The 142818-nt window shown below is 44.0% G+C and overlaps 4 protein-coding genes, 2 long non-coding RNA genes and 1 pseudogene across 12 annotated transcripts in view; 5 read left to right on the top strand and 2 right to left on the bottom strand.

Annotated features, from left to right (window-relative positions):
• Window positions 1-1001, top strand: part of LOC108961307 (uncharacterized) — a 5258-nt gene extending 4257 nt beyond the window's left edge. The window contains exon 2 of the long non-coding RNA XR_001989537.3: window positions 1-1001. This exon is cut by the window's left edge and continues 987 nt beyond it. This is a non-coding gene — a long non-coding RNA (uncharacterized LOC108961307).
• Window positions 464-3473, bottom strand: LOC127059686 (uncharacterized). The gene is made up of 4 exons (XR_007777704.1): window positions 3150-3473; window positions 1911-1958; window positions 1404-1500; window positions 464-598 (listed from the first exon to the last, which is right to left on the bottom strand). It is a non-coding gene; the product is annotated as an uncharacterized LOC127059686 (long non-coding RNA).
• Window positions 3474-60159: 56686 nt separating this feature from the next.
• On the top strand, window positions 60160-71413 carry GPR132 (G protein-coupled receptor 132). The gene is made up of 4 exons (XM_009102320.4): window positions 60160-61645; window positions 67774-67901; window positions 68389-68499; window positions 69130-71413. The coding sequence occupies exons 2-4, from the start codon at window positions 67845-67847 to the stop codon at window positions 70135-70137; spliced, it is 1176 nt and encodes a 391-aa protein (XP_009100568.2). The 5' UTR covers window positions 60160-61645; window positions 67774-67844; the 3' UTR covers window positions 70138-71413.
• A 13701-nt stretch (window positions 71414-85114) lies between these two features.
• LOC103826861 (SHC SH2 domain-binding protein 1-like) lies at window positions 85115-87511 on the top strand (annotated as a pseudogene).
• A 682-nt stretch (window positions 87512-88193) lies between these two features.
• CDCA4 (cell division cycle associated 4) lies at window positions 88194-98737 on the top strand. Its single transcript, XM_030239758.2, has 3 exons — window positions 88194-88306; window positions 91457-91537; window positions 94009-98737. The coding sequence occupies exons 2-3, from the start codon at window positions 91499-91501 to the stop codon at window positions 94762-94764; spliced, it is 795 nt and encodes a 264-aa protein (XP_030095618.2). The 5' UTR covers window positions 88194-88306; window positions 91457-91498; the 3' UTR covers window positions 94765-98737.
• Window positions 98738-103207: 4470 nt separating this feature from the next.
• Window positions 103208-117267, top strand: LOC103826382 (SERTA domain-containing protein 2-like). Of its 4 annotated transcripts, none has more exons than XM_030240271.2 (4): window positions 103237-103334; window positions 105170-105268; window positions 106257-106375; window positions 113688-117267. In XM_030240271.2, the coding sequence occupies exon 4, from the start codon at window positions 113692-113694 to the stop codon at window positions 114541-114543; it is 852 nt and encodes a 283-aa protein (XP_030096131.1). In that variant the 5' UTR covers window positions 103237-103334; window positions 105170-105268; window positions 106257-106375; window positions 113688-113691; the 3' UTR covers window positions 114544-117267. The 4 variants fall into 4 exon arrangements, with proteins under 4 accessions (XP_030096130.1, XP_030096131.1, XP_018762687.2 ...); XM_018907142.3 differs by lacking the exon at window positions 103237-103334 and adding an exon at window positions 103552-104968; XM_030240270.2 differs by lacking the exon at window positions 105170-105268 and having other exon boundaries at window positions 103208-103334.
• Window positions 117268-122818: 5551 nt separating this feature from the next.
• On the bottom strand, window positions 122819-134885 carry CLBA1 (clathrin binding box of aftiphilin containing 1). 4 transcript variants are annotated; one of them, XM_030240240.2, is made up of 6 exons: window positions 133917-134885; window positions 131483-132162; window positions 127893-128041; window positions 126372-126501; window positions 124496-124609; window positions 122819-123516 (listed from the first exon to the last, which is right to left on the bottom strand). In XM_030240240.2, exons 2-6 carry the CDS (start codon window positions 131933-131935, stop codon window positions 123349-123351), a joined length of 1014 nt encoding a protein of 337 aa, XP_030096100.2. In that variant the 5' UTR covers window positions 131936-132162; window positions 133917-134885; the 3' UTR covers window positions 122819-123348. The 4 variants fall into 4 exon arrangements, with proteins under 4 accessions (XP_030096100.2, XP_050831649.1, XP_050831650.1 ...); XM_050975692.1 differs by lacking the exon at window positions 133917-134885 and adding an exon at window positions 133597-133702; XM_050975693.1 differs by lacking the exon at window positions 133917-134885 and adding an exon at window positions 132977-133509.
• Window positions 134886-142818: the final 7933 nt, after the last annotated feature.

Below are 142818 nucleotides of genomic sequence, written 5' to 3'. Positions count from 1 at the left end.
AGCACTTGCCCCTTGTGTGTCTGGCCCATTTTGACCCATTCTTGTCCTTTTCTCTGGTTCAGCTAATGGGACTCAGCTGCACTGCTCACAGACAGTGGTTTGAAATCTGCTCCATATGGCCACATTCATGTCCCTCACTGCTGAGCCATAAGGATTCACTTCAGTGGGTTCCTCTGTGCATCAGCCTTTGAAGGATGTGTGTGCTTAAAATCAAATATACTTCCCAACTTCTTTCGAGTACCTTCCTAGTAAATAAAGCCTCCTTCATGACTCAAGGGATTTCATAAATTGTCTGCCAGGACAGGCCAGGACAAGCAGGAATCTGTGGAATACCCTGTGTTTACATCCTAAGATGACATACCTCCATCATATCTGAGAAAACTTCATTAGAAATGTTGGATTTGGGAACCATTTGCTGGAAAATGGTGGTGAAAAACATCAGGTTAAAGGAAGGCAGGACTTACACTGATCTATTCCAAAAAATCCCACCTGGTACTGATATCACAGTGGCTCAAACTGTCCTTGCCCAAGTTTCAGTGAGACTGCACATGTGAAGGCAGTTTAGATTAATGATTGCAAAGGTGCATTCACCTTGTGTCTAGAAGATGGAAAGAGAAAATATTATTTAGTTGTGAAGCAAAGAAATTTAGGACAGAAGTTTGTAGTAACAGAGAATAAAAGCAAAGTGCTTTATTCAAACACAGAGCAATGGAGACAAAAGGCTGATTCAAAAGGACTTCATGGGATGTGCCTGATGACTTCATAACCTTGATTTTTCTTACTTCAAAAACAGACACATCACAGGGAATAAATGAGTCCTGGGTGGCTATAAACAAATTGCAGCACTTTGTGGAAGAGAGAGGGTCATACCCTCATGTACCAAGGATGTACCAAGATTTACCATTCTCTCATGTACCAAGAAAGACACGTTCAAATCCAAATTTCTCAGAAGGGATGAGAAGGATCAGATTGGAAAGAAAATAAAGGCAGCTTGAAACTGGCTTTTGTCTTAACTATATTTTGCTCTTCTTCCACAATACAGTGCAATGCCCCTTTTCTCACCTTCCTTTTGTTTTGCAGTATCACCCATTGCTCTTTACATGTCAGTACTGCCCACTATCAGCACCATGCACAACAAACAACACCATTCCCCTCTCATGGGCTTAGGATGACTTATTTCAGAGATATCATTGAAGGGCCCTAAATATATTGGCCTTAGAGCTATTTTTACTTGCAAGTGCTCGAGCCAGACCTTTGATGTTTCATTTGGGTTCAGGGTAAAATAGAGAACACATTAAAATAAGCAAGAGCTGGTGGTTTTGTTCTGAGTGTTACCAGAAGCCAGGGTGAGAAACAGAAGAGGAAGGGAAGGGGATTGCCAAAGATTTCCGTTGGATACTTACTCTCTCACTCTCTCCAGGGCTTGTAAATCTGTTCTGTAACCCTCTTAATCCCTCCCCCTGCAGGGGAGTATGGTATCACTGAAATCTTCATGACCTCCTGCAAACAAAGGTTTTAATGCTGCCTTTTGTTTATTGTCTCTGCATAGAAAAAGGGGGTCATTTTTTCTCTGTAGCCTGAAGGCTCAGGGAAGTTATTGAGTGTCCTATCCTGTTCTGCTTCCCATCCAGCACTTTGACAGGCATGGACAAGTCCATATCCAGGCACCACCTCGCTGGATGTGCCAAAGGAATGGAGCACTGGGGTCTGTGTCAGGAAAATCCTTCAAAGTCAGGGTGCAGGGAAGGCAACAACAACTACCCCCACCTGATGCCTAAATGCAAGAGAGAAGGAGACTGTCCTCTTCCAGCCTCGGTGGATTTTGCAGGGAATGATTCACACTCAAATCAAAACCATCCTGTGACCATGCCCTGCTTGTTGTGCTGCTTCATCCAATGAATTTTACTTACCTTTTACTCCATCTTTCAGCATGTGGGTAGACCCATCGTTGTCTGTACCTGTTTCAGGGACACTATGTATTAGAGGTAGACATGTATAAATTCCTGTCATGTCTAATATGTCTATGTAGAAAGAGGAAAAAAACCTCTGTTTGTTTTTTAAAAAGGAAAAGGAAATCCTATAGAAGCCATTTAAAATGGAAAATGTTCTGAGAAGAATATTGGATAATAGAAAGAAAAGTTTGGGGGGAAATGAAAGCAAGTCACATGCGAGTAAGCAGGGAAACTGACAGTACAGCAAGATGGTGTTGATGCTAAAATGGGAGGAGATTTCAATGCAGTTGAACAGAGAATTTATCCTGTGGCACCTACAGAGACTAGCAACATGGCTAGGAAATAACATCATGAAAGTGGAATGATACGGGCTACCATCACTCAGGGAAAAATATCCCCAAAGGACCCTTGGAAGCAGCTATGTTAAGGAAAGCTGGGAAGTGACATAGGAGGAGAATCTATGTGTAACTTCTGGCAGCCAGCTGGCATTGTGAAATTCCCTGCCATCCTCAGTGGGCATCACCCTAATCTGCCTGTCTTAGATACAGCTGGAAGATTGCTGTTAATTCCTTGGAATCTCAGTGCCATACACTGCAAAGTCAGAGGCCTCAAAGGAGAGTAGAGACATAATCAGATTGTTTGGAGTGGGTTTGATTCATGAAGATGAAGCTGGGTTTAGATATTAGCTGGCAAAGAGATATGAAAATAGCAGACTTGAGTTTACAGGTATCTGAAGGATGCAAGCAGGGTCACAAAATACACTTGAAGAGGGAGAAAATAATAGAAAGAAGGAAAAATTCCCTACCAGTATTGAGAAGACAAAACTAGGATATAGGGTCTTAAAGAAAATTCTCTTGGATGCCTTTCTCTTTCAAATGGCAGGAAATGTCCTGTAGATGCAGTCTTGCTTGGATAGAATAAAAGCTAATAATTCAGCTCAAATTTTGAGACACAATGCTCCTTGATGAAAGGTTAATTTAAAAAGCGAGTTAATTTCTGCCATGGATACAGTGAGCTAAAAAAAGGTCACCTATTTTAGTTTTCTAAAATTCCTTTAAAAACATTGTGTGCAATGAGCAATCAAAGGAAAGCCACGAAAATGAGAGCCAGGAGTTAGCAAAATCATTAAAGAAACAGCAAAGAAATATAAAGAGCACAATGCATTCAAATCGGCACAGAGGGCCAGATGGTACATACCCAAGGGTATTAAAGGAATTAGCTGAAAAACTCTTAGGCCCATTATCCATTATACTCAAGTGCTCCTGGAGAACTGAGGAAGCCCTGGTGACTGGCAGAGGGAAAACATCACGCTTCTCTTCCAAAAGGGGAATTACAGATCAATTAACTTGGCATCCTTTCCAGGTGAAACTCGGTCTCTAATAATCAGAAAGCACCATTAGCTGTTCTGCAGGAGGAACAAAGCAGAAATGTGTCACACACACACACAGGTCACGTTAAGAGGGGCAGTTGCACCCAAGTGATAGACTCTACAGACAGATTATACTCACAGCGTTGGTGGGAGGAGGAAAACCACAAGGAGTGGGAAGTGTTGGGTGGGGAGAGTGAAGGATAAGCAGCTGCTAATCCATCATGTGGGATGAGTATACAGCGTAGTGGGACACGCTGGTGGGAGGAAGAAGGGATCTGGTCCCTTGAGTCACTCGGTAAATTTACCCTTAGGGGTTTCACTGGCTGACAAGACAACTGGTTTTACAGAGAGCTCTTCTGCAGAAAGGTTCTTGATTTCAGTAAGTAATTTTACTCAGTTTCTTCAGGCATAATATTCCTTTAGAACCTGATCCATCCCTAAAGGATTCCATGCAGACACAGTTGACTTTAACAGTGGCTGGACCGGGCCCAAAGCATTACATGAAACATGTAGGGTGGATACAGAGAATAACAATGAGAGATTAAAATCAGCCCCTACAATAGAAAGTGGAGTATGCTTATAAATATTGCCATGTTGGGCTCCTCAGGGACTCCTGCTGAGTTGGACATTATATTCATCTGCAGTAGCACTGAGGAAGGAGAAGAAAAATACATCAATCAAATTCAAAGATAACACTCAGCTGGAGTGTGAATTGCAAATCATTTATTAGAAGCACCATCCTAAAGGGATTTCAATAAATGAAAAGTGGGCCATAGTGGGAATAGCAAGAAATTGAACAAATCTAACTGCAGAAACATCCACAGGGTAACATTGCTCACTAAGGAGAGGTCAAAGGAGTAACCCCAGAGGCTGTGGAGAGGAGTAATCCAGAAGAGCTCCTTGGATGCTAATTTGATAGAAAGCTACAGCTGATAATTCATTAAAAGCACCCAGATCAATCCTCTTTTGAAGTGCTAATAGGAATACCACTTGGGGCAGGGCCTTCTGAAAAGAGTGCAGGCAAACAGGTAATGGTATAGATTAACTGGTATAGGCAGGAGGGTGGAAGGAATGACCTATTTACTAGGAACATCAAAGGAAATAAACACATACATAGCCTGGAAAAAATAAACAAGGGAAGGCAGCAGGGTACAGTCAGATACAGAGACAAACCTTACCATGATAGAACATTGCTGGGTGGGAGACAGAACCAAGGCTCATCAGAAAGCAAGGGTGGGGGCTACACACATGGCCACCTTCAGACTGGGGAGGGGATAATGACCTGATGAATTGGATCTCCAGCAGCATTGGCTTGGAAATGTCTCCACTGTAGGGAAGAAACCACCATACCCTCAGGTCCTGTGTTTGGTTCTCCATGGAGTCACCATCTTGCTGCCTCTGGGATCACAGCATGTTTGCAGTCACATTTTTGGCAATGTTCCTCGAGCCAATAGACATGGAAATGAAAGCAAAATTATCAGGGCTTGAAAACTGGGGGGGGAAGTATAGTGCAAGGAATTTCTCTGCAGACAAGGTGGAAAATCCCAGTGGCACAGGGTTAAATACTCCAGATGTGTACAGTCAGACACTGGCAAGGCAGACATCAGGCAGGTAAAGAAAAGGACATGAATTATCACATAGAGAAGCCCAGACCCAGCACAATCATTGCAGATGTCCTTTGCAGAGGTGCTTTTTGTTCCTTTTTCTAGGTGACTAATTAATGTGGGCCAGGGGAGAGATTAATCTCACCTTCTTTTTGATATCCATGGGGTAGTATCATGGATCTCCAGAGTGGGAGCTGTGAGAAAGGTATGCTACACTGCCATACCTCAAGTACTTAACTCCTGTTAGCTCACAACCTCAATTAGACTTTTACCAGAGACAGGAGATCAATGCTACACTTGAAAATACCAAGAAATCTGAAAAATATGAGAAGACTTAATGGGAATTTCACTGATTTCCTTACAAAAGTGCTGGACCACTTGTTCCACCAATGTTTCTATTTCTCTGTGTTGTCTGCCCACTGACTTCCAGCTGGGATTCACAGTGCCAATTATGATCAAGAAATCTCAAAATGTGCATGGCCAACTAGCAAATTCTTTGTTTTCCCACACATCACCTCTAAGCCCTTATTAACAGGGGGCTTTGGGGACCCCACATCAGGATGTGTCTGCAGCAGACCCTCTTCTTGAATTTGCACCCAGCAGAGACACTCCTGGCTCTTATCTGATCTGCACCACAGGCGGCAGCTCTTCACCTGGTGGCTCTGGCAGTGCTGCTCACAGCAGGCCAAGGAATTCTGGCAATTCTCACCGGAGAGGGTTTCACCACACTTCAGTGATGTGAAACCCACCCACACATTTGGGAGGGTGACAGCACATTAGAACCACACAGCATCACTGGAGTGCCCGTGGCAGCAACCGGAGCATCACCAAGGGAAGCTCTGCAGGAAGGGGATGAGAAACTCCCTCCCACCACTTGACTGGTGTGGGTTGCTGCCTGGATACAGGTTGAGGCAGCCACTGAAGTCATGGCAGTCAGTGGGCTGCCAAGTTTCTAACTTGATGTTTTATGGGGCTCTGTCTATCAAAATATTTGGGATGTGCTCATCTGTGGTTACTGTGCCGGTTTCAGAAGCGTGTGTTGGCTGCACAGAAGCCACAGTCAGGCACCATCTTGCTCAAATGCTGGCTGAATTACCTGCTTTTTGAGCCTGGTTGTCATGGAAAAGCCATACATGTGCAACAAGCTGTTTTAATAGTTTTTAAGGGGTGTCCCAGTCTCCAGAGCTCCTACTCTGACTGGGCAATGTAATGCTTGCCTAAGTATTGTTTCAGAGAAACAATCACAATGGGAATATGCAGATATGTGAACAACTGTTGGATTTGGGACTTGTAATCATGGAGCCAAAGTTAAATTTAAAGGAAATTTAAATTTTCAAAGGAATTTTTCAAAGGACATTTCCTTTGGTTTCATTGTGTAATCTTCAAATGGTTCTCCATTTTGGTGTTACTAAAGGAGAGGAAGGGCAGGCTCCTGGTTGAGATGATGGGACAAGTAGTCCAGGGTAATTTCCTGGTCCTAGCCCAGCTTTCCAGAACCCAAATTACTCAATCCTCCTATATATTACATTTCACTATCAGGAGATAGGGATAATATTACTTTTCTCCACACTTTATCTATTTAATCTATTAAATAATGGGGAGAGACAGAGAGAAGATTTAATATAAAGATGCACAACCTCTTGCACAGTGGAGTCCTTAATCTTGATTAAGGACTTCCACATTATTGATATTTATATTAATTTCAGTTGTCCCAACATATTCTTTTATACAAAGGAAGACTGCTACAGAAAACTGCAGTTATGGAGCACAGATATTACATGTATCTGTCTCTCTGGTTTAAAGAGCCGTATTTATCTATCTAGGTGTGGGCAATGTGCTAGAAGCTGAGTGGTTTAGTAAGCAACCAAGTCTTGTGACAGAGAATTTATTGTGGCTGAAAGGCTAAAGACTAACTCTTCATTTTTACATGATGGTTCCCAAAACTAGCTATTATTCACTGTACATCTACACCATGAAAGGCTAACACATATAATTAAAAGTAATACAGGTATTTTAACTGTTTTGGCACAGATAACCATAAGTCTATTTTAATTCATAAGTGAATTATGAATATTCTGCACATATATTCTGTGCTCTGTAAGCAAGAGTAAAAGTGTAAGCTATACTGTTTCCAAACTGTGATGAGTCAATGGTAGACTATTTAAAGCTTCCTATTCAGGTGAGTGGTGATCCTCATTTCTCCTTTCAAATTTATGATCTTCCTTCCTGCCTTTAATTGTCCTAGTTTTCCTGAGGAAATCAAAACATAATGGTATAAACCAGTCATTTTGTTGTACATAATGCATATGATTTGCCTTTAAACTTCACTGGATTTTAGCCATTTAAGGCTAAAAGTGTAGAATTTGTGTGCTGTGGGCCTGAGTCAGCACTGTGGTGATGGTGAGCAGGTTCTGCTGCCTGGAGGATGCTCAGGGCCACATTCAGGCCTGAAGAAATCTCAATTACAATTTCAGATGCTTGAAACTCAGGAGCTTAATCTATGTTCACCACCACAGTCACTGGAGAAACAACTCTGCAGAGCAATTCTTCACCTGCTCTTCTATGGTTGGTGTCAGGACCTGAAGAATCACCAGCGGTGCCAACCAGGCAATGAACCCTTCCTGCTGGAGAACTACCACAGTGTGACAATCTGCTCATGAAAAAAGGCTCTGTCAGAGTGCAAAGAGCTTCACACACAGCTGTCCCTGCACCCTCCAGGTTCAGTGTGATCAGCTGCCCTGGAATGTGTGCAGTCACCAGGGAGCAGTCTGAGGGTGATCCACACAAACCATTCCCACCAGCTCATTCCCAGATTTCAGGTTCCTACAGAACTAAAGCCTAAAGTCCTTGCTTAGGTATCTACTGTGCCTTTGCATGCAGCCTTCAGCAGGGGCTGAGTCGCAGACATCCCTGAGGCAAATTCTCTCTCCCCTCTTGCCAGCTAACAGGAGAGTTTAATATTTCAGTCCTAGTGGTTCTTATCCATGCCTGCATGAGTTTGTTTCAATCAGTGGGTGGAAAGGGAGGTGTCAGTGCTTGCAAACCAGGAGTTCTTGGCAGTATTGATGCCCCTTTTGATTTATGTTTGATACATGTCCCTTTCTGTTTCTGTTCTCAAGCTGTTAAGTGAGCTGACACAGAGCACCCTGAAATCTCTGGCTTTCAGAGCAGGTCTGTGATGGGTTTAATGCATAGGCCAAAGTATATTGATAAAGCATGAGATCTTCAGTCAAGATGAAAATTTATCCCAAATGTTGATCTACATCAACATTACTTCCATTGACAAAATACCCTTTAATATTATGCCCCATCTGAATTTTTCACAGGAACTATTTCATTCTCCTTTGTGAGCCCTGTAGAAATAGCAGGCTTATATTTTATGAGAACAAGCAGTTGTACTTTTCATTTACAGATGACACCAATATTTACAATAAAGCTTTCATCACTGCATCCTCTTTAAAGAATTAAAAAGACATAGGAGAAACAGCATTGGAAATACTGGTTTTTTTTTCTTTAGGTAGTCAAATGCTGAATCACTACAAAATATGCACCATGCTATTCAACCTGCTGCCAAGGAGAGTGAGAAAGCAGGCTCCTTTCCCATGTTTGTCTGTGTCATCCTCTCAGGGTGCCTGATCTACAAACAGCACCATTTGTGTGTTTGAGCATTGACAGGCTTGCAGGTGGAACTCCTGTGTAAAGCACAGGTGAGACAGATCCTGCTCAGCAGAGCAGTCCAGTTTGTATTGATATCCTCTCAAGACTACTTTGCTGAATATGGGTGTGATGAAAACATTCAGGTAAATAGGAATATTCACAGTGACCATTCTGTTTGCCAAGCACAGCCTCTGTGCCCACTGAATACTGATTTCTTCAAATTTGGTGGCTAAGTCTCTACTTTTTCATAGAATCATAGAACAGCCAGGGTTGGGAGGGGCCCTAAAGATCAATCTACAGTTTCAATCCTTTTGCCATGGGCAGGGACACCTTCCACCATCCCAGATTGCTCAGAGCCCCATCCAGCCTGACTTTGAACACCCCCAGGGATGGGGCAGCCACAGCTTCTCTAGGCAACCTGTGCCAGGGCCTCAGCACCTTCACAGGGGAGAATTTCTTCCTAATATCTAATTTAAACCTATTCTCTTTCAGTTTGAGTCCATTCCCCCTTGTTCTGTAACTACATGCCCTTGTAAATAGTCTCTCTCCAATATATATATTTAGTACAATTCTTTACAATATTTTGTGCACAGTCCTTGGAAGATGTAGAATTTGACTTGCAAAAGCAAGCCCTACTTTTTGGGTCAGCAATTCTGTTAGTTCATTTTTTATTTTTTTTTCTAAACCCACATGTGACAATGCCTCATTCACTTTTTATCCATTTACCCCAGAAGACCATGAAAAATACTGTTAAGTAAGATGTGGAGCAATATTAATAAGATTTAAATTATAATTACTGCCCACAGGACATAGATACAAGTTAATACACCTCCTTCCACACTACTCTAGGACATATTCTGTTTTCAAAATATCCTAAATGAAGTATCTTCCTAAAGTCTCTGCTGCTCCCATATGTTGCTTTTAAATATCAGATGAGTTTTCCAGTTGGTTTTAACATCTTATGCTGTGGCCAGCTGATGTAATTTGGCATAGATCCATTACACCAGCAGAAATATGTCAGTCTATACCAGCTGAGATTACAGCACAGTTCTAATTTTAAATATACTTAACATCTTTTTAATGCTTTCTCAAACAGTGCTAGTAAAACCTGTTTTATCTCAATTTCTGTCCTCAGTAAGTGTATGTGCAAAAGTTAACATTTTGGAAAAGATGAAAGAGAGCAGGACCTGTCCCTGCTCAAACTTTAGGGCAAATATCCTTTAAGAAATCATGACAGGAGGGACCAAGTTTCCAGTGGGATAACAGAACATAACTTACCATTTTAAGTGGCGCTGAAAACAAAGCTAAATTCAAAGCACTGAAGAAAATCTTCTTCCATGTTTTGACTCTGGAGCTGCTGAAATTATTCACTGTAAATATATGACCATACTGATTTAACACTTTTGCTGTTCTTTGAGGTTTTGTTGACTGAGATGACCTTGATTTGCTGACTGCTCAAAGCACAGTTTTGCCCATTAAATAATTTTCAAATGCTCACCTTGGACTGCATAAAGCTCTTACTGACATGCTCACATCATTCTTCCCCTTGAAGCCCCAGTCTAGTTATACCAAAAAGAAGTCCACACACATTGTTCTCACAATGAGAACAAGTAAAGCCCTGGTATGCAAAGCTTTGTACTGGCCTGGAGGTGCCACATGCTGGTGGTTCCTTGTGTGGTGCCTCATCTCCAGCCCCTCTCAGGAACTGATGATGCTGTGGGATGGAGCAGTTCATTCCTCTGTTCTCCCCCATCCTGGGTTCATTTTCCCCGGGTGTCTTTGGGATGGTTGGTGGTACCATGAGTGAAACCAAGCATCATGAGGGGGGCTTTCAATGGAGACTGCAGGCTGGCCTAAGGAGGGGCTGGAATGAAGCTTTCCCAAAGGTGTGTCAGCTCCAGGATCAGCATTCCAGCACAGCAAAATCCACTTTCCCTGCTAAGCTCAGCCCAGCACTGGGCAGTGCAGTGTAAACCCACAGTGGGATATATCCTGACATGCTATCAAGCTTGGCACTGCAGAGATTTCCCATTTCTCTGAGGGGGTGAAGGTAAAGCATGGATAAAGATGGGTGTTGTCAAAGTGGAAGGAGACTTTCTTGACTCAATGTACCTTCTGGAAGTTCAGTCCTTGTAGGAAGACCAGCATTTAAGTTGACAGCAATTCTTATTCCCAGATGGTGTGTCCCTTAGGTATAGGTGCAGGTGGTGTAGACCCCTTTCAGGTGTGCCCCAGAATGGGGTTATCACAGCTGTGTCCTCCCAGGGTCAGTGCTGGACCCTTTCCTGACGGAAAAGTGCCCCTTTTGGATGCTTTCAGAGTGCTTCAGGAAACTGTGTCTGCCACAGAAACCTCCACAGAAATCACACCAGCCCTTCCTGCTCCCTTCTTTCTTCTCTCATCTTATGAAGCACCTGACACTTTGGGGCTTTCTCAGAAGGGAAAATAAGGATTCTCCTTTTTCAAAGCATTTTTAAAAATCAGAAACCTTTAAGTGTTTGTCTCATTCCTACTATGTCTAACAGCCCATTCAGGAACATTCAGCTCAAGTCTGGTTTTGTGAGAGTTTAGTGTGTGAGTGGTACTCTCAGGCACATGGTGTGATTCCTGGGGATGGTGCTGTGCAGGGATCAGAGTTGGACTCAGTGATCCTTGTGGGTCCTTTCCAACTCAGCATATTCTGTGACTCTGTGATATCTGAAATCTGCTCAAGTGTGAGTGGGAAAGCAAGACGGATGCCATTTGGGAAATGGGGATTTCAACACGAGGACATTACTGTGCTACTTTTATACAGCAACAAAATAAAGTTTAAAGGTCTCTTCTGTGCATGCCATTTTCAGTATGTTGGGGAGAATATATTTTTACATATATAAAGCAAAGCAAGCTCTGAGAGGCTGCCAGCTCCTTCCAGATGACATAAAAATGCCAGCACCTAGGAAGAATAAGTTAAAAACCCAGAGCTGTGAGAAATAGTAAAACGCAGAGCAAATACCAGAGTAGTAAAACTGTTCTCCAAAGCAGTTTGGGGGTATCTGTGTGCAAGGTCATGCTGCCTATAGCTGTCCTATTTAATGTCTGTCTTGTCAGAGATTACAACACAAAAAGCTTTTGGTGCGTTTTGGGCTGACGATCATGTCCAAAGGGTGTTTAAAAATGCCCCCTTTGACCTGAAGGAGGAACTGCTTGCCAAGGGAAGTTAAATGTCAATACAAAAACAAATGTGAGTGATAGCACTGGTATCCTTAACCCTCACCAACAATGAAATTTCCAGCATTCCCTGCATAAAATGCACCTCTTCAAGGTCTGATTCAAGTTCATGAGACATTTGAACTTTATCCTGTTGTAGTTTAAGACAGTTTGGTTCTGTTGCAGCCCTTGGTAATGCTTCCAGTCTGCACCAGTTGGACACATCTCCCTGGCCATCAGTCTTCACAGTGTGTTTCACCCAGCAACTGGCAAATATTCAGTGGTTTTTCTATTGCTTGTATTTCTCCTAATGGAACTCCTAAGTAACCTAATTGGCAATTCCCATTTTAATGAGCTCCTTATTATGGGGTTAATAACCTGCATTATTTTGTGTGGTTCTAGCCATTAGCAGCTCGATGTTAAATGCCTTTAATTTGTTTTGATGCGCATCTGTTGACTTAGCGTCTCAAAAAGTAAATAGTTCAGTGCAGATCTGATCAGAAACGAATTTGGCATAAGCCCCTGAGGTCCTAAATGCAGGCAGCAACCCTCCCACTGTCTGCCCTCTTTCAATTCTCCTCATTAAGACTTTCTCAAGACCCAGCAGGGTGCATTGTTCCAATATGATGCTCTACAAAGTTGTCCTGCCACTGCGGTAATTGGTGGCGTGCTATCATAACCCAGCAGGCTGCTTTCAAAGCATCTCCCCAGGTGTTCAGCACAAGGAGTGAATTGGCACTAGCACCTTGGGGAAAAAAAGGGGAAAGAAATCTGAAAAGGGACCTGAATGGGTGGGGGAAGAGGAGGAGGAGGAGGAGGAGGAGCAGTTCCCAGGGATTTCACACACAACTTCTGTTGCTATGGCAATCCCTCTGTCTGTCTGCACTTGCTCAGAGCAACAGCTTCATCCGGAGCCACAAAGTCAGGAAATTTCAGTAGGGCCCTTTTGGAGTGTAGGCAACAAGCAGTGGGGATGTTTACCCCAAAAATAGGTGCTGTGTGGTGGGGGTGTGATAGAGAGAGAAGAAGAGTTTGCAAATATGCATTAATGCCTGGTGCCTGTTCTCACCAGGGTGGTGCCAGGGGCATGTTTGTGTACAGCACCCAGCACAGCCACCACCTGAGTTTCAGCTGGAGCTCCCAGGCAGAGCCACAGGTCTGATCAAGCAAAGGGTCAGGGAAGTGAGAAGCCTCCAGCAGGTGGAGGAACTATGAAATGTGTCTGCAACCCAAGCATCTCTTTTACGTGCTCTGAAAACAAGTAGGATAGGAGAAAGTGTTGAATCACAGACATTGTCCTTGGTGAAACACCGTCTCACCCACAAATTGCTTCTAACACTAATAGCAACATGGCACAGACAAGAATCTGTGGGAAGAGTGAGTCACTGGAAATGACATATTTATATAGCACCCCTCAGCATTGTATTGTGGCATCTCTGCTTTCATGGCATCCGGTCCTAGAGGTCCTGCTGCACTCCAGACCTTGAGGATGTCCTCAGTCTTCAAGCTCTGCTTAATCTTGACCTTTCCAAATATAGTAGCTGGTCAAAGTGTTCCTTAGAACAGAATCACAGGTGGTTCACTTCCACTGACCTCCAAACAGGCCGGATTTCAGCTGTGGTTTGTGATGCTATATGACCACAGAACAAGAGAGCTGCAGCATAAGTCTAACCTGCCTGCAAGTAATCTTGCTTCTGCAGAAGGTGTTTTCACCAGGGCAGGATGGAAAAAAGACTCCATACCTTCCCACACCCTGTTCACTGTGATTTCAGGAAACTGCTCCCTCGTGATAAAAAGTTCCTGCAATAATGCACCCCGAGGTGTTGGGTTTTAAGCTTTTCCAGAGAACAAGATGTGTCCTGCTTTGAGAAGTACTCACCAGGGTGCAGCTTGCCAAGTGCTGGGATTCAGACTCAGAGAGTTGATTTTTTTTTTCCCCTCTAAACTGAGCTGGATCAAATCTCCATAAGAAAAGAGTATCTTGGCACAGGCTGGAGAGAAAACAGAGATAATGCCAGTTGTGTGTTAACTTTTCAACTGGCATGTATTTTGTTGTTTAGAGCTGGTGTTGGAGGGATGTGATCTCTCTGGTGCCAGAGAGGTTAATGGAACTGTCACTGCAATCATTTGAGTTAGGCAACACATATCTCAGTTTAAATCATGCTTCACATGTGGACTTAGCGTATTGAAAGCAGTTGGGATTTCAATCCACACTTCCTCTTTCAAGTCAAGGCTTCTTTCAGCTTCACCAAATACTTTTGAATGACTTTTTAAAGAAACTGAACCAAGTGGATACAATTTCCAGCATGCAGAGCAGTGCAAACTCTGCTGCGCCCTGATCCTCACGCCCCGTGAGTCTTGCTCTGCTCTCATGGCAGTGCCTGCATCCTTCTCTGAGCCCTCATGGCCACCAGAAATGATCTGGAAGAGCATCTGCTATGTCTCCCTGCATCTTCCTGAAGTGTTTCCTGGCTCCATGTGCCCTGGAGCCTACTTTTGTCAGGAAAGAATGTGAGGTGCCCCTCCCATGTCCCGGTTGCTGGAGAACGCAGCACCATGAGGAAGGGAGCCTCTGCCTGGGGAAAACTCCTGACAAAAAGCCCTGCTCCAAATAAATACCAGGCAATGCCCCCATTTTGTCAGGCCACACAGCTTTCCTGGCTTCTGCTGGCTGGAGCCATCTGAATCTCCCTCACTTTCAGTAGCAGGATGGGGTTTTTCACAGCTGTTGAAATATTCCACTTAAATACATGGACTCATAATGGGGTTGCCTCTCCATTACAAAAGTGAGAAGTAGTAGAGCCTATCTGAAGTCAACTGCCTGCAATCATGTTTCTCTTTGAGAAAAATCTCACTTTTTCCAGAGGGCTCCCCTAGCCTGGAAGCCTGGAGATAAGGAGGGGAAGATAAAGGCAGTGCCGCAGGGCTGTTTGCATTGGAAGAGACAATAAAGTTGATGATAGTAAATGCTGAGTGTATGAGACTGAAAGGATGGATGGAAAATTACTGAGATATTATATGCTGCTTTATCTTGGGAACTGAAGTGAATGTGATTTCTAGCCCAGTGTGATGTGATACTGGCTGAGCTGCATCCTAAGATACACAGGAGAAGGCCTGGCCTCTCCTGCCTGCCAGCCCCCTGCTCTTCTCAGGGTTCTTTTCCAAGAGCTTCAGGACATGCACAGAGGGTAGCCTGAGGACTGGCAAATCTACCAGGAACCACCTGGCTGTCAGGAATCCTGTCCTACCTGTGCCACCCCTGGGAAAATCAGGCAGCCCTGTTCCTCACTTTGATTTTTATCTGAGTCCTTTTGGGGTTCAGAGCCTTCATCTGCCTGTCAGTCACTCCATGTTAATTTATTTTTTTTCAGGGCTAACAGCACTTCCCTTCCCACAGCCATGTTGTGTAGATAAATAGGGGATGCCTGAGGGTGTGCACTCCAAGCCTTTCTGGCAGAGCAAACCTCAGGCCAGCACTTGGAGTTGGCCTCTGGGGCAGCAGAACTAGAGGCTGGACTGCTCTTAAAGCAGCATCCAAGCCAACAAATGAGTGAGACATTTCCCTACCATCTGAAGCCTTCCTAACCCTTTCCCAGTGCTCACAGCTGCCAGAAAAAGTCTTCATGGAGCCCTGAGCCAACTGAATGGAGGCACAGTGACACTTTCTGTCCTCCAGCCTGCAGGTTGCTTTTGCACAAGAAACCTCCATGACAGTAGGATGAATTCTTAAATGCAGGATCCACAAAAATGGAAGGCTGTTGATGTACCTGGCCTGGAATTAGGGTGGAGCCTCCATCATTCTTTTATATATTTCCCTTCCTTCTCTTCTTCTCCCCCTCTATTTCAGTGAGGGGTTGAAGGGCAGGACTGGGACCAGGCTGCATGTGGGGAAGGGCACACAAAGCCCAAAGAATGCACCTGGGTCACCTGCACCCAAAGGCCAGGTGTGCTCCCCATCAGCCCCCATGCAGGGCTCATGCATCCAAATCCAAAATGAAGGAATGGTCTGTGATGAGCTCAACAGCAACCTGCACCCTTCTTTCCAAAATTGCTGCAGAAACACGATGGGCACTGCAGGGATTACAGCTCTGTTTGCTTTACATGTGGTGTTTCAAAGGAAAGCCCTTGAAGTATTAGGAGAATGGAAAGGGTGGAAATAAATGTATGGGCTACACTCCTCTTACACATAAAGCAACTGGGACCACCAGGAAATAACTTGACCCACTGTCTTCTAATCTGATCTGAATCAAACTTTTTTTTCTTTTTTTTTTCTTTTTTTTCCCCAAAAAGGCACATCCTTTTTAGAGGTAGGTGTGGTATTTTTCAGATGTGAACTTCAGAGCTCTGGATGAAGTTCCCAGTTTACCCTCTGTAGTCTGAGCAAACAGCCCCTGTTTGCAAGATGGACTGGAAAATGGAGAAAACTCAGCCTGTCCCAGCAGGAATACTGATCCTCAGCAGGAATACTGATCCTCTCTGTGCTTTGCTCGATGGTGCAGAGCCTCCTTGCCCGATATGCTGTTTCCTCACACGCTTGGAATCTGCCTTTAAAAAGGACAAAAATTATACAGATGTGCATTCCAGACATCATTCCCACAAGAAAGGATGATGGCCAAATTAGTCTGGATTTACACCAGCAATGTAGGTCAGCCCAGATGAGAATTGAGCTCAGCAGCCATCCAGGAGCCCTGGAAGGGTCCTGGAGACATCATGTGTCCACAGTCTCTCCTGCAGCAGCTGCTGCCTCAGTTTCCCCATCCCCAGGTGGTCTGGAAGGAGGCTTTAGCAGGGCTTGGTTAGTCCTCAGTCCCTGGGGAGGAGGTTACCCAGTATTTTCAGATTTCACACATAACTGAAAGGCTGGGAAAAGGTTCTAAAGCTTCAGTTAGCATTCAAGGGGCAGCACTTGTACTCCAAGATCTCACACTCCAGTTTCATGACCCACGTGAGGGTGTTTCTCATTACAGTCTGCCCTGCATATTGACCCTGCAAAGATTATATATATATGTACGTGTGTACGTGTGTCTGTGTATGTGTGTGTGTGTATATATATATATATATATATATATATATATATATACACATCTTACAGAGATTTCTGGGTCAGAGCCTTCCCTGGCATAAACACGTGCAGGTCCAATAGGGCCAGATGGTGTATGCCAGAAAACAAGGCTCTGTGTGACTGTGGAAAATACTCACTGGGATGGAATTGTCTGTGACATTTTATTGCATGTCACATTGTTAGTGAAACTGAGCAAATAACTCACCCTAAATCATCCAGCCACTGCTTAGAGAGCCAGCACGGGACTCATAAATATTCTTCTCCTGTGCCCGAAATGTGTGCCAGGACATGCTGGCCATACATGATTCCCCATCCTGCCTCCCCAGTTCCCTCCAAAAGGCTGGAGAGGAGACGAGCTCTGCCTTGGAGTTCAAGTCCCCCCCAGTCTGGGCATGACCAAATTACCCAGGAGCAGTGTCCAGCACTCACAAATTAATTTCCCATGACTCACAATATAATCATTCCTGCTGTAATTCCTGGTATGACTCCCAGCATTGTGCTTCCAGGATTCACCACCTGAAATGTGAGGAGAACTGCGAGGGCTTGATCGGATGTGTGGATTGCAGGGCGTCTCCCAGGGATCTCTTGTCCATAGAGCAGAAAGCACCCACTTCTCAGCTACAAATGTTCCAGCCCAGAAGGGTGGTGGATTTCCTGTTTGCAGAGACCCCAGATGTTTGCTTTAAAATTCACTCCAGCCCAAATGTTCAGGCTGGTGAACTTGTTCGCTGGACCGTTTCCAGAAAATGAATGCAGAAATGGGGCTGGGACAGGAGTGACAGGCGATGGTTTATTAGTTCACCCTGTGTGAGTCAAATGCACACAGACAGTGTCTGGGATTTGACCAGCCATGGTTGGAAAACTTGTAGGAATCAAGTAATGGAGATGGTAGAGGAAATCCTGTCATTCATTGTTTTAGTCTTACTGATGTCACTTTTATGTCCCTTTTATCCCTTGTCTCATCCAATGCTTCCAGAGAGAAAGTTGTGACTGACAGTTTTGGTCAGACAACCAGACATGACGTGCAAGAGGTCAATTCATCCTCTGTTTGTCAGAGAGGAAGAGATTTATTTGCTGTAGGTACATCCGGCTCTGACTTCTTTGCGATGCTCTTTGTTTATGCAAACCAGTCGGCCGGGGGCACGGAGGTCAAGATCTACATCCCAAGTAGGAAATCAGTGCTCAGAAATAGCAGCCCTGGGAGTTCATGAGATGAAGGTCCCTCCAGGCTCCCTTTCCAATGTGCCCCATGGAAGGAAAAACAAAAGCCCTGTCTTTCTGCAGGAGGGCATAGAAATGTCTTTCTACGTTTATGGCTTTAAATTGCAAAGCCAAGCCATGGAAAAAGTGAGATTTTTCTCAAAGAGAAACAGGACTGCAGGCAGATGACTTCAGATAGGCTCTACTACTTCTCGCTTTTGTAGTGGAGAGGCAACCCCATTAGGAGTCCATGTATTTAAGTGGAATATTTCAACATATCAAAATGCAACAAAATTATTTCAGGGCAGATACGCAGAGGAGGTGATTGAGAACTATTAGCCACCCACATTTTTCAAATGGAAATTCCAAGCACTTTAGAACATGCTGTGTTTTGATAAATTTTGTCATACCAGCCCCTTTTGCAAAGATGTTTGGGGGACTGAGACAATGAACCCCTATTTGCTATTTAAACACAGAATAAAGGTCAGGTTTGTGCCCAAAAGAACACAGACTCTTAATAAGCCTCATCAGGTGGCTTTCTTCCCTTGAGCTGCAGTTCTGTGGTAACCATCAGAGGCTTTTAGGGACTGAAGGCTATCTCCACATGACATAAGACCTCTCTTTACTTACAAGTTACTTTTACTACTTGTTTGCAGCTGTGGCTTCTTTCTTGTTTTCTTAACCCACTGCTGTTAAAAATTGAAAGTGGTTCAAGTCTCAGGTGAAATAACTCCCTCCACTGACCCTGTTAATGACAGACCTCTGTACATGCCTTGCACACTTCATGAAGCTGGTTGGTTTCCTCGTGCTGCCATCTACAGAGCAAGCAACAGGTAGTGCCTGGGGATTATTAACAGCCAGTTAATTGCAAATCCTCCTCTTTAAATCTTCATGATCAGCGCCTTCTCCAGCTCTGGTAAGGACTGGTGGCAGCTGGTACTGCTGGTTTTCTCTTCCAAGACTGTCCTTGAAGGGATCACCATAGGACCATCTTATGGAGATTCAAGTCTCCAGCCCTCAGAGCAGAGACCAAGAGCCAGAACTCAGCTCTAAGAGTTTCTGGGCCATCCAGCAAGTGATCTCTTCCTGCCTCATTCTTACCTCATGCTTTGATTTTTCATTCTTGTCTGCACAAGACTTCTGTCTCTCCTTCAATCATGTGAGGCTCTGAAACACTCCTGTAGCATCAATCCTTCTGTCTGAGGAGGTTTTTCAGTGTGGTACAAAGGAAGTGGAGCCTCTGCCACTCAGCTGCTGCAAGATCTTAGTCACCTTGCTTCACCTTGGTCACTCAGGATAGAACTGTGACATCCTCCTGTAAATGAAGAAAATCTTGCCTGGGGTCATCCTAAGTCTTTTAATTGATTTCAATCAGTTCAGGACTGGGTGTCCAGAGCTCAGTATTGTTCATGCCAGGGCCCAAGTAGCAGACAAAAAACTCCTTGAGACAATGAGGCTGACAGGAACCCATTTACTTCTGGTGGTTCAGACACTGCAAAAACAATCTTTTAACAAATCCTGATGATACTTAAACTGTGTCTGGAACCTCAAGGGGCTGTGGGGACAGTCTTTTTCCACAGAAGTGAAGAAAGTAGATGGGGAATGTACTGATTTATGAGGTGCTAATAGCCTTACCAAATCTGACCCAGCCTGAACACTCTGAAGGTCCTGTATGAAACCCTAACCTGCGTGACTCCCTTTAGGTTCCTGCATGTGGTGCATAGAGTGACTGCAGCTGAAAAGTCTGGATGCAAAGTGTATGGACCTGCCTGAGGCAGGGATTGCAGAGCAAGGAGCTCTGTCCCTAGGATGGAGCTGATGCCAGGTGCTCCCTTGCAGCAGTGAGAAGGAAGCACTCCCGTGTGATGGACTTCTCCTCCCTGTTGTGTTTGCTGCCTGGTGCAAGGTTATGGGTGCAGTGTGCAGACCAGTCTTGGGGCACACAGTGAGACATCTGCAGAGACAGAAAAGCCAGACTCCTGGGAGGCTGCCGCAAGCACAGCCCGTGATTCTTCCAGCCCTGCAGGAATCATCCTTGGAAGTGTGCAAAAATTGTCTAGATATGGTGCTCGGGGTCATGGTTTAGTGGCAAGCTTGGCTGAGCGGGGTTGATGTTCGGACTCAATGATCTCAGAGGTCTTTTCCAGCCTTCACGACTCTGTGATTCTATGAAATGGTGGGGTTAACAAGTGCCAGCCCTTCCTGGGGTCTGCCTGGCTCTGGAGAGCACCCAGGCACGGCAGAGGCAAGGCAAACATTGCGCTCCTGCAGATTTCTCCGTGCCCCTTCGTGCCTCTGTCCCGTGCAAGGCAGCAGGCGCTCCCTGCGGAGCCAAGGAGGGCAGGGGTGAGCTGCGGCTCCGGAGCAGCTCTGGGAACCCAGCCCGCCCCGGGAAACGCGCCGGCACACGCGGGGCAGCGCAGCCGGGCCAGCTGCGGCTCCGGGCTGCGGCGAGGGAGGCACAGCTTTCACTCGGCTCATGGCTCAGCCCAGCTTGCCAAAGCAGGTAAAGATATAACCTGCAGCTCCCCGAGCGTGTTGGTGCAGCTCTCGGGCTGCGTCTCGGCGAGGCAGGAGGGCACCAGGCAATAGCTCGCATACCTGCGCTGGATTGTGTAAAATGTGGCTCTGAGCACCCTCCTGCCATGTTGCTGCTTGTGCTCTGCGTTTATTGCTCTCTGCCCCAGCAGAGTGTGCGCTGGTATTTTCAGGGTGGGGTCCATCACAGGTTTCCATGATTTATTTCCCTTCTCTTTGCTGGGGTTTCTGGAGCTTCTGGAGAGGCTTTTGAGAGGGTTAGAGAGAATCATATTTTTGTGTCTCTCTCTGTTTTCTGTGTTCTGTGTGTCTTTGGCTTCAGGATCATTCTGTCATACCCATAAGGAAGAAAACTGACAGTAGGAAGGTTTTTTTCTGCAGCTGAGGCACTGTCTGGGTGCTCAATAATAGATCAGAAACCACCGTTCAATGGGAAAGAAATTGTTTTTATTCCCAAAGACCAACATGCAGGACTCTGCATCAGCCTGTACTGACCAAGCACTCACGAGCACCACGCAGGGATTGCAGAAACCCTTACTTGCCCCATTCAGAGAGATTGCTGGCCCCTCCTGTGGAACACAAATCCATTGCAAAGAAGACCTTAATGAGCAGCAGCAGCCGGCCTGGTTCTTCAGGCTCAGTTCCCAGGGTGTTTGCTCCACCTACAAGTCCCACACAGAGCCTCAATTCCCCTGTGCCACCTCCACCTGCCGGGGAGGCTCCGAGGCAGTCATAGACAGCCGCAGGCACTCGCTGCTGCCCGTGGGTGCCTTGCAGGAGGCTGGGGGTACAGGCAAGCCCTCCTCCTTCCCTGCAGAGGACTCCCGGCTTTATTTAAAAAGGCATGATTGATGTTAATAGCATACGCAGCTACCTGGAGGCTGCACAAGCCCGCAGGAGAAGATGCCGAGGCGAAGGGAAGCCGTCTGCAGCGGGGCGAGCATCGCGCTGAGCTACTGCCCTCTGCTGCTCTGCGGCACGGACAGGGGGGTGCCCGGAGGGATGCATCCATCCATTTCCAGCAAAACTTCCCACTGCAGGCTCCCAGAGGCTGCAGAGCCAAAGCTGACTGAGCTTTCCATCCTGCCTTGCCTTAGGAGTGGGAAGCTTCTCCCAGGTTTTTATTCAGGATCAAAGCAAACAGATTTGTTCGGCTCGTCCTGAACGCTCGCCGTCAGCCTAGGCAGCCTACGAGGAAGTAGCTGTCATTTATCGAGATAAAAGGGTGCAGTTTAATCACTAATTATCTCTTATCGTGCTCTGCTGGCCGGACACGAGCCAAAATGAACACAGGGCTGCCAGGAGGTGCTGCACTGGTGCCCGGGAGGAGGGAGCCTCTGGGCACAGAGTCCTCAGAGCTTCTTGTCATGTGCCCGGTGCCCCTGCACGGCACACACCATCCCCATCGGTCACGGATTAATGAAACACCACTTTCTAAACAGATCTTTGATCTGTACTGCTGTTCTCATCGGTGTCTGAAGGCTGCCTGAAGGCCAGGAGCAGGGGGGAGCTGGCAGAGGTACCAGCAGGAGGAATGAAGTGCTCAGAGAACACCCCAGCCAGGCAGAGGAGCTCCTGCTGGGATGGCTCCAGGCCAAACCATGGAGCGTGCCCTGGGACAGAGGATACAGGGAAACCATTTAGGACATAACAGCAGGATTAAAAGCAAAAGTCTGTGAGGCACATGAAGCACAACCTGGCTCCTAATTTGGCTCCTGATGATGCCAGGAAGTAGCAGTTGCTGGATCTGGATGCAGGTTATCCCCAGTTCCAGCTGAGCTGAGTGGCACACAAAAAGCAATGTCATGAAGTAGGTGGCAAATAGATGACACTTCCGTGGGGTCACAGCTTGTCCTGTTGCTGCCTGTACCAAGAGGTGTGATGACACTTTATGCTTTTCCTTCCCTCCCTGAGTGAGTAAACAACATGAGAGCAGCTCAAGAAAATAAAAAGTTAGCAAAGTCTCTCTAATTACCAATGTGTGTTAAGAGAAATGATCTCTGCTCTGCTCTGGGCTAAACCCCTCATCCACCTCTACAGATTTTAGATAAAGTTTATAATCTAGGCTCAGCTTTTCTTCTCTTTCTTGAAAGAAATAAGGATTTTTAAAGCCATCTGGAAAAATGTCATCTTCTATGACAATAACCCATTGAAACATCAAATTGCTTTTGTGGAATAGAAGAGTTTAGTTGAAGGGGCCTACAGAGCTCATCTAATCCAAATGCATGTAAGTTACTAAAATTAGACAAAAATATAATGGGGGATGGTTCTTTAGCAATAGTGGGTGAAATGTCTGTCACCTCATGTTGAGCAGAGTGTACAACTACAATCAGCACCCAAAACAAAGATCACAGACTATATCCCCAATGCTGCTGTTCTTTTCACTCCAGAAACATTATGCCCTAGATATACCATAATATTTTTTCAGCAAATTAGCAAAAAAAGTCTGTTCTAGTTAGCATATGAAATGCATTCTGCACACTGCTACTGTCAAAATTGTAACTGCATAATGAAATATAATTTGGGATGTAAAAATGGCATTTTAATATGCTCTACTCAGGGAGCTGAATTTGATATGTCATGCTGGCTTACTGGTAATTTACATTTCCCATTGGGCAAACTAAGCGACAAGTAGTCATGCTTTCCAGAAAGGTGTCAAGTCATACTCTGTCAAAAATATGCTTTTCTAAGCCGTACAGAAAAAAATGTTAAATTTTGCAATGCATGTCTTAATTCAGAGGAGATAACTGGAGTCACATGCTTTAGAACAAAATTACCATAGTCAGGTGACTGCTAGAGGAGGCAGCCACTGGCACACCAAACTGGCAAAAAGGAGGAATGGTGTGCAAACCTTGCTCTGCTGCTCAGTGCCCCAGTTTGGGATCAGGCTTGGCCAGGGGCTGGCGTTGGAGCAACAATTACTGTAGTTGCTTAAGATGCAAAGCCTTTGGAACCACCATTCTTAGTGGATAGCTTTAACCAGCCTTCCCTTTCTGCTAAAAGCTGGGGAAATGATTTCTCAGGTGTGTGACTCAAAACCAGAGTTTCTGTTGACTGTCACACAGAGGAACAGGTCAGTTACATCTGAGTAGCTGCCACAATAGACCAGGACAGCTGAGCTTATGACTAAACACTTGTTTCCATTAAATACAGCCTGGTTTCTGAATCAGAATCCTACTGCTTTAGGAGAGAGATGCTGTTCACAGCAGCAGATGTGTAAAGGAGTCCAGCCACTGCCCCCTCCATCCATGAGAAAAGGTTGCAGGCACAGGGGTCTGTCCCTGAGTGCTAGGAATCTCTGAAACTAGGGCTGTTCTGCACTCCAAAGTGCCCTTTCAACTCCTGCAGTGACCCCAAGCCATGCCTGAGCCTCCCTTCAGCTGCAAAACAGACGCTCAGGAAGGGGAAGGTGAAGTCAGCACTTGTCTACCCCAGCAGCAAATGCTACACCCTGGGAATGGGGAGATGCCCCTCCCTGCAGAGACAGCCACCTTCACTGATGGCATTTCCAGCACCAAAATCCACTCACTGCACTTCATCCTGATTGCTCCATGGCCAATTAGTGACCCTTCTAGCAGGATGTCATGTCACTTTATCTTTATTTGCTCGCTGCTCCAGACTCCAGAGTGCTGGCCGGGCAGCCCTGCAATGCCAGATGCTGACCTGAATGAACCTTTATTATCTGCTCCTGCAGTTTCTGAATGCTTCACAGGGAATCCTCTGACCTCCCTCCTTGGACTTGGAGCCTGGACTGACAAGTAACCCCTCCACACCTCCAATTTTTTTGTTCTGACTCATTTCTTTTTTATTTTTGGCAAGGGATACAAAAAGCATGGTCCCTTTTACAGATCTGTTTCAGGCCAGGCTCAGCCTGAGGGTCCACATGGAAGCATTTCTCAGGCTCTGGGAGCATCCTTCTGGGAGCCACAGTGGTAGAGAAGATTTCTGACAAGGGAAAGAAATTTTCAAATTCCACCAGAGCATCTCGCCTGGGAAAAGGGAATCTCTGAATCACCACAGCTTCTGCCTTCCCTTTCTGCAATATCCCACCAAGAGTGCTGGATCTCACTGCTTGCACTGGGCTGGGTTGGAGCAGGGGGTGGTGAAGGTGTAGGAGGCACAAGCACTGCAGTGATGGCTCCCACCACCCACCAGTATAAAGCTCCTGGCTGGCAAGTGGGGCTTCTCCATGGAGAGCCCAGTGTGACCCAGTGCTGCATGGCCAGCAGACCTGCCCCAGGAGGAGCCCACCTGGCCCCTGACTCAGCCCAGCCACAAACAGACACTTCCAAAGGCTCAGGCAATAGTACACAACCCCCCTTTGGGAATAAAGGGGTGCCTCATTACCCTGATTGGTTTAGCATTGCACTTTGGCTGATGCACAAAAGCCTCACAGTGACACAATGGTGCCAAGTGTCACCCTAGCTGCAGCTGAAATATTATATAAGGTTGAAGCAGGTAGAGGAGAGCATGGATCCCCTGGAGGCTGGGACTGTCACACCAGGGGTCTGCCACTGCTGCAGCTTCAGTTCAGCATTGGGAAGGATTTAGGATCACTTCTTTGGCCCAAGAGCCTCACAAGCTGGAGTGTCTGCTGCAGGGTGGCCCACAGGTCTGGGGTGGGTGACAAGCATGGGGAAATGGCACAAACTCCTCAAACTGCAGTGGACATTAGACTCAGAACTGAGGCCAGAATGGAGGGGAGACTCTTGGAGCAGGTTACTCCTGGCCACCTATTTCTGTGCTGCTGTAGGGCACAGAGACTGGAACAGCCATCACCAGCTCCATCAGCATCTGGATTAGCTGGGATACCCTGGGGTACCATGTCCAGTAGAGCCCTTCCTTATCTTCCCTGTTCCCCCTGGCTGTCCCTTTTCCAGTCTAATTTAACTGACCATTTGTTAAACATTATCTTCTCCAACTGGACCATAAAGATTGTGTGTAGGTGCAGGAAACACAGCGGTGCAGTTCAAATTATGTTTTTCAGTTCTGTTATAGAAATGGACTTGGCTGGGGACAATCTGGGGCAAAACCATGCAGGTGAGGCTTTCTAATCCTGCCTCAAAGAGTATAATTCCAGAGAAGTTAACCCTGGATCTGAGTTGGCCAGAGGTGGGAGAAGCAGAGAGGCAGCTTCCATGCAGCCTGTGTTCCTCCTCCAGGTTCCCTGCACTGTTCCTGTGCAGTTTTCCTGGATACCAGGTTGGAGCCTACACATCCTTGCTCAGTGGAAGAATTTCTTCTTGAGCTTCTATCTGTGTCTGTTCTGCAGTTCCTGGGATCTGACAGCAAATTATGAAACAACTGCATATAAAACCTCTGGGAAGAGGAGAGGAAATGAATTGTCACCAAATATATGTGAGAAAAGGAAGTAATTTTTCTCAGAAAATGGGGTATGTTGTCCCTTTGCAAGCCCAACTGCACCTTTTCCAGTTAAGGCACTTTAATAGCAAAGGGGAATTGTCCTATCCCATCTGCAAAGCAGCACCTTTGGACTTCTCCTTTGTTAATGGAACTGAGACTTCCCAGCCCCCAGTGATGACTGGAGTATGTGGCCTGAGGAAAAATTCTTTATTCATGTGAAGACAGCCCATCAGGTTCATTAAACTGAAGATTACATTGGCTGATGACAGAAAGAAATTAAATAAGGTTTTGTCTCTTTACTTCCTTATTTTTAATTGAATAATAGACAATTAATTTGATTGAAGCTAGTCACATTAAACAGTTTCCTGGATATCATATTGAGAAATGTCTCATCCTGCATGTTGCTCTGTCACTTCTTTGGCAGTGGTTTTGTGGCAGTAATTTTGAGATGCCCACCTAAGTGTTGCTCCAAGATTGGCATGCCTTTACTTTTCTGGAGGGAGTGGTGGAAGGCAGGGTTATTATTTTTATTCCATATTTAAATCAGGCCTGTTCATGGTGGAAAAGAAAGTTAGTGTGAAAATGGAACAGCTCTGAGTAGGAGGGAAGAGGGCACAAGACCCAGATGGAAAAGCATTGTCTGTCCAGCCAATGCTCATCCAGGATGAGCATTGGCTGGACAGACACCACGCTCCTGTTTTTGTGCTCATGCCTGTGTTTGCCTGGGAAGTTTGCCTGGACACATGAAAGACTTCTTGGAGGAAAACAGGCTGAGCACTTTCCAGTCCACATCTGCAGAGCCCACAGGGGAGGGAAGATCCTCAGGGAAGGCTGTGTGATGAGTTATGGACGGGCAAGCCACTTCCTGGCCTCAGTGCCTCTGGCAGCACCCGTGCTGATGCCCAGGCTGATCCAGCCTGGTGTGAGGATGGAGCAGGAGCTCCGTGCAGAGGAGCCTGTGAGGCAGCTGCCCCTCCACCAGCTCCCTCCTGGCCACAGAATGTGGAATACTGTTTTGCTCCAAGCACACATAGTTTGTGTGGGTGTAGATTTACATTTCGTTAAGAAAAATGATATAAGGGGGCTGGTTTCAACTAGCCTGCAGTTTTATTATCTGCAAGGGCCCTTGCCTTCTTGTGGTGCTTTACGTAACAGCCTTACACATCTGCAAAGTATGTGAAGCATTTCCACTGTTGGGAAAAAGAAAAAAGGGAACAATATTTCTGAAAGGTACTGGATCTCCTGGGAGGACCCAACAAGGAAATTTTAGCTCCCAGCAGGCAAGAAAACAGCAAGGACCATGGGTCTACTCTCTAGGGCAAACTTTCCCTAGGTGTATGGGATAGCAGCTCACATGCTCAAGAACATAACTGATAACAGATTGGGTTCAGAAAAAAAAATGTTAAATGAGATTGGCTGAGTGGGAATAAGGGCAGTAGGGAAGGGGGACATGCATCCTGATCTCAGGGAGACACAATGGTGCTAGAAAGAACATGAAATTAAGAAATGGATAGAGCTCAGGGAGCAGGAGAGATGCTGCCATGAGCAGTCTCTGAGTGGCTGCAGAATTACAGAGAGCTGAGCTGAAGGCTACATTTTTGTCTGACATCACTTAGAAGACATGAACAAGCACACTCCTTTAATGCTTATTATTACCCTGTCTGATAGTTCAATGTATGTATATCTAAGGCTGTGGGAAAAAAAAATAAAAGCAAAAATATTATTAATGCCTTTAAGGAGGATTGGAATGAATGAAAAATGTCTGAAGCTGTTCAAGTGCAAAGTCTAGTGAGTCAGCCCATCCACTTTTCCTTGACTTCTGAGTCGAGGTAGACCCAAACCACAAAGAAAAGAGGAAACAAAGGTGGAGTAGACATCGAGAAAGATCTTTCTGAAACTTGGCATTAAAATGTAAGAGCTCCCAATCACTGCTCAGCCTACGCATTGTGAAGCAATTGGAGAGGACTGGAAAATCACTGCATGGTGCCCTGAGATGCAGGGGGTGTTTTGCTTGTTTCCTTTCCCCAGGAGCTGCTCAAGAGTTGTATGACTTCTGAGAAATTGTCACCAAGTTCCTCTTTCACTGCAGCCTCCCTTAAAGCAACCTGAAAAAACTACAGGAAACGTGAATGCTCAGTTCAATTCTGTAGCTCTGCTTCTGCTTTGTATTCAGTTGTCCTCATCTAGAGGTATGGCACCAGTTCTTCCCCATCTTTATAGTCAGAAATAAGTCAGGAATAGTTCAGGAATAGAAACTTTAAACTTTGGTAGACAGAGTTTCTGAGCTTCCATCTTTTGGTCATAATCTCTCAGGTAGTTCCCATAATCAGGTTCTTTGACCTTTCTCCTGTTTGATCCTCTCCTCTTCCCTTCTGAAATCTTTACCACTCGGTAGGAATATTTGTATTATCAATCTGTCTTTTTACTGCTGCCCATCTCCATTGCATCTGTTCCTTATCACTCCTCATTACTTATTCATATTTTCATATTCTATAGGAGTCAGAGATCACTACCATAAACATGCCCAGACAGAGTCCATCATCTGAGCTCCTTGTGATTGAAATGGTCAAGAAGGACTGACCACTGTGCTTACCCCCCTCAGTTTGACCACAGATTCCTCCTTGTCCCCAGCTGAGGTTTCTCCTCAGTGTGACATGAGCAATGTCTCTTGCTCCTGGCCAGGAGCTCTGTCAGGTTTTTCTGCAAGGGAGCTCCATCCCAGAATGAGAGTGGTGGAACTTATTTACCTTTCAAAGATGATTTGCAGGGCACAGTTTTTACCATTTGACCCCCGTGTCACACAGCCTTGCCCCATTGTGCACATATTCTATTGCCAAGAAAATGGCAATTTTTCTTCACTGAAGGGATAAAAGCAAAAATTTGCTCCCAGAAACAAAGGTGAACTTTTTTTGTCCTTCTTTTCCCCCTCCCCTTTTTGCAATGCTGGCACCAAGCCAATTCACTGTGTTTTACTTTCTTTCCTCTGTATGTGTGAATTTTTATATAATTTTTTTTTTTTTTTTGCACAGCTCCAGAGGAAAAGGATTTCTCAGCCTTAACATCCTGTCTGCCCCTGCATGCTTTTGAATGTTCTTTATTAAAAGCCAGCTATTTATACACAGGAACAAAGTACATTCCAGTAACCCCTTGTGGCATAACTCCACATGCTAACTGCTAAGCCCTGGAAAGGTGTACTGAATGTATGACAGAGAGCTTTTTATAGGTATTGAATACCCACTGTACATCAGCTCAGGAATACCCTTTCAAAATTCTCTGTGCTATCATGTCTTTGGAAATATGAAAGGCAGACCTTTCAACAACCTCATTCCCTCTGAGTCTAATCTTGATCGTGTTGAGAGGGATAGGTGCCAGATAACTGTATCTGTGGAAATGAAGATAAGAGGGCTGTGCATATCATAAGCAGCTGTACTGCTTGAATTATGGCCTTGGACATAATGTGCAGATGCAGTGACAATAACAGGACAGCCCTAATAGGAGAGTGGTTCATTTACCTGCCTGGTATCTTTCAAAGACATCAAATTGGGCTTCATTACTGGAAAATTCCTCAGGACATAAAATGAGTCAAGAACAAGTGTGTTATCTCAAAATCACCCCTCTGACAATGCAACACAGTGGGCATCTCACAAGGGGAGGTTAACCTAAGTGATGCCTCTGTGCAGCTCACAAAAGGGTCTGGGGCTGAAAACAAGATGTCAAAGCAACCTTTCAGCTGAAGAATAGAAGGATCCTTCAGAGAGGATTTGGGTGTTTTGGGTCTGTCTGCTGCTGGAATGCCTTTAAGACAAAAGGTTGGTGCCCAAAGTGCAATTCAACATATTTGCTTTGATTGTCACCTTTTTTATATTCCCATCAAAGGATACATGATGCCCCCTCCAGTTCACAGCTGGTACATTGGTTTCAAAACCCTCTGAACTGCACTTTTAATCTTGGTGGAAGCTTCTTCCACCTGCCTGCCCCAAAAGTGTTTTACTGTATGCACAGCTGTGACTGCAGATCCATCTGGCATTCACCCACTTGCGTGTTTTCTCTGAGACTTCAGGGAAAAAAAAGCTGCCCACACAATTGTGTCTTCACAGAGCATCAAGGCCCTGATCTCCAGGAGGGGATTCAGGTGAGACCACATCATGATTTGGTCATGAGGAACAGAGCAGGTACAGCAATGTCATTTGAAGTCCCAGTCTCTAAGGACAGAGGCTGTGATGCCATCCCACCTCGTTTGTAGAGATTCTGACCAATGCATTTTCCAGCTTTTGTAGATCCTCCTCATACTGTGCTGGCACAGGCTGATTCAGAAAGCCTTGGCAAAAGAGAGCAGGAAAAGTAGCCCTTCTTAACCTAGTTTACTTGACAGTTTCCATAACAACTTGACACAGCTATTTATAACACAGGAGAATATCATTTGCCTCCCATCATTTTTAGAACCTTTGTTGCCATATCAACCTCAGCACCACGTAGCAGAGCACAGCCCCATTCAATTCTCTTGTTCGCTCAGAGAGAAACTTTCAATGAACTGAGATTCAGTTGGTCTCAGAAAGACCCTTGAGAGGCTTACATGCCATTTAAAGCATGATTCAAGCCCTAATTTAAATGAATTTTTTCCTGTGTGACCTATCTGCACCAGGTGGGTGGGATCAACTGCAGTGGCAAGCAACAATGAGGACAGGGTGCAGAAGCAAACCAGCATCCCCGTTGTCTGGGGGAGCAAAACAAAGGAAGGATATGGCAGCTTCTTACTCTCTCTGTGATAGGTGAGGAAGGAAAAACTGATTTGGAAATGTCAGAGTTTCAAAGGCTCAGAGTTAGCATTCCCCATTTTTGGGAGGGTGATTGAGTGTCAAGGAGTTCCAGCGCAGGGCAAGGTCGGGATGCAGTGAAAGTCAAGATAGGTAGAAAAGTGGAGGAAGACAAGAGCCAGGGCAGACACCATGCTCCCAGAGGAGGAGAGGAACATTCTTTGGGTGGTCTCAGGTGCTGTTCAGTCCTGGATTAATTCAATTCCCCACAATGCCAACACCAGAAAGCAACCTTGAAGGATCAAGACAACCCCAAAGCATAACTGAGGTGGGGATTAGGTGTCTCTCACTGCCTCTCTTTGGAGGATGCTGTGGTGCTCAGGCACTTAGTTAAGTCCTTACAGCCAAGTAAAGTGAAGCTGGGCGTCACTTTCTCTCCAAGGCTGTTTTCCTGGCTCCTGCTAGCAGGTCCAGTTCATCGCTTGCACAGCCACAGTTGGTCTGGGGAAGTTCAGCTTTGGCAACCCATGACACCCAAGCTGCCCTTCCAAGTCAGAATAGAATTAATTTTAAAATGCTCATGCAGTGTTCAATCAGAAGTATCTATAATCCACCTGACACCTTGGGCTGACTATGCAGCACTCAAACAACCTTTTGGCTGCCCTGCTTTGTGTCACTCACACTTCCTCCTCCTGCTCCTAGCTGGCAGGTCTGCTGCCTGTGCCCTGACACCTCACTGTCTCAGCCTGCTGTGTTTGCCACTCTCCCAAGATGCTTCTCTTTAAAATAGGTGTCCCCCCCCTCCCCTTCTTGTGAGATCTGAAGGTGTCTATGTGTTCCCTGGAATAAGCATTCACTTGGCAGAGCCAATTTCATACAAATAAGGGAACCACTTGAGGCAGTTCCAGTGACTTGGCCTGCCTTCCACCAGCAGAAGAACACACAACAGCATTTTTAAGAACCAGTGTAGGTTCCTGGTTTGCATTAGTCATATTGCTCTGTCTTGTTTTAATCACCCCAGTATTTCTAGAGGGTCTCCAGTGAGGCTGAGGAGCGTGTTAGCAGCTCCAGCACAGCTGGATTTAGCTGCCTGTGTCAGCAGAAGAGAACCTCAGGGATGTGTTTTGTCCTGTAGCAGTGCTGAACACAGACTCTCCAGCTTTATTAATAGCAGCCCTATTATTTAACATGATGTTCCACCAGCCCCTTGGACTGGGGACAATAGGAAATGGCTCTTACATGTTTAAATCTGTGGCATGCTGGACTGTTTGAATGTGTGTGATTCACTGTCAGACACTGCTATGTCAGGCACTGCAGGCAAAATAAAACAGACTGGTTATGCATCATCTATATGTGTTCTACACCCAAGCTGTTTGAAATGCATCCTGCCCAGCTTCTGCTTGCAGAAGCCATAAACAAGCTCCATAAATGCATCTTTTAAAGCATTTTTGGTGGGACCCTGGGCAGTTCCAGCCTGGTGCTTTTAACCGTAACCCCAGAGGCTGTGAGGAGCTCTCTCCTGTCATGCCTGTGGGCACTTGGAGGTTGTCTGGTTGGCTACTGGAAGGAAACAGCTCTAGGTATGTACTGAAAGAGGTCATTTGATTCGTAAACCCAGCAGTTAACACCCACACTTCATCAAAATTGAAAGTTTTGGAGTTTTGGGATGGATTGTTGGGTTTTTTTCCCACACTGACAAGTGTTAGTTTAGCCCTGAGAAATCTGGGAAGCCCTTAAAGTTTGAAATTTGCACTGCTCACATTCCTCCAGCATCTGTCTTGGCTGATTGGTATTCCTGGATTTCATTTTTCTCCCCTCTCCTCTAATCCCTGCTCAATTTGCAGTAGAATTGATATTATCTAAAGTCACTGAATTCAAGGGGAATACTCCCATTTGAAAAGCTGTACCCTGATCATGTGAGTTAGTTAGCATTGAAATTGTCATTCTGAAAGCTGTGACATTTGCTGAAAACTTGTGGCTTGCCCTAGAAATGGACCTATGTAAGACTTTTCTAACTTAATTTGCTTTATTCAGACTGTATCTCCAGTCCTAGAAGGAACTCTAGTAAAGGTCCTAAGAAACATGTGTGCAGTTATTCCTTTAGCATCCTCAGCCCAAACACACGTGCCTCTTTCTTGAGGAAAACCTGTCCTGGGAGAAGACTGGGGCAGAGGCAAATTACTCTGCTGCTAACATCACTTTGAAAGATGGAAATTCTCTGATCCAGATTAGGATTTCTTCAAAAGTGAACAATGCCTGCAAAAGAGAAGTGATAAAGCCTTTTAGAGTGTTCCCTGGTAATTCCCAGCCCAGCAACATGCCCCATCTCTATTGCTGTTCAAATAGTGTCTTGTTCTCTGCTGCTTGCTCTCAGTGTGGAATTAGACCTCACACACAGTTCCCCTTTTTTCACTTGTCTGCAGAAAATGATTCTCAATTTGCATACATATAACAGTGATAATCCATTTTGAAGACAAGTCCATTGGTCTGAAAGCTGTGGCAAAATCTCAGCCTTTCCCTCAGCCCTCCCTGGCACACACAGGCTTCTGCTCAGAGCACTCACACAGACACCATTTAATCCAGTTTTCCTTTCCTAGCCTGGCCTTCCTGGCCCTGCTGGGAGCTAAAAGCCATCCAAGGGAGCCTTTTTTTTGGGAAGCTTCAGGGAAATGTGGTGGGACTGTAGCCCCTGTATCCCCTCACAACATGGGATGTGCCCTCCCTGCTATGATGTGCCAACACGTAGGACCTTCAGAGACACCAAGCCCGCTCCACCTGTTGCTGACCAAAAATCTTATCCATGAACCTCCCAGATCTTGTTGGTAATTCCCTCACTGACCACCTCGGGCCCTTTGGTTCCTGGCCTCCTGCTGCACATCACACCCAGCCCAGCAAGGCATCATTTCTCAGCCAAAGCTGCACAGTTTCCACCTGCCAACCTTTGCCCTTGCTGTGTCAGCTGGACTCTGTATCTTTGGCTTCTCTACACCTAAAACAAAGAAAATGCTCCAAATGCCAGGCCAGAGCCTGGTACACTTTAACATGCTCCATCTCATTTATTTTACTGCACTTTAATGCCTCTCTCAGTTGTCTCACTACAGAGACTTCAGGCAGAGTGGAGCCTTGTTCCTTAGCAACTCACAGTACACAGGACAAAATTAACCCAAACACTTTTGTTTATTAACTCTTAATAAGGAGCAAACAAAACAGCAACCTGAGAGTTTCACAACAAGAATGCTTTCCATTTTGGGTGCTTTACTAAGATTACAGACGACAATGTTATCTTGGGTGTTCTGTGGGGATTTTTTTAGCCCTTTTGTGAAGGCCTATTTGAAGCACAAAAGTCATCCCCTTCCTCCCCAATGCTGGGTGTTTCTATAATGGAAAGACTCCATGCAATAATAGAAAAATTAAAAGACTACTGGAGCTAATAAGCTCTAGCTGATGCCTGCTTGGCACTGCACAATCCAAGTTTGGAGGATGAAGATGTGAATGTTATCCCCAGACACTGGATAAATTGCAGGGGAAGGGTTTTCAGTCTGCTGGGATTTACTCCAGGCTCTTCAGAATATGTGACCTTATGTTACTCTGCCTTGTACCCCAATCCTTGAAATACAGTCCTGCTTCAGAGACATTTTATGAAAATAAATGTATTAATACATGCAAAGCAGCACAGGCTTAATTGGAAGAGATATTTAAGCAGCTAACTAAATATTTCAGCAGCAGCTGGCTGTCTGCAGATCTGGTGTTCAGGTGCTCTGGAGCCAAACCTGTTCCTAAGGAGACCATTGAGGAAATCACCTGTGGAATATGTTCGTTTAGGTCCATCATAAAAAGTGACTGGATGTATTCTTTTTATGGTTTCTGTCATGGGGAGTTAAAAAAAAAAAATGCTTTTCAAAAATATGTAAAACTTGCCAGGCTTTACCAAAGGATGAAAGTCCCCTGGTGTCTCAGGAGATTTGGATGAAAGGCTACTGCCAAGAATTCAGGCCTAGGAGAAACTTCTACGAGATTATTTCCAGATATGAAACCCTTTTCCTGCTGTGCTGCTGAGCCCTCCCTGTCCAAGACTTCGTGGCAAGTGCTGATAATGAAAGTGCTGAGGCTCCCTCCCAAGAACTGGCCACACCAGCTGAGCCAGGCAGCCCTTTCCGGCTTTTATGGAGAAGAATAAGTGACTTGGGCACTCTTGTGAGAAACTACTGGGACACCAGCAACAGCATCTACAGGTTCTTATGGAAGCAGAATGCAGATTCTTATCACACTCCATTTATTTAGCAAGTAATGACAAATGAATTCCTCGGAAACTTACTCCTGGTAATCCCAGAGCACGGAGCACAGGGTGGTCAGAGGCACGTACTCCCAAGGCCAGCTCTTCCTGAGGACAGCTGGTGGGAGGGGTACCAGGGAGGTGAGAGAGGGAGAGGGACTGGAAGGGGAGCAGGGGATGAGGGAGAAGGTGCACTCAGCCCTGCAGCTGGGCTCTGTCTCTTCAAGGGGTTTCTGCCCAGATGCAAGTGAGGAGGTTGCTGGAGGATGCTGCCAATGTACCCTCACTTGATGCAATGTGGTGTATAAACAAACAGACTCAGAGAGCCTGACAAGATTGTTTATCTTATCTTATCTTATCCAGGCCATCCTCTGTCCTACATAAGAATTTTTTTCCTTTTTGTACATTTTCAAGTATGCTAAACCTCAGTGGATGCAAGCATTTCCCTTAGGAAGTCTTTCACAAGTGCCTTGCTTTCCCTGCCAGGAGGTTTTGCACAGATTGCAGTGACAGCCCCATGGCTGGGTGTTCTCAGCAGAAAAAGAAGAGGGCTGGGTTCAACTACACAGTTGGACAGTTTAGATCCCTGCTAAAACTGATCTGCAGCCTTGCTCACCTCCTCACCCAAAATTTCTGCTAACATCTTCCAAGGCTCCCTGAGCAAAGAGTATTTCCTCTTTCATCAGCGCTCAGTGCAAAGTGGGAACAATCACTCTGGGAAGGCACAGAGGCAGCAATTCAGGCTATTCCTGCATATTGAGTGTAAGGCTCATCCCTCTCCTTAGTGCTGCTCAGGTTTTTTGGCTGCACATCCATGGACTCATCACACTCTGCCCAGCCCTTTCTCTGCACCTCCTTATAAACTTGTTACTGGTAGCTGTCACATCCTAGAGTGTATCACAAAAATTTGTCCTATCCAGCTGCATGGAATAGGCAAGGGCCTTGATGTTTTCCCCTGGAGCTTGCCATCTTTGTACTACTATAGCCTTGGCACAGTCCTGCTGTGATTTTTCCTCCATAGAAAGCCAGGCCAGCTTTGCTCCCATGTCTCAGGTAAGAACACGTCCCTCCTTCCCCTTGTCTTCTCTCTGAGATCCACATCCCTTGTGGTTCTTGACATTTGAATGAAGACATCTCTGGGGCACATGAGGCTCAGGTCTGCTGCCTGTCAGTAACAAAATCTTGGCAAACTGAACCTAAAATCAAACCTGAGGAAACTTTCAGCTTTTTCTCTCCAGGACTGACATGTCTGTGTTGGCACAACACAGCTCTGGCCACAGCTGACAGCTACAGGCTGACCTAGCACATCTACAACTGCAGCATCAAAAGCTTGAGGCTTTGGCTCTTTTCTTAGGACAGAAAGAAATAATGACCATCTCTCCCTGGCAAGGGCTGGGCTGCAGCTTTCTGACCTCAGCTGGATGCTCAAGTCAACTGGCAGCTGCTTGTTGCTGAGTGTTAATGCTCTATGGCATAGCACAAGAATCAAACTCTGCAGCTCATGAACCAAACTTGGTATTGACTTTCAACCTCTCCTGGCCTCTACAACATGAAATGAGACAATTTAGATGTGGAGCCATCCATCCATCCATCCATCCATCCATCCATCCATCCATCCATCCATCCATCCATCCATCCATCCATCCATCCATCCATCCATCCATCCATCCATCCATCCATCCATCCATCCATCCATCCATCCATCCATCCATCCATCCATCCATCCATCCATCCATCCATCCATCCATCCATCCATCCATCCATCCATCCATCCATCCATCCATCCATCCATCCATCCACCCATCCATCCATCCATCCTGCAGTTAAGTGTGCCTGTGGCAGGCAGGGCTCAGGACCTCAGCTTTGAGCTCTTCTCCTGCTGGTGTCAGGGTGCACAGGCTGTGAAAGGAGAGAGCTGAGAGGGTCATTTAGAAGCAGTTCAGTGTGTTTTCTTGCTCATCCCCCTCACCATCACCAGCAGAGAAGAGGAGGAGCAAAAAATCCAGCCACTGTTCTGTCGCCAAATCAGCATTTGAGAAGAGAAAGGAGAGCTTTCTTTAAAGCATTGCTGAAGAAAAGGACAGGATAACCTGGGCAAAAAAGGGGTCTTCCCCCAGAATCAAAACCACCTTACCTACATCCACTCATCAAGTCGGTTTTTTTTCTTTCTATTTTAGAATTTTTCCCCTTTTTTTCTGTTCACTTTCTCCAAGAGGAAAGCTGGAAGCTGACACTGCCTCAACCCAATTTAAACTGTTTTTTCTCCACAGCTCCCTCAGCCCCACCCCATCTAACTCTGTGTCTTGCAGCAAAAAGACTTGGACACACATGAAGGCAGATTTGAACTATTGCCTTTGATAGTTACAGGGTCTGCTTGTGCCAACTAGGCTTAACACAAAGGTTCCTAATAAAAATTTGTATCATCCAGGTCCCTCCTGGCATAGACAGCAGCTACAGATGTCCCTCTTGGCCCAGCTCAGAGGGACATTTGCAAGTTTGGTTCACACTCTCCTGCCAAACCCTTCTCTTGTAGCATTTGAGGAATGCTGGGATGTTCAAGCCAGCCCCAAACACATTTATGGTCTGTTCATCACCAAACCTGTTCTGGTGAAATGCCCTAAACCAGTGAAAAGTGTCCCCTGGGACTGGGTAGATGATTCCCCTCTACCCTTTTACCTTTTTTCCTTTCTTTGTCCTGGGGCCCTGGTCAGCTCTGGCTCAGCACCATCAGACACAGCCGGGCCAGGAGGGGAAATGAATCATTTGCAGTGGGAGATCTGGACTGCAGGATTCTTATCTTGAAAAAGAAACATGCACATCTCCAGGAGCCTGGTGGAAGGAAAAAATCTCAGCCAACTCAAGTACTTCCAGACAAGATTTCTTTGGGGTCAGGGGCAAGACTAGTTTCCTACTCATCATCTTCCTCACCAAAAAATAATTTAAAAAAAATTTAAAATCAACCTGTATACCAACCTTTTCAATTGTAACTTAGGCACACTGGGAATAGGGAGATGAGACAGTCCCTACAAAACCAGTAGCTTCAGGCAGGATATCCTCTGTGTTGTGAATTTGAGGCATGTTTCAGGTTCCCAAAAGCTGGCAGGCTGCAGACATTGTATCAAATTGGATTAAATGGGTAAAGATTCCTGATCTGAATGTCATTGTGGCTGCTGTGTACAAGCAAACACTATTTAGACAATGCTCTAAAAACCCAACAGGTCCTCTGAGAACTTAGAGCTTCTCAAGGCAAAATTAATTAAGAAGTAATGAACTGAGCTTTTGACACCACAGTGAAAGTGTTGCTGCAGGCACAAACACTAAGAAAAGGGTGCTTTTGACTGATTTTTAATTAGAATTTAATAGTGCCCTGAAGTTACATCTCTCATAAAAAAAAAAAAAGCTTATCTAGTTCTATGTGATGAACAATTCAAATTAGATTTTAACATATGCAAATAACTGGTCTGAAAGATCTTCATGGGAGTCATAAAGATAGTACAAGTTTAATCCTTGACCCTTTACAGCAGATTTTTCTTTAACTGATCCATCATCCAGTTTGTTTGCAATTAAACATTGGCATTAATAGAGTTTAAAGGAAGTACTGAAAAGCCATGTGAAATGCAGACTTCAGCTGAGGTAAATTAGCACAGCCCATTGATTTTAACCACATTAACTATCTCACTGGAGTGTGCAGATCTTAACTATATGCAACATTTCCAAGTCATGGCCAGTCCCAAGTCCCCACTCAGACTGAATGGCCTCTCACTCTCCAAGATGTCCCATTAAATATTGCTCAGCACATACAAGCCTGCCCACAAAGTCATCCAGACTGCCCAAAAAATGTCAAGCTGGAAAACAGAGTGTGTCAGGATAACTCCATGGACTCCTGGGGTGGCTTGGCCAAGGTTTGTACCCCTGAGACATTTGCAGGTATGCTGCTGCTACTGATAGCATCAACAAACCCATCTGAGCAAGAGCCCACAGGGTATGGCCCGAGATGAGTTGCTGTGAGAGAAGGCCAACAAAATACTTTCATTCATCCTGAGCAAACAGCTCTTTTCACTGCTCTGCATGCAGGAAAACATCTGTATCATGGAAATCTAACTTACTCTTCTCTCTGGAATGCTGCACTCCTCTCAATAAATGCCCCCCCTGCCCCAAGATGAAAAACGTCACGCAATACTAAGCAGGAAAATTAAATCAAATGTGATTGCCCTCAAATGCAGAGATTACAATTTAGCTTCTTTCCAAATGCATCTCAAACTCATTCAGAGGCAAAACACAGCTGTTTAGATGGTTAAAAACAAAGGCTAAACTCCATCCTAATCTTGCAGCATCTGGTTGTGGCAGAGCTTTTCACATGGGTAAACAGGAAGCAGTGGAGCTCTCAGGACACACAAAATCTCACCTTCTGCCCAGGGCAAGGGGCATTTGGGTACCTAAACTAAGTGCCACGGTTGTTTCTCTCCACTCATTGTACCTGAGGCTCTCTGTCCTGGATCACAAGTGACCTGAATCACTTAGAGATCCTCTGCAGCCACACTGGCTGTGGTGCCAGCAGCAGGCTAGGTACAGCACACAAGCTCTGGTCTGCCATGCTCAGGTGTCTTGTCTGCACATTTCTCTAATCTTTAGGACTTCATTAATCATAGGGGGAGCAATCAAAAGTGGTGCTTGTTGTGGTTTGGGGTTTTTTCTTCGCTACTCCTTAATTACACAAGAATTTAAAGGTAGCATAGAAAGGCCATGCCAAGAAACTGTATCAGCAGTTCCACATTGGCTAAGCACTGATTCTGCAGCTACTGAAAAGCAAGTTTGCACCTTCTCTTTGATGGGACCTTGGTCCATCAGGAAGGTTTCTGTTTACACATGGAGGAAACATCCTGTTGCCATCCTGCCTTTAGGACACAGCACAGGGACAGGTGTTGATGTAGCTTAAATGTCTAGGCTGTAATCTCTTCATGTGACCCCTGGCAGGTTGCATTCCCAAAGACAAAGGCTATCCAGGGATGAGGGAATGGGCAGGATGAGAGTTTCAGGTCATGGGAAGGTAATCCATGGGCAGATAATCCAGGCAGCTCTGGGCAGGAAGCTGAAGGGATGCTCTGTTTGAGGGGATGCTGTGCATTTGGTTTCTTTCAGAAGCAGTGGTGTGCCAGGAGATCATGCTTCACCTGGTTGTGTGGTATATGGAGCCTTTCCCCACTTCCAATCCTGTTGCATCAGCACCCATCCCCATCTGTGGTGAACTCCCTACAAATACTTTTCTAGAGACAACTTTTGCTTTTACATCCATGGGACTTTTCCACTCTTCATTCAGGTTTGATGCTGAAATAGAGGCACTGATTTTCATTCAGACAAACTCTGCTATCTCAGTGCTTAAAGAGACCCAAACCAGTCCCAAACTTTGTTTGGCTGTTTCTTTTAATCTTCAGGATCCCAGATCACTCCTCTGACCCTTCTCCCAGCAGTCCTTGGCCGTTTTGCTCCTTAGAATCACAGACTAGAGTTGGAAGACACCCACTTTAACACCAACATCATCCAGTCCAACTGTTCATGCCAGCCACACAAACCCTGCTATTTATGAAGGAAACACAGGGCATCCCAGCAAACAGCACTGAGAGCAGCAGCATCTAAAACCCTGGGTAGCTGAGCTATCAAGGTGAGTCCTTTGGGAACAGAGAAGGACATGGGTATAAATCTGACCTTGGGATGCTTTTGGGTGGCAAGAACAGTCGGGAAAGCTCATGGGTAAATCAGTCTCTCTTGGTGTTTACTGCAACCTCTCATCACTGGTTTATAATTTCTGCTTAGCTCAGACAAGGAAGAATGTATGGGGGCTTGACAGGCAGATGATGATAAGAGCTCTTCGGCGTTTTCTCTGTGTCACCCCCAGCTCGGTGTTTGGAGAGTGCCTGAAGTGGGTGTTGTTTCAAAGGGGCAAAGCAGCTCCTCAAGCAGTTTTATGGCTTTGTAATTTATTTACCAAGGCAAGCTCAGGTCAGTCACACTATCTATTTCTTTTTTAATGAGGTGCTGTTTATTTTTCACTCTCGTGTTCTGGATGGATTGAGACACAAGGAGGTCAAACAACTTCTCCACAAAGTCTCCAGGGCTTCCAAAGCAAAGTCATTCCTCCTTTTAATGTGTTAAGCATGTTTAAAGGTGCTTAAAAACCTTCCTAACAAGGAGCCTACATGAGAGCCTTGGTTTTCTGTGTACTTCTGAGTTTTAACACCTGTGCTGCTCTGCTCATTTCTGCCAAGTGTCACAGCCAGCTGAGGTGATGTAAGGATATCCTTTGGGGAAGACCTGCAAAGAAACACTTTTCATTAGGTCCACTACTGATCTGGATACATTCAGATACTCCTGCAGTTTTCCAAGTCTGAAATAGAAGCTTCTAAACTTAGCCTGGAGTTTTCTTCTTCATGCCTGGGCACTTGCCTTTCTGTTCAAATATACCAAATGGAAAATACTCTCTTTCCACACATTGCCTCTTCTTTAAAATTGTTGCAACAGACCGGGGAATTGAGAGAACCATTGCTGGAGGCTTATTTCAAGAAGAAACACTTTTTCTTCCCCCCCTTTTTTTTTGCAAAATGAGCAAACCCAGTCTGAGACTAAAATAAAATCACCTCAGATGGTCTTGCACACTCAGGTCATTAAAGAAAAGTACCAGGTGAAAACAACAGAGACTGATGTCACTTAGAGTGGCAAACCACAGAAGCAGACTTAGGTCTGCACTGTGGTGGTGCCTGTGGGCCTCAGAGGTGCACAATGTTCAGTGCTGCACAGCAGCAAACCTGCAGACAAGTGTCTGTGCTCACCCCTGAGGCACATGGATGTTGGAACTCTGATGGCTGAAAGCTTGGAGCTTTCTGAATTCAAGTAAACACCTCAAGTAAACACCTTGTTTCACCTGAGACCTTGGAAAGGCTTCAAAAATTAAGTGATAGCACAGAAACAGTGTGTGTGTGGTTTGGATAGTATTGTGTGATCTCACAGGGTGAAAAAACTTAGATTTGGGGTTTTAGTGTATGGTAATAGATGGGAACCAAGATGGAGAATTAGGGGTGTGGATTAGATGTCTTTTTGCACCTTCTTCTTCCTTCTTCTTCATGGATCGGGGTGATTTTCTCAATTGGATGAAAGATGTCTACGTTGCGGATTTTAGGTGATCATAATTGGGTTAGAAACATAAATAATATAGATGTCAACTGTTTATTGGATAATTGGGACTTAAATAGCTCGAACAGACACCATTTTAGGTCACTTTCTCAACTTGTTAGAGAGAGCTCACATCTCATGAGTTTGTAATTGATAAGGATAATAAACTTCAGAGTGAGACTTCAAAAACAACATCTCCTGAGTTTTATTCACTCTGACCTTGGAGCAAGAAAGAGCCTGAAATTCCAGCACACAGTCCAGGGATCTCCAAGTTCAGATTTGGCTGTCCAGCCCTCTGCCACAGATACAAAAAAAGAAAAAAAAAGGGGGGCTGAAGTTTGTAGGAAATGAGCTAACTGTGTAAGGCACAAGAATAAACCACGGAGAACATCTGTGAGGTAACCAGGTGTTTTATCCACTTGGGTCCAGTGTATATTTTGGGGAGGTATTAAAGATTTACCCTGTGGGTTTGTTCTTCCACCAGAACCTGCCTTCAGCTGAGGCTGTAGACAGACACAGAGCTGGATGGACACTTCTGATCCCACTCATCCTCCAGGCTTCATGTGAGGTTGCTCAGGTCCTCCCCAGAGAGACATCTCACTTCTTAATCTGTAGTTAAGGGACTTGAAGATTTTGCTCTTGGTTTTCTTTCTCTTGTTTCATGGAAATGCCCAAATGAGCAGGCCCTGGATGGTCCTGGGAAGGGGGGGTCTCAGCTCTCCTGGTGGAGCTGGTCCAACTTGTGCTGCTGGTTAGCTGTTCACTGGAGCAGGAACCTGTAACATGACTTTCCCACATCACACATATGAGTGTCCTGACCATGGGGAAGGAGAGTCCATCTTCCACTTCTCTCTGGTCCAGTGAATCTTTAATTATTTATGCCACATGGAACAGCTTCAGCAGGAGACTTTGAGACCAGACCCCAGAGGATCTAACAGTTGGATGCTCACAGCAGGTTTTCAGGACATGAGAGGCTCCACATGGGAAATAGAAGTTCATTCTGGGTTTCCAACAGCCTGAGAGAGGGCTTAGACCAGTGCCATCTGTTTCCAGGGAACAACACTGGTGTGCTGAGAAAGCTTATGGGATATAGCCACTTACAGAGCTTCTTGCACCCTGTAAGTTTAGAGGATGAACTCTTGGTCAAATCAGGAGGAGGATGGACTTCCCGTTTGTTCCCGTGGGCTGGGAAGTCATCAAGCAGGATTTAGGCATGATCATTTCAGCCAAGCCAAGCTTTAGGCTGATTTGCATTTATCAGCATGTCAGGAATGCAAATGCTCCAGCTAGGTGGGGCAGACACCCCACATTAGATAATTAGACACCTACCTACCTTTCTGGAGTTAATCTGCAATAACTCCACCACATAAAGATGCAGAAATGTTATTAAAGTGATTGGGAATATACATTTAAAACTGAGAGGAGGGAAGGATCTAAAGGCACACACAATGTAATGTTCCTGCAGTATGGCCTGTTCTTGGGTTGTATATCACAGGGAGAGGTTTTATTAGAGCTCATTCAATTTTAAAGCCTTAATGGCACCTTCCGTGCCGTGTGATTGGTACAAGAAGGAGAGCTTGGGAAGACGTTAATGCAGCAGGACAGAAGGCAGCTCCACTGCAGTGCTTGTGGCTGGGAGATGAACTCCGGGCTGCCGAGCATCCGCGGGATTAGCGTGACATCACCTGGCCAGAGCCGGTACCTCCAGCCGAGGCTGGCACAGCCCCATCGGAGGAGCAGGGAATTGCGAGGTGAATTGACTGCTCCTGGTGCCTTGCAGGAGAGCGTGGCAGTGTGACAGTCAGGAGCAGCAAATAAAGCCACACAGTGCAGCAAAGTCGGTGTAACCAAGCTGTAAGCAGCTCAAAAATTCAGATTCTCACTTTGCTTCTGCTGTGGCTAAACCTGCCTGCTGGGTCTAGTGTTCTGCTTTTTCTTTCTTTCTTTTCTCTAATTTTCCCCACGCCTGGCTTTTTTTAAACTTCAATGTTTTAGCAACCAGTTGACACATTTTCTGTTTCCACTTCTTTTCTACCTCCAGCCACACTTTGCAGACCAGGTGAGACACGCAACCTTGAGGCTGTAGCAGTCATGGCCAGGAGCAGGAGTCAGTGCCAGCAGGCCAATAAAGTTACTCTGGGGAAGATGTTCTATGCCTGACTTGAATCTTTGCATTTAGAAACCAACGATCCATCTGTAAGGTGTTTTTTTATTATCATTATTGCCTTTTTTTTTTTTTTTTTTTTTTTTTTTTTTTTTTTTTTTTTAGGATCACCAGGGCTGAAATTTTCAAAACATGTTTAATGGTGTTGCACATCTGAAACTTGGACTCTTTGGATGTCAAAGGCCTAAATGCACTAGGACTCCTCTTCTCTGAGCCACACACACAGAACTGTAATCTGAAACTGTGTTTGCCTGTATCCAGGTCAGAGAGACAGCATAGGAGTTCATTTGCCTGACTCACTAACTTCCTTGCCAAGAGAGCATGAAATTTTCATGACACTGCAAAGTAGCTGATCCACAGCCTCTTAAAGGTTGCTGCTCCAGAGATTTTATACTCAGGAAGCACCCTGAATAATTGATCTGCTTTTGGGATACAGGATTGTTTATTTATTTATTTATTTATGGTAGTGTTAGTGGTGGTTTAAGAAAAATATGTTTACTGAGTTGGGGAAAATAAAGTCTGTATAAAATCTTGGGTGGGATGAGACCACGTGCCAGCTCTAAAAATCTAGGACAAAGCATGGGAAGGTAATGCCTGGTTGTGATTTCAAGCTCATCTCTGGGCCAGGGGAATTGCCTCCATCCTTGGAAATGGAGTCCTCACCACTCCACATTTTTAATATGACAGGTGTCAATCACTCAAATGAAGTTTCTGCTCCCCAAGATTGCTCTGTCCAAAAACTTTGAAATGACATCTGAAAGTGACCTCTTAGAATCATTCACAGCTTTGTAGGCTTTGGGGTATTCTTTTAAATTTGTGGCTGTAATGTTTTTTTTCTTGAAAACACTAATGAAAGAAGGTGAATGACCCAGGCATTGAATCTGAGTTTTATCCACCCTTTTCAAAGCACCTGGGGAGAACAACAAAGGCCTCAAAGTCTGAATGCTGGCACTGCTCTCCCCACATTTTTCTCATTGTTGGCTCAAGCCACAGCCACAGAGGCACTTGAACCCGTTCTCTGTATCCCACTTTTGCAGCCTAAAGCTCACAGGGGCCTCCCAGACTTTGCTGACTGTACCCACACTCTCAGACCTTTTCTCTGGTCAAGATGGAACATTTCCCAAGAGCAAGGTCATCCAGACAGGCATAGCCAAGAGGAGCTGTGGCTGTGAGGAGGGGATCAAGGGGACAGCCTGATGGCTCAGGAGTGCCCATTCCAAGCTGGATGGGGCTTTCAGCAAGCTGCTGTAGGGGAAGGTGTCCCTGCCCATGGCAGGGGCTTAAAACAAGATGATCTTTAAGGTCTCTTCCAACCTAAACTATTCCATGATTCTGTGCCTGGAAGATGACATCCCTTCTGTAGGAACAGTATTTGTAGAGTCGGTCTGGGCCATTCCTGAATTCCTATGGTTTGAGTGATTCAGACAAAACATCACCAATCAATCAGAGGCTTCAAAGCCACGTTACAAGCTGAGTCTTGCTTTCACACCCAGTGGGGCCCAGACTGGGCTGCTTTATTATTCAAACACACTACATCTTAGTCATGTTATTTTTTCAACATGGAAACAGCTACATTCCATCTACAAGCAGAAAGGTTGGATGTGCAGCCTGAACAGCCAAGGCATGTCTGAATTTGCCTCTTTTAAACTCCTTGATAACTTTCTCTATCCCTGAGTACCTTGAATAGTTTTACAATGAGTGACTCAAGAAAAAACAAGAAGCTATCCCTGACTACACAAGCTGTGAAGGGTTCTCTTTGGATTAATACATTGTTTTGACTTTTCTGTGCCACCTCTGAGTCCTCTTCATGGAAGTGTGTGAGATCCCTTCAGTCATATAGGGACAAGAGAATCTCAGCATGGACAACAAGCATTTGAGGGTATTTATTGAGGCAGTCAGGCTGGCACAACACAGGGGAAATGTAAACGAGCACCAGCTTAGAGCTCACACACCAACAGCGTGCATGGGCTCCTCACCACCACTGAGGGGTCCCTGTAATAAACAGCCAAGGAAAAAATTAAAAACAGCTTGATGGCAGCAGCAGGTAGCTCTGCTGAGCTGCTCCTGGCCCAGTGTGAGGTTTCCTCCCCAGTGGCTTCCTGGGCAGAGCTGTGCTTCTCCATCTGTAGGAATCTTTTGGACATGTGGAAACAAACACATGGCCACAAGGAGAGAAGAGCTGTGATTATCCATAAGCAATAAAGAAGCAAAGTAGCAAAGCACTGAAGAGGTAAAATTTCTACTTTTAGGAGGTATATAAATTGGAGTTTTTACTTTCAAATATTGAAAGTTCTCTTTCCCACCAACATTCACACTGTACATTATCATGCAGCTTTTCAGACCTGGAGTTGTGACCCTGGCAAGATGGCAGGGTGGGGACAGCCCTGGCTGTAGATGCTAGGATCCAACAATCCAGGAGTTCCTGAATGGGGGCACACAAGCTGGCAGGCAGACAGACAGACAGACAGACAGACAGACAACCCAGTTCTTATCTGACATGTGCTTTCCCAGTGACTACTCCATTTCCCAGACAGAGAGGAGCTAGAAAATTTCTTTTGCAGTTTAGATGCTCAAGAGAAACCAACCACAAACCAGTTTTGATGCATGCAGAGAGAGCTCTCAGCAGGGCCTTGGGAAATTCTCTGAGTCTGGGAAGACACCATGGGGCCACCAGTCACAGGGATGGAGGGAAACCCCACAAAACTCCAGGACACCACTAGATGTTCTCCTAGCTCCCTCCTGAGGGGAGCTCCTAGGTTCATTTCCTCAAAGCCCTGGAGTAGCTCTCTCAGCCCTTTCCCCATTTGGGGAAGGTGTTCTCAGCTTTCTTGTAGCCACATCTCATTTCCAAAAACCAGTGGCTTCATGCTTCACCTCCCAGGACAACTGATAGTGCCTGCCCACCTGCCCAGTATCTATTTCCAAGCTCCTCCTTATCATTTTCATCTCTGAGGAGAAGCTAACAAATCCAGTGGTGACTCAATCCAGATCATCCCTTGTGAACCTTCAGCCCAGTCTGCTCCAGGAGCTGGGCTTGGTGTCTGCCCCTCACATCAGCTCTGCAGGCCTTGCCAGTGAAGGTGCCATCACCATTTGCCAGTCCCTCCTCTGGCAGACTGATCCCAATTTCCCATCACAGTAACCACTTTACTGAGAAGGGTATTTTCATCTGCACTGTTATTCTGACCTCTCTGTAAGTGTGAGCTCTTGCATGGCCCTTGCATGTTCTTGCAGGAAGAGCAGCTCAAAGACTGCTCTTCCTACACAAACCTTTCTTTTAGACACATTCCCATTCCTCTTAATGCCCTCTTTCACTTTCATGACAAATTCACTCTCCTTTTCCTCTCCTGTCTCCTTAACTTCTCCTTGCAGTCAGATTCAATAACTCCTACCTTTGCCTATAGCATCACCATTCTGGGACTTTACTCACCTTGCCCACACTAATACATCCTGCTCACACCTCCTTCACCATCCCCACCTTCAGCAGCACAAAATTCTTCTCCCCCATCTTCCTATCCCAAATGCCATGGCTGTAGAAACCCCCTTCACCTCCCTGCACCTGCCTTTTCTTTTTGTGCCTGCACTGGCTTTAATACCTACAGTTCTGTCCTGACTTTCTAGACGTGGCACAATGATGACTCTTCTCCATCCTCACATTTCTTACCATTCTCTCTGACCCTCTCCACACCACCTAGTGCAGCATCCATGGGATCTGGTCTCTCTCTGCCTCAGCAGCCCCCTGCCTGACTGCAGAAGATGCTTTCACCTGGCTCAAGATTTCCATTACATTCCCCCAGCCCATTCCAGGCTCTGCAGCCAGAAGCAAGGACATCTCCACCTGGGTGAGTCCTGAGTGGACTTGGCTGCCCTGCAATGGGATGGGAGCTGGGAGACAGCAGCTGGGATGGTGTTGCTGGACACTGCCCTGCCATGTTCTGCAGCAGCTCCACAGTGGGAAGCTCTCTGGCCCAGACTGTTCTCACTTTCCCCCATACACACTCGCTGTTACTGTCTTGTACTCTCCTCATTTCCTCCTTCTGGAAAGACATTCCCACCACCAGAGCTTGTTTCACAACCACTTTCCCTCAACCCAGATACTACAGATGATGTTTCATTTTTCATTACTGTAACAGTAATGTGACTCACAAGCAGTTTCACTTGTCAATATTCATGTGTATCAACAGATCAGCAAAACTGTTCTTGAAACATCCTAAAACTGAAGATTTTTCTCATGAGCATTCAGGTCTTTCTTGTTTTCATCCTTCTAGAGTTGACACAAAATAATAGCCTGAAAACACACACAAAAAAAATACAAAAAAATACAAAAAAAAATACAAAAAAAACCCAAAAAAATTTGTATTTGAGTGAATTCTGGTGTACCAAAGCAAAGCAGGACAACTCATGAATAAGCTGTGAATGGCCAGCACAATGGGTATGAGGCAAACAGATTTGGTTTTGCTTGTCTCCTATCTTTGAGGAAGAGAGGTAACATCAGAAACAGGAAAAAAAAATATTTTCACATGTGGATTGCCCACATTTTCAGAGAGGGCCATAGAGGGCTGGTTAGAGCAGCAACAATAAATAAACACTGCCAAGAAAGTGTGTGTCATGCAACTCCACACACAGACAGCTGCTTGCTGACTGAATGATGAAAGCACTGAATGACGAAAAAAGAGAACTTGTGGTCAATTACATAGGTGCTAGAAGGCCCAGTAAGAAATGAGAGGAACAGAAAGTTACTTGTGATGGAATTTGATGCAGCTGATGTCACAGGATCCTGGTGAGATGACTGTTCTGATACTGAAATAAAATAGTTGATTAGGAAGGGCAGACTGGGGGTGGCTCTGTTCAGCACCACTGTGGACTTGTGAGCTGCTAGGTCAGATTTAGAAGATGCTCAGCAGAACAGGGAGAGTATCTGCAGAACGATTTGCTACAGACCACCAGACAAAGTCACCGAGTCAAAAAGCAGCATGATTGCTCTTTAAACCCATTATTCATTCAACCCTCATCCAATTTGTGGACAGAAGAGTTCTGTATGCACAGAAAGCTTCATGTGGGAAACACATGCTAGAGATGTAAGTAGCCAACAGAAGAACAGCATTTGGGTGGTACAGGTGAATTCTGTAACCCATGAGGGTCACACCCATGGTGAGAGTGTTCATTGCAACATAACGTGGTGAACCAAATTCTGAGTAGAAAGTTTGTTGACCTCTGAATGCCAGGCATCATTGTGACCTGATTGTGACCTGATTATTTACCTGCCCTAAACACTCAGCATTAAAAAGGTACATTCTCTAGCTCAAAGGAAAATTACTATCCAGGTTCATTGCTAGACAAAATGTGGGTAGAGGAACCCAGATGAAAGTTCAGGCCTTTGATGAAAGGTTTATCAGATGGTCAAAAAGTCAGGATTTCCAAGCCTAGAGTGCAAACAGATCAACTAAAAATCTCATCCTGGTTCAGCAGCAAAGTGAAGGAATCAATGTGAAACTGAAAAGCAAAATCACAGCTGTTAAAGGGGGAAACAGCTGCCAGTTAACATAAAATAGAAGTAAATAAGTGAGAGAAATTAGTAAGTAAAATTAGGCTTGTATAGAAACACCTAAGAACAGAGCAAAGAAAGTCTTTTTTCTTCTAATAAGAACAAAAGGAGCTTAAAAACAATGCAGGAATATCACTAGAGAGGGGTTGTAAAATGAATGGTAATGTAAAAAAGAAAAGTACTAAATAGATATTTGTCTGTATTCAGAAAGAAGTGGCACCATGTACATGTATAACATGGGGTTGTTGATGGAACATTTTTTCTCAGTTACAGCAAGAGTCTCATAAGCAAGATGTACTAGGGAAAAATATTTAAAATAAGCACTATGGCTAATTAGCATTTCCAAAAGCGATGACATGATCTCTCTCACACTTCATTTTGAAGAAGTGCTCATAGTGTATGAATACTCCAAATGGGTAAAGAGGATGAATGGGGTAAGTACAGTCAAACAGAAATGAATAGGAAATGGTAACCAGCACCTTTCAAAGAACAAGACTTACCTGCCAAACTGAGTTTCAGTTTTGATGAGTTTGGCCCAGACATGACAGATTCTGGTTTTTCCAAGGCTGTACCAGGGTACAATGTTGTGTCCTGTAAAACACTAAAAGTTGTCCCATAATTGATGTGAGGGGTGGAGAAGTGAGAGATTGCAAATACTAATGAATGGTCACAGGATCCCAGTACAGCACTATGAGAAAAGGGAATAAAAAAGGCATGAGTACACTGTGTTAGATGCAGGCAGAGATTTAGGGAAATTGTTTCCACACTCATGCACATCAGTAGAAAGATCACTGCTGAAACAGTCCCTGATGTGCAGACTCCTGGAGTGAGGGAGCAGCTCTGGGGAGGAGACACTGGGAGCTGCCCCCCTTACACTGCTTTTCCCCAGAAGCTGCTTTGAGCCACCACTGGAGGCTGAATTTTGAACTAGACAAACCTTTGGTTGTCCAGGAAAGCCACTCTTGCTGCCTTCTGTTGTCTGCACGCTTTCCATATGTGCAGTTTTCAAAGAAATCTAAAAAGAGGAAACCATGAACTACCTGCAATAACAAGCTGCAAAGACCAGAGCAAACACCACCCTTTGTGAGGTTCAGAACTCACTCTGCTCTTTGGTCTTTTATTTGCTTCATCCATTACATTCAATCTCTTCTCAGTCTACTGTGAATGCATGTAGGCTAACTGCACAAATACTTTCACAAAACACCACTTGCATCTTGAGTTCCTAGCTATCACCACAGGCTCCTAACTGTGCCAGCACAGTTCTGGCCTTGAGCATGACCTTTGGCAGGGTGCATGGGCAGCAGGCGTGTTTCAGACCCAGCTGTCAGGGCTGGTTTTCCATTTGATCCATTACAGCCGTCTGTTAAAAGACAAAAATAAACTCAGCACCAGAGACTGGGACTTCCTTCTGAGTGCTGAGTTCCCCAGCCACAGTCAGTTCCCCAACTGCTTCCCTTCTGAAACATTGATGTATTTTCCACATACTTGGCCTGCTTTCAATGGGAGAGGTACAGCCCTCACCCTCTTCCAGCCCTCTTCTCTTCATCATGCCCTTCCTACAGAGCAACCCAGATCCCTGTAGGAACCCACAGGAACCTGACATTGGCTGGGGAGTCATGGAATCATAGATATGTATTTATCCAGCTGTTTGCTGGACATTTTGTCCAGAAGGATCCTGTGAGAGACAGTGTCAAAAGCTTTACTGGCTTCATCAACTGGCTTCCCTTGCTCAAGGATTATTATTATGACTGGCTATCTTGTCATAAAAAGAAATTAAGTTTGTCAAGCAGGACTTTCCTTCATGAACCTGTGTTGGCTGTGAATGGTGTCTGCCTTGTCTCCAAGTGTTTTTCAATCACTCACAGATTAGTCTCCATAATTCTACCAGGCACTAAGGTGAGACTGCTGAGGTGCTTTACTGCTCAGCACTGGCTTGTACGAAAATTCATCTGTAGGTATCTCAGGACCACAGAGACAAAATGTGTGATTGCTAAAGAGGAAGCAGACTGTGGTGTAAATGTGGTCTAGAAAAGGGGGGGTTCATGATGAGTGTCTGACATTCTGATAAGAATGGCTTCCAGGAGGAATGGCTGCCTTTTTTTGTACCTTGAATTTGCACGGAAGAAAACACCAGGAACTAAAGACTGCTTTGCTTTAGATGGGAAGGCTGAAATAGGTGTGCTCCTTATGTATTAAGCAGGTGTATTCCTTTTATATCAACAACACACTGTCTTGCTGGGTCCAGACTGGAAGAAAGGAGAGATTTCACCAGTCCTCTTTGATAACTGGGACAAAACACCAAACACATCAGGGGACTGGTGGGGTCTCCATCCTTTGCATCTCCAGAGCAAGGCTGCCCATCTCTGCAGGAGATGCTTTAACCCAGCAGGACCTCTGCAGACTCAGCACAGAGCCCAGACTCAGCAGCCACATGCTGGCAGGGATCTCCAAGTCACAGACCTGGCCCACTCTGCTGCACATGCTGAAAACCCAGGGGAGGTTTAGTGAGAAGGGGATTGTTTGGGCTGGTTTTTCTTTTGAACCCTATAATAACACTACTGCTCATTTCTGGTTGTGCACACTCTTGAAAGAGCTGGGATTCCCCCTTCTGATAGCAGCTACACAGCAGCCACGCTTTTCTTTAATCTCCACCAAACTATTATTTCAACATACCACCCACACAGCCAGATGAAAAAGCACTGGTAAAAGGGTGGTGCTGTTTTGTTCTTTCCTTCTTAGAAAAAAAACAAGGCTTAGAAGAAAAGCTCAGAGTCTGTCTCTCTGTGTACTAACTCCTCCTTTCCGTCTGGAATTTCCCATCAGTTGTACCATAAACAAACTCCCTTCAAATATGCTAAAATAAAGTGAACTGAAATTCAGTAGCAGACACAGAATTAGGGACTACTTGTAATCTGGTGGTTACCAAAGAAAGATCAAGAGCTGATAGAATCTGATTTTTCATGTTAGACTGTTTAAATTTCTTATTCAATAAAGTAATAATTCACTTTATAAATTAGGTTGCATTTGAATACAGCTTTTCATTTGATTTTGTGATTGAGCTTGATAAGGTTTTTAACTAAGAGAGGTTGCTCCTTCATTCCCAAATAATGGATAATACTTTGAAGAGCAAATTCCAGCACGTTATTGCCATTTTTCAAAAGGATTTAGACATCATAACAGGTTATTTATTGTTTTGTTGTCCTGTCACTGATGTTTCTACTACAACCCCCTCTAGCATGAGACACTTGATGGTGTCCTAACAGAAAACGTTGGGAGAAAGGGCACAAATCTTAGATTACCATGACAGGTTTCTCCAGGGCACCCAAAACCAGGCGCAGGATACCAGTGGCTGTTCCTGCAGCTACCTGCAGATATTCACATCCATCTCTCTGCAGAAGACATGAACTTGTTTATCACTGCCCAGAGCCCTCACTGACAGCTAGGCCTGTACCACAAACATCCTGAAACCAAGCAGAGGAAAGACACCACATTCTTTCTGGACCATCTTCTTTCTTCTCCTGTCCTCAAAGCCCTTCTGTTCCTGAAAGTGCCAGGATATCACCCGAGCTGATCAGGCACCTCAGACAGGAAGGTGCCTCTGCAGAGGAATGGGAGACAATTTTTATGGGTAAGACTGCATTTTTGTGTTCTTTAGTGCTTGGTAGCATAACAGGACACCCTTTTTTTTCCACCCATGTATTTGCTGTGTGTATTCCATAAGCTGCAGCTCCAGGATGAGTCCTGCCAGTGATCCTGTTTGCCTGGGACCTGAGCAGTGATGCTGGCACAGCACACCATGACACTTACATTCAGTCAGGTCAGTGGGAGCATTGGCATTTGGTTCTGGAAAATTCTAAGATTTCCATGTCTCACTATATGTAGATATCTATAGTTAGTTGGTTTGCTGGGGATTTTTAATTTGTGATAATAACTGGGTCTCTTACAGTATCTTTTTGCCACTTCATCTCAAAATATCTGCAAAGGAAGTCTTTAAAAGAATTCACAGATGTCTTCTAAACAGAGAAAACTAAAACTCAGACAGAGATGAGATTAATGAAAAGAGACCACAGGATGAGACCAGAACTGAGCTGTATCTGTTTTCTTCCCATTATTTGACAGCACACACTACCAAAGCTGGCAGAGAATTATAAAATATTTGCATTTCTTAAAATGTTGAAACCTGAAGGTTTGGCTGAGCAGAGGTTTCATGCAAAAACATCCCACATCTGGGCAGCCTGGAGTGCACAGAGTTGTGGTGTCAAGGTCCACCTGCTTCTACTCTGCAAAGTCACTCCAGAAAAGCAACCACAGAATCATTCTCACACACCACAGACAGAGACAGACAGACAAGACTTCCCATCCCCAATGTCACGTGTTAAAAGTGCCTGTGCCACCCCAGCACCAGGTGAAGCTTCACCAGCTGTCTTTCCAGGAGGAATTTTATTTAGAAAATGATTGAAGCTGCTAGTGTCAGGAGAAAATATGATGGAAGGGATGATTTTTAATGTCAGAGAATCTTTCTTATTTACATGGCTGCTTCACAAATGAATCTTCAAAAAGTACATTCCCAGCTCTAAGGAGGGCATGGAAATTGTGCTTGGAAAATGAGGCTGTAAATTCATTATGTGAAAGCAAACTGCTGAACACAGAACAAAATCCCAGGTGTCTACAGGAAAACCAATTTATAGCAAGATATATTTTTATTGAAAAAATGTGCCAGAGCTCAAAAGTCAGTGTTTTCAAGGGTGATTTCCAGTAGATTTTTCTGTTGTCTGTTCTGTTATTTTGATGGAGTAAGAGGATCTGAAAAACTGGTGGGAAAGGAGGGGGAAAAGCTTGGATTTTCTTTCTCTTGGGGGTGTATACATACCTAGAAATCTCAAGGAAGACCATACTTCCTTTTTCAGACTGTATCAGGGAATTTATCTGAGAAAAAGTGAAGCAAATATCTCCAAATATATGCCCACTAAATCTTTCACTTCAGTTGGAGGCTTAATATCATACCTTCATCAGGTAATCTCCTTTCTTCAAAACATTAAATTGCTTATAACAACACATTTTTTGAACTCTACACTGAAAGTGTTCAAAAAATGTGTGATTGTGGAACCTAGGGACACGGTTTGGTGGTAAACTATGCAGTGCTGGGTTAACAGTTGGACTGGATGATCTTAGAGGTCTTTTCCAACCTAAAAGATTCTATTCTATGATTCCAGCAGAGTCTTTCACACCCACCAGCACCCCCCAAGACTCAGGAGATGTCTCAAAAAAGACATCAGAGGGAACCATCCAACTGCAGGAAATGGTTACATGGCCTGGCCACTGCAGAGTGGAATCATGACCCAGTTCACCACCCACATATGAGCCTCAGTTTCCCCACTGGAGGTCAGTGACACAAAGGAAGTGACCAAATTAAGAAACAAATAATTGTAAAGTAGAGCCTGCCTGTCACAGTCATATTTTCTGAAAAATCCTTTCACCCAGGATTTTCTCCTGGGAAACTGAGAAGCCTCAGAGAAAAAGGGAAACAAATTCTTATCTCATTTGCTTCTCCTGTGTTGTGCTGACATGTGGAATGTGTTTAGAGATTGTTTATCCAACTGGTGATTGTTTCATTGGTTTCAAGTGAATTGTTTTGACTCATTGGCCAATCAGGGCCAAGCTGTGTCAAGACCCTGAAAGGAGTCATGACTTTTCTTTAGTATGTTTTTAGCCTTCTGTAAGTATCCTTTCTGTATTCTTTAGTAGAGCTTAGTTTAGTATAATATAATATAATATCATAAAATAATAAATTATCCTTCTAAGAACATGGAGTCAGATTCATCATTCCTTCCTGCCACGGGGCACCCTGCAAATACAATACCTGCCCAGGTCTGTGAGCTCCCACACTGAGGTGCAGTCAGATGGACCACAGAAAGTCTGGCAAAGGCTCACACAAATCACTTGTGCCCAAAGGTTCTGCAGAAAGACCTGCTGCTGGCAGGAGTATGCGTCCCACTGCTGGCTGAGGCTAATGCCAAGGGAGGGTTCATCCCAAAGGAAGTCACAGAGACCTCTGAAGTCTTCTTTTTTTGAGAAAATCTGAGCAAGAGAGCACAGGACTCACAACTCTATCCTCTGTGACTCCTCCATCACACAGCTGAAGTTCAGATCAGTGGGTCAGGAACTGATAAGGTCTGGCGTGCCCAGGGTGATTCCAGCTGTACACATCAGAGAATTCTCAGGGCAGAAGGACCCCAAGATGATGTACATTGCCCATTTTTATAAAGACTGACATCCTTTTGAACCAAAGGGCTCACAATCCTGAGTGTCCATGAGTGACTGCAGGCCTCCACAACACACCATGCTCAGGAGAAAACCCAGCACATGAAGTCCTGTTCCCAATGAAACCTCCCAGCCCGTTTTGTTGTCCTCTTGCCTTTTTCCTCCCCCCCTCCTCCGTTCCATTTCCTTTTCCTGTGTGCTTACACGGCAGCCCCTGCACATGTAAATCAGTAAATCAAACCATTTACAGAGCATTATTTCTATGTTATCTCTGTTCTGCAAAACATTTCCTGCTTTCCTGTCTGCGGCTTTTCTCTAAGGTGCCCCTCAGTGCTGAGCCCAGCACAGACATGCTGGGGTCACCCACAGGCACCTGCCAGCTCTGTGACATCCTCCCCCAGCAGGGTACCAGCTTCCTAAAGCCACCTACCCCTGGGGCTTTGGTGCAGCTCTACCAAGTGGACAGCTGGGATCTTTGCCTTGAAGAGCTGGCAGTGAGGGTCCCTGGCCACAGCAGGAGGAGCTGATGCAATGCAAACACCAAATCCCTTTGAATCCCTGCTGCATCAGCCAGGTCCAGCCTTCTGCAGAGCAAACTGAAGGAGGCTAAGGCAAGAACAATGGTTCAAAATATTTGGAGTCACAGAGTGTTTGAGTGAGATTTGGTTTATCTGAAGCCCAGATCTGTCCAAGGCACTGCCATTGACATTGTGTATGTCAATTCCTTGTTTTCCAGGCACTCCACTTTCTCAGGATTTGGAACGGGAGGATGAATTTTATGACTTTGTTTCCACAGTTGACACAGTTTTTGTACTAACCTGAGATTTAATATCCAAAAACATAAGAGACCTGCAGCAGCACAGAGCTAGGAGTAGCCATATTAGCTGTCTGCACAAGATGCAAAACCAGCTTGAACTCCTCTCTGATCTATGAGAGTTAAAGACCAATTTCAGGTCTTGGCCCAGCACTGCCACTGCTCTGAGCTTGTAAAAAAATTCTAATTGAGTATTCTTTGAACCGCACCCTTTTCCTCCCCATGCACTAACAACTGTAACCTTTGTACCCCTGTGGGTGTTAGAGTTTCTCAGTATAAGAGAAGAGTTTCTCATAAGAAAAGAAAGCCAGACAGATCTGTCACAGGGCTGCACATGCAGCGTGAGCGGCGGAGCTGAGCCTGGAGCAGTGTGGCAGGTAGTGATGGGTGCCTGCTAACTCATTATACTTTCAGTGACCTTTTATTCTGACAGCTGGAGCTGAACAAAAGGACAAAGTGGATGGGCTGGGATGCTTGGGAACACACATGTTCAGAGATTGAATTCAAAGTTTGGAGCCAAATTCCCTGAGCTGCAGCAGCACACTCGTGTCTCAGCTTTGGCCGGACCACTGGCAGCAGGGTGTCCCAAAAGAAGCTGTTAGATATAGTCCCACCTCATCCCAAGGACCCCAAGTACAGACTGGCACCTCTCCACTCTTACCAGTAAGGATAAAGTTGTTGTTGCTCCAGAGAAGTCAGTGGTGCCAAAGGTCTCTCAGAAGCTCTGTGTACCAACCAGCTGTGCTCTGCCAGTGAGCTCCTGACAGGGAGGATATCAATCCCAGCATGTGACAGGGTAGGACTGTCAAACACAGATAGAGCTTTTCTCTTCAGAGTGAGAGACCTTTCCTTGACAAAGGCATGATCAGTCACATTCAACTTAGTGGATTTCCACCCCTGAGGCACACAGTTCACCACTACACCAGTGAAAAAGGAGAACTGCCAAATTTCTACACACCACTCACAAAACCAGGCAAACTTAAAGCAGGAGGGCTTTCCAATACAGACAAGAAATGCAAGCATTTATGCAGCTTAACTAAGCAGCAGCAATCTGACTGTGTCATCCCACCCATCACATGTAGGAAAGCCACTGAATCAAAAATCTTAGCAACTGACAGCCCCATGTTGTTAATTTTCAGCAGCAGGACTTGTCTGCATTCCCTGCAGACTGCATGCTATGGATTGGGTGTGCATGGTCAGACAGAAATCCTTGTAAGCTCTGTGCTGGGCTCAGCTCAGTGGTTCTGCCACTCAGCTGGCCTGGCTGCCAGGGTAGCACGTGGTGCACCTCACCTGTAAGAGAAACACTCTGCAGGTAGGAAGTGTACCTACCTGAAGCTCGGCTGTGAGGCAGCTGAGCTTCTGTTTTAGCAGAGTTTACCACATTCTGTGGTTGATCTTAATATAGACTGAAAAAAGCTCCATGGCCAACTTTTGTCCCTGTGCCAGATCAACAGTATCACAGAGACTGTCACAGACTGTTCAACTTACTGAGATTCTTTGCTAGGCACAGTGGATCACAACAGTGCAGGGGCACTCATACAGTGGCTTTGGGCACAGGAGCATAGAGCAGAATTCAGTGCTCAGTGCTTCTTTGCCCCTGGACACTGCTATCCTAGAGACTCTTGACCACTTTCCTGCCTTGCTTGTGATTAAGAAAGTCCTTTTTGCCATCCTCTATATGCTGCACTCCCCAGACAGGTCTGCAGCTCTGTTCCCCTTCAGTGCACTGCCTAGTAACAGGCAAAGAGACAGACATTTGGCTGTTTCCTAAGACCTGTACTTCAAGATACTGTTTTCATTTCCTCACTTCCCATGCTGCAAATTTAAAGCCATATTCTATAATTTTCCAAAAAAAAAAATAGAACCTTGGTTGCCTACACAAAAGATGCACAACTGTACAAAATTGTCTTCCTGGGTAATCTTTTGCAATATACGACTACAACCCTGTATTCAGTTGCAGGTTGAGAAATGAGAGGCAGATGATCTGACATTTCCTCCATTTACAGATTCTTGTTGGTCACAACCAGGGGAAGGTGACATTAACACAGGCCATTTTCATATGCAGTGGAACAGAGAAATATCTGTTTTTCTCTTGATAGTTTCTAAATTAAAGAAAAGGGGAGTGAAAAACTCAAGTCTAAAAGTCTTTCAAACACATTGGATCCCATCAGCTTTCCAGTTATTTCTGTTCACTGATCAGTGGTGCATAAGCAATTTCTCTATCAAAGTGCTGTGAAAATTTAAAAAAAAAAACCAAATCTTTGCTATGCAGAACTGAGTTAAAACAGGGCTGGACCCTTTTCTCTCTCATTGTTTGGACAGTCACTGTACCTCAGCAGGAAAATGATGAAGAGTGCATAGAAGACATCACTTATGCAGCTGACCTTGCTTGAACACACGACCTAAAGGCAACTAGCTAAACAGCACCCAGAAATTAAATTGCAGAAAGAAATATTCTCAAAATACTCAATCTGAACTCATTGAGGTTAAAATAAACATTTCCATTTACTTCAGTTGGATTTGGCCAGAGAGTTTCTGCACTCTGCTTTAAATGGTTCTTCATCTGATCTCTTTTTACTGACTGAGATATCAGTACAATGCAGCTCAGACCAAAATTTATATTGCTGCACTGCTTGTATTATCTCTTCCAAAAACAGAGTAAACTTACTTGACGTCTTTGTTTTGGTCTTGCCACCCACAGAAGGTCTACCTCAGTGCTCATCTCCAGTCACAGAAGATATTATCAAAAGTTTTTGAAAGCATCTTTCAACATGAAATCTTGCATCAGTCTTCATCTTGCAAGAGAATGTCAGCTGGGGCTGTACTACTGAGAGAAGCATGAAGAAGATAAATAGCAATATTTTTCAAGTCTGACTGAGAGATTCAAGGGCACAGAGATGTCTCATCTTTCATTTTCCTACGGAAGACCATGCAATTTTCAAAGTTTCATCATTAAATCCAATTGGAAAATGCAAATGGGTCTCTGACTATCCCAAACCAAACATCAGGGAGAAAACAATCAGGCAGGTATTTGACCCCACAGCTGATTGCAGCCAAATGAGAACCAGGAGCTGGTACATCACAAATACCACAGAGGAGCCCCTGGTCTCTGTGAAAACTCCAGTTCTTCAGGTCTGAGAGCACTCTGCTCTTTTCTATCCCACACATCTGAATGAAAGACAGACACAGAGACAAATCAGCTGTATCATCTCAGAAACATTATTCCTTCATTGTGTTTTCCTTTAGGTTTTATTTCCACACAGAGATGGAACAACAGGAAATCACAGGTTTGAGGCAGTGCACAGACAGGTTCCAGCAATATGTCCAGTCAAGCTGAACTGGTACAGACAGAAATTTCACCTATTCTCCTCCACAGATGGAAACCAGCTTCAGCTTCTTTTTTCCCCAGTTCCTTCTGGTTCCTGAGAATAAATTGTTCTTTCCAAAAAGACCATGTCCAGAAACCTTCTCCAGAACACAGAATCACAGAATTTCTAGGTTGGAAGAGACCTTTAAGATAATCGAGTCCAACCCACGCTCCAACACCTCAACTAGAACACGGCACCAAGAGCCACAGAACCAAAGTAACTTTTTTAGACCAAAAGGAAAGTACCTATCAAGCATTTCTTTAATTTTCAGAAGAAATGTTTCACTTTCAACACAGATACCAAAATGAAATTCAGTTCTCTGCTTACCTTAGCTTGCCACCCTACAGTTCCTTCCGGTCCCACCTTAGCCCTCAGCAGTCTGCAAGCACTGACAGACCCTTGTGGGGTCCTGTAGCACCTCACTGCAAGTGGCACTGGTAGGAGTTGATGGAGAAGTTGCCTGAAAACTTGATAAACCTGGTCATAACTGACCTTGAATCACACACAGCATCTGCAAAATCACATGCAACAGTTCTCACAAACTGGCACTGTAATATTGGGGTCTTCTTCCTCCCTCTCATAAAGCCTTAACTAGGGCACTTGGTAAAGATCATACGCTTCTTCTTATCAATGTTCTTTGCTATCAAGGAACTCCTGCAACTCAATTCTACTTCTAGAAGGTGTTTAAACCACCATCAAATCTTCTTTAGCATTCTCAGCCTTCTCTATCCCAGCTGGCACCAGAATATCCCTCCTATCACCACACTATTTATTGGGCTCTAAGACTGTTTCCCATTATTCTATACCCAGCCAATTCACACATATTCAGGTGAGTTCATTCCCAGAGTGGGAATTTCCTCCACTGTAGGAATCAGCACCTCCCAAAGGTGCTCTGCCCCGAGGAGCCACAGGGGGGCAGTTCATCAGTCCCTTGTCTCTCTGGGGTATGTTTGCAGTGAGGTAGGTGCATGTCCAGAACAGGAGTCCAAAACAGAGCCTGGCAGTCACCAAAGCAACTTCCCACCAGCTGTACAACCTCCCACACTTGCAGTTCTGTACAAGTGACAAAATTTAACAGCAAACTCTTAACTTTTAAGGCTGCTTCTCCTCCCAGGTGCTCTGCTGGCACTAGGCAGCCTCTGCTTTCTGTGCACCCCCAGCTAAAAGTGACCCATTTTTGGGGATTCTGATGAAGTTGTGGCCACAGAATCTCTTTTAGCTCACAGCACTTAGGACTGCACGTGGTGTCGTCAGCTACTTCCTGCAGCTCTGTCAGAGCAGCCTCTGAGCACGGCACGAGCTGGAGCACTCCATCGTCTGTCTCCTCTGTGAAAACCAGGGGAAAAAAAGGAAAAAAAAAAAAAAAGGTAAGTGTTCCATCTCTGAGTCAAGGCAGTGTTTTCCTTTGTTCTGTTTTGGTCACTGTTTCTCCATGCTGTGTGTCTCTGCTCAAGAAATGCAGATTGTGTTGATGCCTCACCATAGTCTAAATCTCCTTGTGACTGATTGATTAATTAATTGCAGGGGTCTGTATTAATTAATTGCAGTTGATATACCTCCTCCTACCTGTCTTCCTTATGAATTCCCTTTCCTATAAAAAATATATTTCTCTTAGAAATCAACTTTAGTAGCAGTCAGGGATAGATGATTACTAGGATTGAAGGATTTCGGCAGAATAGAGGCTTCTGTGAGGTGGGTTTTAGGTACTACTGCAGTGAATGAGCCATGAATACAGAATTATAATAGAAATATGAATGCTGGGCTTCTTTTCAGGAGAATTCACATCCAGCCTCTCCTCTTTTCCTTACTCTGCTGGAAAAGCAAGGCAGGCATTTAATTGTCAAGTCTACCTGCTGGTCTATAAAGATTGGATACACTAATTGGATATACTAAATTCCTTCTTTTTCTCCACCTTTTATTCACATAGCACTGCTGATATCTGGCACTCAGGGATGTGGAGGCTAACTGGAGTTTAAATTAACTTTTTTTTTTGGTCAAATATTTTCAGAGTTGACTACTTTTCCAAAGACCAAAGAGCATCTGAGTTTATTTTAAACCTGTCCTTTTCATAATCCCATTTAGATCTGCTGCTGCCTCTAAACCAGCAGCTCTTTAACTTCCAGCAACTTTGTTGTGGGGAAGAGGGGTGTAGGGGAGAAACAAAAAACAAAAAACAAAAAACAAAAAACAAAAAACAAAAAGAAAGCAAAAAAAATACAAACCCCACCCCCCCCCCCCAAAAAAAAAAAAAACAACCAAACAAAAAAACCCAAAAAAACACTTATTCTGCTCATTCGTACACAATGGGCAAAACTGATTTTCTTCTGAGAAGTTTTCCAAAGTTCTCTACACAGGACACTATATTTAAAGAAATTTAAAGAAATTTAATTTGAATTGGGCACCCCCTCTGCACAGATTTCTGCCTGAAAGTGCAGATGGTTCTTTCAGGTCCAGCATTTCCCAAGTCTCAAGGGAAACAATGATCTTACAGCCTTGCCATGATCATACAAATAATTTTGCTGTCAAGTGTCAGGATGCTTTGGGAAATGTCTACTAACTGGGATTTTTACATTAACAACTTCCAGGATAGACCCTAAGTGTGCCAACAAACAAAGATGCTCTTTGTGGTAGGTGTATAAAGAGCCAGAAGAGATCAGAGATGAGGATTCAGACAAAACACCACCGATTCAGCAGCAGTGAGTGTGCTCACAGAGATGTCAGAGGTGTGCACATGCAAAGAGCAATCTTTGAGCGTCACAGGTTTTTTTGTATCACTTAAGTCTTAGGGGGAAAGCCTTGCTGTTGGTATGGTAAGGTAGCTACAGGAGGTGACCTAGATGTCAAAAAAGAAAATGGAAGTTTTCCAATTAGTTGAGAGCAAATCAGAGGACAAAAAGGAGCAAAGAAATTGTTTTTCACAGTAAATGGAGAAGGAGGAAATATTTGTGTCTAAGTTCAGATCACTGTTAAATACTATTTGTAGGCACTGTTAAAAATAGGATTGTTTCAAGTAAAAAGGCACTGTGGTTTTTGCAAGGCTTTATAAGTCCTACTTTGGGTGCTCAGAGACATCCACTTTAGACAAAAGTAAAACAATTTTAAGATGAAACTATCTAGACTAGTCAGTAGCAGCCATTATGTGAGTGAGCCCTGGTCTAACAGATCATTAAATTATTCTGGGCAACTCTTTGCTCTGTTTTTCCCCAGCACCATCTTTAGTACTGATGATGCCACCAGAGCAGCTTCCATACAGACCCACAAGGGCAGGGCCAAGACTCCTATCAGGTAGAGATAATCTACTGCCACAAGGTCAAAGCCCAACACTATCTTACATTTTCCTGGAAAGAGAAGCCATCTTATCTGTGCTCACTCTGCAGCACAGTTAAGCCATGTTCTGACTGGGGGATTTAACAGAGATGAAAGAGACAAATGCATTTTGGGGTTGCAGAAAGAGCCTGTGATCCCTGTGACTGTAATGATTGCAGTGAAGGTGTCAGTGAAGGAAAGAGGGGACACTTGTGGGAGTTTGATCAGATGTGTTTGGTTATAAATATGTTCAGCAACTCCACCTGAACAGTTTCTATCCCAGAGATGATTTTGAGTCACAGTAGGTTGGGGTGGACATGGCTCTGGCCTGGGCCTTTCTAAGGCTCTTAGTGTGTTTCTAACTGCAGGTGTCAAAGGTTTGGCAGGAGTTTCCTGTTTGAAGGCCTGGAGGCCGAGAATAAGGAAGATGATATCCTAAGTAGCTGCTGGGGAAATCCTAAAGTCTAAAGGATAACAGAGCACCCTTTTAAAGGGGAAGAGTGGTGGGTTTGGACATAGGTTTTGGTGCTTCTTTGTTCAGCTGCCTGAAGTCAGATTTTCCTTAAATCTGACAATATTCATCTCTAGACACATTCTTCTCTAACAGTGTGTCAGCCAGACCTCCTCACCTTGTTAAAACATCCTGTTCCCTGATATCCTAGCCTGCTCTCCAACATCCCAGGAACCCAGAGCAGTATCCACCCATTTCTACACCTTTAGTGCCAAATCTGCTGGTACTTGGCTGTGCTTCAGCATCCTTGAGCATCCTGATACAGGAGAGAGGAATGGGAATCCTTATCCTCTTCTTCTAGAACTTCTTAGTATCAGCACAAGCCAGTAGGAAAGTTTGGTCAGCTGGGTTTCCAAATGGGTCCCTTTAACAGAAACTATGTACAATTAGCCTCCAATGTCAAGGCCACCAATTAAGTTGCAATAGCTTTAGGGAGTCATTGAGTGCTTGGTGGTTTCAGGTGTGGTGAGGTGTGAAGCAGAGCTGCTCTCAGTTGCTCACTTTCACTGCCGCTGCTCCAACCTACATTAACCTCAGCCTTTTGACTTGACAGGCTTTACAGTTTAGCCCCACGTTTATGACAGCTTTTCTGAGCTTCCTGATGCTTCTCCTGGCTATGGAGCCATTGCTCTGGCTCTGGGATCTTTTCCACACAAGCTGGTGGGTACCAGGGAGAAAATCTGCCCTGCAATAGCTGCACTCTGATGCTCTCAGAGAGGACTGAGAAACTTTGCTAGGTCTGAAGTCCCAAAATCGTAACTCATAGCCTTTGAATCATGAGACCAAAGTCTACTGGTACAGGTGGATTTTTGAGTCTATTTTTTGCCTGTGAACTTCCCCTACCTACAATGTTTAAGCAGTTTCACCTGCTTTTATATACCTGGTCTTAAACCCAGTACAAGGATCTTTTGTCAACATTTCTCTCCCACCCACCAGACATTCTTCTCTCCTGTGCAGTCCCTGTCCAGGTAGCATGGCACTAGGACACTCAGATTAAGGAAGGATCACTTTTTAAAACTGGGCCTTTGTCAAACCTGAATGATGACAGTTCCCCTTACAATACCACAGCTGCTCATTTTAGCAAATTAGCACATTTAGTACTATTGTGGGATTTCTAGATTGTGGAAAGGGGGAAGTGAATGTATGGATTTATGTAAAAACCTGCACTGAGGTATTTAAAAATCTACAGTCCTTGAGAGTTCAGATCTGTGAACAGTGTTATCTTGAGGTAAATAAGTATCTTTCCCCCCTCAGGAAAGATTGCTGAGCTCCTCACTTCCTGAAAGGCAATTGATTAATAACTTCTCTCTTCTACCACATATCTTTTTCATTTTTATATTTATTATTATCTTCATTTTAATATCTTTGTATGACTGCTTATATATGCATTATATCTCTTATCTGCAGTATAGAATTAAATATGAAGGCTGAATAACTAATCCCAGGGTCTTGCTGCTTTCAGCCTCCAAATGCTGAAACTTGTTTTAACCAGCACTAGGCAAAAGAGGGGTTACCTCCACCACTGGAAGAAAGGTATTTTAGGATAGAGTTGTGCTCAGGCTGGATTCCCAGGATAGCTTTAAAACACTTTTTTTTTCTAAACAGAGATTTAAAATTGTATTGTGCCAAGATTATATATTCATATATTATGTTCAAATTTGAAACCAAGTTGCTTGAAAATATATGGGTTTATGTTCAAATTTCAAACTATACAGCTTCAAATCCCACTGTGTTGTGTGTGTCAGTAAAAATGATTGGTCTGATGGGTAACCAAGTGCAGCCATGGCTGTTTCTCCTTTTTATGCTGAGATTTGCTTATAGGAGTGACTTCATTTACTGACTTGTTTATTAATAATGGAAAAAAAAATTCACTGACTTGCTGAGCACATGGGCCATGATCTGTTTCTATTCAAAGACATCATAAACACCTTTCCTTCTTTCAAGAACAGCAGAGCAAATAGCACAGCAATTTCTTAGTTCCAAGTTAAGAGACACAAAGGTTTATCAGTTGATAATTTACAGGCAATTATTTTAAGTTCTGCATGAGAAGAAGCCCAGGTTCAGACGCTGGAGGAGTGATGACAAGCACTGTAGGGTACCACACTCTACCAAGGAAAGCACACAAAATCCCTCAGGAGAAACTCAGGTCCTCTTTCCTGAAGGTTGATTTATGCTTTGAGACACTCAGGTTGTTTTCCTCTAGAGATACTGGGGACAGGAAGGAAAGTGTGAAGGGAAAGTTTGTTTTCATTTTAACCATCACAGAGGTTATTTCACATTGTTCCTAATATCCACATAAATGCCTCAAAACTTTCGGCTCTAACAATAAGGCCTGGAAGAGATGGATGATCAGAAAAAATTTAGAAAATAAAATAAATATTAATTAATGTGCTTTGCTCATGTAATTGTACTCATGTTATGGATTTCACTGTGTCCTTTTTTTCTTCTGTCCCTGTGTATATCAGATGAGTTACTCCAAAGACTTTCAACCAGTCTCTGTCCAACTATTGTGCTTTTTTTGACTTATTCTTCTCTGCTTTGTAACAATAACTGTAATTTTCTTTTTTTACTTTTTCTAATAGTGGCTATTTTTATCACTCCAACTTCTCCTTTGGAAATTTAAACAGTTTCACATGAGCAGTTCATACACAAATAACAAAAAAAAAAAAAAAAAAAGACAAAGTAAAGCCTTTTGCTTTCCTGCTTGTTTTCATTTTGTTTTTTTTTTACACTTCAGTTTTACTGAAAAGACTTTTCTTGAGAAAAGATTAATGCAACTGGCCCAAATGAGCAGCAGGAGCCACTGCATTTTAGGAGAATGAAACGTATTTATCTAATTGTCTAACAGCGTGGACACAGCATAAGAATATTAGAAATGGAAGAGTGTAAATACAGGGCAGGCATCCAGCAAATCTTCATGATCTCTCTGTCCTGGAAGATGAGATGTTTTGCACATCTTGAAGGTCAGAAAGGCGCATGTAACTGCGGTATGTCTCGTGCTCTCACAGAGCAAGAAGCCTCAGAGTGCTAACAAAAATATATCGAGCAGCTGATGCAAAACACAGCTGCTGTAACACCTATGATTGGTGAGACCTAGCAGATCAGGATAGGCCACAAAAAGGTGAAAACAGCTACTGTGGAGAGGCTTGCTCAACTGAAGGATTCAGGGCAGCAAAGATAACTCATTGGAACAGTTTGTGTCTCACAAATGTGTTCTTGGATATTGCTCATCCTTGTCATCATCACTACATTTTACCCTTTATAAATGCTTGAAAATTGCTGGGTGTGATAAATCTCTTGAGTTCTGGTGTACAAACCAAAACTGATCATCACATATATTAATAGAAAATGGTGCCTAATTTTTTTCACTGGTGTAATTATTACTGTTTTCATTTGAATTAATATTTGAGGTGGAGGTTCTTCTTCGACATCCCAGAAGACAGAACTGGGAATCGTCTGGGCTGTGCCAAGCATCAAACTATTAAACTCTAAAGGTCTGAGAAGACAGGAATGTGCTTTCAATTGAAGAGGGCCGTAGAGGCCCTCAGAAGCTGCCTTTAGTCACAGGGTGGATTGTGGTGTTACTTCCTTCCTCTTATGGGTGTATCAACACAAGAGAAAATGTCACCAGGAGAAATGTCGTAAATTTTCTGCTGAGTGCTGCTTTGTGATTTTCAGTTTGAGGGGAAAACCTCTCTGCAGGCCTGGAGAACTGAGTGGAGGCAAGTGAAGCTCTGAACTGGGGGTGGATGCAGTGGCCAGTGGAAGAAGACTCTTTCCTGGACAGGGCTGAGAGCCTGGAGAAGGTGAGGAGTGGAGCAAATGGGTGGCCTCTCCTCCTTCCTTACACTGGGCTGGGACTTAGAGCACTCCTTCTCCAAAGCTCCAAAGTTGACAGGCCAAAGCTTCGGGACAATCCTTCAGCACCTGATTTTCTTTTGAAGGGTAGGTCCATGCCCATGGCTGCACTTTGTCAGCTGAGGCATCGTGCTTGGCACTGACAGCCACTTACATGTGAAGCTCTCTTCGGCTCAGCCCCAGCCCTGTGGCTTAGTCCATATGCCAAACACCAAGGAAAAATGCCTGCTCCAGGCAGGCAGCTTAGAAAGTCACAGGCATCTCCTTCCTGAGGCTCCAAGAACCTCTGTGGTGTGCAGGTGTAGAGCAGCTCTCAGACCACCAGGAGTGTTTTGAGTCAAGGACAAGCTCTGTATGACAGTTTATAGACGAGGCCTGGGCAGAGAACTACTGTTGACCCTGAAATCCAGCACCTTTTTTATCCCCTCTACACAGCAGATTGGTAGGTGGCCCAGAAGAGACCCCTCCTCTTCCACCAAAGGTGGCAAATGCTTGGAGGCAGCAAAAAACACGTCACCACCAGCCCTTCTTGCGACCACAGTGTTCGTAAGTTAACACCAGCTCAATCACCCTCTGTGTTAAGAACCTTTTTCCACTAGCCAACCTAAACCTCCCCTGACACCACTTCAGGCTATTCCCTCAGGTCCTGTCAATGGTCTGAGTACTCTGCCATCTTCTCCACACAACAGTGAGGATTCTTTTCTCTAGTCATTCTGAAGATGAGACAATACTGAACACAACATTTTTTTTCAAATACATCTAAGCTGGTCCACAACTTCATATTCATCTGCCTCATTTTTGTAGGCTGATCCCCATGTGAGATTTTGGGTGCAGGTGATACTTGGCATGAGGAATGATGGCAGGTTTAGCATTTACAGTATGATTTTAGGATGGGAACTGACAAAAAGAAGATAGATGATTTTATGTCCAGGGACAAAACTTCACATCCCCCTTGAGAGAGCTTCCACATAGCCACCAGAATGCAGTCCAACTCTCAGAGGTGGAGGAATGTAACCCTCTCTTTCTCAGTTCATGTCTGAGGAGGAACCTTTTAAACATCCTCCATTCCACTTGCTCCACAAACATGTCAAGTTGGGACCTATGGGACCATAACCTTTACTGATACATTTTTAAGTGATGCAATGCTAACCTTCCACCTTGTCTTCTGCTTCTCAGGAAATATCAGCTGGAAAAAGAATAATGGAACGCTGTCTACAGGAAAATTGTAACTCTACTTGCCCAGAAATTCCTTATCAAGACAGTCAGATACTCCTGGTTGCTGTTTACAGCATTGTTTTTGCTATAGGCCTTCCAGCAAATTGCTTAACTTCTCTGCTTGCGTTTGTACAAATCAAAAGGAATATAGTAGTTGCCATCTACATTTTCAGTTTATCATTGTGTGATCTGATGTATTTAAGTACCTTGCCTTTCTGGATTATCTATGTGAGAAACGACCACAACTGGACCATGGGTGATATTACTTGCAGGATAATAGGATTCATCTTTTTCTGCAATATCTACTTCAGCATTCTGCTTTTGTGTTGCATCTCTGTGGATCGTTATGTGGCATTAGTGTATCCTCTGGAATCAAGGGGGAGAAGACAACAGAAAAAGGCCACCATAATAGTCTTTTTTCTCTTTGCTGTGGTTGCAGGAATCCACACTCCAGTATTTTTTATGGAAGATAAACAAAACTGTACAGAGGTGAAAACCTGCTTTGAGACAGTGCCTCTTGACATATTATTGGCTTATTTCAGCTTTGCTAGATTCCTGTTTGGATTTCTTATACCCTTCATAATCCTGATTTTTACAAACCGCAAAATTTTACAAGCTACAAAAAGAAGCAGCAGCTTGACTTGTCAGGAGAAAGCCAAAGTGAAGCGTGTGGCTATTGCCATTATTGTTATTTTCTTGATCTGCTTTGCTCCATATCACGTGGTTCTCATAGTAAGAGCCATTTACTTTATATTTCATCAGGACTGTCCATGTCCATTTGAAAATAAGATATATTCAGTTTTTACAGTGTTTCTGTGTTTAGGCACTGCAAATGGTGTTGCTGATCCAATCATCTATGTTCTAGTCAGTGAAAACGTCAGAAAAGACTGTTATAGGAGCCTGAGAAGATGGAGATGGAACTCATCCAAGGTAAATTCATCCAATGATCACAATACTGACAACATATAATTGGAAACGCTAAAAGAATCAGAGGAAGAGGGCCAAAGAAAAGAAAACAAAGAAATAACAGATTCATCTGACATTCATAAAGCCTCTACCAGTGGCAGAGACCAGGAAAGTGGCAGCTAGCTGGCAGCTGCTGAAGCAAATAAGAAGATCCCAATGCCAGCTGCAGGACACAAGTTTTTACATGCTGACATCATCTTGCATATCCTGCATGGGCCACTAACTCCTTGAGGACACCATGGGAGCAATAATTCACATTTCTCTTTGTCTCCTACAATAAACTTTGCCCACCACTATCACTGATGAAAATACTGCTTTGCTAAGGATATGTGAAATAAATGAAGTAATTTACTTTAACTCAAATTGCGATCTTAAAAGTTTGGGGGTTTTTTTGACTGACTCTTTCTCTCATATGTAATAAAACCAGTTTTATCTTCTGAGAAAAACTTTAAAAAAGCATTGCAGAGGAGAACAATATACTGTTCTTAATGTTGAAATTTTTGCTTCTTGAGAAGGTGCATGTTCCAATTCTCATACATGTGCTGTGCTGTTACCGTTTGTGGTTAACCAGTGGAAAATATTAAAAATTAGTAAACATTTTCCTCCTGCTCTAGTGTGTGACTTCAGGTACATCACACATTCCAGGAGAATTAGATGGCAAAAAAAAAAAAAAGCCTGATAACACAGACTAACAGTACTACTGCTGCATTAGTCAAGATCTGCACTGACCTGAAATTCTTAAAATGTGTAATTCTAATGGTTGATAGTTTCCAATTAGTAAATTTTACTTGTTTTGCAGTCAGACCTAGAATGCACTGAAATATACAGAAAATGTATACATTTCCAAGTGGAGTCAGGGACTGCTTTTATGCCACCTCCAAACGTTTGTTGAACTCTTGTTTCGTTTCTGACTAAGCTAACCCTTCCCTTTTGTAACTGATCCCACTTTTACTGTGTAGGAGTCTGCAGAAGCTGTGGGTAGGCTCCCGGATGGTATGGAAGGTTGGCAGTCTGGAGAGCACAGTCCTTCCTCCCCACAGTTGGGAACTCCCTCAGACATGCTGGGGCAAATTTCACTGTTGCTGCTGCCACTTCTATTATTAACTTGTTGATAGTAGTACCTTGTGCCTTTTAACAAGTATTTAAAAAATAGGAATGATACAAATCTGGCAATGTTTATCTCAACAACTTCTTCATATTTTTATGTGATTCAACAGACAGATCATGAATCAGTTTGAGTACAAGTTTGTAGAGCATTTCATAGCATCATTCCATTTAATCTGTGGTGTTGTATTTCTGAGACACGTTGAAATTGTTATTGACATTGACATTTCTGCATTGAACTAACATTAACCACTCTTATTATAAATACAACACTTTTTGTCTTAAAACTGCCATAGGTATCTTTGGATGTTATTTTTATGTATGTTATGTTTTATTCTTATATATTCTTACACTTTTGTAAAGAACTATTGTGCCAAAATTATGTATCCTCAATTTATTATATTTATTACAAATTTCATTTTTTAATTATTGAATGACTCCTCTGGTATTTATATGTGAAATGGCTTTGTCCTCAATAGTAGTCCACATAATACTAAATTGGAGATGGTTTCTTAGAAGAATGTGACATTCTGTTGTGGTGTTAATTAAAAATTCTGTATTTCTATTTTTATATGCATCTCAGAGAACAAATTCTCTAAGTTATCATTGAGAAACCTGCAAGGTGCTGAGTATCTGTAACTTTCAATTGCTAAAGAATTCTGCAGCAGCAGCAGAACATAGCTGCTGACAGCCCCTGCCAGCCAGAGCACTGGTGACTCATCTCTGAAGACAGAGATGCAAACTGCTTCGACCTCAGGATTTTCATAGTCTGAAATCAAACCTTAATGAAAAACAGCAGTGAATTTAGAAGACTCAAGAGGTACAGGCTTCTGAACTGATTGACATGGATGTAAGTTAGCTCTTGACCTCGATGAATATAAACGTCCCTGATGATTTTCCTCTGATAAGAAGTGAGTGCTGAGGGAGGGGATTGTCTTGCTCTGGGCTGAGCTGGTGCGGCCTCACCTCAAGTCCTGTGTGCAGATTCAGGAGCCACCATATAGAACTGACATTAAGCTGTGGCTCTCCTGGGGTCACAGTGTTGGAATGCCGGCTAGCAAGCTCCCAGAGTGACCGGAGGGACACACAAGAGAGGCTGTCCCTGAGCTCCCACCGAGACCTTCCCGGTGGCAGTGGGTGCAGCGGCGTGGGTGACACTGCAGCAGGACACCACCAGGATCCCGAGGTAAAGAGCCGAAGGAGAGGACACTCATATGTAGTCCAGTGAAGCTTTATTCAGAGGATGGCTCAGGGACGAGTGACAAGGGAACAGTAGTCCAGCTAGAGTTTTTAAAGGAGGCTACTTTAGGGGGTGGAAAGATCACATAACCAACGGGAGAACACTCCGGGAAGAGCACGGGATCTAACAAGACAATGGGGTTAACATAGGGGAGGACAGAAGTCTCTAAAAGAAATCAACCAGGGCATCAAACATTCGAACATTGGAGAACAAAAGGGGTGGATCTAGGTTGATGGACAAGGGAATGGGACAGCACATTCGAGGGAAGGAAGGAAGGAAGGAAGGCCTGAGCAGGGAAACAGGCACGTTGAGTGGCAGCTAAGTGGCGGGAAAACTTAGGGGTAAACAACTTGGGAGAAACCATTATGAGGGGATAAAACGGGGGTACAAGAATCAAACTATTTTGCTTAATTAACATTGAACCACTAACTGTTGCAATTGAAACAACTATAGAACTCATAAAACATACTGCCACATCAAGCTACTAGAGAACAACCAAAGAAGGGCCATGAGGATGGTGAAAGCTCTGGAGGGGAGGATATGAGGAGTGTCTGAGATCACTTGGTCTGTTCAGCTTGCAGACTGAGGGGAGACCTCATCATGGTGGGAATCAAGGGAGCAGGCACTGGTCTCTTCTCTCCGGTGACATTGACAGGACCTGAGGGATGTCCTGACACTGAGGCAGAGGAGACTTGGGTCAGATGTTAGAAAAAGGTTCTTCACCCAGAGGATGGCTGGGCACTGGAACAGGCACCCCAGGGAAGGGGTCACAACACCAATCCTGAGAGAGTTCAAGAAGCATTTGGACAATGCTCTCAGGTGCCCTGCTCAGAGTCAGGAGTTGGGACTTCATGGTCTCTTCCAACTCAGGATATTCTACAATTCTGTGAACCAACACTAGAACCCAGTGGCACAGATGCAGGGGCCAGGGATTATAAGGGTCAGATGCAACAGCTGCAGTTCTGCTGCCTTAATGAAGCTGCATGCTGTTCTAAATTACTATGTCATTCTGCATCTTCTCTTAATGAAAATCCTTGGAGTTTCTTTGTTCAGAAACACTCTGAAACAAAAGCTTTAGAAGTGACAAAGATTTGTGCATCTTGATCTAACTCAAAAATTTACCTAGATAATCTTCAGAGGTGCTTTCCAAGCTAAAATATTCTGTGATAGATTACTGAAGGGGTTAGGGGCCTGGTACCAAGCAATGTATCCACATGGGAAAACTGTAAACGCTGACTTCTTTGGATAAACAGAAAAGCAGCATTATGGCTGAGTGAGGGCACCAAGAAACATTCCATGTTGTTAAAATATCCCACCAGATAAAGTGACTGTTTCTTGTCCGATAATTCAAGCACACAATCTGTTTTTTGTCAGACAGTATCTGACTGTGCCACTCAGGCAAAGGAAAGGTCTCAGCACTGGCACAAGTGTGAGATACACAGCAAAGGGCACTTCTCTGTTCAGAGCAGATCTGAGGAGTGGATTGATTGTGGGGGTCTTTCCACCCTTTCCTCCTGCAGAGACACCACCAGTGAGCCCACAGGGACTGCTTCCTGCTGTGAAGAAAGGCTCACCTGCTACATCAGATCTGCAGTTCTCAACACAGCCATCTGGATCTGTACCCATATGGATCTGGCTCCCAACTTCCCCAACTCAGTCCAAACTATAAAATGAGCTAGAGAGAGTACAAAACAAAACCAAGGCTGTGACTCCCAATTTGATCTTTAGATAGCCAGGTCTCCACACATAAGGTGCAGCTGCTCACTAGTGTAAGGGGGTGGGATTAGAAAATTTCACTCTTTTATACTCAGCACTTACTCAAGTATAACTTCCATCATTTGACTAAAAGAAGAGTGGGCTAGTGTATAAATAAAACATTATTTTATTTTTACATGTGTCTCAGACACTTATACCTGTGAGATAAGCTCACTGCTGATTATTTTAAGTATGACTATAAAACATGAAGTGAATAATTTCTGGCTATGAACTAGAGCAGGTCAAACTAGTTTTTGCAGACAATATATGTGATTTGTTTGCTTATTCATCAATTTTAAGTTATATCTGAAGACTGCATTTTTTTTTTTTAAGTAAATGTTTAAGGTAACTCACTTATAAAACTCTGATCCTGACTAAGAAATGCTTTCATGGTCTGTATCAAATTTTGCCACAAGAGGATTGGTACAATTTTGCTACAAAGCTGGCAAAACCCCACAGGAATGAACTCAGACTCTTCAGTGTGACAGGTTTCTTCTACAGTTGGTCACCTTGTGACTGTACATGTACAGACATTAGGTTGTACATGAGTACAACCTAATGCCAAATTTCTGTTGGGTGGTGAGTGATGAAATCTAACTCAGAACCAGGCTTTCAGAAATACCCACGACCTAATGGCTTCTCTTAGTGAGGATATTGTCATTCTACAGCTCACACTGTGGGACTGGTCCTCTAGGAAACTTCCTCTGTACAGTGAAATGATGTCAAAGTTCCCTGACAGTTTGGAAAGCACATCTTCTTTTCAAACCAGCACAAACTAACAATAATAAGAGTGGGGGGACTGCATCGAAGAGATGCAATAATTTTTTTACCTCTTAGGCATGCAGGGAAGCATACAGGTGCCAGCATCCCCAAGAGCTGGATCTCCCAGCATGTCTTCTGCAGCCGGGTCTAGAGGATGTGACACCAGTTCTCTCCATCTCTTCAGTGCCTGCTGGAAGTGGGTGGTTTGCATGGCGTTACTCTCCCTCCTTCCCTGCAAAATGAACCTCTGCACAGGAGAGGGCGCTTCTACTGGCAGCAGGGATGCAGCACGGCCTCAAAGTGACAAGAATGTGATGCACAAAAAGAGAAATGTTATCCCAAACTGGACTAATACTAACATCCTGGTAATAGCTGTTAGTAGCTGCCATCATGAGCTGTTGGTAAGAAAGGATAGGACTCTGGACTCATTATGTCTAATGTGTAATTCACATCACTGAAAACTCCTCGGACTTTATTACTCTATCCTGTAAGAAATGCTCAGAGGTGATGAAGCAAAAACCAGCCTTTCAGACAAAAAGTCTGCTGAGGAGATATAATAAGATATGGTAAAAATTTTACAAAACATCACATGAATATTGTCTACAAGAGCAATCTCTCATTGCATTATGAAATGATCCATCCTGTTTGGTAGTCTCTGTCAGTGACAGGGCCTGTGCATTTCAGCCCATGATCACAGAGCATCCCTCTATGTTCAAAGGTCTGTCTTGAAATATTTTCTTGAGGGCGATGAAGAATCAAAGAGAAGAGAGATACTTTGGGAAAAGGGTGCTGTATGATATACAAAGTCCTTAAAAACCTTGTAAACCTTAAGTCACAGATGTTCTGAACAAATATGCAAATATCCATGTTCAGAAAGCTACTTAGAAATGCAGCAGCCTGTATCACAGTTCCCCATCTGTAAAATGTGACATTTCTTCCCTTGAGCATTGTCTGGCTCCTCGATTTAAAATACAAGCCCTTGCAGGAGATACTAGAAAGCGTGAGCAGGTGTGTCTATGCATATTCAGAGCTTATTGCAATGGAGCAGAGAACAGCGTGGAAACAAATCAGAGCAAAAAGAAGAAAGAAAAAAGAAGCAAAAAAATTCTAATTAGTCAGCACTTTCAGGGTCAGATTCCAAGTACTTTATTTGCTTCTATTTATGCTAGGGCATCAGAAAAAAAAAAAAAAAAAACCACGCAGACTTTCATTTTAACTTTGTGTCTCCTTCTGGTAACACGGGCATTAGAGCCCTGGGGATTTTGCTGGAATTTTCCTCACTGTGATATTCTGGTGTTTGGAGCTGTGTTCTTGTTTTCAAAAGATAAGAGTGATCTGCAGGGTTGATTTCCAGACTGGAAACACTCACAAGGCTCATACTACCTGTCTAGGTACAGGACTGAAGATACCAGTAGCATTATTGCAATGCTGTACACAGGAGGCCACCAGCAGTAATCTCTAAAATCCCTAGTTTGTGAAGATCTATCCATGTGGACTCTGCCTCTCAAGCTCTTCCACTCCTGACACTACTTTCATGAGTTTGGAAGCACTTTCTTAGCACCAGTTTTCTGGGATGAAGTCTCTGACAGTGTGAGTCTGACACACTTGAGACAACAGGACCTATTGATTTGATTAATTGGGGGCAGGGGTTGCCTTTCTTAAATATAGCCAAGAAGATGAGGCTCACACTACCCACTACAGGTAGTTTTCATTTTAGTTTGTTTGACAGTTATAGGTGATGAGGCAGTGTGTTTGATACAGGACATTTGATAAGGTATAAAAAATCCTGTAATTTTCTGTTTAGCTGCTTGTACAGTTTCCAACAGTCTCTAATTCTTTTGTTCAAATCCTCCCTAAAATAAGGCTCTCAGTGGAATGGTGCATCACTCCATCACTGGCAGGTACAGCTGTATCCCAAAGGGGACAAATGCACAAGTTTCACACTAAACTCAGGACTGGATGAAGTGATATGGAAAAGGGAAGGAAAAAAGTACATTAAACAGCAAGGGAACTCAAGGAGTATCACCAAATCTTGCTTTCTTGACTTGGGGGAATGGCCCACCAGCAAAAGTTAGGAGATTCTAGACAGGCCAAGAACAAATCTGAAGTTTCAGCAGAAACAAGAAGAGGACAAATGAGGATCTTCCTCTGTACACAGTAGTGTGAAGCAGATACAGGTTGACTGTAAAGTCAGAAAAGTTTGATGGGAAACTAAAGGTCAGAGGGTGACTTCAGTTTACACAGAATCAGAATTCAAAGGTGTGTGTGATTTTATAACTCAGCACGGGGCTTTCCTTAGAGAGGCTGAGTGGACACTTCTTGATTTCTTAAAGGATGAGTCATTGCCTTTTCTGACCAGATATATTCCCCTCATAAGAGTGGAGAAGCTGGAAATTATACTAAATGTTACTCTTTTTGTCATCCTAGCATTCAGTTTCAGATACTAGAACAAGTTCTTAGTCAAATTCCAAGATAAGAAAATAACACTGTACAAGAAATCCCAGGAAGCAATTTTTTTATTTTTTTCTTTTTTTTTTTTACCTCTGGAAATCCTAAAACCCATTCCAAATAAATCAATGTGACATTAAACCAAAGCCATGAAAATAGCCATCCTCCTTCTCCCTTAAGGCTGTGGAAAATTAAATGTGAATCTGAACTTTTTTTGCTGAACCATAGTTTCAGATTGTAATGACTTCAACCCCTCAGAATTTGGAAAATTTGGTGAGTTTTTCATTTAGAAATGTAGCTTGGGCATAATCTTCCATTATGTAGGGCAGTATTAATGTATAACCCTGACTTGTCCATCCTTCAGCACCATATCTAGTTGAATAGCAGGAAGAAAGCAATATATCATTGAAACATTCAACATATCAGTCAATTATGAGTTGTGACTCCACCGCCTCTATTCTGAACCCCATAGAATTTTCATCTCAGAGATAACACTGTGAGGTTAATTCGGCCTTTTCTATACTTCCAGCTTTGTTTAGGATAAATTTCTTTGTGTTTTCCAGTGCAATTCACGCTCTGACAGCTTTTAAGTCAGAGTACAATGTTTTTCCACTAGTTCCATGTAGTCACAAGAGGGCACCAGATTCTACCTTATTTCTCCTGCAGAGCGTGGTGGACTTCACAGTGGAAGAAAAAAACATTAGTGCCTCTTATATCCCTAAAATTCATTTCCTGTAAACATAATCTGTAAGACTTTATGCTGCTCCTAGGTAGAACAGTCTGTACAGAGGAGTGTGCTTGTGCACTTATGCTCACCATACAAATAGCTGTTGAGCCAGACACAAGATCAGGCTATAATATTTATCCAAATATGGCAGAAATGCAATGTTTTTCAAAGGATAGCTACAAACAAGCTGAGAAACAAGAAGAAAACAAAACAAAACCAAAAACTAAACAAAACAAAAAAAAAAAAAAAAAAAAAAAAAAAAAAAAAAAAAAAAAAACCAAAAAAAAAACAGGGAAATCACGGGGAGAAAGAGAGAATTCCTTTGCATTAAAATAAAAAAATGCAGGATGATGGAACTTGCCAGGATGTGTCCATGATTCCCTGGAGAGGATGTAAGTGGCAGGAGGCAGGCAGACCATCTAAGGCATTCAGCTGAGCCCGATGCAGTATCTAAACACCAGCAAATTCTAAACTCTTTGATGAGCCCCACTTTGCCTCTCGGCTTCAGCAAACCTCTCTCCACATCATCCTGCACCACTGCTCACAGCAGCTCCTGCGACTTTATCCCAAGTCTGTTGGCACTTGGTGCTACTTGTAAGTAACACCAATTAAAGATTTATTATTCCATTAATATGAGACATGGTGAAATGATTGCTGGGAAACCACTGGCTACTGGCAGACCATCAGGAGACAGGAGTTAACATTCCTTTACTGCTACAAAAGTCAAGGCTGTCATTCCCATGAGGTGCAGGACCAGAGCAGAGAACAAGACCAGCTCACAGGCTGTTATCACCATTCATAATCATGCTTCTACTTGGGTTAACCCTTTAAACACAAGGCACACATGTGTTAGCAATTATTCTCTTAGGAAAAAAAAAATCACATTTTTAATATGCTTTTTCATGCCTTAGTTTACCTACTTCTTTTCCTCAATTTTTGATACTCTAATTAAATTGTAATTCTTTTGTTCCTACTATAATTTGTATTTTTACAAACTACGGAATTCTGCTAAGCCACCAGCAAATCAACATCAGCAATAATTTGAGGCTACAGTATATTTTCCTCTTCCTATTGATTCATCAGACTCTCAAATAAAATTTAGAAACTATCCAAACAGTCTAATAAGCCATCACAGCTGCCTTCTACTCTTCAAGGCTCATACAGGGTCATTTCAATTTGCAGATAAAGCATTCATTTCTATAACCAGCATATTTCTCTTACTGATGCTTCATTTTGTTCTCCTTGTTATTTATGATGGGTCTAAAGAAAACCCCATTTCTGGTTTGGAAAATTTAAAACAACTAATGCTGTCAACAGCTTGTTACTGAAGTCTCAACCACCAGAATTATTATTGCATATTAAACTCAGTGTTCTTATTTTTCTACTTTTTCCCCATAGATTTCATGGTCCAAATGCTTACCAACCTTAAAGTAAGCTTTAAAATAAATAACTATATCACATATTCCTAAAAGTTTTGTTAGTTTTAACTGTGCTTTTGAATTATAACTCTCCAGTCTGCCATGACTGCAGAAATTAGTTTCCCACTGATATTGTAATTTTCAAGGACACGGCTTGTAGGAACAGCACGGTGCCTCCTGAAAGGCTGGTTTCAGGAGCAAAACACTGTAATATCAAAAGATGCAGAACAGCAAAGGTGCAAGCTCAAATCTGGACTAAAAGATTTGAAAGCCACACTCTAATGTATGTTCAAAAATATACGAAAAAAGGAATTATTCATTAACTTCTTCAGCCTTCAACCACTCCAGGCTATTTTGTTCTTACAGTATCTGCTGTTTCAAAGGAAGGTAGAGCTGATGGGGAGAAAAGATCTTCACATGACCAGCACAAACACATTCATCAGAAACAGACTAGCTTCCAAGATGAAAATACTGTTCTTAGCTGGCTGAAAAGAAAGGAATACCTTGTGTACTGACAGGCTGCACATGGTTTTTCAGCCTGTGGGTGCTATTTAATAGTAGATGCTTAGTTGCTATAGCAACTGTCATAGCCTATGGTATTTATGCTTAGATACAGAACACATATTTTAAGCAACACCAGATAACATGGCACTCAAGTATCCAAAATGTACATTTAAAAAATCCCTACTAAGAAGTAGGTGTGTTCTTCTAGTTATTAAAATTCTCTTCTAGGACAGCATTTTCGCAACATCAAAAAAATCTTGTCCCTCACAAACGTAAACCTGAACGATCACAATGAGCAACCTTAAAATAAAACCCCAAACGACATTCAGCACTTTAAAATCCATCTTTGCTGACTGCTGGTGCAACATTTGGAGACTTGTGCTGTTTGGTCCAGTGCATGGTGCTTTGTCACTAGAGGTTCCTATTGTCATTAACTCGTGCATCTGGGCTTTGTTCCTCCCTGCCAATATCCACTACCATACACTTTTCACCTGCCATGGACAACACCTTCTCTGAATTGGCTGGCAACTGTTGATCCTGCTGAAAACACTCTTTTTACTTTTATTTTTTCACATCATCCTGGTTGAAAAGGTTACAAATACTATAATTAGGGCACTCTTTCAGTGCCTTTCCATTTTAAAAGGAAACTCATAGTCACTGACTTCAACAGTGAGGGCCTGTGAGGGGTCTTTAACTCCAACCAAACCACTTTATCCAGGCAGGCTAAGAGAGTTAGTGGACTACTGCAAGCCTAGCTGCTTCTCTGTGACCTGTTTTCACTCTTATTTCCTGCAATCAAAACATACAAATACTTCTTAGCAATTTATTATTGGTTCTGTAAAGCTACTAGCTGGCTTGGGTAAAAACAGAAGGGCTGCTTTTAGCTCACGGAGTATCTTTGTCTGTACAAGTTCTTACAAAGAACTAATTTCTTGGCTCATGTCACTCCTAATCCCCATGGCCTCCTAGCAGATAGATCAGATAGTCACAGCCATAAAACCCAAGGCCTGAGGCTGGTGGCTTGAGGCAGACAGATTTGTGCCTAGGAACAGAATGCTTTACCATTGTTGTGCTGACAGCCACACAACCCTCCCATCACCTGCCTCCTACCACTGCTCAGTTTTTCAAACCCCCAGCTGAGCCAACAGTGCCACCATATTCAGACATGTATTAGCTGCTGCGTGGATTAGCTGGGGTGATGAGTGCTCTGACTGTGCTATTCTCATTTTGTAAGCCACTAACATTTGATGCCAACATCATTATCATCCAACATCAAGCTACAGTTAGCCCGCAAATGTTCACTCGCTTATTACAAACCTTGGTTTGTTTTACAGGCTCCAGTTGCCCACTGCTCTTCGTTTAATCCCTCCTACAGGTAGGAGTAACATCCAGGCTCAGAGCAGTGAAGGAGAAGCCTACCCTCATGTAAGGCTGAGAAGTTCCAGCCACCTTTGGTGATCCATGCATTAATACACTGCAACGACCCAAAAACAGTTTCTCTCACATTCAGCGCATTGTGACTGCAGACTGAACACAGTGAAGTTGGATCCTGTACCTGGCTTATGGGGCCCAGCTGAACTGCAACTACAGGCTTGTTTCTTGAGAACAGCCACATTTAATTACTCCGTAGCTGTTTTTCCATCTGCCTCTGGATTTTTTTAGGGGAGCTCTGCTGCAGGAATGTGCTTGTCTGCAGAAGCACTCTGGACTGATTCATAATGCTGCCTATCTCAGAAGTAATCAGAATTTGCCAGGTTGGGCTTAAAGGAAACTATGTGTACTAGGAGTGGGCCTCCTGCCCTACTCTAGAGTGAAATTAAAAAGACAAATATATCTTAAATGCTTTAATCAAACAGTAATTATGAGAGAAACAATACAGACTCAGAACAAGTCCACATTGTCTTTAGCAGGCAGAGGCAAGCAAGCCCTGTCCCTGTTCTGAACCAGTGGGATCACAGCCAAAAAACTCTTCCAAACCACAGGCAGTTGTGTTGGTAATGCACAGAGCTTGAGCTAACATACCTTGTCTCTCAAAAAGAGACGCCAGCCAGAGCACTGCACTGGCGACAGCTCACAGCTTCCAGTTCAGGGCTGAGTCATGTCTGGTTTTGTTGGGTTTGGGGGTTTTTTGTCATTTAAAAGGGCGGTGTCAGCCGTGCTCCCGGACTCTGCGTTTCTGTTAATTTCTGCGGTTTTATAAACACTATCCAGCTCTAAACAGCCTTCCCGTCACAGCCAATGTGTGAAAGACTGGCCAGCTCAGCAGGGGGCTGAGCAGCTTTGAGACAGGAGCAGCAAAGCTCCCGAGGCATCAAGCACAGCCCAGCACAGGCTTGCTCCAGACGGCAAGGAAGGGGGCTGGGCGGGAGGGAGCAGTGGCTGCTTTCCAACGCCCATGGCACGCAGGTCACACCACCCGGTACCAGCCACGGCCGGAGGAAGCGGCAGGCAGGGCTCCCGGCCTGCAGGCGGGCTGCGGGATGGGGAGAGCCGGAGCTGGCTGCCGGCTTAGCTCCCGCCGCCACGGATGCTCCGCTCGGGGAGGCGGCATGGCTGGAGACACGCAGCTCTCAGGGATTGAAGCCAAGCCCGTCCTTCCACCGAGCACGAGGCATCCGCTGCCCAGCCAAGGCAGCAGCTCCGCTGGACCCGGCCCTCCTGCTCTGAGGCTGGGGCTGCAGCTCAAATCACTCCCCCCACGTGCTAAGGATGGATCTACACCTCGGGCCTGGTTGGAAAGATCGAGGCAATGCCTGCTCCTGTTACACCAGCCCTGGTGCCTCCTGTTTCAAAGAGAGCATCCCATTCGTATTTTATACAGGCTGCCAGTACTTTTAAATCGCTTGAACTTCCACTCGCTCTGGAGATCTTGCTGCATGTCACTGGTGACCCAGCTTCCCAGGAGAGACTTGCGGAGCTGATTTGCACCATTTTCCCCGTCACCCATATTATTCACTTCCTCAGCAGGTAGGCTGCTCTGCACTGTCTTACTAGGTGCAATGCCTTCCAATTGTCTTGAAGCTTTGGGTAATATGCTCTTGTGAGAAATGGATTTGTAAAGAATTCTTAAAACCTGATAGAAAGTTCACACAATCTTATAAATTTGTATGTAAACACTTAGGTAAGGTGTGTTGATTTAGGAAGGCTATAGAATAGAGATTGTATTGTTGAGAGAGATTGAACTACAAGCAAGTTTGAACAAGTTTTAAAATATGGTCTTGTAAAAAGACTAGATATTTTAAAGAATTAGATCTATGAAAGATGTATTGTAGTAGGACTATGTAGGGAAAAATATAAGTGATTGGTGTTAGAAGTAATAGTAGCTCTTCTGACGTTAAGAAAATTAATCCACAAAGACCAGAGGTTTATGCCCAAAAAGACAGACGAGTCCTTTCTGGCTTTATTTGAATAAAGAGAGAGGCCATGGGGCATTCCCCTGGGATCTCTCAAATTTTTGGAGGACGCAGCCTCCTTTTTATCCTAATTTCCCGGCCGCATTTCCCTTCTCTCTTTCCCCATTGGCTGAGGTACTTGAGAGGTACAGACTCCCGGATACACCTGACGCCAAAGATTTCTCTTTAATGTATAACCCTCCCTTAAAATTTTAAATTCTTATGGTATTTAAGGGTTTTTCTTCCCCATTGTTTCTTTCATCTCTCAAGGTCTAATTTTGTTTATCAGCAAACTAAAGTTTATTTTTAAAAGCAAGTATCTTTTTCCATTCATCAATCAGTGGAATCCTTCCCATTGTTTCTTTTATCTTCCAGAGCTAGTTTTATCTAGCAGCAGACCCACAGATTGATTGTAAAGACAAATCTGCTATTCCTCTCACTGATGATTCTGGCCAGTGATTCCCTCACTTTTTTTCCTTTTCTTTGTATGCAGTTACTTTCTTCATTTCCATTTCCCCTGTCAGGTACTTTTGCAGACATCTCTTTCCAGCTCTCTCAGGCTTCATTGTTACTTCAGGCTGCATTGTTTTGCAAAGATCTGTCCAGATTCTTCCATTTTGACTTTTCAAGTTTTGTTTCTCATATATGTGAGATGTGAGAGTTGCTTTCTGCTGAGAATAATCAAATGAGGAGACATCACTAGTTTCTCAGATTTTTAATGAAGATAGAGAATCCTTCACAATTTTTCTTTCACTGGTTTAGTCAGAAACTTAGATTATGTAGTTCTTAAGCCATAAAACATCCTCCACTTTCACTGGAGAGGTTATTGGGGGAAAAAAAAACATAAACAAAAATGTCATGATCCTCTCACTGTAGCTACACAGAAAAAAAAGAAAAAAGCATAAGGAGAGGGGACTTAATTACCCTACTCTATGTAGATTATGCTGTTACTAGAAAGAGCAATGCAAATGAACTCTCCAAGCTGTGATCCTTCAGGGAACAGCCCCCACACTGCCTCAAAAGGGGCCTCCACAGAGGCTCCAAGGTTCTTGCAGGATTTGTTGTGGGAATACCTATTTGAATTCCTGCTGAGCTGGGGCTGCCGGGGGCTGTGGCAGGAGAGTCAGACCCTGCTGCCGCCAGCTGTGGGAGGCAGTGGCCTTTGGGAGCAGCCAAGGCGGCAGAGCCTGGCTCTATCTGCTCCAGGAGTGTGCTGAGTGTCTGGAGTGATGGCTCCTGGTGTGACTAAGGCATCATCGTGACAAACCAGGCACTGCTTTAGGAAAGATTGTGCCCAACGGGAATGTACTTTTTCCAGATATTTTTCACACTGACCAGCTTTTGTTTCACAAGCAATTTAGAGATTACCAGGATTGCATCTTGGCTGACTGCATGTTGGGGATTATAATGTTAGAAATTAATTGTGTAGGGTTAAGTTTTATTGTAACTTTGACAGTTTAGCATGAGTGGGTCCTGCTCAAAACTTGGTGTCAAGGAACTTTGAGTGAACTTGGTCAGCACGGAGAGCTAAGCAGGGGAGTAAACAGAGAAAGACTGGGTATCTTCAGATAAGAGCTGAGATCCTGAAGGGCCCCAGGATGGAAGACAAGAACAATTATGGCCTGCCCACATGGACATGGAGAAAGAATTCCATGAGGTGTTAGAAGACTCCAGACCATTAACCACCATTAGGCACATGAAGATCAGGTGCAGACTGTGGGGATATAAAGGCCCAGGAATTTCTTGGTTTGGGATTCCTCTCCAGAGGCACCGCCACAAGCTGAAAGAAACTGACTCTGGCTCAGAACCTAAGGTCCAAACTCTTCCTTTCCAAACTCTTCCTTAACATTGCAAAACTTTGGAGGTGACACAATTCACAGCTGAGTACCTGGACAAAGTCTTTGCACCATGTGGACAGCAGGAAATCTGGCAAACAAATGTGTTTGAGGTTCTTGTTGGAGTGGCTGGTATGGAGTACTCAACTCTGAAAGCAGAAGCTCCTTGAAGCTTAAGGCATACCAGCTATACTAGTGTGGGAGCTGTGCACTGTGTATGATAAGTCAGGAGCGTTTTACCAAACAGCACAAACTGCAGAGCATGTCAGGCTCTTCTACCAGTGCATCTGGAGGACTAGGACAGGGAGAAGGAAGAGGGTAACTAGGATTACTTTGTGTGATTTGTTGAGCCTTGACTGAGGCTACATTCTGACATTTGAGAACATGGTGTGATTCTGAGCTTGTAGCTGATTGTGGTAAAGACCTAGAAATACAGTTTCACCATAATCCACTGACAGCTGTAAATGCCTGTTATGAAGGAGGCACAGTCGTTATCTGTCCTGGTCACTGTGTTCTAGAGAGCCTGTTCTGCAGTGCTGATTTAAATGAACTCAAAGGCTTATGCCTTTTATGTTGTGAAAAAATAAACAAAAGGAGACATCTTTCCTGACTGTACAGAATCCAGTATAAGGACCTCCAGTTTGAAGTGAGTGCCACATGAAGTTGTGAAGGGGATTTTAAATGTCCATCATGGGAAAAGCACCCTGGAGAATTGTGTGTTACAACATGAAACCAGAGGCATAACAGTGCAAACAGCAGCCAAGCTATTATTGAAAAGCTCAGATCTGCATGATGCCAAGGGTGCTGGTGTGGAAATATATCCAGGTAGTGCATGCAATCTATTGAACAATGCTGCAAGAAGGGAATACTTATAGACAACTTCTTAGATGAGTGTTATGACATTTCCCAAGGTAACCATGGTCAATAATGTGATCCACAATAATAAAGAATATGTAGTGTCAGATCAGTGATGGATGGTCTCTGACGTAAAGGATGCTTCAAGCAGCCAGAACAAAAGGGAACACAGCCCACCCGGTCGGGGGATGGCCAACCTGTGTAGAGGCTCCAGGCATGAACAATTACCTGAATACACAGCTTCAGGAGAGAGCTGACATTTCTGAGCAAGCTGAAAGCAACTATGAAATTGCAAATTTACTTGGGGCTACTTCTACAAAGAAGAGCCAGATGAAGTAAAAAGAGATGACCGAGTCTTGTCCCAAAAGAATATCTTGTTTTGCTATGGAAATGTTATTTCCTCCTGCTTTACTGTATGACGCAACAGCTCTGCCGTTTTCCAGCCTTTCCTACAGAACCTCAGCCGCAAGCCCCGCCGATCCAGATCCGGCTGCCCATCCCACCCTTTCTCCAGTTCCTTCCCCTCCCCATCCCGCCGCGTCCGGGGGCGGGAGGCAGCAGCTGCCGCCTCTACGGCGCTCTGGCAGCCCGGGCCAGCCGCCCCTCCTTCCCCCGGGCTGCTCCGGAGCAGCCGGCACGTAGCTGCTCGGCCGGGAGAGCGACCGAGAGACGCTGGGCCGGCCTAAGTGGTTGCAGATGTGCAGCTGCATCGGGCTGGGGTCACAGCGGCGAGCAAGGTTTTGGGAAGGGGTTTCGCTCAGCAGGGTGGCGGCAGCTTTAGGACAGAATGAGTTAGGTTGGAAATGACTTCTGAGATCGAGTCCTGTCAAACAGGACCTTGTCAACTAGACCACGGCACTAAGTGCCACGTCCAGTCCCCCTTCAGCAGCTCCAGGGACGGTGACTCCACCACCTCCCCGGGCAGCCCATTCCAGTGCCTAATCACCTTTTCTGTGAGAAAATTCTTCCTAATGTTCAGCCTTAACTGCCTACAGCACAGCTTAAGGCCATGTTCTCTCTCCCTGTCACTCGTTCCCTGGGACCAGAGTCCAAACCCCACCAGGCTGCACCCTCCTGTCAGAAAATTGTGGAGTGATAAAGTACCCCCGAGCGTCATCTTCTCCAGGCTAAACACCCATGAGCTGCCTCAGCTGTTTCTCATAAAACTTATGCTCCAGACCCTTCACCAGCTCTAGTCTCTTCTCTGGACACACTCCAGCCACCATAATAGCCTTCCCGAACTGAGAGGCCCAGTACTGGGCACAACACTCAAGGTGTGCCCAGCACAGGGGGACTAGCCACACTATTCCCGATAGAGGCCAGAATGCCCCCAGCTTTCTCACCCACCTGGGCACTCCCTGCTGACTCGTGCTCAGACAGCCTCTCCCTGCGGGGTGTGAGGCATCACCCCTGCCCCCAGCACGCAGGTTCCTGGCTCTGACTGCGAGACCCGGGGCTGGGCGGCCGGGCCCGAACAGGAAATGCCACAGGCCTTGCTAATGGAGTGCTGAGGCCTCCTGTCAGCCCACGGGGCGCAGCTCCGAGCCTCCCCGGCCCTGAGGGAAGTGGTGCCTGACGGCGAGGAGAGCCTGGACCGGGGCGGCTGTCCCCTCCCCCACCAGAGCTCCCCGCGGGGTACAGTGCGGCCAGGTCTGAACCTGTTCCCGCCGGACCCCGTGGCTGGGAGCCCAGACACGCCGCGGGGCCTTGGCTGCGATTTGAAATCGGAGTGGCCCCGCCTCCCCCCCGCCCCCGCCTCCGCCTCCGCCTCCCTCAGCCTCTCACGGCCGAGGGGCAGGGCCCGGCTGCCATGGCAACCCCATGGCCTTCGGGGGTGGAGCCCGAGGGCGGGACAGGCGGGTGCTGTAGCCAATCGCAGTGGCGATTGGCGCCTGAAGCGCCAGGCGGCAGCCAATAGCAGCCGCCGCTGCTCCCTGGTAGGCGTGGTCTCCGGGGAAGGCCCGCCCCCAGCGGACGCGGGTCCCTTTGTGGGGTTTGACAATAAGATGGCGGGCGGGGGGAGGCGGGGCCGGTTGGCCCCGCCCGTCCCTCAGGCGCGGAGCGGGCGGTGAGGCGGGAGCCGAGCGGGAGTTCGGGCGCGGGCGTGCGCCGGCGACAGCAGTGGCAAGGCAGTGAGTACGGTGGGCTGGGTCGGGCTGGGCTGGGTCGGATCCACGGGAAGCCGGTGCCGGCGGAACCCATGGAAGGGACGGGATCGATTCAAAATGGCGGTGAGAGCGCGGGGCGATGAGTAACCGCCGGGAGCGCTGAGGGGGCCGGGGCAGCCGGACAGGGGCCCGTTCCGCACTTCTCCGCTCGGTCATTTCAGCAGCTGCGCTCCCTCATCGTCCGCGCCTCTCCCGGGCACTTCGCTGCCCTCCCACTGCCGGGGAGCTCCCCCTCGCTCCCCGCCCCGGTCCCGCCTCTCCCCCCGGCTCTGCGGGCTCCCCCTGCTCAGCGCTCCCGGCCCCCCCCCTGCGTTTCCAGGAGCTCCTGCCCCATCTGCTCAGCCTACCTTTCCCCGGGTGCTGGAACCCCTTCCCAAATCCCTCGAGTGCCGAAGAGGTGCCTGCCAGCCCCCTACGCCCCGGGGGTGGGCAGACCCCAGTGCTCTATTGGGGCCTTTGTTCCAGTCTGAATAGCGATGCTTCTGGCCTTACCATCCCTCTGCTGTGTCTGCATCCCACCTTACGCCTCGACACCATCATATGGCCACACGTGCATTGCTAAAGAGGAGGAGTAGCTCTCTTTCTGTCTCTTTCTCCACTATTATACACAGTTTTGGTTTCTTCCCACGGTTCTTAGAAAAGCCAGTGTTGGAGTAGAGAGGATTAGAGTGGTAGAAGGGAGATACGGGCCCCTTCTTGCTTTCCCGTGCTAACCATCATCACTGTACTTACGGCTGTACAAAAAGCAACACTGGGCTTCACTGAACTTTCAGCTCTGGTCTAGGTACGTCTTGTCTGCTTTCTCCTAAAGATAAGCACTGCTGAAATTCCGTATATTCTCTGTTACCCCAGTTAGTGGGAAGCAGTTTTTTTCCCTTAAGTACTTAACTATATCTTTGGCAGCATATCACCATGAGTCCAAATTGAGTGAACCTGGAATATCTTAAGTTGATGCTCTAATAAGAATTGAATCAAATTTTAAGCACCTTTTTTGTAAAGCAGACTGGGGATTTGTTGATCCTAAAAGCAAAACTTGTAATGAATTGCATAATGCTGTGCTATTATTTATAAAAACAAGCAAAACAACAAAACCCACGAAACTCCTTTTCCCTTAGTGCACTGTGCTGCTGCTAGATGTTGTCTCCTTGACAACACTTTTTTTGCACAGCTGTTTCAAACAGCAGTTTAGTTGAATACACAAAGTTTGAGCTCATGACACTGAGGTAGCAGAGGAAGAAAGGAGATGATGTAGCTCATCTAGACACTGCCTCTTGGATGGAGAAAGGTGCTGCTTGAAATTATCAGGGAATTTTGAACACCTTGACTCTGAAGCAGCAGCAGTCTTGCTCTGATGTACCAAAAAGGGTTTTATACAATGGCTAATGCCTTATAGTAGTAGAGGTCCACGTGGTTTGGTTACTGACCTAGGAAAGAACCTGGAATCACATGCAGCAGGTTTTACACATTATTATATTGCATGGGAAAACTTTCCTTCTGTAGTATGTAAATAGATTACAGTCTGGCCTGGTCTGCCAGCATACCGTCATTTAGTTTGTGAATGTGATAATGGCTCTTTCACCAACAGCAATGGTCCCCTCCTGTATTGTCCACTATCTTGGGAGGCAAATGGCCAAAGTCCATCTAAAATTGTCAGATATACCAAATATAAATTTGTTTTTCTCATGACTGCACCATCCTTACCTGTAGTTCTTGGCAGGGGGGTGGGGGGATGTTTGTTGTTGGATGTTTGTTATGCCCTTGTCACCTCCAATAAAGTAGAAATTTTGGGATTCAACTAGTTACCAGACACAGGCTCTCAGAGAGATCACTTTTCATTTATAGAATGTGTTCAAAGTGTACCTGGGGAGCAAAAACTTCTGAACTTTTATTGTGTCATAAAGTGTATGCCAGAAATAAGAAACAGTTTATTGACTTGATTTGGTGTCTGACTGAAGTTGTAGTTCAGATGCCTTGAGACACTGTTTCTAAAGTTGCTGTGAGCTCAGTCCATAAAAACAAAAGACACTATGAGTTTTTTGAAATACAGTTTCCATGACATAACATCATTTAGTTTGAATATCTGGGATCAAGTCAAAAATTTTTGGCTTGTGAATGTTAAAGGTGTTTCTTTTTTCCATTGTGGTATTTTAACGAGTATGCAGCTTCTTGAGGAAAAACATGTTTTCTGCTCCCCCACTCCCAAGTCTGTTTCATTCACCTTCTTCTCCTTCCATTTGAGAGCAAGCAATCTTGAAAAATTGTTTATTACTACACAAAACAGAAAATAAGAACAGATGTCCATGTGCATCCTCTCTTTTCCAGGTATGCACTTCAGTTGCAGACACAGAACTGTCTTGTACTGCACAGACATGTCTAGAAAAGTATCTGAATTGTTTCCATAGTTTATTAAAAAAGTTTTTGTAGCCTGTTGGAACAGCTTTCTTTTTCATTTCAGTAGCTAAGGGAATTGTTGCATGTGATGGGAAGTTGTATTTGAGATATCAAATCTTCTTATGCTTTAAGTGGGATTTAAAAACTCAGCCTTTATTGTTAAAGCAGTTTAATTACTGTCATTACTTTCCTTATTGTCATCTTGCTAAGTAAATCTTAGTCATAAAGTTTCTGTGCTGGTAAAGGAAAATTCTCTCATGTTTTGCTATGTTACAGTTTTGTGTTTGTGCCACCTCATTTTCTCTAGATGCTACAGAGATATACATGGGTTTGTACCACAAAGGTGAAAGCTATAGTTTTGTAATAAAAGTAAGGAAGATTTGCTTTCATTATCTTTTGTTTGTGTGCACTCTAATGTTCATATGAAAAATTTTTGTTTGCTCTTAAAGTGGCAAAGCTGTAGGTATAAGGGAAATGCTGGTCCAAAGGTCAGGGCAATAGCCTAGGACTTGGAATTAAACTGGCATTTTCCTCCTGCCGCAGATTTTGGGGGCATTGTTGGGCAAATCACATTGGTGCTCTAATTGTGCATTTGGTTTAATAGTACTATTCATGTTTGTGGGAATGATGCTCACATAATACAGGATAGAGATACTGAAGGAAAACTGTCTTATTCTGCATCTCCTGTCCCTGCCTGACATCCTGCTTCCCTGTGCTTGGCAGGTGGTGCTGTCACTTTTGCTGCATGGACTCTTGCTCAGTAGCATGGGAGAAGAGGAAGGATTGCATCAAACACAATTCCTGGTATGTCATTTTTTGCATCTTAAATGTAACCCTAACCTGGTGCTCTGTGCAGTCACAAGAACAGGATGACAGAGAACTGGCTTTATCATTTAAGGTAATAATTGAAAGCAAGTGTTAGAAAAAATTCAGTGAATGCTGTGAAAGTTTTATCTTTAAGAATAGATAAATGTTTTTCCTCTGCTTCTAGGTGCCCAAGTGTGTGTGATGCACTGAGGTTTTCAAGTTTTCTCCTGTGTTCTGTTCTGTTGGTATGCCTTAGAAGGCATATAAATGCCAAATTATAGATGTATGAAACCAGGTTAACATTCAATTGAAGTTTTAATTACTCTTTGCAAGAATGTAAGTTGAAATAAAACAGCTTCTGCACAGTGTTTAATGTTTGATGATGTATTCATACATGATTTGTAAACAATCCCAAAAGATGTTTCTAGAGGTTGTTTCACAAGGGGGAAGAAGGGCATGTTCAGAAATTACTGTAAATCGAAGTGTAGGAAAAATTAAATAGAATATCATCTGTCTAAAACTCTGGAAAAGGAACTATCGAGCAACATCAATATAAAGTATTAAATAGGAGTAATGCAAATATGTTATATTTCAGGATAAAATTTTAGAGAAACGTCCAAAGTATTTAATACATAGCTAATCCATGGATAGCTTTTAAGAAGTTATGAAAAATTACTACAAGACCAGGTTTATTCTATATTGTAGTCTCTGCACATTATGATTTCTAAAGAGTTTTGTACCTTCAGCAGAAAGAAATCTTTTAAGACTTGGCAAATCCCAATGAAGGTTATTTCATGGATATATACAGCAATGTTAAAAGTATTGTACAGAGTCAGACCAAGTGTTTATCTAGCTACTGTGCTATCCCCAGGTTTTCACAGTAGATAAGCATGTGATGCATTTTGAAAGGAACAGTGTTGTTGCCCTTTGGTGGATTTTTAGTGTCTCTGAAAAAGAGAGAGAATTCCTTGAAAATATGTGGAATGTACCATAGCAACCAGAAAAGCAAGACAGAGTTTAGGGCTTATCAAGGAAAATGGGAGGTTATGTAGAAAGACACTGCAATCGTATTTTGTTTTTTTCAGCTTTTACTTGAAAAACTGTTTTGTTTGGGTCACTACCTTGAAAAAAAGCCCCCAAATAGTGGGCAAACAGGAATTCTAAGGACAGAAGACTTAGAGGAAGATAAGGAAAAACCATAAATGTAAAATGGTCAGGTATCAGCTTTCATTTGCAGCCCAATTTTTATAAGACTTAAAAAAGAGATATATACTGCATTAAAAAAAAAAAAAAGTTACTCCGTATTCCAAGGGACCAGCTGCAATATTTGCATGGGGCACTGTTGTCAAAATTAGTACAGTTCAGAAGAAGAGCTGAGGCTGGTACTTGAGAGGTACCCTTGCAGAATTCAGCAAGTGATTTTAGGAGTGAATACTGAAAAACCTCCGTGCACCCTGTGTATTTTTAGCTGGTGAACCTAAGGTACAAATACAGGAATTTTCCTGTCTTACAGTCAAGTGGGAAAGGAATACAGAAGCCCATACAGAGGATGACTGTGACTGTCCTTAATGGACTTGCCTAGTTCTTATTGGAATTACTCAGTTCACTTACTCACCTAAGGAAGGGAACCAGAAGGACTGCTTTGGGCACCTCTGCTGAATGTCTCAAATTACATGGAACAAATCTAGATATTACTCTCTTTGTAGCCAAATAAGCTAATCTTTTCACATGTGCTGCCCATGGGTTGTTTTTTTTTCATGTTACTCTCTTAGGCATATTAATGTTCTGGAGGGATCAAATCTTTTAAAGATGGTGTCCCAGGTTGTATTTTTATTTCCAAAATCAGAGGTTAAGCATGCCAGTAGAAACTGAGGAGGAGCAAGGAGAAACTGCCTCTGCAGTAGGGGAAATGCAGCTGGTGAGATGTTTGCTTCTGTGTGAGGCAGCGGCTCCTGGCTTGCATCAAGTGTAGAGCTCAATGGGAGCCAGGAGCTGGGAGCCCCTGCCCTCTCTGATGCCATGCCTTGTGGGAACCAGGAGCTGCGAGCCCCTGCCCTCTCTGATGCCATGCCTTGTGGGAGCCAGGAGCTGGAGCCCCTGCCCTCTCTGATGCCATGCCTTGTGGGAGCCAGGAGCTGGGAGCCCCTGCCCTCTCTGATGCCATGCCTTGTGGGAGCCAGGAGCTGGAGCCCCTGCCCTCTCTGATGCCATGCCTTGTGGACCTGCTCACCCCTGGTTCCCGAATGTCGCCTTTGGGACCCGGTCCACATGTTTCTGACCACTGTTGTACCACACTGGCCATTGTAGAACATGGTATGACAATTCTGATGTTTCTATCTTTAAAGAATTTGCTTTTTAATAAAAGATTAAAGTTCAGTGTTCTCTTTTTTATTACCTTTTTTTTCTCATCCATCTTGAACTGTTATAATGTACATGATTTTTTTTTATTTGTTTGGTTTTTTTAACAGGACACAATGTTTGTGCGAGGATTAAAGAGAAAATGTTTTGATGGTGAAGAAGATATTGAAGGCACTCTGGCTGGTATTAAGGCTATTCCTTCCTACAATCTCCAGCGGCAGTCACTTTTAGATATGTCCTTGGTTAAACTTCAGCTGTGTCACATGCTGGTGGAACCCAACCTTTGTCGTTCGGTACTTATCGCCAACACGGTACGGCAGATCCAAGAGGAGATGACTCAAGATGGGACTTGGCAGATGATAAATACACAGAGCACAGGGCAGGCATCCCTGGATCGTCTTGTTTCCACAGATATCCTCTGTCGTTCATCTAGGGATCAAGCTGAGGGAAAGCAAGGTACAGCCTATGGTACTCTCAGTAAAGACTTTGAGAGTGACCAGGCACAAGATAGTTCAGAAACTATATCAACAGCCTCTGCAGTGCAAGCACCAAGAAACCTGCAGAGCAACATGTGGGAAATGGAGAGCCCACAAGAAAATAAAGGAAACTTTCAAAAATCTTTAGATCAAATATTTGAGACACTGGAGAATAAAAGTCCTAATACTGTTGAAGATCTGTTTTCAGAAGTTGACAATTCTTATTATGATCTTGATACTATGTTAACTGGCATGATGAGCAACACAAAAATGGGACACTGTGATAGTCTTGAAACATTTTCTTCTCCAACAAATACAGCTTCTAACTCTAATTGTAAATCTGATCTTAATGACCTTGATCATATTGTGGAAATCCTTGTTGAATCCTGAACCTCCTTGTGTGGAGGTAAAGATCTGTTAATGGGAAGAAAAGACTTGAGAAAGCAATTTCCACAGTTTGTTCTATCAAATCTGCACAAGTATTTTACAAATATCTATATATTATATAGATACATATATTAAGAAGCACTTCATATTGCAAAATAGTGTTAACTCTTAAAGTTAACCTGCAACTTGTAGTGTAATAATCTGATTTATTGTCCACTGAACTGTAAGTACATATGGTAAATGTTTCTACATTGGGGGTCCAAGGCTCTTGAAATTGGGTTCCTTTCACCAATTTATTTTAGCCTTTGATGGAGGATATCCTCAGGGAGAGGGATTCTCTTTATCTTCTTACACGTCTCCCATAAAAATGGTAATAACAGAGAGAGAAGCTGGATAACTGGTTTCATGTTACCCTCCAGTTTCCACTTGGTTACACCACAAAACTCCTACCATATCTGCTGCTTCTGTTTTAAGTCCCTACATGGCTCTTAAAGAGCAGTATGCAATAGCTCTTGTTATCCTTGCTAGCATCTTCTGGGTTTTGCTACAATTTTTACTTCAAAAATAGTTTTAAAGTGTTTATTGGTGTTTAGATTTTTCCAGGTATTTTCCTAAAATATATTTTTTACTACATGTGTTATGTCAGCTGCTAACTTCGTAACTTTTGATCATATCTGCAGTTGATGTATTTTTTGCAAGATTTTCAAAAAGGGATGCTTTTTTACCATGAGCTACCCGATGTAGTTCAGTAAAGTGTATGTAAATGTAAATATGCAATTTTATACTTTGCATTAAAATGTAAGAGCTGTTTTCATGATTCTGTTTTATAGAGTAGTACTTTACTAAATTGAGAATTGTACATTTATGCTTTTCATACTCCACATATTTGAGTATCATTATAGGAAGATCTTTGATCTAGCTAGACACAATTACATTAATTCATTTCAAACCATACTTTTTTGTTAACAACAAACCTAAATGATGCAGGTTTTTATTTATGTGTATTTATATGTAAATGTCATCAAGTGAATTGTTTATCATTGAAGTCTACCATCAAATATTTGTTTATATGGGATAACTACCTTGCACTAATTACTACAAATAGTGTTATTAGCGGCCTTTAAGTCTCACTGGTTGGTATGTCATGATGTCTTATCATAATTAATATGCTCTGCTCTTACCAAGGGTTTATTTCCTCTGGGATTTTTTTAATAACAAAAAATGTAATACAACATGGGATGGTGGTCTTTTCTTCCAGCACATTTGGTTTAGAGTGTATATAATTAATCTTCTTCCTAGGAGACTTTTTTGGGGGGAAAGGGGTAGTTTGAGTATAGCCAATAACAAATGTTTTCCATCAGAAGCTGCTACTGGGGAAAAGCCCCAAGCTAGCAGGGTGTAGGGAAGGGGGAAAATATAGATTGGTTTCTAGAATATGTGGGCCACGGCTATGCCAGGGGAAGAAATCTGTCAGTAACATGGTTGTTTTCTGTAGCTCTGAGCCAAGCCAGTTGCTGAAGAAGAAGAGAGAACCTTGCTGTGTGTGACAGGCTCTGCCTCCCCATGAGTGACCTTACCTATGATGCACATTCTCAAACCTGGATGTGGAGGTGCCAAAGGGGTGTAAAGAACATTTGAGTATCACTTCAAGAATAAGGAGACCACTGAGCTTATGTGCTCTAGAATCATCTGCTTTGAGGAAAGATATCATTTAGCTAAATTTTGCAAACTCAACAGTTGAATGTGTATTGGCTCCATCTTCTGAAACCATGCACTTTGTGTGAGTCTTCAGTAAACTAGAAGATGTTTCCTTGTATTAAATTTGGCATAAGATAACTTGTAATTGCTGTAGTTAAACTTTGATTAATAACTTCATGTTAAAGGAAGAAATAGCATATAGGCACTTGCAAGTTCAGTCTGTAGGATACAGCTGGACCACAGAGAAGCCCATGCCTTAACTGAGAGATCACTTATAGGTATTGCAGCAATAAATGCCGATTCAGGAGGATCCAAATATAGATAAAAGCTGTCCTATCTCACAGTGAAATAAAGCTGGCTTATGTGGTATTGTTTATTGTAGTATCAGAAATACTTCCAAAATTTTAAATCTGCAGGTAATTTTTCTTGATGCTTTTCTGTGTGTGAACCACGGAACTGGAAAGTAGATGCCTTAGGGTAAAACAGAGAACCAGTTTCAGTTTTTAAAGGGAACGTCAGCATTGATTGGAATAACTAAATATCTTCTGTTCCTCTGGGAAACTCTTCCAAAACTGCTCTGAACTGTGTTGAAAACCCACAGGTTTGAGCAATTGTGTGTGTTACCCTCTGCCCCCACACCATCCATTTTCATTAAATGAGCAATTTCATGTTAAGGTATCTTAAAAATGCTCTTCCCTGCCTCCTCAGTGTGCATCAGTCTACATGTTACAGAGAGGAATCAGTATAACTTGTTCATAACTGTTAAACTATGTATGTCAAATGCACATGTGTGTATTTATAACTCCGTACTTCATCTATCTGGGTGCTTTCCTTTACTGAGGAAGCTGTGCCTACTTGAAACAATTTATAGAGTCTACTTGGCTTAACAGGAAAGCTGTTAGGTAAGTAGGCATTTGTGGAGTTAAGCATTTAAACAGAATATATATATCCTGTTTTATTACATTCTTAAAACTTATGCCAAATCTTATGTGCTCTTACAAGCCTAATATCTTGGCTCAGCAGGTATAAGAATTGGTATTGCTGAAACTTGCACAGTCACCATGCAGAACTGTTGGGTGCCTACAACTGGTCTGACTTTGCAGAGACCAGTCTGTAAAATCAGCTTGTCTCCCTTTTGCTTTAATAATGTGTCTCAGTCTAATTCAGCTTCTCATGCTTTCCTTCTCCTGGTTTAAAAAAAAAAAGAAAAGAAAAGAAAAAAGAAACTTTATTTTTTAACTGCTATCCTCATTTCTTTAGTGAGCTGTTAAAACAAATGGTGAGAGATGATACTTGCTGATGGGGATTTTCTTAATTTCTACATGTAAATAGGAAATTTTTAAAAAACGTAGCTTCTTGAATTAGGAAAGGCTTCTGACAGATTTTGCTGCCACTCCTAGCAGCCTTTTTTCTCTTGTGCTCCTAGGGCAGAGTTGTGGAGCTTGCACAGCATCAATGCCATGTGTCAGACAGGGCTGTTGGTCTGCTGATGGCACTGGGCTGCAGACTTGCAGCACAGCAAGCACTGTCAGGCACATAGCTAATATCCAATCTGCTTCCTTTGCAGGTAGCACTGAGTATCTGTGCCCTTCTTCCGTGTCTGGTTTTATTTCTCCTTTTCTATTGCCAGAAAATCAGAGATCAGGCACACTGCAAGAAGTGCAACGATCCAGGCTGCTGTAACAATGGCTTGTCTGCTTATTGCTTCTCTGTTTGTGTAGTGTTTGTTAGTTTCTTTTAACCCTCTCTCTGTGCAGCTCTGGAATTTTGCCTAACAAAAAACATCACCCGACTCTACCACCAGAGCTATGTTTGCCTAAAGGACAGATTTGGTCACTGAAGAGAGAATCAGGTCTTTGAATTAAAAAAGCACCTTTCCTGAGCAGACTGCCTTGGAGGCACAGCAGTGAAGGGTTTCAGCCTCGAGCAGGTTAGGTATTCACACGAGCTGAGCCTTCAGACTCACCAGGAATTACCTGTTCTCAAAGCTGTCCTTAGACTTTTTTGAAGTCTTGGGTATGTCTGGGCTACTTTAGTAAGCATTTAAAAAGGCATTATTGTAAATTGACTGAGAGTATAGTTTAATATTGTAATTACCAGACCATTATGGATTTTTTTGTGTCTCAGAATATTGATTTGTGTGACTGCTTTACAGTCTTGCAGCTTATTCCATATTCCCTAATAGGTAAATGAACTGTCAAAAGCTAGAATAAAAAAACCCAACACATTTGCTTTCTGACATCCGTGATAACACAAATAAAAATGCTTTCAAAAATTACTTTTGTTCAAAGTGAAAATATGCTTGTGTCTCAGGCCTAGGATGTAGTCCCATATGCAGAAAAACCCCATGACTGATGATGACAAATTTTGTTTGCTCATCAGTTCTTAAATGAGTGTTATTTCACACTCTGACTAATACTAAGAGTACAAAGCCACCAAGTTTCAAAGAAATGAAATAAACAGCTTGGGAACATGCGTATTTTTATCAATCTGGCTTACTAAATACAAGGTTTTGCAAGGATTGTCTGAACTTCTTTTGGTGTCTCTTGCAAAGTTGACAGTTTAGTTTTCCTACTTTTTTCTCAAGGAGTTTTCATGGAGAGGTGAAATCCCATCGAATAATTTGTCAGGAGAGAGACTTATTTTAGATGTTTGTAGTGCTTTTTTGGGAAAAAAAGAAAAAAGCTAGTGAAAAATACAATAATTTCATTATTTGACGCAATTTTCTTAAGTTTGTATGGTAGCTCTTTCTTAAAAAAAAAAAAAAAAAACCAATAATTATTCATTTGCTTAGCCAACATTCCCCCAAAATGAGTGGTTTATGTCCTGAAGAATTATTGTGGTAGATGTTCATGCATGACAAACATGTCAACAGGAAAACCTAATGCCAGCGGCTGCTTTGCATTGCTAGGGAAACATTTGAGTAATTTCACCTGTCATCTTTTTAGGGAAGAGTAATTGAAGGTACAGGTGATTACATGACTGCTTGCAAAACCAGAATTAAACAGAAATTGTATCCCCCTGTATGCTGTATTTGGAAGTCCCCATGGAGCTTCCCATGGAGTGGGAAGTGCAAGGATGTACTGCAATAGTAAAATGGTGCAGCAAAGGAAATAGTATATACTCTTTTTCATGTTCCATTTACAGACAAGATTTGGAGAGGAAATCAAGAAAAAGTAACGCAACTTCAGCCTGGAGTTGTGCAAGCTTACAAAACAGGACTTCCCAAAGGGAAGAGCGGGTATGTTGATAAAAAAAATCAAAACCCAAAAGAGTTTAATATGTTAAAGAAAAAAACCCCGTTCATTTTTCTGTGTTTGAAATCATTACTGAGAGAAAGGCTAGATACGGAAAGCACTGGGTGTTTGGATTATTTTGTTTCCAGTGAACTGTCTGAAGTTTGAGACAAAATTGTTGAATGGTTAATTGTTTAAATTAAAGCTCAGTACCATCATTTTTTGCCTCTGCTTTGTTTGAAGGGTATAGGGGGAAAGTGCTTTTTCTTGTAAATTGTGATTCTTTTGACAAAAGAGAACAATGGCTAATTTCCTACTCTGAGAAATATTCAGTAAGGTGTTGTAATAACCATCTTGTGTCATGGCTTTTTCTAATAAACTTGAGTAGGTGTAGGAATAGTTTGTTCACAGAGGCTTTACCACCGAGGTGTTAAAACTAACCAGGGTTTAGTGCAGTGTGCTCTGCCTTTCTCACTTCCCTGTGGAAGGATGGCATAACAGGATCATTCTGCCATTCAGCTTTAGAACAGCTAATTCATTTCAATCAAATCCATCAGATCTCACAGTCACTAGATTTTTAGGGTGTTTCCAAGTGTGGAGATACCAGAAGAAAACAGCATTCTGTACTGATAACTAGTAATCCAGATAAGGGAGAGATACAAGTTTCCAGGCATGAGACCAGCTTCAATTAGAGCTCATACCTTAGACACAGAGTAATTAATCACAGACATAAATCCATAGGAAAGCAGTCTTCATTAGTTCCTGTGTTCCTGGAACTGTATTTTTGAATAGATGCTGGGTATGAAGGTAAGAAGTAGCAAACCCCCATCAATCCTTTCAGATGAGTTATATAGAGACCTTGATTGGTTTGGGGGTTGTGTTTTTTCCTGGTTTATGTGAAATTTGCTGCAAAAGCAAATATGCTGCTCGTGAGAAGGGCATGTGGCCTGCTGCAGTGAGTACAGTCATACTGAAAGGCCATGTTTAAAGCTTTAAAAAATCATATACAATGCTTGGTTTGCCTCAAGCTTAGTTCAATTCAAAATGGGAAAGCATTAGACTCCTAGAACATGACATCATTTGAGAATGTAAGGACCTTTAAAAGGAAGATTTTTGTCAAGAAAGACCTTATGTGTGAGCTCAGCCCTCTGAAGAATTCATGCTTGTGTGAGACAAGCATGGCTCCTCTAGCACATGAGACATTAAATATTGCCAAGCTAAACGAGGTTCCAGTTCTTTTATGTGAATCCCACTGTTTACACAAGCAAAAAAGTGACCAAACCCTTTGCAAATAATCACCATATTTTGTGTCATTTCTATTAACTTCTTCAGGTGTTAAGCCATGAATCCAAAGTTCTGATGCATGCATTTAAACAACTCCAGGTTATTTTTTTGCTGTAGCTCTTGTCAGATCATGCTTTTATCAACCTACCTTTCTAGCAACACCCACTAGAGAAGGCACATTCGGCCTTTTCTATTGCACAGAACAAAAACTGCTCACAGAACAGCTGACCACCAGAGGTTAATCACTCAAGCAAGTGAGGAGAGCAGGGTGACCAGTGTTGGTGTCCTTCTGGGAGGTCTGCTGGACTGGAGGAGAATTGCTGTACCAGAGACTCAAGAACTGAGCTGGAGAGGGAGAATTGTCCAGGACTGTACTGGTGCTGCAGGGCTGCCCAGAGGTCATAGACTTTTGGCCAGCAGGGATCAAGTCTACTAAACCTAATCTTGGCTCAAGGTATGGGGACACTTGGGTGGTACTGCTAGTTAGACTACCCCTTTATATTCCACATTAGCCATAATGATTCCAGATCCATCCCTTCTGCACCAGCTACCTTTGAATGCCTGTCCTGCATCTATTCCTTGGAGATAATCCCCAGCAGATGGCAGGGGTCGGTCCTGGTGTAACACTCCTGGCTGTCCCTGGTTGACTTTAGCAGACAGAAGAATCCTGAACATCTCAGAAGAGTTACTCCTCCACTTCAGCCACAGTGTGTGGTGGGAAGAAAGGGATCTGGGGGAGGTGTTTGGTCCACTCCTCCCCCTCAGAGCTGACACTGGTCCTGCACTTACACTTGGTGCAGCAGATGGACCATGGGGGTTGGGGTGTCACCCCTCAGCCATTCGGGGAGGTGACACAGCTCGGGCAGCGTGTCAAAAAGGATTCATTAGTGCTTCTCATGGCAGCACTTGCTCCCCTTCTGTGCTCCGTGACCCCCAGCAGTGAGGTCAGAGCACAGCTGTGGCTGGGGAACTGGGGGCACCATGCTGCAGGAGAGACGACTCCCCTGTCCTCAGCAAGGGACCCACGGGGGTCACCTCTGCCTTTCTGTCTCTCTGCCCTTCTGCCCCACTGCACACTCCTACCCCTGCACGAGTGCCCATCAGGAGACACGAGGGTTAAAATCTGTTGGACTGAGGGTTTAAAAGAAAAAAAATTTCCTTTGCTGAATAATCACAAAAAGCAGCTGATCTTTCCTGGAAGTTGTAGCGTATCCACCAGAAAATTGCAAATGTTTCTGTAGTATCTATGAGACCGACAAGGAACCTTGTGTGAGATTGGTCTGTGCTCATTGTCCATGTAGGAACCCGTATGTGCAAATGTCCTTGAGGTTTGTTTGATTTTAATGTCCTAGAGATTGGGTCTTCCAGAGATGGGTTTAGATCCAGCAGCTTTTAGGGGATGCATCTGGTAACCAACCCATGGCAGGGTTTGACAAAGGATCAAAATTGATCTTTGCAAATACTTCAATGTCAGATTTTGAAATCTGGTTTGTACAAACGCTCATGCCAATGTAACTTGATTACGCAAATGCCCGTGAAAAGCAAATATGAGGCTTGAGCATGGCTAAAACCACCTCATCTTTGAAGAAAAAATAATCAAGAGAATATTCATGGGACAATTGTGCAATGTTTGACGTAGCTCTAGGGCTGGTCGGGAGACGTGCGCCTCGTTTCCCAACAGGCCTGGCACCGGGGCGTTGTAGGAACGCTGCTCTGTAGAGGGCCTGGGCGTGCCTTTTACTGAAATTTGGTAGTTTTGGTCACAGACGGACTGCAAAAAAAGGGGGGGGGAGAGCGGGAGTGGTTGTGTGGCTGTGGCTTGAGTGCGGGCTGGCCGGTGGCTCCGCGGTGATTTCACGGCGCAAAGGGCGGCGGCAGCGGCGGACGGAGGAGCGCGGCGCGGACAGAGCGCGGCGCGGCAGCTTCGCCATCCCCGGCAGCGCGGGCGTGGCCGCCCCCGGAGCGCCGCGCCGGAGAACGCGGGACTCGGCGGCGCCCGCGCCCCCATTGGGCGAGCCCGGAGCGCGGCCCCGCCCCCTGGCTCTCCCGGCTCTCTCATTGGGCGGTGCTGCGGGACCAGCCGTAGCCCCGCCCCCTCAGCTCGCCGGCCAGTCAGAAAATGGTTGCCGGGCAGGTTGAAAGGGCCGCCGGCCAATGGGAAGGCGGGCAGCTGGCGCGCGCGGCGCACGCAGCGCCCCCCCGCGGGAGCCGCGGGCGGAGGGAAGGGCGGAGCGGAGGCTGCCGGGGCCCGGCGGGGGTGGCGCTGCCTCCGCCTCCTCCCGGCCCGAGTCCCAGCCCCGCCGAAGGGAGGGAGCGCGGCCGGCTGCGAAGGAACGGGGCTTCCTCTGCTCCCAGGTGGGGCGCCGGTCGGGAGGCGGCGGGAGGGCGCGGGGCTGGCAGCCGCGGGCACGGGAAGGGTAGCGGCGGTCGCGGGGTGACGGCGGGGCACGGCGGGAGGCCGAGGTGGGGGCGGCGGGAGCCCCGACGGGGTGGGGGGGGCCCCTGCCGGTGAGGGGCGGAGGGGCAGCCGGCGGTGCGGTGGGAGAGGAGGGGACAGCGGGGACAGGTGGAGCGGACGGCGGGCCCTGGGGTGGTGCGGTGCGGTGCGGAGGGGAGAGACGACGGCCCCGGGCAGCTGGGCTGGGGCCGGGGGCACGGAGGCGCCAGGGTGCGGGTACGGCGGCCCCGGGGAGCCGGGCTGGGCGCGGGGGGAGCGCCCGGAGCGCGGCCGGCGGTGGAAGTTGTTCGCGCAGTTATAATTAGCCCGGCCGGGGTCTGAGCGAGCCGGGCGGAGGAAGGGGGAGGAGTGTAACTTTTCGCAGCTCGGGAAGCCCAAGGTTGTCTCTGGTTACCGCTGCCCACGGCCGCGGGGGGGGCGGGACGGCCGCAGGAAGCGCCGACACTCCTTCCACAAAGGCCAAATGGTGGCAGGAGCCGCGGGAGCGGCTGCGGGAGGGCGGCAGGAAAGGGCTTTCCCTGAACCCCGGCGGCTCCATCCTGGCACTCCTGATCGCTGCCGCTCGGTAGTTGCGACTTATGTATAAGCTGCAGTTAGATTTTTAATGGCAGGTTTTGCTGGGCTTAGTAAACGTGTGTTAGTCTGGGCTCCGAGCAGGTGGATGGGACTGGAGGAGCATAAGATTGGTCTCTATGCATACTGCAGATTAAGCTCGCAAATAGGTGCAGTTAATAATTTCTGCCCTAGTTAGGCCTGGAATTTTTCAAACTGTGTTGGAATGTTCGTTTCTAAAAGCATAGGTGGGAGCTTTATGCAGTAGTTTTCCACTTTTTTTTTGATGTGGCTAAAATTCCGTAGTTTGGGCAGCTAACTGCAATGTGGGAAATACCATTAACATTGAAATGATGCTATAATCTCAAAATTCTCAAGTAACCCCAAAACACATAGTAGGAAGGGAAGACAGAAAATAATCCACTAGATGTGTAATTCATAGTGATTTGCAGCTACTGTGTCTTCTATAGTTGTTGTTTTTTTTTTCCTGACAGATTGTAAAAATTACACCTAATAACCTTGCTTTTGTACTTCTTCCTGACACTTAAGCCAGTGTGCCCAGAAATCATTCAGGGCAAAGAGTCAAAACCTTCACAGTTACTTCTGCAGGAATCCTTTGAAGTGTCTAATAAAGAAATTAAATTTGAAAACTTCTTGACTTCATCTCCTTCTAGCAAAATATTGGACTTCTAAACAACAAGTAACTGTATTATTTTTTTATCCAGTGCTACTGATTTTGTTGGGTTCGGGGTTTTTTAGCTAAGGTGCTGAAATCTAAAACTTTTCAACATTTTACTATGCTTGTTAGCTTTGTGCAGTTGTTTTAGCATTAAAGACTCCTAAAACTCTAAAACATGTGTTTTTATATTCAGTGTATAGAAAATGCAGCGACTGCACATGCCTCCCTGTGACCTAACAAGTACACTTAAATGAACCTCAGTAGTGACCACCTGAAGTCCTGCTGTTTCAGAGCAAATAGGTTATGAATCTTCATTTGTCTCTTTATTTGGGCCTTTTTTTTTTTTCCTAATTATTTACAGATAGCGTGGATATCATTATACTGGGAAAGAAATCAGCTTCTAGGAGGAGGAGGGAGATGTTAATGTGTTTGTTGCTGTGGGTTAGATTTGGCTTGCTGAGGTCACGGGCATTTTACTGCTGTTTTACTGCATTTTTACAGTTCCGAGGTTCTGTAAGCGGAGGAGCCCTTTGGTAGCATCAGGCTATGAGTTGCTATGTAAGATGAACTGTAGGCGTTTACTTGCCCGTCTGTCTGAATGTAAGACTGCCTTTCACTCTGTATTATTTTAAGATTTGTGCAATGATGTGTGAACTCTTGGTTTTTGATCACGAAGGGCTGTGTTTGAGCAGCCGGTCCTGATCCTTGCTCCTGCGGTGCATTTGGGAGGCGGTTTGCCGTAGCTGGGTCAGGTGTCTGTGTGTGTGATGTGCACAAACTGGCATGTCACATCCAATCCTGGCTGCAGGCTGTCAGCCCCTGCAAGGGCTTTAATCCGTGGAATTCATAACTGTTTGGTTCTCCAGGTGGGGGTGAGACCTCAAGAGCATGGATCATGCGATTCCCTCCACATTTCCTAGCCTAGCCCATAGTTTACTGTCACTTGAGCCTTTTCACATTTCCAAGCTACCAATGCCATGATTTAATCCACGTGGTCTCTAGCCATACTGCAGATGCTTTTATATCAGGGGTTTGATGGAGCTGGTGCCACATTGAACATTAGACACAATCATAGGACGCCTTGTCAACTGTCTTATACTGGTTTTGTGTATGCTGAAAAAGAGGAAAGTTGGGGAATTAAATAAAAATCTAGCTGGTTTTGCAGCCTGTAAGCATTAGGGGATAATTCTGAAATGTAGTTCTTCACAATGCATGATATTCTCTCTCCTGATTATGTAATTTTGGATATGATTGAATTGTGAATTGGTGTTCAATAACCTGAGGAAGTAGCAGTGCAAGTCCTTATCCTAAAGCCTAATGCTCAGAGGATCAGCATTCTGCAATACTCATTTACAAAAGATAATTTCCACATTTTATGTGTTCACAGGTAAAACTGTTAGGTCCTCTTATTTCAGTGTATTTATGAATTTTAGGGGGTTTAACCCACATTTATGTGCTTTAATAGAATTTACCACAAATAATTTTAAAAGTTGTTTTGAATTATGTGCTTAATGCTTCTGGTTAAAAAAAATAAAAACCACCACAAAGTAATTGAATACTCTCGTTTTGTTTTGTTTTTCCTCTTAAGTCGCCTCATCCTACCTCGGTGGATGGCTTGGCCTCTGGGATAGCTCAAGACTCTTGGATGACCACGCTTTATGCAAAATCCAGAATCTTCCTGCCTGGACTCCTCTCTGTTTTCTAAGGGTAACTATTTGTATGTTTTTATGAAATTGTATCTTATGTGCATAGGACATATTCTGATAATGAGCTGCAGATGTTATTTGTGGATTAGAATAGTAAACTGAAATATATCTTTTAAAAATGGGATATATTATATAAAGTGAGGTAAAAACTTTGGTTTGAGTATTCTGGATTTCCATTACTATTTGTTCCTTGATGAGGGGGGAATTATTACAATGCAATAAAACATATTAGTTTAAGATCACATTCTGATTGGAAATTGCTTAACTAAGATGTCACTCTTAAAGTAAGATCCACTGTTCAGCTGCTAAAATTGAGTGTTGCATTTGCATCTTGTGAGAAGGTGGCACTTTGGATACTCAAGTAAAGTTGTGTATTACAAGAGAAAATTTATTGATTTCTGATTTGGTTACAGAAAGAATAAATGCACAGTCCTCTATCAGGAAAAGAGCTTTTTTGTTGTTTGCTTTCACTGTTAATGGTCCAATTTTTTCTGTTAAAAGTATGGGCATGCCAATTTTTAATATTTAATAAGCTGTAACTTCCTTTATTAGCAGATCTTTTAGATCTGTAGCCCTAAAAAGTGTGTCAGTGTTATGTAGGGGAATGCATCTGGTATCTCTGTTTGAAGCACTTGTGGGATTGAGAACTGTCAGTTGACTAGAACAAGCTGTGGAGAGATCTGTCATTGCATTTGCAGCTCTAATGATCCTTTGTTTCTCCCATGAAGTGCTTTGGTGGAACCATGATGGTTTGGTTCTTCTTGTTTCCTTTATGAGTCTTAGGTTCTCATTTAATTACAGTTTAGTTTTACTATGGGAGTTTCTGGGTTTAGTAACTCTTGATTATGTATTAGCTTTTGCCAACTACTATTGATTCTTTGTTTAAATTATTCCAGGCCCTTCTTCCACTAAAAAAAAAATTAAATCCACCCAGAATCCCTGATAAAACCTTGCTGAACACACTTCCATTGAAAATATACACATGAGATTTATTAATAAATGGTGGAACAAGATACACAAGTGACAGACAAGAGTGATAATGGTTTAGTTTGGGGTTTTTATGGGGTGGAAGTTTCTCTCTACTGAGCACTAGAGCCCACTTGTTTTAGCTGTGGAAGGCACAGATCCTAACAGAGGAGTTCCTTCTCCAGAGTGAAATGGCATGCTCTGAAACTCAGCTGCTGTAGTTTGTAAAGCAAAGCTCTTATCAGTGTTTTGTGAAATTAAATGGGAGTAAGGAACTTAGAAAGATGTCCTTAAGTGCAGGAATTTTCCAGATCCCAGTAGACATAACATAAACAGGTTGTTTTGGGGGGGTTTTTAAATCAAAGTAAAACTTCTTTCCAAGTGCTTCCTAAACATCATTTCAACCTCTAAAATATTTGTGGTATGATACAGATTTATTTCCTACTTCCACACATATTCAGTGACAGTGGGAACATCACTAATTTCAGAATAATTCTGTACTAAACTCAGTCTTCCTTTTATTCCTTTCCTGTACCTAATGAATGCTATTCAGGCTAGTCTGACTTTCAAAATGTGGGGAAATCCTTAGGTGTGGGGTTTTTTCTGTTTTGTTTGCAGAGTTGTTGTGTGTTTTGGTTTTGGGTTTGTTTGTTGTTTTTGTTGGGGTTTCTTGAGTCTGAACATTAACATATCTTGGTTCTGTGTTCCAGTTGCTTTGTACCAGACTGTGGGCATGTTATAGGTCAGGATTTGTTGATCAGAAAGTTGACATTAAGTCTTCCTTCTTTGAGCAGCCATTTTCTGGTAATTTCTGACTCCTGTGAAGAAGTTGTTGCATGGGAGTTAAGGTATGGGAGTAAGCTGGTAGGACTGCACTCCTCCCTGTATGCACACTTTTAGTCACTTGTGCCTTCTCCAGCAGTTACTCATCTTGGCTAAACTGGGGCAGGGCTGAGGGGGGGTGGGGAGGCAATGGACTTAAACACACTTTTGTATATTTGGAAGTATCTTCAGGTCTAAATTCTTTTCATTTGGTGTTTCCTAAGGCATTTAGTCCTTCCCTCATTGCTCAGGGTAACAGCCAAGATATAGTGTGGGGATCACCAGCACTTGCTGGGGACCCCAGATCAGAGATGTTCTGTGTGCTCTGACAGCTTACACTGTTATGTAAGGCATAGCCAAGTGATCAGCACTAAGCCAGGATGGGAGGAAGGGATTTGTGCTGTGTCTGTTAACTGCACCTTCAGCCTTTCCATTTCCTTGTGCACTTCTTCTATGTGAAATACCAATAGCCAGTCCAGCACTTAATTTAAACTGCTTGTGAAGTTGTGTTGCCTAAAAATGTGTCAGGTAGGGGAAGGCATATCATTAAAAATAGTGTACAGCATACATCAAATAATGCTGGGGAACAGCCATAACCTTTGGGGTGTTTGTCTTCCTTTGCACTTCTGCAGATGGATGTGTGCTTGTGAGATGTGTCCATGAAGAGAGGGGAGAGTAGAACACCAAGTTATCAGCCAGCCTTGGTTAGTCACTGACACAGAACTACAGCCCAGAGAGTCTGTCTGTCTTTACTCTTACATGGTTTCTATAGTTACAAGACAAAGGAGACTTTGAAAGGGAATTGCCCAAATTACAATAGCAAGGAGTCTCTTAATTTTTATTTTAATATAAGTTGCATTACTGCAAACTGGACAGGCAGCTTTCATTCATGAGGTGCTTACACACCTGCAAAGCTGGTATTTTTATCCTGTAAGAAAAAGTAGTATTTCACTTTGAGGCAGTCTTGGGCTGAAAAATACAGCAGTGTGGCTGTAGAGAAAGGACCAAGCAAGTTTGAATTTAATAATATTCTAAAAAGAAATGCCAGAAGGTACCACTATGAATTCAGTTATCTTTTCCTGGATAGTGATGGCCAGGTACTTTATTGATGATCTTGCTATTTAAACATATTTAGTGGTAAATAAATAACTGTTGTGTAGTTTAATACAGTGCATGAGAAGTTTGTGTTCAGACAATACTAACGTGGCAGTTGTGTTTCATACACTCATTACTTTTGAAGCTCTTCCCTACTGAAATTTAAAGCTCTGTGAGGTCCTGAGTTCTAAACATTGCTTACTTTTCTCTTTAGTTCTCGCTCATATTCCAAAAAAGTTTTAAAGTAGTAGTTTGCCCAGATAGAAGTAATTGAGGGTTTTCACATGTTGCATTATTCCTTGAGAGTGTTCCCAGCTGTACTTCCCAGCCATGTGTCAGTGGCAGCTGCACTGTCAGGCCGTGTGACAGATGGAGCTGAAATGGTGGCACGGGCCCTGTATTGTCCACAACACGTTGCAATGTGAATTTTTTTTGGTAGCCTGGAATGTTTCTTCTGAGTAGCTGCACCCTGACCAGGCCTGTTTGTTTGGTATTGTGTGGATTTGCCAACCAGGGACGTGCTTCTTCCCTCCCAAGTTTTTTCAAACCCTGGTATGGTGTAGGATTACAGTGCTTGGATGCTTCTTCCCATCTTAGCAGGGAGGAGTTGCAATGAAATGTCCTCCATGGAGGACTGGAAGGAACTGAGGAACATGCTGTCAGGGCAGAATTTCTGTGTAGACTCCATTGTAGTTCAGTGATGTGAATAGAGGGTTTGGTACTCCCAAATTCTGAGTTCACTTTGCTTCCTTTTCTCTATATCTGAAAAATTATTTTCATTAAAAAAGCATTCTACCATAAATGGCCCGTGGCTCAGTTTGCATTACTATAATGGGAGAGGATGAGAAGATGCCAGGAAAAAAGTTGAGATATGTTGCTCCTCATTGTTCCTGTTTTTTTCACAACAAATGATTTTAAAATAGATCATCTGAACAGAAAAATAATTTGTTGTAACAGAAAAAAAAATAAATTGTTGGGGAACTTTTTCAAGTTCAAGAAAAGGGTGACTTATGCTTGCTGCTTTTAAAATTGAACAGCTATGTGAAGACCTCACATTTGAAGTTGGCATAAACTTTTAATTTTTATTCAGTTTATTTACTTACAGAGTTATCAGATTGGCACATCCCAAAATCCTGTTAGTTGACCCTGTTTTTTGAGATGTGAGTAGGTTCCTGGAGTTAGGCTGGAGTAAGGAGAGTGCAGTTTCTGGAGATTGTGCTGCTCTCAGCTGGCTGTGCCCTCGTGTCAGCTGATGGAAGGGCTGACACTGCTCCTCGTCTGAGCAGGTAACTGGGGGTTTGTGTGTGAACAGCTGCTTGTTTGCCTTACTACCAAAAATTGAAGTGGGATAAGCATTGCATAATAAATAATGCCATCAGCATCTTCTGCTGCAAAGCAATACTGTGAAAGAGAGCATCTGATGAATTTTGGGCTTGGGATAAGGTGTCAGTCGCAGTGCTACAGAAGAACAAGGTACTTAGAAAATACACAGAAGTGTGTTAAGGATCTGATCCCATCAGAAATTCTTGTGTTAGAAAGTAAAGCAAAAGGCCTGATAAAATGTAGATTAGCTGCTAACAAAGGGTCTTTGTGTCTTTTGTAGGTCAGCAGCTGAGTGTGTTTGACAAGAACTGAAATTTAATGTCTCCTGTAGCAACCGTGACACTAGTCATTTTTAAATCCACTGTACCAATGGTACTCTGGTTCTTATTAGCCTTTTACAAATTTTTGTGTAACCTGTGAAGTCATCTAGCCTCTGGATTGAGAGTAGGGGATCCTTCCTGTTAGGAAATAAATGAATACTAGAGAGAATTTCTAAAATGTAAGGTAGTACTATGTTTGTTTACTTTAAAAACAGATCTTGGGAGTTGGGAGTCTGTTAAGTAGAAACTTTTTGAAGTTGGAGCAAATAGTGTTTCTTGCACTTCATTTTCATAGTAAGTGCTGTCATGCTCAAGCATTGTTACATGTTTGTAAAATGCTCTGGGACAAATTTTATGGAGGAAATTTGAGGAGTGAAAAGAGGGATCTCTGCCTATATGAGCATGAAGTATATAGTCTAACAAGACTACCGTCTGAATTGAAAAGTTAAACATGTCATATTAAGTTGTTTTTGTGCAATTATACATCCTTGCATATCATAGTCTGCTTGGTGGGATATGTCAGAATTGCTGTTTCCTGTGTGGTCATATCTTCATTCCCTAATGGGTGTAAATTTTGGTCTGTTTAATTAATTGAGAGAAAAACAAACAAACCCCACTAGTGTGCAGTGTATGGGGATGATGGTGCTTAGTGAGGAAAGGGCTGTTTTGATGCATAATTTTCATTCTTACAGTGATTCTGTGAGGGAATGCTTGAGGTAGTACACAACTTTTAAATGCTACTTGAAACGGAGCGTTCACAATTTTATTGTGAGTTTATGATTTGCATAAATTATTGTTTTCACTACAAGAGTCAGTATATTCAGCTGGAGTCTACTTGTCCCACATAAATGTGATTTTCCATAGATTGTGTCAAAAATTAGCAGTTACTGACAGTATTGTCAGTAGTTTGAGGATCCTTCACACACACACACTGCCTTCCCAGAATACTTTTATATTTTGTGTCTGAACTTTGTATCCATATTTGTTTGGATTTTCTGGTATTGGGGTGCTTGGTACTGGCTGGGTCTGTTGGCTCTTAATGGGGTGCTGGAGTGGGAGAGTGATACATGATCAGTGTGGGATGATGACCCAGGTGAACAGGTACACCACTTCCAGTGACACTTCAGCAGAAAACTTTGGAGAAAAACAGAGTTCCAAAGTTAAAAAGTTGCAGAAGTGGTAAGATGATAAGTAATCAGAGTTTGTTGTGTTTCAAATGAACTGAAGATAGACCAGACTACTTCCTGCTAAGTAAAAATGCAGTCCTAGGACAAGTTGAATTTCATCCAGATATGTCCTTAAAAAAAAAAAAAAACAAAAAATGTCTACTATTGAGAAGTCTGACACCCAAAGTCCTGTAGGTAGCAGCTGTTTTCTCTGGTGTGTCCTGCTGAGGAGGATGCAGTGCTTGCTTGCTTTCTGTTCCTCCAGAGGAGCCGAGTTCTCCAACAGCCTTGTCTGGGCAGATGGACATAGCCATGGAGCCCTGCAAATCTGGAGAAATCCTGAAAGTGAAAGAGGCTTTATCCTGCTGCCTTCTCCTTGTCCCCAAAAGTCTAGCAACAGGCTAGCAGCTGGCAGCTGCAGCCATCAGCTGAGCTATTGCTGGCAGCATCCAGTGCTCACATTAAAAGGAAGTTGGGAGGCCCTCAGCAGCATGCAGGGTCTGGATCATTGTGCATGAAGGATCTGCCCTTAATCTGCCACTGATGTCTAATTTATGATTGCTTAATTTTTTTTAATAGTTTGGGAACAAGGTGTCTGTATTCATGTACACTTTAGGATGTGTGTAACTGAGATTTTACCAGTGTTTTCTGTGCAGAGTATACTCCTTTTCTGTGTTTATATGAGTGATTGCATAGGGCTTGTTGTCCCTAATAAAACTCTTTAGGCTTGGGATGGTAATTGCAAAGTACCCAGGCAGGTATTTGTTTAGATCACTTATATTTTAGATCTGTGTGTACAGATATTTGTACCACATTGTTCTAGACCTACTGTATTTCAGTGCAAGAGCACACATAGCAGAATACAAGCAACTAAATTCTATTTTTTCCCCAATGATTTTACCAAAATTGGTTGCTTTTAAAATGCTGTTTGATAGCTTCCTGCCTGATGTTCTTGGTGTGAAGTCAGTGGCAGGTTGTGAACCCACTGTGTCTCTGTGAGCTCAGTGGCCCAGCCAGATTTCCTCCCACACTTAACCCAACTACCAAGATGTGGAATGGATAAAAGGATCCCATGGGAGGCCCTGCTGTTGGTCTTGCACTAAAACAATTTTGGGTCACCAAAGGAAAAAAGAGAAGAATCAGCCCTACATAGAACTCTATGGATGTTCTCTGTGTGTTCTCAGAGCAAGACATTAGAATGGCTTAATGAGATCAAAATGGGCGTTGAAAACTAGCTTGAAATCTTACCTGCTGTACCCAAGAATGAATGTTAAAATGGAAATGATGAAATATTCTGTAGTTTGATCCTTAATACAAGCATCTGTTTTATCTCATGTGTACAGTCAGATATACTTAGAAGTCTATAGTCTATATAGTCTTTTTTTTAAAAAAAGACTTAGTGTATTTCTTCCATGTTTTCTGTTAAGGAAAAAAGTTGCCATGCAACAATATAGCTGGAAAGTGCATCTTTCACTGGAGTACTATTGTGTAGGATTTCTTTCTATCTCTTGATGTTCTGGGGCATCAAAAGTCTCAGCTAACCAGTACATTGTACACTAGAGGGTTTTCAGAATTGTCTGTTGGGCCTGCCCAAGGTTAATTCAGTTTTTTTGTCTTGCAGGTTCATGTTGGGGAGAGGCCTAAAGCGCAAGCTGAGTGACTATGAGGAGAGCATGGCTGGTCTCTCGAGTGCCTTTGATTCCAGTCGAGGTCTGTCCTACCCACTCAAGAGGCAGCTGGTGCTCAACATGTGCCTCACCAAGTTACAGACGTACAAAATGCTGGTGGAGCCCAACCTGCACCGCTCCGTGCTCATCGCCAACACCGTGCGGCAGATTCAGGAGGAGATGAGACAGGAGAGCAGCCAGCAGCCAGTGAATATCTGCCCTGGCATTGTTCCTGCTTCTCACAGCTACCCAGGGATGGAGGCACCTGGCATTTCCCTTCAGTTGCCTTCAGGGGTTGGTCAGCAGGAGTCCCACTGCTGTGAGCTGCGGTCGGTAGAGGACCCGATTGAAAACAGCCTGCTGATCGTTTCAGACGACGACATGTCATCTGCTATTTCATCTATTCTGAAGGATTTAGACTTTGTAGAAGATATCAGCCCACCTACTTGTCTGGTTCCTACTGGAGATGACCAGCCAAAGTTTCCAGAAAATACTGGTCTGAAACTAGAAGATGACAGACAGGATTTGAAGGGAGCCGAATGTGTGTTTGGTTCCTTTGAGATTTCAAATTCAACCAGTTACTTGAAGGATTTGGCAATAGATGACATTTTTGAAGATATTGACACTTCAATGTATGATTCAGACTTTTGTTGCCCTCCCCTGATGCCGCCCAGATCACCATCTCTTGCTACAGAAGAACCATTGAAAACCTTCCCATCTTGTAATTCTTCTTCGGCAAACAACATTCAGATATGTAGAACAGATCTGAGTGAGTTGGACCACATCATGGAAATTCTTGTTGGATCCTGATACTTGTTTTACCCAAAGATACTTTTAGACTGCCACTTGCATTTGGTTTCAGGATAAAAGCCACTGGAATAGTTGTAAAGAATTCTTTTAAAAGCAAACTAAATAATAATTTGTCCATATTAGAATTTTCTAAATATTTCCAAACTTACAAACCAAAAAAGTGGCAGATTTTAAAAAAAGAAAAATTATTTATCAGAACTGTGCAATCATCATTTTCCTTCCAGGGTGTATGTGGAACAATGGGCACATACCCTCATCACCCCTCATGCCTCTTTCAATAAACTTTTTTATGTGCAATTTTTAATTTGACAGAAGAATTTACATGCAAAGCAAATTTCATATGAGGTGATCTTTTACAAAGCCTCCACTTTATTTTTAATATCAGAGTCTATGCCAAGCTGGCATCTGTCAAGTTGCAGAGTTAGATTGTGTGGATTGCAGACACGTTCTTAGAGATGGGTATATTTTAAAAATGAGACACACTTTGCTTTCTTTTGGTCAGAAAAGCAGATCAAGACACTTACCAACAAAGTCTCTTGCATTTTCTAAAGCATTCAGAACTATTTATTTTTGTAAATTTTATAGTCTTTCTACATTTTACTACGTTATTTCATCATAGTTCAAATATAATGGACTTCTAGTTGGATGTGTTTAGCACTACCTCTGAGCTGAAATGCTTTAACTCTTTCCAGTGCTTCATCTGAGACTGCAAATCTTTTTGTTTCTGTTTCTTTCTGGGGGAAAGTACTTCTAACTCATTAAGTTGATCCTTTGACAGTGACCTAGCTGATTTGTGAAATCAAGGGTATTCAATGTTTAAAAACTTTTAAGTATTTACAAATTAATTTATATGTAGATTGTGCAATTTAACATTTTTCTGTCAGTATTATGTGCTTAGATTTTGAATAATCTTGGCGTTCTTTAAATTAAAATTTGCTATGTACAGGTAGCTTTTTATTCTCTTTTGGAAAACACTGTCCTTCAACCCTGCTTTCACTACAGATTTTAAGATGATTTTTATGTGCAATATTATTTAAAGAGATACACATTTTTATACCTGGCATTGTGGGAAGAAACGCTTCAAACTTAAAACCTCTAGCACCTTTGGAGGATACTCAGCCAACATTTCTGCATCCTTTCAGAAGCCAAGCTGAGAGCACTGAGAACACATCACCCTCTGCTGTGACAGCCCTGGAGCACCCGTGGGGCTGTGGGGACCCGGTGCTGGTGGCTCTGTCCCTCCCAGGGGCTGGGGCCACCTGGGCTTTGGAACCCCGGAGCTGCTGTCCCAGGCTGTCCTGGGTGGGGCAGGGGTGTTTTTATGCAGATACACAAACACCCTGCTCAGCTGGAGGTGAGATTTGCAGTGAGAATTGGTTTTCCATCAGGCAGTTTGGGTTCTGTGTTTCAGCCTGAACCGAGGTCTAGATCGATCCCTGCTATCGTCTTCTGAGTTTCACACTTGCACATTGCTTTTTGGTTTGGATTTTGTTTTTTGTTTTCCTTCTTTTTTTAATTATAAGACTTTTACTTTGTTCTTGAAAGCTGCAGCACCTGTCTTGGAAACTTGCAGTTGTAAAAGCTTTGCTTTGGTTTGTTGTATTTTTTGGGGTTTTGTTGTTCTGCTGAGACTTTTTTATGAGCAGAGTGTCGGCAGAGGGAAAAAATGTTGCCTGTGTGTTGCATCTCACAGAAGTTGAAATCCTGGCCCTGTTGAAGGGGCCAGGGTGTCACCTGGTATTTCTAGTCTTAACTGATGCTGTGGCACGCCTACCTTGTGCAGAGATCTATGTTTTTTTTACTGTGACTCTCTTGGTTAACAGTTAGCTGCCGACATAATTTGGTATCCCAGGCCAATGGAGAACCATTTCAGGTCACATCCTCGCAGCCATCTGGGTTGTTTAGCAGCTGAAGGGTATAAATGTATTTATATGCATATATTGTATTGATTCTAATATAAAACTTCTGATCTAAAGCATTTTGAATTGCTGGATAAAGGGATTTTTTTGAAGAGTGTATAACTAGTTCTTGAAGAGGTACAGCTTCAGAATGTACACAGATTGTGCATTGTGTATAGACTACTCTGGCTTTTCCTCAGCCTCTACTTTTGTATTAAAAATATGACTGAATAAATCCATGAAATATTAAGGGCCTTCTGCACTGTGATGAAACAGAGATGCGGTTAAAAATGTCTTTAAATTCAGTGATGAGGGATAAAATAAAAAGACTGCATCTAATCTCTTTTTGCATTTGAAAATATGGAATGTTACTATGCAGTAAAGATATTTTGGTATGAAAATTGTATCATATAGCAAATAGTGAACACTTAATAAATCCACTTACCTTGCAGTCTCTACAGAAACAGAAGAGAAGACAACTTGCTTTTCAACATTTATGTACTAAAGTTTTTTGTATACTGCAGCAAAAGATTTAATTGTTGGTAGATCTTTTATCAACAATTCAAAATGCAATTTTTGTACAAGTCCTGGCTACAGAGCTCTGTTTCTAATTGGTTGCTTGTGTCACAGTGCCAAGACCATGAGCTGGTGTGTAATGCAGTTCGGTTATGTTTGGAATTATGTGCAAAGGGAAGTTTAATTTTTAAATATGCACAAATTAATTTTAAAATCCTTCCATGTAAAATGAAGTTAGAGGCTAGTTGTGGTGGACCTATTTATTGTATGTTTGGAAATAAAAGCCACAGTTTTGCATTTAAACCAGTTATATCTTGGAGCCTTCAGTATGTGACTGTTTTAAAAACAAAGCATAAAAAAAAATCAATGGCACCCTGCCACCTTTTCTTTGGTCTTTCACTCACACAGACATAGCATTTTCCCTAAGCATTTGTACCTTTTTTCCTTCTCCACATTTCTCCTCTCCCCCATCCTTTGTCCCTAGAACTAATAAACACCTTACAAACCTGTGCAGAAATTACTCATGCCAGGCCCCATAGGAGGGTTCCACATGAGGTTTCCACAAACCCTGAAGGATGGATTCCTTTAGGGAAGCTCCACAGCTTGAGCTGGATGCCTCCAAAGAGGGACTGTACATTGAAATTCCTGGGCAGTTATGCCTATGGCAGTAATAATTCAGACTATTAATAATAATGAGGTCTGGAGGTCTTCATGGTGTTTGCTCCTCCATTGCTCAGTGGTGGTTGTCTTACACAGCATTTCATCTTCCCAGTTTGGAATTTGGAATCTTGTGAGAATGTTACACTCATTTACCACAATCCATAGGTTTTCTCTACTTCAGCTGTTAATACCTAAGCTGTAGCTTTGCTCTGGCTCTAAGTTTTCACTGAAAAGCACTACACCCTCACATCCCCTTTTGTAACCACAGCAGGGGTGGCCCACAGGGCATTTTTCCAGCTGGTGGGGGAGGGGGATTCCTGTTGGGAACAGGTGACACAGGATTTTAGCACTGAGCTGTCCTCTGGGCTTTGTCTCCAGTGCCCTGTGAGATGCTCCCAGCCCCTGCAGCTCTCAGTGTCCCTTCAGGGGTTGCTGTGCCTCAGAGCAAGTGTCACATACAAGTGTCCTTGTCACACATAGTGGTGGCTCTTCAGACCTGTGTGCTTGTCAGGCTGGACCAAAGCCCTGCCTCTCTGGGCTAGTGAAAGGCTGCTTGTAAAATCAAACCAGCAGCTTCAGGCTTAAAGTTTTCCATCCTCTTCCTGCTGTAGACCTCTAAAATAAGATCCTGACCCTTCTGCAATGAACTTTTAAGGTTTGAATTGAGGCAGAATTGCCATTTCCCCTCATTTTTAAGTGTTTAAATAGAGACAAACCTCTTAAGGTTCATCTCTACATCAAGTTCCCTCCATTTTAAGGGGAAAAATGTTTCTATCATATAGATTGAGGCATAACTTTCACTGATGAGACTGCCCTGGCTGCTGCTTACAGACTTCCTCTTCCCTTTGTCATGGAGCCTGCTGACCACTGAGTGTAAAGCACAGGTCTAGAAGGAACTGCACACAAATCCGGTGGTGTGACCACCTGCCATCAGCTCTTGGAGTGACTCATTCCTGAGGAAGCTGCTGTGGATGCTGCAGCACAGAGCTGAGCCTGTGCCTGTGGCAGCAGAAAATGCTGCCTTTCAAGGGTGTGCTGCAGCTCAGTGTTTTAAGAAAATATTTTTGAAGCTTTCAGTGGTGTAGGTTTTCATACACTTGCATTGATTTTAGCCACGCTGAAAGATCTGAACTTAAAAGCATTCAGAGCAGCACAGCTGGGAGCAGTGCTGCCTCAAGCAGCTGGCTGGGGAGGGCTGGGTGCAGCCCAGGTGCTCTGTCCAGCTCTGTAATCTGTCTGCTGGAAGGGACACTTTAAAAGACTAATTTCCCAGCACAAGCAACAGTAAAAAACATAAAATTAAATAGCTTACCCATTAGTTCTGTGAGGAAGATGAGTTATAAATTAGCAGCAAAACTAATTTCTGGCTGTTCAAAATCAGTGCTACAAGTGAGGCATTAAGCTCTGAAGTGTGTCTGTAGAAGTGTGTGTTAATAAAGTAGATGTCTGGGGAAGCTGGAAGATTTTTGGCATTTCTGGATTTGGCCAGCATTCACAGGCATCTTGCCTTGATTGAAAAAAGCAAAAAATGTTGCAACTTCATTCCATACATTTTTCCCTCATCAGGGCCTGCTTATCCCGCCCAGTAGAGCACTGAGCCAGGCTGGCTGTGCTCTGGCATCCAAGCAGTGCTGTGGGAGGCAATTTAGGAGCTTCTCAGACCTATTTCAGTAGAAGGAGCAAAAGCTTTTTCTCTTCTGAATCTTCCAGAGTGAATCTGGAAAGTTAAACTTGGATCCACAGGGAAATTTGGGAGTTCACAATTAATTTGCAGGTAGCTCAGTTTTAGCCAAATTCCTTTTGCTGTCTTAACTGGAGTAGACATACTCCAGGAAGTCTCATTCTTTTAAACTATTAAAGCTGATCTTCATTATTAAAAATTACCAGAGTGCTTTTAAATCCTGCAATGACCTTGCATTTGGAAAAAAAAAAAAAAGAAAGAAATCTTTATAAGATTTATTTTTTTATTTGTTTTTCACTCCATCTTCTGCATATGAAACTAATGGTGGGCTTATAGTATGGTTAGAAATTATCCTGGAGTCTGACTGTCCACCCTCTTTTTCTTAACTCTTTTTAAAATTATTATAATTAATTAAATTCCACATTTTAGAATATGCATTGAAAAATTTTCAGTCTTTGAACGACAATGAAGTTGGTTTGAGGGGGTTTTGTCTGAAGAATGCTTACAGCATTCCTTCCACAAAAGGAATTTGTAATTTCAGTAATAACACTGTTGATTGGAACTTTGTAAAACTTTGCTCTGTGGGTATATTTTCCCTCTAATCCCAGCAGAAGAAAGAGGCATTCCTGTCCAGAACTCCTGCCTTGCTCTCACTGTCACCTTTTCAAAATCCTAAGCAAATGTCAGAAGCCTGCAGTGTTTGCTTTCTGCAAACAGAGTGCAGTACCACGTTCAGTTCATCAAGACTCAGGATGTCACAGCTGAGAGCTCAGAACTGAGGTCAGAAACGGTGACATTTGGAGCTTTAAACGTGCCAAGGTGCAAAGTGATATTTCCTCTGTGTGCCACTTCCAGAGCACAGGCACCGGGTGCTCCTGGTGTCCCCTTTGGGGACATGGCATCTGCTGGCACCTGTGGGGACACGGCATGTGTGGCACTCTGGGGACATGGTCTGTGCTGGTACCTTTGGGGACATGGTGTGTGTGGCACCTTTGGGGACATGGTCTGTGCTGGCACTCTGGGGACATGGTCTGTGCTGGTACCTTTGGGGACATGGTGTGTGTGGCACTCTGGGGACATGGTCTGTGCTGGCACTCTGGGGACATGGTGTGTGCTGGCACTCTGGGGACATGGTCTGTGCTGGCACCTTTGGGGACATGGTGTGTGCTGGCACTCTGGGGACATGGTCTGTGCTGGCACTCTGGGGACATGGTGTGTGCTGACCTTGGGGACATGGTGTGTGTGGCACTCTGGGGACATGGTGTGTGCTGGCACTTTGGGGACATGGTGTGTGCTGGCACTCTGGGGACACAGTGTGTGTGGCACTCTGGGGACATGGTCTGTGCTGGTACCTTTGGGGACATGGTCTGTGGCACTCTGGGGACATGGTCTGTGCTGGTACTTGGGGACATGGTGTGTGCTGGCACTCTGGGGACACGGTCTGTGCTGGTACCTTTGGGGACATGGTGTGTCCTGGCACTCTGGGGACATGGTGTGTGCTGGCACTCTGGGGACATAGTGTGTTGGCACTCTGGGGACACGGTGTGTGCTGGCACTCTGGGGACATGGCCTGTGCTGACACTCTGGGGACATGGTGTGTGCTGGCACTCTGGGGACATGGCCTGTGCTGGCACTCTGGGGACATGGTGTGTGCTGGCACTCTGGGGACATGGCCTGTGCTGGCACTCTGGGGACACGGTGTGTGCTGGCACTCTGGGGACACGGTGTGTGCTGGCACCCCGGGCTGGCTGCCAGGGAAGCAGAGGAGGAAATGACTCACGGTGTGAGCGGTCGCTGCCTGTGCAGAACGCGTCAGAGGCGCTTCCGGCACCCCTCGTTTCCCAGGAGAGCCACGGAAGGCAAGGCTGTGTTTTACACTGAAATGTGCCTGAAAATCTTGGCTACCCTTTGGTTTGTGTCCCTGATCTTTTGTCAGCTGGGAGAGCCCAGTTTTGTCTGTGTGGGTAACCCCAAATGTGCAGCTCATGTCCAAATTCCCAGGGGGGCTGGAGAGTTGCCAGAACTGCCCAACCCTGAAGCTGAATTGAATTATTTTGCCATTGAAATGTTGCCAGTCTTTTTCCCCTGGAATGGTGAATTTGTTCATGTCAGATTGGAAATGAGTTACAAGGTCCCTCAGTTGTCTTATGCAGCCAGTGCTGACGGGTACTGAGGGCTCAGGTGGCCCTCACCTGTCCAAGAGAAAAAGACATGGAAGGTGGAGCCCAGCACCTTTGGAACCCCAGTAGTTCATTTCCCTGCTGAATCACAAGGGCTGAACCCCTTTTTCTGTCCATTCTGTACCTTGGACAGGGCTGTAAAATCTGCTAATATGAGGGAAAGATGACGTAGTCATCCTTCTCCCAGAGTAACAGTGCCAAACATTTTTCCATCCATTCATCCAGTGCTCACAAAAGCAAACTTGAAAGCCCAGAGGAAAAGAGGACTCTGATGCATCAGTGAATGTTATACACACTACAAGTTGCCCCCTAAAGCCCCTCTGCAGCTTGTCTGAAGGCATAAAAATGGGATTTTAATATTATAATTGATTTTAATAATGTTTATTACTAACCTCAACTATTCATTCACAATTTACTGGCAATTTAACATTTTGTGAGCTTATGACTACAACCTATTTAATACATGTTTATGAGCTCTGAAAGAATATAAGGGAAACTGAAAATAAATTCAAATCTAGGGTTAACTGAAAAAGTTAATCCTGTTCTTGTATCTATATGGAGTTTCTAGTTTGGCATTGCAGGACTCCCTCCAGGGCCAGGGGAGCTGCAATTTAAAAGAGCATTTTTCCAAATGCCCTGTTCCATCTACTGAGTAAGCAGGACAGAGTTCATCCCATGCTAATAGCACTGAGGTATCATCAGCATTACTGAAGTTATTACAGCAACTGCAATGTCACTGCTGAACAGTTTACTAGATTAAGGGTTGAAGTCTGCCAGTGCTTCATAGTATTTTTAATTCTAAGTACAGAATATGCACATCATTAAACAACTAACTTAGTTTTGGATCACCCAACTTTGCTCTCTGCTTTCAACACACAAAATATCACCTGCCATGCTTAGCAACTCTTTAAAACAAAAAGCCATATAAAATTTCCATATTCAGAATGGCCAGAGCAGCAAACAGATCAGTAACTTGTGTAAAAGTTCCTGCCAATGAATAAATGAAGCTGTTGCAGCTGGCGGGGAACCAGCAGAGATTCTCCTGAGTGACAGTGGAGTGCATCCCCTGCGGCACTCAGGCATGCAGGAAGATGGGCAGGACTTGACAGTTTCCATAAAATTTTAAAAGGGCAGGAATTTACACCATTATTCATGTCCTGAACTGCAACACTGCTGAGCTTTTACAAGCAGGGTATGCATGGTGTAAGGGTGGCTGGATGAACCCAACGTGTCCTGTGACAATCAGCTTCAAAAGGTGATTTATTCCAGCCAGAAATCAATCCCAGAATGAAGCATTTTGCTGCCTCCACCCCTCTCACCACAGCAGGCTTCACCAGACAGAAATTAAAACCCTTTTATTCTGCTAAACCCCACTGAAATTCCCCAAATGAAGAAAGGCTCTTCTCATTACACCCAGCAGTGGCAAAGCCACAGGTCTCAGCTGACCCAAACTGGAGCAGGGATGAGCAGAGATGGTGACAAGGCACGTTACAACACACCTGAGACTTGAGCAGGTTTTGGCAGGGAAAGAAGGGTTTTGATTGAAGAGGCATTAAGGCCTGAGGATCAGTAGTTCAGGAGAGTCCACCAGAGTTATCTTGAAGCATGGCTGCAGCTGCAGCATTTACTGTAAGAAACACGACTCTGCAGCAAAAATTAGCAGGGCAAAATTACAAAATTTGACTTCTCAACTAAACAGGAGAAATATCTTCTAATAACGTGGCCTTAGGTCCTTCATACACAGCAACATGTCACTTTCCTAAAGAACGTCTGTAGTCTAGAGCACCAAGTCAGTAACAAAATGAAGGTAAACTGCATTCAGTTAAAAAAAAAAGAAAAAAGAAAAAAAAGGCTAAAAATTGCATTTAGTTCAACAGACATCACTACTGAAAAATTTCATTTTTAGGTTGTGTGTAGAAAAAATCTGCTTCTTCCTTGGGATTGTTATACACTGTGTGTTTTCATTTGATGACGTGGTCTTCAAAAAGAGGTTACAGGTGAAAAGGTGCCCATGTCTGGAGTTTGGTGACACAGAAAGCTGAGTGAAAAGAAAAACTTGGTTAATTTTTCCCATCCTACAGGAGGTCAATCACTTTGCATATGCTAACCTAATTTTTATAAATTTTCATTAAAATAATATATAAAAAATTTATTTCAAATTTTTTAGAGGGAAAAAAAGTACATAAATATGAAGATAAATGGAAAACATCCCCTTGTAAGATGTGACTTTAAATTAGAAATAGCAACATATGGTTTTTAGTGAATTTTTCTTTGAGACACCAAGCTGCAGGATTTGTTCTTTCCCTTACAAGGCTGTCCCAGAAAAATATTGTCCTTTTACCTTAACTTTGTACCACAATTCTTTTTTCTTTTATTCCTTCTTTGTCTACCTCAAACCACTTCTCCTTTGTCTAAACCCTGTTGCTGTATTTTACACATTTCCAATGTGATTCAGCCACTGTGATCCCCCCTCACATCCTCACTGAAGAAAGCAGAACTGAATCATGAAGGAATAAGCTGGACAGTCCTTTTAAGTTTTATTTCTGAATTCTCCAGTCTATCATTTCCTATGTACAAGGTTCCCAGACCAGCTGTACACCTTCACTGTCCAAGGCAGCAAATGAATAAAAGAGAGCAATTAAAAGTGTCTCTCAAACTGTCTGCACAGTGACAACAGCTGCTCAGTTTTATTCTCCACTGAGGAAGGGACCTTGGGTTAAGCATCCTCCTCCAAAATACCTTGCTAAAAAGCAGAGTGAGGTGACTGAGGTGTTTTACAGCAATGGAGAATGACACAGTTTTCCTTCCAGCTTGCATTGCTACAAGAAACAAACAAGGGCCAAGGTGTCTTTTCTGAAACAGTCAGAGAGGTTTCAAAGACCAAAAACCAACTTCACATCCAAAAGTTACAGCAGCACCAAGCCACTGCATGAGAACATGTGCTGGAACAGCAGGGAGGAACATGCTAAACACACTCTGAGATTCTCTGGAGTTCTCACTTCCAGAGCAATCCTTACCTTGGTCTGGATCAATGCTTTGCAGTCATTAACACTGAATCCATCAAATCTAAACTCCTCATTATCTTTGACATTTGATTCTTCAAAAATATCAGCCTGGTTCTCTGAAACATCCTAAAAAACATAATTTACATTTTATTTATGAATTTACTTGTGCATTTCTCTCTGATTTCAATGCAAACAACCTACAGAGAAGTTTCCCTCAAATAACAACCACTAAATTTTACTTTCTGAAGCTGTATTTTTTTCATGTGTCTCCTTCTGCATTAAGCAATTTTATGCCAGAACTAGTTCTATGAATGATGCCTTATATTTCAGCTTTTGTATTTTTCAGACTCTGTACTGCATTAGTGTATAACTCTGAACTCTGCACAGAATGCTAGTTAGCTCTCTTCACATTTTGGTCAGACTAAACAATCCTTTTAGGCCTGAGAACCAAGGTCATCAACACAGCCTCAGGCCCAAAAAGCATAAACAAAAGCAAACTGGGGAGAGAAGCAAACTGGGGGAATGTGACTTCATTACCTGAAGCCAAAACTGGAAAATTAACCTCTGATATGCAAAAAGACCAAAGTTACATCCCTCTGAGAAAACTGGTGGCTGTTGTCCATCTTGAGTGTAGCCTCTGCAAGGCTTTGCACTGCCCCAGGAGCATCCTTTGAAAGCATTTCAATAAATACCTACTTTATTCTCCAGCTCTGTCTAGCCTCTGCTCCAGGTAGCCCCTCAAGGCATCACCTACACACATGAATCTGTGACTTCAATGAATAAAAAGCCATTTCCAATTAGTATTAGCCTTAATTAGCACCAAAGCATGGCTGAGAAATGCCTCCTAATCAGTATTGTTAAAAACAATACAGTTTTCCAGTGATAGATAAGAAGTAATGATGGAAGTTTAAGCTGCCTGGACATGGATTTAATTCTGGGAGGCAAGAAAGGAACAGAATGGGAGTGTAGCTATGTTAGAGAAATGTCTCCAGTTTTCTCTCTGTTAAATTACAGTTCTACAAAGTGACTTTTTCAAGTGCAAAATAGGTTTCTACCTTCAGCACCATCCTTCTGTTTGTATAGAACTTGCAGGAAAAGTCAAATACTCCCCTAAAATCATTACCTTGCCAACCCCGTGCTTCAGCATTCAAATAATCAATTGTAATAGTTACTTCTGAAAATTACTTGTGACTAATTAATCCCAGCTAAATAACTGAATTCTAAACCATCCCTGACACCTGAACCTTCTCAAAACAAGAGACTGTTAAACACAGGCATGTCTATTTGAGATCTTTCAGCACTGCTGGTTTGGATTCAATCCAATTTAAAACATACTCTCCCTTGAGCCTCACAAAAACAGGCAGAGGAATAATGTGAGGAAAGGGGAAGTTGAAAACAATTTCAGTTTCTTCATAGTAAAATCATCCAGTAATTACTGTAACAGCCTCTCTGATTCAGATCTGATTTTCACTCAACAGAAAGTGAATATAGATATTAGAGGCTGACAGTTTTCTTGCACTCTGAGCAAAAAAAGTAAACAATCCTACTGCCCACACACCAGGGAGCTGATTCTCCATCTCTGTCACCTGAAATCTACTTCTCCATCTCTACCAAAGCTGGGTGTACCACCAAACAACAGGGAGCTGTGCTGGGCAGACTTCACTGCAAAGACAATTAAAGTGTGATCCTGCACAATTTCATAGCTACTTACACATGAAATTGAGAAAACACTAAGGTATTGTCTTAAAAAGCTCCCTGTTAAAAAACCAACAAACCTTGTGACTCACCCAGATCTAGTCCCTCATGCATCTGCATGCACAGCTTACAGAAGATCAGATTCCCAGCCCAGTGTTTATGCTGGCAGAATGGAAAACCATTGTTCAATTACCTTCTGATTTGCATCTACTCCGAGAACACTCAAGAGGTTTTCTTGGCAATGAGATTTACTCCAGGGATGTCTTGAGCTGGGGGAATTATCAAAGTCCCTGAGTGCTCTCCATACATTTCCAGAATCCATGCTAGGAAACAAAAGACACTTTGAGGTTTTCAGTGAGCATATGCAACAGTGATTTTCACCTCACCTGCATACCAACCTTCATCTAACAAACAACTTGTCTTAAAACTCTTCCTGCACTTGTCCAAACTGCCAGCCCTGTGCACTAATGAGCTGGCACCACAATTAGTGGGAGCAGTAAGTCAGCAGAAGTGTTTGTGCTCCTCAGATAAGGAGCTCATCTCAGAGACTGCTCCACGCCAGCAGCTCACAGTGTTCAGCTGCTCCTGAGAGCTGTGGGCAGAGTTCAGCCCTGTTAGCTCTGCCCTTTGCCTTTTCTGTCTCTCAAGTCTTCCTCCATCCCACAGGTCACACTTCACCCCTGCAGCACCTGTCCCACAAAACAAGGCAAAGGCACTCACTGCTGAGCAGCGAGGAGGAGAGAGCTCCCTTGGTGTGGTACTTTGGATTCTCACACTGCATTCATCACATATAAAAACTCAGTTGGGCTTTACTCAGTTTGCAGTTGTCATTGACCTTACTTACTTGTCACAGTGGATTAGGAAATGTTTGGTTTTACCTGTTTTTATCTAATAGTGCAGTCCCTTTTACAATTCTATTTCTCTACAGGTTTGATGCTGATTAAAATATAACACATGCAGGGAACTTGGCTGAAAGAGTGCCCACATTAAAAGTTTTACCTACATTTGTTCTGGGTCTTAGGACATTTCTCAAGTATGGTCTGACACTGCTTTCTAGACACAAACCCTCCAAGTTATGAAAAAATAACTGCAACCCTGTACAGTAACTACAACACTGCTCTGAAGCTGCTGATCCTTAAAAAACATGCAACAGAGCTAGAAGTGTTCCAGCTGTTGCTGGAGAAAGCCTAGTTAATGATACTAATTGCTATTAACATAGCCCAGGAAAAAGCCAGAGGCACCACAGATTCTGAAGCACATCTGGTTAAACATGAGAAGAAGTTACCAACTGGGAAAACTGAGAGGGGAGGGGAAAAAAAGCAAGTTGTTAGTGGAAGCAGCAGCCTCCAATGATGAAGAAATAAGTGGGATGTGCTGTAAAGAAAGGACAAGCAAACAGGAAGAACAGGCTGCCTGTTGGGTTCTGGCATTCCAGAGGCTTAGTCATAAGGAGGCACACCAACAGCAGGAAAAACCCTAAGCAGGAATTTGTAATTTTGATATATTCCCTTCATTGTTTTCCAATGGCTAAGACACCATCCACTTCCTTTAACAATGTGCTACAAAACTGGTAAGATCTATACACTGAGAAGCATAGTACTGAAAAGATTTTTAAGTGCACCACTGATTTCTAAATTATGAAACAAACAGTGTAATTGATGAGGAACTTTTTCTTTCCTTTTTTTTTTTTCAACAGTTAATCTAAACTCATTACCGAAGTTGATTCTTCAAAAGTTCAGGAATCCAAACATCTTCATTATTTGCATCAAGAACTTGCTCTAAGCTTCTTATGCACTCTCTGGACTGTGGTACAAAGACTTCTGGAAAGCCCAGCTTAAATATCTCCTCATAGCTGTGGTCTTCCTAGAAAAAAAAAGAGATTTTTATTACATACCTCATACAAGCCATCCCCACAGGTCATGAAGGACCTAGTCCAAAGACTACAATAATTCTAGAGATTGTCTTATTGGTTTTAGAATTTATATTAATATTAAAAGCAGAGGGACTGAGCTCATATTTCAGTGTTTTGAGTATTTTGAATATCTGGAATTAGAGGAAGCAAGAGTCCCAGAGTTTCTGATGAACCTTAGCCTTTAACTTCCCAGCTCCTGGGTCACAGATTTGCATATTTTACACTTGGGACTCCTCCTGCTCAGCTAATTCAGTCCAGGTCAAATCTGATGTATCAATTCAACAGCTTCTTTTGCTAACTCAGTCTCCAAACACTCCTAATTCAAATGTAACACACCTGCCAAATGCTACAGGTAGCAATAAGTACTTGCACTGTGCAAGTCTGCAAAAAAGATGGGGTGAGGATGTTTCTGTATCCTTGCGTTTGCACCAAACTTTTTCCAGACTATGTTAAAAATCAGAGCCAGATTTAAATCCTTGCTCCTCCTCAAGCAGTGATGAGCAGGTTTGGAGGACTGATCACAGCCCAGGAGGGATCCAGACAGGCCTAGGGGAAGTAAGCACTAGTAAGTGGGATTATCTGACAACTAAGAAATACATGTACAAGGGAAAACATGCATAATTTACATCCTATCCTAGGGGCATGCCATCTGGTTCAGAAAGCTGTATCCTTTTATTCCTTCAAGGAAGGAATTACTGCAATTTTTCCAAATAAAAGCAAATTAATTGACTTCACCACCCTGCCCAGGGACTGCAATGCAGGAGCAGCAACACTGTGTGAAAACTCAGGAATGGAACCAGTCAGTTTGGGGTTTTTGCCCAGCAATCAACAATTTAGTCTGAAAAGCCTAAGCATGGATACTCCATATTTTTATAGTTTCATTTAATTGTAATTTGAATAACTAAAATATTTCCACAGTGTCATTACACTGAACTCAGACAGGTGGGGTGAATACTGAGAGAGTATGGATTTAATCTAAGGATAAGTGGTCAAAATGAGCAGAGCTTGTAGAAGGCTTCTGCACTTCTGACCATGCTTCAAGGAACAGAATTTGTGCCCCACACTGCTCCCTCCTGAAGTAAGACCTTGCTAAAATCCTGTCCTGAGGATTCACTGCTGGGACATTCAAAGACACCTGGGTAAATTCCTTTGAATCCTGCCAATACTTTCAATCAGTTTGTAAATTATTTCAGCAGGGACAGACATGGAGGATCCTGATGGATGCTCGAGAAGCAGAGCTCTGTGAAGTAACACTGGCTAAAGCACACCTGGTCCAGGAAAAAAAACCAAACTTCCAGGTAGGCACCAAAAGTGAAGTGGGATGGGAGTCAAGGAAAAGCCAGGCAGCTGCTCTTGGCTTTGGGATGGGGGGAGTTACAGCCCCAGGGAGTGCATCGAGGGAAGCATGGCTCTGCCTCAAGTGCAGCATCTCCCTAGAGCCTTGGTGCTGCTCCAACACACACAAGTCACTGACTTACAGTTTAGCCAAGACAGAGCAAGAGATTTTGTTTATTACCTTTACTACTGTCTATTTCAGTGAGTGTTTCTGAAACAAAGTTTGGGTATATTTCCATTTATCTTGTGGCTTTGTACTAATTATAAAATATCAATGTACAAAGTTCACATCAGTACTTTCTGAATAAATCCCCTATATCCTATTATATCAAAATACCCCATGGCTTAAACACATGCACCAGTCCCTCTCTCAAAGGCCAGTGTTGAAAAAGCACATGAAAAATCCTCAAAGTGTTCAATCCTGTAGGCAAAATATCCAGCTACTGCAAGGAAATAAATGATTATTTCCATCTTAAAGCACATGATTCTGATCCCAGTTGACGTCATTTAATTAACTGAAGCAATAAACACTCAAGGTCAGACCTCTGACCTGAGATGTTTTCTAGAGGTCCCTTCCAACCCACCTGGCCTTTTTCTATTGATCATACAGAAACCAGAGTCCCAGTCCAAAGATTTTGTGATCTCAAACTAACGGTGCAAAAAGCACAGGGGTAAAGAACCAGCTACACATATATTCTACACTCCAGGGGATATCCAGCAGCTCTGTGGTTCTTTCTCTACCTTGAGATGAGAAAAGACAACTTGAAACTCTAAGCATGGTTAACTTATTTAACTCGTACTGGACACTTCCTTCTGCCTTTAACAAATGCAAAGCAGAGAAAAGGCTTCAGTAAGATTAAGATCTACTGCTTTTGGAAAGAAACCAAGCAACCTGATATATTCCATTTCAGCTTCAGTCATTACAACATTCTCTTTATCCAACAGAAAACTTCTTGTCTGCCACTTCCAGCATTACAAAACATTGGAATTCTCTGTTTGTGCACACCAATAACCAGGTATTTTGTGTATCTACACTCAATCAGTGTGGGCAGCTTCTCCCACTGCATCTTTGTGTTGTTACTAGTAACAGCTTTGCAACAAGTAAAATTCCTAGGCAAAGGGCATGAAATCCTGTCTCCAGGAAAGTCTCAGGCCCCTACATATACTAAAACTCACCCAACAGACAAGCAGCAGTAAGTTATTACTGCTACAGATTAACCCCATGGAAGTCTTAGCTGATTGTTCTCTTTTTTCAAATGTTGTCATTTAGGATGAAAGTAGTAAGAAAAAGGGGATTTTGTTCTGTATTTCTGTGTTCCTTCTGCCCTTTTGTTACTTTCCTTCTCCTTGCTGATGCTGTTTGGTCCACATGGAAACACATTTATCCCTGCAATATATAACCCTTTACCTGAACGGGTTTTTTTTGTGCTGATAATAATTCATTGCATTATTTACTCAGAATTTTAGCTCTAACATTGTAAGAGCAAATGTTATATCCTATGCTAAAAAATTAATTATATTTCTGTAATGTCTTGTGGGTCACCATCAGACTAAAATTCCAGAAAAACTGTTGATATTATTCAGGGAGTATACTAAATAATAAAAATACATTGTTTTTGCCAGTTTCTAATTCAATGGTATGTGGGTTTCCTTCAATAAGTTTGCAGGCAACTCACAGAATTTCTGTCCACCCTGCTTTTATCACCCACCTTTCTGATTTGTTGTTTCTTAAGCTCTTTCTTGTCTAAATTTTACACTGCAAGTCCTTCAGGGCAAGGTTCATGGTGCCTACGTGCTTACTTGCCTATGTGCCTACTTATTCCTAGTGCCTAGAAGCAAAATAGTGCATTACATTCTTTAAAGCTCTCCAGCAGCACAGCTTAAGTATTTGTCAAACACTGAGAAGTTGCTTTTGTTCCACTTGAGGTAGCTGCGAAGTAGCTGGACAGTTTCTCTGCATGTGCAGTGACCCTCTACGAGAAGACAGATACAGACCCGGAGGTGTGGGAAGCAGTAACACAAACATTTCTGGTCCTTGCTCTGCTGTGGACACGTACCTCACTCAGAGAGCCCGTAGCCTCCTGCACGCCACGGCACAGAGATGGCTCAGCACACACCTGGGCAGCAGAAATGCTGCAGCCTCGGCTGCTCCGCTCCAGATCGGCCCCCTGAGTTTTTGCTGACTTCACCGAAAATTCAAGGTTATCACTGAATCTCTCTGATTTGTGCTCTGTGAAGCCTTCAAAATCACCCCAGGAACCACTGGGTTCTGAGGTACTAAAGCTGCTCTCAGAAAATTCCTCGCAACTTCTCCCTTCGCTGTTCATTACAGGGAGGCTTTGCTGCGTTGCTTCAATATTAACAATTTCTTCATTGCTCGTTCTTTCATTCCAGTTACAGCCCCTTCCATGGGGAGACACACCACCTGCCTCAGCTGCCAGATCTTTTGGAGGCTCCCAGTGTGCTATGTCTGTGTTACCAAGACTTTCTACCACCGACAAGTTCTGCATCTTTGTTCAACAGAGAAAAAATGATTTGTTGAAATCCGTACTGCAAAAAGGTTACTGAAGTTCAGTTGCATCAGAAATATGAGTGTTTCCAAAACAAAATCAAATTCTTCATTTCACCCCAAAGAATAACAACACTGCTGAAACAAAACAGGATGTCCTTCAGCCTCTCCTCCAGCACTCGGCATGTGCACGTTATTCGGCCTCACTTTCTGTGTAGAGTATTAAGCCTGCAAAGAAAGGATTATAAATAAATACCTCTGTGATAAGGCCTGTGTTGGAATAAAGATAGCTGATAAGGTAGGAGAAAGAATGTCTGGGTTAAAATAAACACATTCCAGCATTATCCACTGAAAACTGCTGTAGGCAAAATTATTTAAAATTTACACAGAACTATCTGCCCACACCACAAGAAAGCCATTAAATTAGTGAACAATACTCAGCAAATACATAACAGAAGTCGATGGATTATTAACTCAGTACTGACTGAGTACACTGGAGACAAACTAAAATAACTACAGTCAACTTCCAACACTTCAAAAATATTTTCTGTGACTACTTCATCCACCTCGTGCAAACTCAAATAATGCAAACTCAAATAATGCTATTTCTGCTGGCACGGGCTGCCCCATCCCATCGACTCGAATCCTGTAAAAATACAGTATTTGCAGCTATGTAGGTAATTGAGGCAGATCTAATAAATTCACTTTGGCATCTATAATCGATACAGACAGTGCTGTATTGGCCATGTCAGATTAACCCCATCTCCTCATGCATTTTCCCGAGCTGGTTTGGGGGGCGGGTTAAAAAGCACTCACTAAACGCGCCTCTCACCGACCTGCCGCGGTGCTTAACAGAACCAAATGTGTGTTTTTCCCCCGTGTCTCCTTCGTAGGCGGGCCGGGCACAGAGCAGGGGTGCGGCAGGTCCCTGGCCTGCCCCCAGGGACACGCAGGAGTCCCCGGGGAGGGACAGGGCGGGGGACGCGCGTCCGGAGCCGCGGGCGCTTCACCGGGGCGGCGGCTGCTCCGCCCGCGAAGTCACCTGTGCGGGCAGGGAGATGTCACCGGTGCGGGCAGAGAGATGTCACCGGTGCGGGCAGGGAGCAGCCCCGGCGAAGCAGCCTTCCCGAGCAGCCTCCCCGCAGCAGCCTCCTCGCAGCAGCCCCGCCGCCGCCCGCAGGTCGCCAGGGGCGGGCCGAGGTGTGCGGAGCGGGCCGGGGCGGGCGGCGGGGCCGGCACCGCCCGGGGACAGCCGAGCCCTCGGTCCCTCCGCCCCATGGAGCGCAGGGAGGCTCAGCGCATCCTCCGCGCCCGCCGTCCGCCCTCGCTCCGCTTCCACCGGCGCCTCTCCGTGCTCGCCCCCGGGCCCCGCTCGCACCCGCACCCGTCGGGTCACAGCCGCCCTGCCCGCCCGGAAGAGGCTGGGGTTCAAAGTGGGGTGTGAAAAAGAAAAGTGTTCGCTCTTTTTTTCATCTCCCAGGTTCTTGCTGCAGCCTGGCAGGTGAAGGAAGCACGGTTTGATGGTGGGGCTTCCTGTTTTCTTTTCATTTGAGACTAGCTAAAATTCCCACATAGCTGGAAAGTTCCAGGATACGGATTTTAAAAAAGTGACAATCAGTCCACCCATTAACAGAACCTCAGGATTAAAGAGCAGGAACAGACCAACAACAACCCTCTTCCTCTCTCTCTTCTTTTGCTCCCCGAGGTATTCGGCTGTCTCTGCTGAGGCTGAGGCTTGATCCCCTCCTGACAGGAAAGCCAGAAGCTGTGGGTGCAGTGCAGCACACATGTCACCCCATGGCCTGGTGATCACCCCATCCCATCCCATCCCATCCCATCCCATCCCATCCCATCCCATCCCATCCCATCCCATCCCATCCCATCCCATCCCATCCCATCCCATCCCATCCCATCCCATCCCATCCCATCCCATCCCATCCCATCCCATCCCATCCCATCCCATCCCATCCCATCCCACCCACCTGGTGAGGAACAGGGTGAGGGCTGGAAGCTGCATGCCCCAGGCTGGCTGTTCCCAGGCCTGGGGGGCAGAGGGAATGACACTGAGAAAACTCCTCAGCTCCCTGTCCTCAGGCTGGGTTAAATATCTGGGTAGTCCCAAGGAACAGGGGACAGTTGTAAAAGCAAGGAAAGAGGTTTTCTGGAGCAAGGCCCAAAGCAAAAAGCTTTTTCTAGGCACTACAGTACATATGTTTTCCAGCCCAGACGCAGACACGTGCACCCCTCCCACGCATCTGACTCTCATTCCAGGCTCTAGTGCTTTATCCGAGGGCAAGAGGCTGGATTTGGGAGCCATGCCCAGACACAGAGCCAAAGAAACTTTACTGGCAACTGTCTGAAAGGTTTTTTAAATTTGTTTTCTTTCTTCTTCGGAGCGGTTTCCTGCCCTGCGTGGCCATCCCGTGGCAGCTCTCAGGATGTCGGACCGGCTCGGCGGGGCTGAGTCAGCCCGGAGCGCCCGACACCGGCCGGGGCCGCAGGGACCTCAGGGCTTCAGCTCTCTCTTCAGTGTTCAAGGGAAATCAACATTTTTTTGCAGTGACTGGGATTGTTTTGCTCGGTTTTACGCTTTCACCTTTGTCTTCTGGAAGGAAAAGGCCACCAAGAGGCGGCACAAAGGCTGAAGATCCTCTTCTCCACCGCGCTCTGCATCCGGAGGGGAAGGGCTGCGTGGGTTCTGCAAACCCTGCCGGGTTCAAGGTGTCTGTGCAGCAGAGCAAGGAGCTGTGGCAGAGCTGGGCATCTTCAGAAGCTGCCACAGGCCTCTGACAGCAGAGTCTGCCTCAGACATCAGAAACTCTGTGAAGGGCTGGCCAGGTAACGCTGCTCTTTGTGTCTGCCCAGCACACCTGACACCCCACCTGGGAAAAGCCAGTTGCCAGCCCTGGGTCCCTGCAGGGAACAGTTGGCTGCAGCATCTGCTGGGTGTAACCACTCCTGCCTTCTGCTCTCTGAAATGCTGCTGAAAACCCACAGAAACACAAGGAAAACCTGCACTGGTGTGGTTTTGGAAGGTTTTCACTTCAAAAGGGGTTGGTGTGAAGTACAGATGTCCTGCAAAGTGAATTTCACCTGCCCTCGTCTGAATTCATTCCTCTGGACTCAGCTGAGTGTGTGACAGCTGCTGCTGGGATCACCAGCTCCTGATTTAAATGACACTGAGTCAAGTTAGAAGCATCAGCACAGTTGATTAAGAATTTTTCCCTTTGAAGTATAGTGGGATAAAATTCCTGTTATCTGTTTGGGGGAAAAAAAGAATTTTAGTTTTGTCAGACCAGGCCTTGTGCATAATTACTGCATTAAATCAATATTTTCTTTTTGAACTATTGCCATGGGAGTTTGGTTTATTCTTTTTGGTTATTTTTGGTTTTAATAACTCAGTCCTTATTTAAAAGATAAAGAGGTCAAAAGCTTCAGACATGGACTATAAGCTTATATTTAGACACACACCTGTGCCTCTACCGAAGCAGAACATCATTCCTCAAAAGTTCACCAATGCAAACAACTGAATTGACTGAACACTCATCTCTATTATTACTGCTCCTCTCAGTATTCCTACTGGAAAATCATTAGAGTTTAGTACACATACTCTAGAATTATTATATTTTTCTTTTTATCCTTTCAAAAAATACCAATTTGCAGTGAAAAAATTCAACATAATAACTGAAAAGTGTTTACCTTCAGGTCAAATCAGCACCATGCTGCTGTATTACAAATTAGTGTTTGTTTATGAAAGACCTGGTCCTGGATTATTGAATTGTGTGGTTCCCTTGTAAATAATCAGGACTGGTTTTTTATGATTTGCGTTTTCTTTCTTTTATTTTTTCTTTTGGAAAAAATTATAAGTAAGAGATATCTTTGTATGCAGAATTTTCAGATTTGTTTGGGTTTACTTAATTGAAGTTTTAAACAACATTAACTTGCTATTTAAAAGACTGAAATATTTTAATTTGTTTTAAATACTTGGATGTCTTTTCTTGTAAAAAATAATACATTTAGCTGAACTGACATAAAATGTCACTTAGAAAATAGAAGTAAAGATGTTTTCAGAAGCAAATAAATAATTTTGATTGACTCAGAATGGCATTTCAATAAATTAGCTGACTTTTCAGTTAGTGATTGGGTTTTTTTCATCCTGAGTACCCAGAGTTTAGAATGTAGGACATCACCAATTTTTTCATTTCCATGATAATACAGAATGCTCAGCTTTTTGAAAATCCACTGCAGAGATCAGGTCTAAATACTGATCTAATTGACTATCTGTGGCTTACATTTGAAGATGGGCATGATTTTTCCACTGAAGTCCCTCCTGCAGGCACAGTGGGTTTGCCATACCTTCCTCCCTCCTTGCTTTGCTGCTGGTATGGATGGTTGGAAAGGTCAGTAAATCCATCCTCTTCTTCCTGATTCACACATGAGAACAGCAGATCTTCAGGGCAAACCTTTCCCCTCCCCAGCACAGGGTTAGGATTCCTGTTTCCCCTGTGGAATATTGTCCTGTGTGTGATCCCAGCGTGGTGGGAGCTGCTGGCAGGAAGGAGCCACCTGCAGCTCTTAGCAGTGCCTGGGCTCAGAGAGGAACCAGGATTTTTCCAACAGCAGATGGCAGCTCTCCCTTGTCTCTCTTTCGTGCACACAACACATCTGTCAGCTCTCCTGAGCAGGGGAAGCAATCAATCCCCTCTATAAAGGTATTGGACCACCTGCTTTGTGTGCTGGTCACAGACAACCCATCCCACAGGAGCCCTTCACTGATGGATTGTCAGTGTAGAAGTGATAAAGAAAGTGACACCAGTGTGGGAGGTGTACTTTACATCCTTCTCTTCTTGGTTCAGGTGTGAAAGGTTTGGGAGCTGCAGTCCACCTCTGAAAAAAACAAGACATGCAAGAAGCATCAGTGCCCTGTGTCCAGTGGCTGCCTTTATGTGGGTGTTTGCCCACCTTTGTGGCTCCAAAGAAAAGCCCACATTTGCTTTGACAGGTAGTCTTGTTCTCAGAGTGATTTTGGGGAGCACAAACTGGGGAAAGGCAGTGAAACACTGTTCCACCCTGGCACTTGATGGAAACATCATCTGCCAAATCCAGTGGGCAGCACCACTTCAGGATCTTCCACCAACTCACACAGCACTGAGAAGACTCACAGACCAGTCTTGTGGGACCCTCAGAGCTCCCACAAGATCCCAAAGTGGGTTTTGTGCCTATATGAAAAGGGCCAAGTGCCACAGGCACCTTCCTGTTGGCCAAGATTTGCCTGCCTTCCACTCTGCCCAGTGACACTGCTAGTTTGAAATACTTTCCTCTCTTCAGCTGCTTTCCCTTCTGTTGTCAGTCCCACTTGCTGAACCCCTCAATTATTTTATCAGATCTTTTTTTTTTACTATCCATTTGCCAACTGTTCTCTCTTCTGCCTTCAGCCTCCTGAAAACTGAGAGAGCTGAGGCTTAGGCTCCTGATGGAAGTGCTGCTGCTTTTTATTCAGTGAGCAGGACAGGAGAGGGACAAAGGTTTCCTGGGTAGCAGGATAATTTGCTGCTAGAAGCAGGAGATTGCCAATGTTATGACTGTATGAGAGCACTGGCCAGCAACAGATTTCAGAGAATAAAGGTGATCCTCTTGAAGTTCCATTACACTGCACTGAGAGCACGGCAGACACTCACCTGCCATGAGAGCACAATACAGCTCACATGGACTCTGTCACCATGCTGGAGGACCTGGGGAAGTGACAGTGCTTTGATGTGGCTCCAGAGTGCTATTCTTGGATCCCTTCAAGGCCATACTGTAAGATGCCTTTTTCACCTCCTCCCCTCATTAGCTGGAACCAGTACCCTGTTCCCCACTTCTGTTTCCAACCCAGGGAGTGCAGCTTTTCTGTACAGGTTGCTTGGCAGAGGGGCAAAGCTTCTGAAGGAATTACAGCTCTGGGCTCAGTTCTGCAGGGCAGTGAGAAATATCACCAGACTGCCCAGGAGTGCTGGCACACCTCTAAAAGCAATTTCACAGGGGCTATGAGCTGCAGGAGGAATAACTCACACAGCACCTGTGTGAAAATACCAACAAGGATCAGGTCTGCCTGCCCAGCCCTGATCCAGGATGGATGGCTTTGCCTCAAAGCCATGCAGCAAACATTGCCATGTTTGTGTAAAACAAATGGTGGGATGGCTCCTTCCCTCCTTTGGTGGGGCTGGCAGATATCCAAGGTGCCAGACTGGCTTCTAGAGGCTCTGGGGAGGTGACATGCCCTGACAACAGAGTCTTCCTCCAGAGCCACCAAGCTGTTGCACACACATCCCACAGGAAGGCCCGTGGCAGGAGCAGAGGTGAAAAGAGTTCAGCACCTTCCATGACTGATGTGCAAGCCTGGTACTTATTGCACCAAATTATTTATTTTGTACACATAACAATGGCCATCTAAATATCTTGTTTCTTATTACCAACTCAGCCAAGAAAAGGATCTTAAAGAAGGCAATTACACCTTTATTTTAGCTCTGAAACCTCCAACTCCTGCTTCCCTTAATGCTGTGTTCCTTTCCTACTTCAATTTCTCTTGAGTATAGTCAAAGCAGGAAAACTAGGAGCATGTACTCTCCTTTGGTGCCTTCCCCTGTGGTCCCTTTTGTGGACACAGGTGAAAGTGGGCCCTACACTCCCTGAACCTGCTCCCTAAGCCACATCTTCAAGAAGGGGGTTGTTTAAATGTAGGACATTAAACGTGGGGTGTGGTACCACACTTGGATTGTGTTCGATGCTTCACACCCACCTACCTATACCTGCTCCTCTACTGAAATTTCCCACCAAGCTGCTCTTCTGTGCTGCTTTTTCTGCTGATCTTTCAAAATCACCACATTTATATATGAAGTCTCTGCTGCCCACAGAGGTTTTTCAGGTACATAGACATTAATTTGCTGGGAGCATGCTTGGCAATTTTTGCCAGTCCCCTGCATGCCCTGTAAGCCGAGCCGTGATCGCTGCGGGCTGCAGCTCCCTAATCCTCTGTTTTAATGCCTGATTAGGTCCCAAATCCATCATTGTTAGAGAGATGTGGGCGTGGGGAGGGCAGGAGGATTTCATCCTCTGGCTGAGGGTTAAGCTGCTGGAGGTTCACCTGCCTGGTGCTGTACCAGTGTATTAATTAGCTTGCCTGGAAATTTCGTCGGTGCTGTTCAGGAAGGTTGTGGGAAGGTCACACAATCCTTTAGAAATGCTGTTCTTCAACCTGAAGTCATTACATTTGACACTTAGCATATTTCTAGGAAAAAAAAATCAAATAAAGCATTAGCATAAAAATGTTTTTAAAACTCAAGTTCCCACTTCAAGCAGCGGGTGAAAGAACACAAAATCATGATAATTAGCATCTTTGTAGCTCCTTAATTACAAGGATCTCGCTTCTTCATTCTGTAAATGAGCTCTGCAGGGGCAGAGCTTGGTGCACTAGTGGTCATCACTGCACTTTGCATGGAGGAAACATCACCACTCTGCCTTGCAGTGTGGGAAACACCATTAAAGATGGTTTAAGTTATCTGCCCCTAAAAGCAGACACAAAGTCCCCGGTGGATGCGTCCATGTCCCAAACCCTGTGAAATTTAATTGTCAGTAAAGGTGCCATTTTATTGCTTAAAATGTAGCACTGCAGTATGAATGAAAAATACATACCATCCTCCCATGCTGAGAGGAGTGGCCAATACCCCAGAGGGCTGTGCAGCCCTCCAGAAAGGCCTCAGCAGGTTGGTGACATGGGCAGAGAAGGACCTGCTGAAATTCAACAAATGCAAATGCAGGTTCTGCACCTGGGGAGGAACAACCCCAGGCACCAGCACAGGCTGGGGGTGACCTGCTGGAAAGCAGCTCTGTGGAGAGAGACCTGTGGGTGTCCCAGGATCTGTGAGCCAGCAGTGAACTCTTGTGGCCAAGAGGACCAGTGGGATCCTGGGGTGCATGAAGAAGAACATTGGCAGAAGGTCAGGGAGGTGATCCTGCCCCTCTGCCCTGGTGAGCGCTCAGGACGAGACATGGAGCTCCTGGAGCGGGTCCAGCAGAGGGTGACAAAGATGGTGAAGGGTCTGGAGCATCTCTCTTGTGAGGAAAAGCTGAGGGAGCTGGGCCTGTCCAGCCTTGAGAGGAGAAAATTGGGAGGGGACCTCATTGTCAGTATCTGAAGAGAGGGTGGCAAGAGGATGGACCAGGCTCTGCTTGGTTGTGCCAAGCTATGGTATTGTCTTTGCTTGTCCCCTACATGTGGGAAGGAATGATGAATCTGACTCCGTGTTCTCAGAAGGTTAATTTACTATTTTATGATACTATATTATATTAAAGAGTACTAAACTAACTATACTGAAGAATACAGGAAGGATACTTACAGAATGCTAAAAAGATAATAATGAAAACCTGTGACTCCTTCCAGAGCCCTGACACAGCTTGACCCTGACTGGCCATAGAGTCAAAACAAATCACAGAAACCCAATGAAACAACCACCTCTTGGTAAACAATCTCCAAACACATTCCACATGTGAGCACAGCACAGGAGAAGCAAATGAGATAAGAATTTGTTCTCCTTTTTCTCTGAGGCTTCTCAGCTTCCCAGGAGAAAATCCTAGGCAAAGGGATTTTTCAGAAAATATGCCTGTGACACTATGGAACAAGAGGCAACGGGTAAAACTGATGCACAGGAAATTCCTCCCAAGCAGGAGGAAAAACTTCTTTACTGTGCAGTGGCCATGCACTGGAACAGATGCCCAGAGAAGGTGTGGAGTCTCTCTCAATGGAGATGTTCAAGCACCATCTGGATGCAATCCTGTGCCATGTGCTCTGGGATGCTCGTACTTGAGCAGGGAGGTTGGACCAAAATACTCAATGTGGTCTCTTCCAATCTTACCCATTTTATGATTCTCTGATCCTTGCAAGGAAAAAAAACCCCATGGAATTAAATAGCAAAAAACCAGAATTTGTTTGAATTTCGTGTATGTGTGTAAGACAGTCACCTGCCTTTCTTACCAGAGAGTGCCACCTCTCCAGCAAAGCAGTATGGCTGCAGTACAGACAGCAGGCAAGGGCTTAGCTGTCACATAAAACAGGTGACAATTTCTGAATCAGAAGTAAACTGCCTTCTGTACTCCCAAACCCCTGCTCTACCTGCTTATGCCCCTGGGAGGTGGGAAAAAAAAAAAAAAGTGCAATCTCAAACATAGCTGGGTGAGCTAGAATGTGTGTCCCAGGGCTAGGACAGGTGACAGATGGCAGCTGGTGAAGCTGCGGTAAGTCCATCATGTCAGAATGCAGGTGAGCCCAAAGCAGCCAGGCAGGCTGCCACAGAACCATAAAATCATACAATATCCTGAGATTAAAGGGAACCACAAGGATCATCGAGTCCAGCTGCTGTCCTGGGCACAGAATGAAATCCTGTGTGCCTGGGAATGTTGGAAGGGTCTGTGGCAACAAATCCTTCTCTCCCACCTTTGCTAGAACATCCTTCACATCTCCTTGTCTATCCCTTCCCCTCACAGCTGTGGTACACAGTGTCTACCACACCACAACTGTTTTAGAACCATGCCTGCATCATATGGACTGCATTAAAACCTTACTCAAGCCCCTCCCTGAGCCGTGTTTTCCAGATGCTCTTTGCAGCATGCAGTTCATAAGAAGTCAGGTTTAGCCTTGTTTTGTCTGTGTTGCACACGTGGTAAAATGAAATACAACCAAATGGATCACAAGGCAGCTGTTTTTGCAAAGAGAAAACTGTTTAAAACTGTTTAAACCTCCGAGGCTGGAGCTGACAGCCAGGAGCTGGCTGGGGAAAGGCAGCTGCTCCCAGCTCGTGTTGGTCACACCAGAAATACAGGGCTGGACAATTTACAGCAAAGGAGGGCAGAGGAGGGAGCACAGCCAGTCCCTCCTGCGCTGAGGACGCTATCACAGCTCCAGCTGGAAGAGGGCAGCACGTGTTTTATTTAATGCTTTACATTACTCCATGCTGAGGCCACATTTCTGGGAGCAAAACAAATCAGCAGCAAAAGCAGGGAACCTCTGCTGCAGCACCTGGGTCTGGAAATTCAAAGTTTGGGTCTAGATCCAAACTCTCCCCAGGTGCCTGAGGACTTTCATTTTAAGATTTAGATTTTGTTCATTTCTATTTATGTTAAAAAACCCCACCAAAAAGAAAAGGCTTAGCATGCATCTATGAGCAGCTGGCCTCGGCTCCTTATGCTGTTGTAAATGAGGTCAGCAGGACTCTGCAGAATATTATCATAAGGTTGCAATTAGCAATGAGACTTATGCCACACACATTTTACATTAAAGGAAACAGTTGCAGTAAAAGGCTGTTCAATTCAGACATCAAAGCACACTCTTCGTGTCGATTAATAATACAGCAAAATATAAACTTGAGATGCACAGACACACCAATGGTTCATTTTTAAAAGAAAAAGCATCTGTTGAGAAGTTCAGTCACACTTTATATTAATTTTCCATTTTTGAATATTGTAAAAAAGTGCATACCTTTATTATTAGCTTGAGTACAGACATGATTTACAAGTGCATGAATGTGTCAGGGAAAATCAGAAGTTATATATGGGTAGGAACATGTCAATAAAAGGCATTTTGTTAAATAAAACTTCTTTCAAAGTAAATGTAGTGAGCCATTAAATTTTATGAAATACTTAACCATAAGCTATCCTGTCAGTCTATTCACCAGTTGCTCCTTTCCTACAACCCATTTAGATGTGCTGTTTAAGAGTGGAACCTTGCAGAAAAAAGGTGACTAGAACACTTCAGATTTTTGCATTTATTGCTAACACCTGGATGTTGTTCTCCCTACAGTCAGTGAGATCACTTCACTACCTGTAACTGGAAAAAAGATTGGGTCCTCTCTT

The sequence above is a fragment of the Serinus canaria genome, chromosome 5 (assembly GCF_022539315.1).
Source record: "Serinus canaria isolate serCan28SL12 chromosome 5, serCan2020, whole genome shotgun sequence".
NCBI classification, from domain to species: Eukaryota; Metazoa; Chordata; class Aves; order Passeriformes; family Fringillidae; genus Serinus; species Serinus canaria.
Note: the sequence above shows the minus strand (reverse complement) of the source record. Positions and strands in the feature narration are given on the sequence as shown.

Excerpts from the sequence above, each read along its gene's own strand:
- GPR132 (XM_009102320.4), top strand. The coding sequence starts at position 67,845 with ATGCAGTGGCCAGTGGAAGAAGACTCTTTCCTGGACAGGGCTGAGAGC. Across the intron at positions 67,902-68,388 it reads GGGCTGAGAGCCTGGAGAAG|CAGATTGGTAGGTGGCCCAG; the intron begins GTGAGGAGTGGA and ends CCCTCTACACAG. Across the intron at positions 68,500-69,129 it reads TTCTTGCGACCACAGTGTTC|GAAATATCAGCTGGAAAAAG; the intron begins GTAAGTTAACAC and ends TCTGCTTCTCAG.
- CDCA4 (XM_030239758.2), top strand. The coding sequence starts at position 91,499 with ATGGGAGAAGAGGAAGGATTGCATCAAACACAATTCCTG. Across the intron at positions 91,538-94,008 it reads TGCATCAAACACAATTCCTG|GACACAATGTTTGTGCGAGG; the intron begins GTATGTCATTTT and ends TTTTTTTAACAG.
- LOC103826382 (XM_030240270.2), top strand. The coding sequence starts at position 113,692 with ATGTTGGGGAGAGGCCTAAAGCGCAAGCTGAGTGACTATGAGGAGAGC.
- CLBA1 (XM_030240240.2), bottom strand. The coding sequence starts at position 131,935 with ATGCAGAACTTGTCGGTGGTAGAAAGTCTTGGTAACACAGACATAGCA. Across the intron at positions 128,042-131,482 it reads CTACGGGCTCTCTGAGTGAG|GAAGACCACAGCTATGAGGA; the intron begins GTACGTGTCCAC and ends TTTTTTTTCTAG. Across the intron at positions 124,610-126,371 it reads GAGTAGATGCAAATCAGAAG|GATGTTTCAGAGAACCAGGC; the intron begins GTAATTGAACAA and ends TATGTTTTTTAG.